The 135,619-nt window shown below is 38.7% G+C and overlaps 21 protein-coding genes, 2 long non-coding RNA genes and 1 other non-coding gene across 45 annotated transcripts; 13 read left to right on the top strand and 11 right to left on the bottom strand.

Annotated features, from left to right (window-relative positions):
- Positions 1–8,061: 8,061 nt before the first annotated feature.
- On the top strand, positions 8,062–11,281 carry LOC116201905 (shewanella-like protein phosphatase 1). 2 transcript variants are annotated; one of them, XM_031533359.1, is made up of 10 exons: positions 8,063–8,406; positions 8,895–8,995; positions 9,146–9,259; positions 9,346–9,558; positions 9,689–9,824; positions 9,937–10,112; positions 10,218–10,306; positions 10,448–10,517; positions 10,666–10,774; positions 10,898–11,281. In XM_031533359.1, exons 1-9 carry the CDS (start codon positions 8,208–8,210, stop codon positions 10,750–10,752), a joined length of 1,185 nt encoding a protein of 394 aa, XP_031389219.1. In that variant the 5' UTR covers positions 8,063–8,207; the 3' UTR covers positions 10,753–10,774; positions 10,898–11,281. The 2 variants fall into 2 exon arrangements, with proteins under 2 accessions (XP_031389220.1, XP_031389219.1); XM_031533360.1 differs by lacking the exon at positions 10,898–11,281 and having other exon boundaries at positions 8,062–8,406; positions 10,636–10,775.
- A 1,135-nt stretch (positions 11,282–12,416) lies between these two features.
- LOC116201414 (malonyl CoA-acyl carrier protein transacylase) lies at positions 12,417–15,804 on the top strand. The gene is made up of 10 exons (XM_031532656.1): positions 12,417–12,848; positions 13,327–13,412; positions 13,673–13,739; positions 13,983–14,125; positions 14,504–14,552; positions 14,664–14,801; positions 14,898–14,978; positions 15,085–15,261; positions 15,372–15,458; positions 15,566–15,804. Exons 1-10 carry the CDS (start codon positions 12,528–12,530, stop codon positions 15,626–15,628), a joined length of 1,212 nt encoding a protein of 403 aa, XP_031388516.1. The 5' UTR covers positions 12,417–12,527; the 3' UTR covers positions 15,629–15,804.
- LOC116201416 (bone sialoprotein 2) lies at positions 15,773–16,736 on the bottom strand. The gene is made up of 2 exons (XM_031532657.1): positions 16,544–16,736; positions 15,773–16,458 (listed from the first exon to the last, which is right to left on the bottom strand). Exons 1-2 carry the CDS (start codon positions 16,581–16,583, stop codon positions 15,950–15,952), a joined length of 549 nt encoding a protein of 182 aa, XP_031388517.1. The 5' UTR covers positions 16,584–16,736; the 3' UTR covers positions 15,773–15,949.
- A 30-nt stretch (positions 16,737–16,766) lies between these two features.
- On the bottom strand, positions 16,767–16,837 carry TRNAG-GCC. The gene has a single exon. It is a non-coding gene; the product is annotated as a tRNA-Gly (tRNA).
- Positions 16,838–17,547: 710 nt separating this feature from the next.
- On the bottom strand, positions 17,548–20,167 carry LOC116201673 (uncharacterized mitochondrial carrier C8C9.12c-like). Its single transcript, XM_031532980.1, has 2 exons — positions 19,190–20,167; positions 17,548–18,152 (listed from the first exon to the last, which is right to left on the bottom strand). Exons 1-2 carry the CDS (start codon positions 19,973–19,975, stop codon positions 17,946–17,948), a joined length of 993 nt encoding a protein of 330 aa, XP_031388840.1. The 5' UTR covers positions 19,976–20,167; the 3' UTR covers positions 17,548–17,945.
- Positions 20,168–27,844: 7,677 nt separating this feature from the next.
- LOC116201117 (UDP-glycosyltransferase 87A1-like) lies at positions 27,845–29,812 on the bottom strand. The gene is made up of 2 exons (XM_031532231.1): positions 29,111–29,812; positions 27,845–28,997 (listed from the first exon to the last, which is right to left on the bottom strand). Exons 1-2 carry the CDS (start codon positions 29,658–29,660, stop codon positions 28,084–28,086), a joined length of 1,464 nt encoding a protein of 487 aa, XP_031388091.1. The 5' UTR covers positions 29,661–29,812; the 3' UTR covers positions 27,845–28,083.
- A 152-nt stretch (positions 29,813–29,964) lies between these two features.
- LOC116201118 lies at positions 29,965–32,877 on the top strand. Its single transcript, XR_004155809.1, has 2 exons — positions 29,965–31,969; positions 32,430–32,877. It is a non-coding gene; the product is annotated as an uncharacterized LOC116201118 (long non-coding RNA).
- Positions 32,878–38,790: 5,913 nt separating this feature from the next.
- LOC116201666 (ferric reduction oxidase 7, chloroplastic-like) lies at positions 38,791–42,879 on the top strand. The gene is made up of 9 exons (XM_031532968.1): positions 38,791–39,166; positions 39,301–39,406; positions 39,758–39,952; positions 40,095–40,329; positions 40,445–40,772; positions 40,907–41,174; positions 41,330–41,585; positions 41,702–42,143; positions 42,251–42,879. Exons 1-9 carry the CDS (start codon positions 38,887–38,889, stop codon positions 42,418–42,420), a joined length of 2,280 nt encoding a protein of 759 aa, XP_031388828.1. The 5' UTR covers positions 38,791–38,886; the 3' UTR covers positions 42,421–42,879.
- An 8,388-nt stretch (positions 42,880–51,267) lies between these two features.
- On the bottom strand, positions 51,268–52,498 carry LOC116199032 (LOB domain-containing protein 12). The gene is made up of 2 exons (XM_031529319.1): positions 52,044–52,498; positions 51,268–51,813 (listed from the first exon to the last, which is right to left on the bottom strand). Exons 1-2 carry the CDS (start codon positions 52,203–52,205, stop codon positions 51,385–51,387), a joined length of 591 nt encoding a protein of 196 aa, XP_031385179.1. The 5' UTR covers positions 52,206–52,498; the 3' UTR covers positions 51,268–51,384.
- Positions 52,499–55,974: 3,476 nt separating this feature from the next.
- Positions 55,975–60,080, bottom strand: LOC116199031. The gene is made up of 6 exons (XM_031529318.1): positions 59,963–60,080; positions 59,605–59,812; positions 59,274–59,417; positions 58,330–58,471; positions 57,621–57,817; positions 55,975–56,614 (listed from the first exon to the last, which is right to left on the bottom strand). Exons 1-6 carry the CDS (start codon positions 60,007–60,009, stop codon positions 56,522–56,524), a joined length of 831 nt encoding a protein of 276 aa, XP_031385178.1. The 5' UTR covers positions 60,010–60,080; the 3' UTR covers positions 55,975–56,521.
- A 1,373-nt stretch (positions 60,081–61,453) lies between these two features.
- Positions 61,454–64,422, top strand: LOC116199201 (protein FLC EXPRESSOR). The gene is made up of 4 exons (XM_031529488.1): positions 61,454–62,043; positions 62,844–63,016; positions 63,094–63,176; positions 64,009–64,422. The coding sequence occupies exons 1-4, from the start codon at positions 61,508–61,510 to the stop codon at positions 64,129–64,131; spliced, it is 915 nt and encodes a 304-aa protein (XP_031385348.1). The 5' UTR covers positions 61,454–61,507; the 3' UTR covers positions 64,132–64,422.
- Positions 64,423–64,676: 254 nt separating this feature from the next.
- On the bottom strand, positions 64,677–68,707 carry LOC116199199 (transcription initiation factor TFIID subunit 15b). 6 transcript variants are annotated; one of them, XR_004155494.1, is made up of 9 exons: positions 68,321–68,707; positions 68,067–68,154; positions 67,211–67,928; positions 66,784–66,934; positions 66,631–66,706; positions 66,021–66,229; positions 65,877–65,915; positions 65,528–65,604; positions 64,677–65,434 (listed from the first exon to the last, which is right to left on the bottom strand). XR_004155494.1 is itself a non-coding variant. In XM_031529487.1 (6 exons), the coding sequence occupies exons 1-6, from the start codon at positions 68,610–68,612 to the stop codon at positions 66,127–66,129; spliced, it is 1,428 nt and encodes a 475-aa protein (XP_031385347.1). In that variant the 5' UTR covers positions 68,613–68,707; the 3' UTR covers positions 64,785–66,126. The 6 variants fall into 6 exon arrangements, 1 of the variants encoding a protein (XP_031385347.1); XR_004155492.1 differs by having other exon boundaries at positions 64,677–65,604; XR_004155495.1 differs by lacking the exon at positions 65,528–65,604.
- A 1,169-nt stretch (positions 68,708–69,876) lies between these two features.
- Positions 69,877–72,385, top strand: LOC116201332 (cinnamoyl-CoA reductase 1-like). The gene is made up of 6 exons (XM_031532539.1): positions 69,877–70,091; positions 70,180–70,352; positions 70,500–70,685; positions 70,801–70,963; positions 71,240–71,426; positions 72,003–72,385. The coding sequence occupies exons 1-6, from the start codon at positions 69,974–69,976 to the stop codon at positions 72,145–72,147; spliced, it is 972 nt and encodes a 323-aa protein (XP_031388399.1). The 5' UTR covers positions 69,877–69,973; the 3' UTR covers positions 72,148–72,385.
- A 1,338-nt stretch (positions 72,386–73,723) lies between these two features.
- On the top strand, positions 73,724–76,332 carry LOC116201334 (cinnamoyl-CoA reductase 1-like). The gene is made up of 6 exons (XM_031532540.1): positions 73,724–73,960; positions 74,055–74,227; positions 74,391–74,576; positions 74,690–74,852; positions 75,099–75,285; positions 75,889–76,332. The coding sequence occupies exons 1-6, from the start codon at positions 73,843–73,845 to the stop codon at positions 76,031–76,033; spliced, it is 972 nt and encodes a 323-aa protein (XP_031388400.1). The 5' UTR covers positions 73,724–73,842; the 3' UTR covers positions 76,034–76,332.
- Positions 76,333–77,550: 1,218 nt separating this feature from the next.
- Positions 77,551–80,226, top strand: LOC116201330 (cinnamoyl-CoA reductase 1-like). Its single transcript, XM_031532537.1, has 6 exons — positions 77,551–77,754; positions 77,859–78,031; positions 78,167–78,352; positions 78,442–78,604; positions 78,931–79,117; positions 79,844–80,226. The coding sequence occupies exons 1-6, from the start codon at positions 77,637–77,639 to the stop codon at positions 79,986–79,988; spliced, it is 972 nt and encodes a 323-aa protein (XP_031388397.1). The 5' UTR covers positions 77,551–77,636; the 3' UTR covers positions 79,989–80,226.
- A 1,357-nt stretch (positions 80,227–81,583) lies between these two features.
- Positions 81,584–84,220, top strand: LOC116201329 (cinnamoyl-CoA reductase 1-like). Its single transcript, XM_031532536.1, has 6 exons — positions 81,584–81,823; positions 81,912–82,084; positions 82,236–82,421; positions 82,535–82,697; positions 82,949–83,135; positions 83,740–84,220. Exons 1-6 carry the CDS (start codon positions 81,706–81,708, stop codon positions 83,882–83,884), a joined length of 972 nt encoding a protein of 323 aa, XP_031388396.1. The 5' UTR covers positions 81,584–81,705; the 3' UTR covers positions 83,885–84,220.
- A 604-nt stretch (positions 84,221–84,824) lies between these two features.
- Positions 84,825–87,660, top strand: LOC116201331 (gamma-interferon-responsive lysosomal thiol protein). The gene is made up of 5 exons (XM_031532538.1): positions 84,825–85,213; positions 86,145–86,210; positions 86,481–86,621; positions 86,984–87,076; positions 87,199–87,660. The coding sequence occupies exons 1-5, from the start codon at positions 84,878–84,880 to the stop codon at positions 87,403–87,405; spliced, it is 843 nt and encodes a 280-aa protein (XP_031388398.1). The 5' UTR covers positions 84,825–84,877; the 3' UTR covers positions 87,406–87,660.
- A 234-nt stretch (positions 87,661–87,894) lies between these two features.
- Positions 87,895–97,402, bottom strand: LOC116201328 (rab3 GTPase-activating protein catalytic subunit). Of its 4 annotated transcripts, none has more exons than XM_031532532.1 (23): positions 97,263–97,402; positions 97,094–97,185; positions 96,685–96,728; positions 96,534–96,597; positions 96,148–96,262; positions 95,992–96,059; positions 95,808–95,905; positions 95,417–95,588; positions 94,960–95,182; positions 94,078–94,204; positions 93,401–93,495; positions 93,186–93,278; positions 92,365–92,493; positions 92,004–92,137; positions 90,875–90,964; positions 90,691–90,764; positions 89,958–90,138; positions 89,802–89,873; positions 89,450–89,489; positions 89,057–89,334; positions 88,733–88,910; positions 88,443–88,654; positions 87,895–88,333 (listed from the first exon to the last, which is right to left on the bottom strand). In XM_031532532.1, the coding sequence occupies exons 2-23, from the start codon at positions 97,151–97,153 to the stop codon at positions 88,034–88,036; spliced, it is 2,847 nt and encodes a 948-aa protein (XP_031388392.1). In that variant the 5' UTR covers positions 97,154–97,185; positions 97,263–97,402; the 3' UTR covers positions 87,895–88,033. The 4 variants fall into 4 exon arrangements, with proteins under 4 accessions (XP_031388392.1, XP_031388393.1, XP_031388394.1 ...); XM_031532533.1 differs by having other exon boundaries at positions 97,094–97,160; positions 97,263–97,305; XM_031532534.1 differs by having other exon boundaries at positions 93,186–93,275; positions 97,094–97,310.
- A 4,229-nt stretch (positions 97,403–101,631) lies between these two features.
- On the top strand, positions 101,632–107,674 carry LOC116201327 (ubiquitin-activating enzyme E1 1). 3 transcript variants are annotated; one of them, XM_031532530.1, is made up of 7 exons: positions 101,632–101,992; positions 102,248–102,618; positions 103,458–103,675; positions 103,885–104,679; positions 105,027–105,895; positions 105,994–106,429; positions 106,830–107,674. In XM_031532530.1, exons 2-7 carry the CDS (start codon positions 102,264–102,266, stop codon positions 107,424–107,426), a joined length of 3,270 nt encoding a protein of 1,089 aa, XP_031388390.1. In that variant the 5' UTR covers positions 101,632–101,992; positions 102,248–102,263; the 3' UTR covers positions 107,427–107,674. The 3 variants fall into 3 exon arrangements, with proteins under 3 accessions (XP_031388390.1, XP_031388389.1, XP_031388388.1); XM_031532529.1 differs by having other exon boundaries at positions 102,251–102,618; positions 106,830–107,666; XM_031532528.1 differs by lacking the exon at positions 101,632–101,992 and having other exon boundaries at positions 102,210–102,618; positions 105,997–106,429; positions 106,830–107,666.
- A 2,427-nt stretch (positions 107,675–110,101) lies between these two features.
- On the bottom strand, positions 110,102–113,282 carry LOC116198881 (LRR repeats and ubiquitin-like domain-containing protein At2g30105). 2 transcript variants are annotated; one of them, XM_031529143.1, is made up of 11 exons: positions 113,037–113,282; positions 112,817–112,911; positions 112,339–112,497; positions 112,079–112,189; positions 111,864–111,964; positions 111,628–111,765; positions 111,455–111,503; positions 111,240–111,305; positions 110,910–111,029; positions 110,700–110,827; positions 110,102–110,581 (listed from the first exon to the last, which is right to left on the bottom strand). In XM_031529143.1, exons 1-10 carry the CDS (start codon positions 113,188–113,190, stop codon positions 110,717–110,719), a joined length of 1,104 nt encoding a protein of 367 aa, XP_031385003.1. In that variant the 5' UTR covers positions 113,191–113,282; the 3' UTR covers positions 110,102–110,581; positions 110,700–110,716. The 2 variants fall into 2 exon arrangements, with proteins under 2 accessions (XP_031385003.1, XP_031385004.1); XM_031529144.1 differs by having other exon boundaries at positions 110,102–110,478.
- Positions 113,283–118,387: 5,105 nt separating this feature from the next.
- Positions 118,388–122,574, top strand: LOC116198879 (inactive receptor-like serine/threonine-protein kinase At2g40270). 3 transcript variants are annotated; one of them, XM_031529132.1, is made up of 11 exons: positions 118,388–118,644; positions 118,757–118,999; positions 119,149–119,305; positions 119,594–119,665; positions 119,749–119,892; positions 120,000–120,065; positions 120,163–120,755; positions 120,958–121,080; positions 121,151–121,341; positions 121,421–121,553; positions 121,643–122,574. In XM_031529132.1, the coding sequence occupies exons 2-11, from the start codon at positions 118,870–118,872 to the stop codon at positions 122,251–122,253; spliced, it is 2,220 nt and encodes a 739-aa protein (XP_031384992.1). In that variant the 5' UTR covers positions 118,388–118,644; positions 118,757–118,869; the 3' UTR covers positions 122,254–122,574. The 3 variants fall into 3 exon arrangements, with proteins under 3 accessions (XP_031384992.1, XP_031384993.1, XP_031384994.1); XM_031529133.1 differs by having other exon boundaries at positions 118,388–118,712; positions 118,814–118,999; XM_031529134.1 differs by lacking the exon at positions 120,958–121,080 and having other exon boundaries at positions 118,388–118,999.
- A 51-nt stretch (positions 122,575–122,625) lies between these two features.
- Positions 122,626–125,488, bottom strand: LOC116198880 (pentatricopeptide repeat-containing protein At2g30100, chloroplastic). Of its 8 annotated transcripts, XM_031529140.1 has the most exons (5): positions 125,332–125,488; positions 125,082–125,215; positions 124,899–124,968; positions 124,187–124,833; positions 122,626–123,638 (listed from the first exon to the last, which is right to left on the bottom strand). In XM_031529140.1, the coding sequence occupies exons 4-5, from the start codon at positions 124,817–124,819 to the stop codon at positions 122,868–122,870; spliced, it is 1,404 nt and encodes a 467-aa protein (XP_031385000.1). In that variant the 5' UTR covers positions 124,820–124,833; positions 124,899–124,968; positions 125,082–125,215; positions 125,332–125,488; the 3' UTR covers positions 122,626–122,867. The 8 variants fall into 8 exon arrangements, with proteins under 8 accessions (XP_031385000.1, XP_031385002.1, XP_031384997.1 ...); XM_031529142.1 differs by having other exon boundaries at positions 124,187–124,767; positions 125,082–125,454; XM_031529137.1 differs by having other exon boundaries at positions 124,187–125,215.
- A 2,733-nt stretch (positions 125,489–128,221) lies between these two features.
- Positions 128,222–129,620, top strand: LOC116201912. The gene is made up of 2 exons (XR_004155963.1): positions 128,222–128,422; positions 128,735–129,620. It is a non-coding gene; the product is annotated as an uncharacterized LOC116201912 (long non-coding RNA).
- A 929-nt stretch (positions 129,621–130,549) lies between these two features.
- LOC116201437 lies at positions 130,550–132,180 on the bottom strand. The gene is made up of 4 exons (XM_031532679.1): positions 131,866–132,180; positions 131,306–131,402; positions 131,082–131,208; positions 130,550–130,966 (listed from the first exon to the last, which is right to left on the bottom strand). The coding sequence occupies exons 1-4, from the start codon at positions 132,078–132,080 to the stop codon at positions 130,821–130,823; spliced, it is 585 nt and encodes a 194-aa protein (XP_031388539.1). The 5' UTR covers positions 132,081–132,180; the 3' UTR covers positions 130,550–130,820.
- Between the last annotated feature and the right edge of the window lie 3,439 nt (positions 132,181–135,619).

Raw genomic sequence — 135,619 nt, 5'->3', positions numbered from 1 at the left:
ATATTTTCTCTACAGCATATTGCCTACGTTATTTACCATTGTACATAAAAGGGTTTTTGTGCAAGATCATAGGAGAATGCCTACTCCAAGGACAAAACGGGGTGTATCAAAATGAAATAAGGGAAATATTCCGAACCATCAAATTAGTTAGCAAGATAATGACTGATGTTCCTCTAATTTGCATGTTACGAAAGATAAAAGTTTGTGACGTCTACAAATTCGATGATATGTCTGCATCCAGTCTGGTTGTGAGAATATTTTGCTGCAGTTGTCATCTAATTATAATTCATCTATCGTTAGAAAGAATATAGATCATATGTTGCATGCATGTTACCCATCAGGGTACATATGCTACACCCCCTTGCTCCCATGCATAACTAATTTGGACATTGAAGCACACGCAGCAGTGTCTTTTCTTTATCTAGCTAGCTACGATGTAAATTAATTTGGTATCGTATTGCCCTGAAGACAAGCGAGAGTCCGTGAGGTTGCTAATCCTCTAATATGTATATTTTTCAGGTAACTTTTTTCCCTTTTTTCCTACTTTTGATTAAAAAAAAAAAGTTGTTCTCTGTTCTTTTCTCTTTGCCCTTTAGGGAAAAAGAGATATATTCAAGGGACGGTTTTTGTATAATGTCACTAATCACCAACGTAGAATCAAGAAATTTTGGATTCAATTCTCGTCAGTGCGACTTCCATACCATTTTGTTTCATTTTTCGTGTTCTTATATTTGGTCCGTGGATCTCTTTTATATATAACTGGAAATGAAGAGTTTTTTTATAAAAAAAATAAATTAGGTGAAAGATTTTCTTCTTTTTTAATTGGGGAACAAATCTCTGGTTTCACTTTTCTGGCCAACAAAAGTGAGATATATTATTATTGTTGTTGTTGTAAATGAGTGAGACTTTTTTACCTCATCTTTGACTGATGCCTCCCCAAACAGCCTGACTGCTTACTACCTGGCAGTAAAGTTAGGACCGACGATCTGAGCACGAACTTAGTAGTCGGAGCGGGACAGCTTGCCTCCGTAACAAGCCTTGACTGATCCTAGGAAAGCCTATAAATATTCGGATCGATCACGCCCCCCCCCCCCCCCCCCCAACATACACTTTCTCGTCATTGTAGCTAGTTGGCCGAGAAAGGCTAATTAGTGCAATGGCACAACTCGCCGCTTTGAAACTCAGAGACTTCTGGATGAAGCCAGAGAGGAATAAGAAAAAGGAGACCAAGAAAGGATGATATGAGGAGGAGCTGCACTGCATTGGAAATGTTCAGACTCATAGGCAGAGAGGGTCACGCGTGCACGCAGAGGGAGTAACCAAACGTACCAAAGTACTTCTCTGTTCATTAAAATTTTCCAATAGGGAGGAAAGAATATAGACAAGAGTACGCGAAATGTCTATACATAAAATTGAACACGATCAATCTAATCGGAACAAACACCAAGATTTCACAAATGAATATGTTTAGCGTAAAAGAGTTATAGAACAATCAACGAACATCGAACACTTGTCCCCGCTTAGTCTTGGATTGAATTAAGGAATGGAATCTCGGCATGTCTTGGCCGTGCCTGGGTCTAGTGCTTAATTTAAAGGGCCCCGTGGGCAGTGGGTTAGAATATTATGGAAATCTCTCTCGTCTCTCGTCTCTCGTCTCTCTCTCTTACACACGCACAGACGCATCCGCTAGCTCTTGGCCTTGGGAGGTATAGTCAATTAAGCTATATGTATATGTATTTTGCGAAAAGATACGCCCCCAAATTCGCGATCGATCTTGCATCTGGGGCGAATGGGATAATGGTAGGTGCTGTTGGGGTGACATCTCCTAGTGCATGTCCAATTGATCGAACTTGCAAAACAAAATTATATAATGGCCTTTTCTTTATCTTTTCTTTTCTTTTCATTTCATTTCGTTTTTCATTTTCTTTATTTTGGAGATCCCCCCATTTCCCCTAGCTCTAATGGCCGAATCGGATCAATCACTTTCCTTTTAATATATATCACTACTCCATGACCTAGCTATCCTTTTTCTTTTTTACATATATATTGTAATATTTCCCGAAGCAATATGTATACTAAGCATGATGACAAATTATCATAATGTCTATCAATCTTCCCACTGGGTATCCCCCTTAATGATATAGTAAAATATAACGGACGAATTGAGAAATAAGAAATACCTTAAGAACAATTGCATCATGAAGACTCATTACACGAATTAAGTTTGCAGAAATTAAGCTGGACCCCTCTTGTAAGAATGGTTATTACATGAACTTTATATGACCATTCCATTTCATTTATATATTGTATTACGTACATACAAGATAGTATACGAAAAAAAAAATGTAATGGAGACAACAACTTTAAATGATGGGGGGGGAAAAAAATAAGGAGAGAGAGTTAGGGGGTCCATTAGTACCCCAATAGAGATATAATATCAAACCCGACAATCCCATCACATTTGCTTTCCCACTTGTCTGGAAATTGGCAATACAACAAACGCCTCTGCCGGATCAGGCCGGCACCCAATTTAACATACGCCTCGTCTTTCCCTTCCCGATCCCACTCCCGGCTAGCTGGCGATTCCAATTTAATTTCCTAATCGTGTTAATTTGCATGTCACGATCCATTTTCTATCCGCGCGCTATAAGAGTACATATATATATAGCAGAAAGAAAACACAATTTCTCCCCCGAACAATGACCATAACCGAACTTGTGAAAGGAGACAAAACCAGAAAAAAGCAAGAACAAATGAATAAGAGTGAAAGTGCTGTAAAGGAGATGTTTCTTCTGTTCGGCAAATTAGTGACTAACGTTCAATCTCCAATTGGAGACGCCCCAAGTCTCTGAAGTGGGTCAATCTCTATTATATAGGAGACGTCACGTCAGATAAAGACACACTCGAGAAAAAAAGAGACTTCTCACTTCAATAGCCGTCTTTTTTTGTGAATCTCTCGTGAGAACTCACATACATATTATATTAATTAAATGAATATAGCCAAGACCATCTCCATAGGGAGAGACTCTATGGTTCTCTAAAGTGGGCATGATTTTTGCTATATAAGCACCACATCAAATATAGTCGATCTCTCATCCAATCTCTATTGTAGTCCCACAGTTTTTAATTATTTTTTAAAAAATAAAAAATTACTTTAATCTTTGTGTGGTCCACTGCCTGCCACTTGACCTGGAACAACAAACCCCATGGCAAAAGAGCCAACAACTCTTTGCTTTCTTTATTTATTAAAAAAAAAAAAAGTTGTTGCTGCAATGGCATCCTTGGATTGGCCCCAAGACATCTCTCTGCTGATAGATGGGTCTCCACGAACGCGGGTACGTGGAGATTGCTCCACCGAGGAGACGCGTCTCTCTGTACGCCACGTGGAATAGAGAGACACGCATCTCTTGCCCCAATGGAGATGGTCTAATATTATATAAAATATATATATATATATATATATATATTAATAATAATTAAATTAATTAACCATAATTAAATAATTATTCAAAAAATAGACAATAATAAAATATTAATTGACTGCAATGAAATAAAATTACATGACGTCGATTTAAGCAAAAAAAAATTACATGACTAACGACTATTTTATGTAGCAGGTATGGTAAGTATGATTCCGAGCATATTTCAACAGTTGGTTTTTCAAATTTAGATTAATTGATGATTTTTAATAATTTTAAATTAATTAAATTAATAACACCTAATTTAAAAAATTAAATAATGAAAATATAAAAATATTATTGAAATTAATAATAAATAAAATACATAAATTATTTATGTAATTATTTAAATATAAATTATCATATATAATTTAAATTAAAATAGCCCAACGGCTCTTAAAAAAATGGAAAAAGGCAGTCGGGTGGGCCCTACAACTGCCACGCAACAGCCGTTGACTGACCTCTCTACAGAAAGGCGTGTCTCTTTGTAGAGAGACCGATCTCCGCGTGTGGAGACCTAAGGAGACCGTCCCAACGGCATAGACGCCTGTTGCGCGTCTCTCTTCGTGCCCCCTAGCACCAGATATGCAATAGCCATTATCGCCGGAGACAGTCATAGGGTACGTAAATGCGACATAGAAAATTAATTCAACATTAGTTTGATAGACTAAAAGTCACTCTCTAAGACAGAAAGAGCCAAATAAGTTTGTCTACTCTATTAACATAATTATATTTTACTTATCAAAAGAGGGAATTAACGCACGTTCTCGCTTGATAATCAAGAGGTTTTAGATTCGATAGTTAGTAGGATTATCCATGCTCATTTATTAGTCATTAGAATTTTTTTTCATTGTACTAGGCCCATGAACCTCTTTTGTAACCAAAAAAATTACTTTTCACTTAAAAAAATCAGCTTTAATTATTTGACACCCCCCACTTAAATTAGTTTTTTCGATACCAATCCAAGTCCGTCACAAAAGAACTCAAATGGCCCTCTGGAGAGTGATTTTTGTGAAAATACCAACAACATTCTCTTGACTTCACATTTTCAGAGCTGACATTATACCATCAAGAACCTTCAATTCTCTCGAATGAAGGGATATTCCGGTTCAATATGCTTAGCCATACGGGATTACTTGTTGGCTAGATAACTTGTCCCTGAAGATTGCAACTGGCTTCACAACGAACAAATGCACGTCAATGAGCCTCTGAAGCAGAACCGAGCATTCTCCAATTCGTTTTCCAGGTGCTACAACCGAGCCTCATCCCTCCTTTTGAACAACTTCTTGAGTGTCTTCCATATCTTGTGAGCAGACTTGCATTCCACGATATGATTGAACAAATTATGAGTAGTTGACCTCTTTAAGACGAACTCAACCTTTGGATTCAATCGCTTTCACTTCTAGAGAGCATCTGAGTTTTTGCTTGTTGCCATCACACTTTTGATGCTTTTCGTATTAACGCCATCTCATAGATCTTCTTCTACGAGATGTAACTCCATAGAGTTCATACAAGCCCTCTCTCAACCTTGTAGTTGGACTAGTTAAGCAACTTGATACCAAGCCCACCGGCACGACCACTCGGACTTATCCTCAAAGAATTGGTTGAATTCTTAGGAGGAAGAATAATCTTTAATACTCGATCTTCCGAGAAAAAATAATCTCAAGAAATGCACTTGTTAGGAGGAAGAATAATCTTTAATACTCGTTCTTCCGGAATTGTGGGAACAACGTCTCCCACTATTTTTACCCATTGAAAAAAAAAAGCCACTTAATGAGTAAGAAATTTTTTTACTTAAATAAGTTATTTTTCACTTATTGGTACTCTTTTTCCTCACGAAATATTTTTCCATCCTTATTATTCCTCTTCTCTCTTATACATTTATTTTCTTAACTAATTTAGTGGTTAAAGTTAATTTATCAAACACCGCCTTATACAAGTCGCCGATTCTGAACCAAGATGTCTTAAATTACGTTCGATCATGATTGGTGAGACCTATTAGGCCTTTTATTTCAATTTATGTTCTATTATTGCACTAGACCCATGAACCCTTTATAATTTTGAAATAAAAGGAGTCACTCTCTAAAACAGAGCCTAATAAATATATCGACTCCACTAATATAACTACTTTTCACTAAAAAAATCAACTTAAGTTATTGGGTAAATTACACCGAAAAAGGCATGAGTTTTCACCTATATCTCATATTCGTCCCATACTTCCAATTTGTCTCATACAGAAGTGAAAACTTAGGCCTTTTGGTGTAAATTACCCATAATCACTTGACTGCTTTCATACCGAGCTCAACTAATGATATCCGTTAGGTCACCATATGAATTTAAAAAAAAAACAAAAGAAAAGAAAGAAAAGAAGAAGAATGATAGGGATAGGCAAACTGCTCGATTGTACGGTCATACGACGTGCAATGACGAAAAGACGTCCTCAAATCCAGTTGATGGTCTATTGGGTCACTCATCAGTAGGACTTAAACCGTGGGCATTAAGCCGGTGGTAGAGGATGGGGCCCTAACGAGTCCACCGGCCCAGCATGGAGTAGGATGGGCCTTTGTCAGCCCAACTTATCTTCTTCTTTTTTTTTTTCCTTTTTGGGGGGGGAGGGGGGGGGTGTTGGTGTGTGAAGTGAAGGTTGTCGGTTTATCCCGTTTTAAGATTGAGAGAATCAGAATGGAGCTGACCAACAAACAAAAGTTCCATATCAAAACCGGAGGAAGATTCCAAAGCAGCTCCAGCCAGAAAAATTATGAGCTCAAATTAAGCAAATAATAAATAGCTAAATGAATAAATAGGGAATTTTATCCCTGACTTTGACAAGTTGTATCAATTTCGCCCCCAACTTATTTTTTACATTAATTTTGCCCCTGACTTTACACTTTTGCATCAATTTCATTCTTGACTTTGCACGGTTACATCAATTTAGTTCCTAACTTTTCAGTTACATCAAAGTGGTCCTCTACTTTGCACGATTACATTAATTTAGTCCCTGACTTTTTGCAGTTACATCAGTTAGTGTTACAGTTGCATCAATTTGGTCATTCTATAGGGTGGTTGCATCGATCAAGTCCCAATGCGACATCAGTTTGGTCCCCATGTCACATCAATTTGGTCCATGCCATTAAGTATTAATGCTTACGGTGTTACATGGTGCAAATTGTTACATCAATTTGGTCATCGTTCTACATCAAATTAGTACCTGACTTTTTTTAACCCATATGTCTATGTTTACTCTTTTTCTTCCTCCACTCCTTCTCATTCTTCTTTTTCGGCACAAATCTCACGTGTTGGGGCCCGGCCATTCTCGAGGCTGAGGACGACTGCCTTCAATCTAATTGATTTTGGGGCGGTGGGCAACGGGGTGACCCTCAACTCCGAAAGCTGAGATGTAGCTCATTAGGTTCTAGAGAGAGAAAGTTTGAAGGCTCGTTATTGGCATATCATTGTAATTATGTTATTTGACCAATATTATTGTATAATTTCATTGCTTAGATCAGTAGGATGCTATAGGATCTTATAGAATCGAATTTGGTTGAGTCGTTTGAAAAATATCGCATTCTAAAGTTGGCTGCGGACATAATAAATAGAGGATTCAAGCTAGTTTTTTCGACCTATTTTCTCCATATTTTTCACTTCCGTTTGATTCTAAATTGTAGCCTGTTGTTTGAGGTTTCCACAGACACCTAGAATACAGAAATCCGAGTCTTGTGGAGATAGAAATGCTCTCCCGAAATTGGCCCAATAGTCTGTCCAGTGTTGTTCGTGCTTGTGACACCCAACAACTTCGGGAGGCTCGATTGACATGCTCTGATCATTGTCAATGTCTTCCATTGCGATTTCGACCTTCAATCCATCAAATTCCAATTGCTCTGTCCTCTAATTCTTTGGTTCCCAGTAAAAATTCATGAATTCCCGTTATGGGTCCTCTCAACATCCCCCCGAACATCCTTGAGAAGTCCATCTACTGGGAGATCTCCTTCTACGACATCTTTGTCGGGGACGAGGGCGGCCTCGATGGGGGTTAAGGGTGGTCGAAAGAGAGGGCAAGGTCGGGGCGGATCTCGTCGGGTCGAAGGGGAGGACGGGTTTGGGGACAATGAACAGTGGAGAGGGAGGAAGAAGACAATGAATAGTGAACATAGAGGAAAGAGAATGCCTGAATTGATGTAACGAACATCATTTAATTTTGGGGTTACATCAATTTGCTCAGTCATTACATCAATTCAATCCCTAAACAAATTAACGGAGCAGTAACGTCGTATGTCCCTTAATCACTGGGACTAGATTGATGTAGCCGATGATCGATTTGATGTAACACCAAAACTCAAGGACTAGTGTTGCGAAAGTCATAGACTAAATTAATGTAATTGTGTAAAGTTAGGGATTAAATTAATGTAACCGTGTAAAGTTGATGACGAAATTGATGCACAAGTGCAAAATCGGGAACGAAATTGATACAACTTGCGAAAATCAGGATGAAATTACCTTTTTACTCTAAATAAATAAATACAAACCCCAAAACAAAGCAAAATAATAATAAATAAATAAATAAATAAAGAAAAAGGAGAAGTGAGGGAGGGAAGAAATATGCTTGGCTGAGAAACTTTGCTCGGGCAAAATAAAACGAAGTGTCTGCCTCAGAAAATGTCCTCTTCTTCTTCTTCTTCACTTCGAGGATGATATGTGTATTATTATTATTATTATGATTGTTATTGTTATGCAGAGCTTGAGAGCCATTCCATGGCTTCCCTCTGCCTGAATTTGTTGCCTGCACCGCAGCCTTCTTTCCACCATCCCCGCAAGCTTCTTGAAACTTCTTCTTCTTCTTCTTCTTTGGTTGATAGCACAATCAGCAGAGCAATTGGGGGCTTGAAGCCCATAGTTGTGACTGGCAATCCTCCCACCTTCGTCTCGGCCCCTGATCGCCGCATTGTCGCTGGTTCAGTTTCCTTCTACTCACGTTTCTTTATGTCGGGTTCTGTTCTGTTCTGTTCATTGTTTTCTTCAATGTTGTTTAGAGGGCTGAGCCTCCACCCACAGTGTGTATTAGTTCACTGTTGTCCTGTTAACTCTTTGGCTGAGGAAATAAAGATTTGGGTAGCTCAACTCAATGGAATCAAACCCTAAAACCTATATATATATATATATATGTATGTATGTATATTGTTCCTGATGCTATGGACTAAGGCTGATAGCCGATATATTTAGCAACTCAATCAATCAAGCTCCCTTAGCAATAACGAAAGAAAAGATCAGGAGTCAAAATTCATGCGTTGCCTGTTTGTCCAACAGCAGCCATCTTTGGGGGGCTGTGGAGTATCTATGCGGTGGAAAGGGCGAAGCATTGCCCTCTTCCATTATACTCCTGGATGGCATTGCCCGTTAACTCCTTTCACTTTGTCGTCTTTTTTTTTTTTTTTTTTGTAGTTGGAGATCTGCATGGGGACCTTGACCAAGCGAGACGAGCGCTTCAGATGGCTGGTCTGCTAAGCTCTGATGGCCAAGATGCATGGCTCGGTAAAGAAACGGTATTGTTGGTTGTTTACTGCATTTTCCTAGAGAACTAGCTTCTCCACCTGGTGCCCAGTTATTATCTACATAAGCTTTCTGCACTGCCGTAGACTGTTCGATTATAGTCCCAGATACATGAATCAACCCATTTTCCCCTGGTTATTTAGGTTTTAATTCAGTTGGGAGATATACTTGATCGAGGAGAGGATGAGATAGCTATTCTGTCCTTGCTGCGGTCATTAGATATGCAGGCCAAAGCCGAAGGCGGCGCAGTTTTTCAGGTTTTGCTATGTTAAATTCTAATTGAGCTTGTAAATTCTATTAGCCATTGTATTATTTTCAATCAGATCATGTTGGTTTGGTTCAGGTCAATGGGAATCACGAGACGATGAATGTGGAAGGGGATTTCAGATATGTTGATTCAGGGGCATTCGACGAGTGTCTAGATTTTCTGGATTACTTGGAGGATAACCGGTACGAGTGGGAACAAGCCTTTGTCGGTTGGATCGCTACCTCTGAACAGCGGAAGAAGTACCAGAATCTGCCTCAGAGCTATTGGGGCCCATGGAATCTAGTGAAGGTACTATGGACTTTTCCCGAATTTAGCTAACTTTCAGAAGAGGTGGTTATTGCATTGTTCTTCTTTTTCCCTCTTTTGATTTATATGGTTATGTGGAGATTCCTGATTACGTTAGTAAAATTTAGGACAGAGGCAAAAGGGGGTGATTGCTAGATCAGTCCTATTCAGACCAGGTGGTCCCTTGGCATGTGAACTGTCCCGGCATCCAGTTGTTCTCAAGGTCAATGATTGGGTCTTTTGTCATGGTGGACTTCTTCCTCATCACGGTGGAAAACTCTCTACCATCATCTTCATTTGGCTCAGTACAGCAGCACTGTTTTCTTATATGGTCCCTCACCACTGCTGAAATGCCTGATAGGAATGTTCATATCTCTGCAGTTGAATATGGGATCAAGAGATTGAACTGGGAAGTGTCACAGTGGATGAGGGGTCTGACTGAGGAAGATCAAAATCCTCAGATTCCTTTCATAGCCACTCGAGGATACGATAGCATCGTTTGGAACCGCCTGTACTCGAGGGATCTTTCAGACTTGGAAGATTACCAGATAAAGCGGGCAAGCATATTTAAAGCGCTTTCTTCTGTAGAATTTCCCGTTCATATTATCTTCCTAAGTCCTAACACACAACTAATGGTGGCTTAAAATTGGTTGGCTTCTCAGATACAATCTATTCTTGAAGAGACCTTGGAAGCTCTGGGTGCTAAGGCAATGGTAGTCGGTCATACTCCTCAACCTGCAGGAGTAAACTGGTAAGCTGCAACGACAATCATCACCAACACAAAATCCTGAATTTGAAATGACTCTTTATGAATCCTGAACAAATTAGCCCTTCAAATTACTTATCTGTGCTCCTGTTTTTGCGACTTTTGAACATGGCTTCTGAAATGCAGCAAGTACAACTGTAGCATATGGAGGATTGATGTAGGGATGTCCAGAGGCGTATTGAATTCAAGACCAGAGGTAACACGAGTTTCAGTTGAGATTAAGAGCCAAACTATCTGGAATCCAATCTAAGTTGAATATATATATCCATAAAAAATGGTGCATACATTGATATAGGTTACTGGTTTACAAACAGAGCTGGCAGTAACCTTATGTCTCCTCCTAGGTTCTGGAAATTGTAGATGGTAAAGCGAGAGTTATAAGGAGTGGACTGGACACGGCAAGTGAACTTCAAGTTGTTGATTATACGTAGCGACCAGCAGTTGTGTGTAAAGGTATGTTTGTGGGCAGAGGGCCTTTTGTTTTTTTAATAATAATAATAATATACACCGTATTTATCCTGCCTCTATAAGCGAGTGAATATTCTAACCACCCCAAGGTTTCTTCCGTTTATACAGGAAATACAGTTGGTCACGACTGCGTTCATTTGTCCATTAGTCCCAAGACATTTACATGTTTAGAACATATTTTTACAAATCAAAGCAAAGGAGCTCTTAAGATGGCTGCAGTTGCATATGGTTGCAAATCTCTACAGGATGATTTTGCACAGGATGGGAAGGAAGAGAAGCTGAGTGAGATGTTCTGCTTCTTTTCTTTTTGTCTTGGAGAATTCCAATAAAAACATTTTCTTTTTTCCGGTTATGCTCGAATTGAAGACGCTTGAATGGGGAAGGAACAGAAGGCATGCCAGTTGAATTGTGTTCATGTTGATAGTTTCGGTCACTGTATACTGAATTGCACAGAGTAATGAAACAAGGTCTATGAACGGTTCATGTTTCCAAGTCTGTTCTCAATATCTCCCAATTGTCCTTCCAAGTAAATGCACATTGGTGCTGCTAATCGAGGGAGGGAAGCAAAGTCCTGTATAACCTCTGATGGAACCGAGTAGGAAGCTTGTTAGTCGGAGACATGGAGATGAGATGCAGTCAGTGATCAAATCCGAGGACCAAGGAGTCTATGAGAGGCTTCCAGTATGAAGAGACAAAAGAAGTCTATTAATCATACTCGACTCTTTTTCGCAGCCGTTGAAATGGCTGCTATCTTTCGTAAGTCTAACAAAGGTATAAGAGGAGAGGAGCTGCTAAGAGGAGTATATGTCAAGACAAAATGTCCATCTAAAAAAAAATCAAATCAATGTCAAGACAAAATGTCCAATGTTAAAAGTAACTAAAGAGTTGAAACGGATGGTGACTAGATTCATTCCGGCACGGGATTATGAAACAATAATAACCACCGAGTTTCGGCATTCAAAAAGGGGACAATAAGCATGGCTACTTTGACTGCCCTGAAGATGAATTATCCCAATGAGAGTGAAGAGTGCTAAATTTTGCAAGATATGTGTGTGTGTGTTTTTTTTCCTTAATCAATAATGTATGTATCTATCTGTACATATATACATATATATATATATATATATATTAAAAAAAGAGTAAATTGCACTAGTAGTCCAAAACGTTTTACAAATGTTTCAATATGGTACAAAAAAATTTTGTTACTTGATGGTATAAAATGTTTCAAAATTGTTTCAGTATAGTACAAACTGTCATCTCGCTATTGACACCGTCAAGCCGTCCCTTACAAAATCTGTAAATTTTACACCATCATGTAACTTACGTAAAATATTTTGTATTATTAAGTTATAACTTCAAAACATTTTGCACCATCATATAACGTCCCACAAAAATCGATTTTGCACCATCAGTGTCGACTTGATGGCGTCAATGGCAAAATGACGGTTTGTACTATAATGAAACAACTTTGAAATATTTTGTACCATCAAATAGAAAAAGATTTATGAAACATTTGTAAAATTTTAGAACCATTAGTGTAATTTATCAAAAAAAAAAAAAAAGGGTGAAAAGACAATGGTGTTTGTTTGTTTTGTGTTTTGTAGATGTTTTCAAGCCAAATCCCCAACCGTTTCAATTCATTTCAGGCAGCTAAGCTGAGCCTCCCCTTTTCGTAAACTCCGCTGATCGACCCCGCCCAACTCCTCTTGGCTCTTCACACAGCCCCTCCCCTATTTCCATGGAAGCTCTTCTTCATCACCATCACCATCTCCATCTCCATCCTCACTCTCTCATCTTTCGCACCCCTTCACTCTCCCTACACTCCGTCTCCAGGATGAGTTCTTCACTCGCTCTCTCCCAATCCCAACTCTCTCTCCCCCTATCCAACCGCCACCTCGGTTCTCCCGCCAATGGACTTCGGAGAGCCCGCAGCCTCGGCCTCAGGAACCTCGAGAGATCTAGGGTTTCCATGAGCGTCTCTGTTGGATCTCAGCAGGCCGCTGATGATGCACTCTTCTTGGATTACAAGCCCAGCTGCGCTTTCCTCTTTCCCGGTCAGGTTAGCTCGCTGCTTCTCCCCTTCCCCCCCGAATTACCTCCCATCCGAGCTTCCCTGATCCTCCTCTTCCCATTTCCGTTCGTATCGTGTATGCTTTATCCTAGCTGCCATCATTTTGAAATCTATATCCTTATGGTACTATCTGAACTGAGGAGTATAATAACCATGACGTACTCCGCTGTCCTTCATAATTTATCCGTAATGCTACCCCGCCACTACCATATCGCTTCTTGGGTGTTTCATTGCGGATCAGCATTGCCCATCTTATAAAAAAACCGAATCAGCTCAAGTTTAAGATACGTATAATAAAGGGATTGGTTTGAGCAGGAAAAAAGACAAAATTCACCAAATCTTATGTATTTGGAATCTTATGTATTTGGGCTTGTGATTTTATTATACATTGATTAATGGTGCTTCCTAACCTTCGAGGCGTGGAACCTGATTCCTATTGCTTTCGTTTGTTAATGGAATCATGTAGGGTGCACAAGCTGTCGGAATGGGAAAGGATGCACAAGATGTGCCAGCTGCTGCCGAACTGTACAGAAAGGCAAATGATATACTAGGGTACTGCTCCTTTTTCTGTCGCTTATAACTTTATAGTGAGCCACATGATTTTACTGATTCTCTCATCTAAGAATCAACTTGTTCTCCTACGGCTTATTTGTTTGTGATTGATTTGAGAAGCAACGGATACTTCTGTAATTAGCGAGGTCTGTGCCAGACTGACACAACTAGATTTTATTATAGAAAAAAAAAAGCTGGAATTAGTATATTGCACTATGTATTATTCCGGGCTGAGCGTCATTGCCCTTCTTTTTGTGCAGCTTTGATCTTCTAGACGTTTGTATTGGTGGGCCAAAAGAAAAGCTCGATTCAACTGTCATAAGTCAGGTGATTGCCTTTTCTGTCAAAATAATTGAACTAGAGATTATCTTTCTCATTACTGGTATTAGCTCTCTCTTCAGAAACTTGATTCTAACTTCTAATTAGATGGATGGTCGGTGATTAAAGAATGTTGCCAAATTTAAATCCATGCTATGTCGAATCATGAAAACGAATGTGGTGTAATGGAGCATCCCATTGTTAATGCAGAATAAAGTGATATTGTTTTAGCAATAATCTTTTATCTTGCAGCCAGCTATCTATGTAACTAGCCTGGCTGCTGTAGAAGTACTCCGTGCTCGTGATGGAGGTCAACAAATAATTGATTCTGTTGATGTCACGTGCGGTCTGAGCTTGGGTGAATATACTGCTTTAGCATTTGCTGGAGCTTTCAGGTGAGCATGTTTCATCCCAAGCCTCTTAATATTGGAAAATTTCAATTTCTTAGCTCAATTAGGTGAGAATAACTTGATCGTGGCTAGTCTCATTAGATACTTGGAGATGCAAACTAACATGATATGACTGAAGCAGATTACCAAAACTTCTCCGAGTACAGCGTGTTGTAATCACATTGGTTAATAGTATCTGGAACATTTTGGGCTTTGTTTACTAAAGGGGCATTTCTTTTATTGATATCTACTAGATAACTTTGGCTACTGTCAACAGTGACTGATGCCGCTTTTGATGGTTTAGCCTTGACCTTTCATCACAACAACAGAGAAAGAGTATTTATCAGTATTCAGTTTCCTTAATCTTGGTCTTTCTCATATCAGCTTCGAAGATGGGCTTAAGCTGGTCAAACTAAGAGGAGAAGCAATGCAGGTAAGATTCAATCCATCATCTTAGCTTTTAGCCTTTTAAGTCATATAAATCGCTGGTGTTATGCCTGTAAACCTCAGGGGGTGACACTTAAATGTCAATGCTGTATGTCAGGAAGCTGCAGATGCAGCTAAAAGTGCCATGGTCAGTGTCATTGGACTTGATTCGGATAAGGTGCAACAGCTGTGTGATGCAGCCAATGCAGAAGTTGATGAAGCCAACAAAGTTCAGATCGCAAATTACCTTTGTCCGGTATGGTATTCTCATCTGATTCATTTAAAGATACTTGGCTTTCTTGTTTCCTTGACTTTACTTCCTCCCTGAAACTCGTATTTCGACTCTTAACAGGGAAATTATGCAGTCTCTGGGGGAGTTAAAGGAGTAGAGGCAGTAGAAGCTAAAGCTAAGTCTTTCAAGGCTCGAATGACGGTATATTTCTTCTTATGCTTTGAAAGTCTTGTTATTCTTTCTTTTTACCCAAACATGGTAACACGAAGATTCAGAAAACATGATTTTTATTTGTGGAAACTATCAGGTTCGTCTAGCTGTTGCTGGTGCTTTCCACACTAGCTTCATGGAACCAGCTGTCTCGAGATTGGAGACAGCATTGAATTTAACTGAGATCCGGACTCCCAGAATCCCTGTTATATCAAATGTAGATGCAAGCCCACATGCTGATCCCGATACTATTAAGAAGATACTTGCTCGTCAGGTAAGCAGCTCAGAAAGGAAATTGAAACAATCCGATCTGCCTGACTGGGCGGCTGGGCAATGTTGATTAATGGGATATCCTTGTTTGGCCATTTTAACTTTTTATGACAGGTGACATCCCCTGTTCAGTGGGAAACAACCATTAAGACTCTCCTGACCAAGGGGCTCAAGAAGGGCTACGAATTGGGACCTGGGAAGGTAATGATACAGTACCGAATCTGAGTGATGATGATTTTACATGTCTTTGGTTACTTGAGATTTTTTTTTTCCCGTCTGAATGGTTGTTTTCATTGCACGTTCGTCAGGTTATAGCTGGTATTGTCAAGAGAATGGACAAGAGTTCCGACATTGAGAACATCGGCGCTTGAGGAGCGGAGCTGCTCCCCCGGTTGCGAGCTTAACTTTTTTAGACCGTTTGTACCATCTCGATGAAGTGCTGGAAGGATCATGCCGGATCGGCTTTTCTTTTCTATTTATCATTAGAAGAGAGATTTTGTACGATTGTATCCCAATAATGCAAAAAGATTAACATATTTTGCTCGAAGACTGAATCTCTTCTCTCTCTCTCTCTCTCTCTCTCTCTCGCTCTCAGTTTGAACATAAGAAAGCCTTGGAATTCACGGGGCCAGTCCAACTGAAAAACCAATGTTAAAAGATTGCGTGACGGATTTAATGTGCATCAAGTACAATCAATCTGTGCTTCGGGGCGGTCGCCTGAGCCTCCTGAGCTGCTCGATCCACTGATCCTCAGGCACCCTCTGAGCCCAATCAGGAGCCGATCCCCCGAAGGATACTCCACGCATCGCCTCCATCACTCTCACTGCGTCCTCGGACCTCAACGGTGCATTCCTCCTGCTCTCGTCTTCCCTGAAAGCTTTCAGCATGGCCGAATTAGAAGCTTCTCTCGCTCTCTCTTCTTCCTGTTCCTCCCCGGCATCACCGTCGTCGTCGTCCTCCTCTTCGCTGCTTTTGTGGTCGGCAGCATCCTGTAAGCTGAGAGATGCAATTCCGTTGTCTCCGAGGTAGCCATTGGGGAGAGGTAGAGGGAGATGACGAAGGTTAGAGGGGGAGTTTTGCTGGTGATCGATGGGATCAGAGTCGGAGCTGGAGTCGTCGTCGCCGGAGGAGGAGATGGGCTGGTAGTAGTCAGGGGTCTCGTCGGGATTCGAATCGGCGTCACTTCCATGGCCATTCATTTCTGTGATGTTCGCACCGACGTATAAATTAAAGAAGAGAAGAGATCTGAAAGAATAACTGAGAGAGAAACTGGGAAATGGACTGACCTTCGGAGCAATCAGCTGAAGAAAATGGCACAGCGTTCATGGCTTTCACTTTGCAGGCTCAGCACCCAGAGCCAGAGAGAGAGAGATGAAGGATTTATTTGATTTGATTTGATTTGATTTATGAACCGTAAATCCATCGTAGGGTAGTGAAAGATCGCGAAGAACTTGGAAGACACAGAGAGAGCCATGGATGGAAAAAGAAAAAAATATGTCTACATTTATATGCACCAGCCGGGAATCGAACCCGGGTCTGTACCGTGGCAGGGTACTATTCTACCACTAGACCACTGGTGCCTAACCGTGCCCCTAGCGTCCCACTAGCCCTTATAATCGCGGCGTGTAATGAACTGAAACAAAATATGAAACCAATATATATTGATTTAAGTACTTCAACGCTGATTCTCATTAAATAAAATCTTCAAATATTCTTAATGAAGAAACTTTTACTCTTTGATCAACCGACCTGGTTTAATCTTAGATTAATCAAGTCCATTGGAACTTCCAAATACTAATGGCTTGTTTGATTCCAAAGTAAATCATATTTTAACTTAATTCTACCTATAACAAAATAAAATAACTAATACAAAGTCAAAGGGTGGATCACATATATAACTATTTAGATCACTCTTTTTCAAAATCAAAATTTAATTTTAAAATCTTACTTTAAAATCAAACGCAACATAAATGGTGCACGTCAAATATGAAACAAAAGGGGAAGAGAAAATTTTGCCTTCTGACTTCTGAAGCCGGAAGCTATCATACATACAATACAGTGCTGCTTTTGGTGAACTGCAGCTAACAAAAGTCTTACCTAACCACGCAGTGCATAAACCAATTGCTGAGACATTCTTCGATGATCGTACCTAACCACGCAGGATGATCTCACCTAACCACGCGACATGAAGAAACGTCAATTAAATTACAATAAATAAAATATTGAGTGTTAATCACTCGATTAATAGTGACAAATATTTTTAATTAAAACACTTTTATTGTTTCTTAAGGACCATTTAAAATTTTCTCCTCACACTGCCTTTATTCACCTGATATCGCATCAAAATCTCTGGTTTGCTCTGATGTATTACATCATAAATACCTCTACATAATCTAATCCTCTTTTGAAAGGTTAAATAAAAAAAGAACCAATAGGCTAAGCAATTAAAGTTGCAACATGATTATCTATATGACCTAAAAGGAAAATGAAAACAAAGGCTACAAAAAATTAATCACGGATAACACCGGATCACGATAAGTAGAGATTGTCATCTGTTTCTGCTCATGAACCCAGAAGCAGCATCTTAATTTGCTCCCCTATCTTGCGCCAGTCATCCTCGGCGTGAAACTGACAATCCTCAAATCAATCCAACAAAGTATCTCTATGGTACAATTCAGGGTTGTTCTTTCAGGTATGGCCATCACTCTCATTGAACTGTTGTAAGAAGGCCTTCGAGGCTTCGTACGTAGACCAGCTGATTGCAGCAGCGGGTGCATGGAAGAGCATCCTTGGGATCCACCCTCTCATGAGCCCCCTGTAGCCATCCTTCTCCACTATCGTCCGGAAAACATCCCCTATCGAGCCCGTCTTAAACCGGTCGCACCCACATACTCCCTGGAGCACAATGGAGTTTGAAAGGCTGAAGTAATGAAGCGGAGAACAGAGGGCAGACCCAAAATCCTATAACTACCCCATTGCCACTAAGATAGACGCATTAATTTTTAACTCGAGTTGCCTCTAAAAGCAGAATGCAAAATGAGCAAACAGACATTTCAGGGATCAGGTCCCACTTCCATCACTCGAAACAAACAGAGCATCTTAACCAATAGCACGGGACGGACTCAATAGTCTTCTGGTACATTTTTAGCTGAATAGTCTTCTGGTACAAGACATGCTACGCAGAGATTGTTTCCTATCACAAGGATAAAGGAAGATGCTTTTCGCATTTGGAATTTAATGGTCTCAGATAATAACTTTTTTACTGATCCTCTCTCTAACAATCAAAATGCAGTTCCCTTTTGGGCCGATAAACGAACGATCTATCAAGGGAACTCAAAACACATTTTTTGGGATCTACATGTTCGTGTTACCCACAGCTAATCTGAGAGAAAAAGCTAACTACCTTTCCAAGCATGAAATAACTAGAGCAGTTACTTTTTGACCACAAAGAAACATAGACAGCAAAAAATATCATAGTGAACCATTAATACCGTAGAGCTGCGGTTCGTGCAAATGTTTGAGAAGGACAAATTAAATCACTAGGACCTACATAAATAGCAGAACAAGAGCATATTTCTACTCAAATAATCTAAATAACAGAAGGCTGACCTTCGACATGGAAGAAGAAAGTCCATTCCAATCAAAAAGAAAGACTAGGAATCAAATGAAGCCCTTGCTCCAAGAAATCTTAAAACTGAAAGAGAGACTGCCGAGCAAGCTTACTACTTTTTTGTGGAGCTTGTGACTATCTATGGTTGGTTGGTACGTAATTGCTACCTACAGTCCACCCTCCCAAATAACCCGAAGACGTATAAATTAGACAACAACAAACAAGGACATGAATAGCTTGGATAATCGATTAAGAACAATCTGAAGATTACTTAATACTTAAGAAATAAATAAACAAAAAAAAAAAAAGTATGGAACTTTACCTGGCACTGCAACTGAGTTTTCACCACATCTAGGGGCGTCGTTACTGCAGCTGCTGATGCCCCAGCAGCTGCCCCGGCGGTGGCATGGACAAACCACCGCTCATCACTTGCGCTCTCCGGGGAGAGCTCCATCAATCCCCTCTTGGCCGCCTCGTAGGTGGCAAAGTGCACAGCCGTGAAGGGCGCGTTCATGACCACCGTCGTCTTGTACGACGCGAAGAAGGCCCTGAGCCCCTCCTCCCTGAAAACCCTCCTGACGCAGTCGGAGACTCCCCGGTACGGGCTGTTCCCGAGTTGGAGCCTCTGCTTGACCATGTCCATGGGCGTGAGCACGGCGTCGCTGGCAACGGTGGCGCAGACGCCGGAGGCGGCGTGCGCGGCGGAGTTGTTGGGGTTGCCACCGGAGAAGGACCGCTTGCAGATCTCGTAGAAGGAGAAATAGACGGCGTGGGCAGGGCCAGCTCCGAGGCCCATGGCCCCGATGCCGCGGTACAGGGCGCTGGGGCCGTCGGACTTGAGGATGGAGCGGAGGGCGTGGGCGACGGTGACCGACTTGATGGGGCAGGAGCCGATGGCCTGCATGCGAGTCTTGACGGTGTCGACGGGGAACATGGCCATGTGTTCGACGGAGCCGGCGATGGAACCGGCGACCATGTACTGCCAGAAAGGGAGGCCATCGAGGTCGGAGGCGGCGTGGATGTCAGGACGGAGATTGGGTTGCTCGGAGGACAGGGGACGGAAATCGGGGCTCTGGAACTTGGGGGAGGCATCAGTCGTAGTAGCCATCGATCCAATCAATCAATCAATCACTCCGAGTCGTGCGGGATATGAACTCGGATGGATCCGGCAGTGCCACCGCCCCTTTGCCCGTAATAATAATAATAATAATAAAAGGAAAATGCTTTTATTTAAAAGTCTTGGAATACTTCCTGCAAAATAGGAAAGTACCAAATCAAAATGAAATTCGAAAAAGAATAAAATAAACAGAAAACCTTTTTGTGGTAACAGAAACTTTCGGTAGAAATGTCGCTGGTAACCTTTTTGTTAGTTGCTCTCTTTGGCTAAACGGGACAAATTTGCTGGATTGATTCCCAATATATATATATATATATATATGTACTATTATTCTACTAAAAAAAATATTCTTATTCCGAAATTATTCATTGTGAAAATACTTCAAAGAAATTAGTGATTCTTAAATTGAGGAATAACTTGGTGATTTCAAATTCTTTCCTCAATCACCATCTCCTATATCCTCTCTTCTTTCTCTTTTACATTAAACCTTTCTCTCCCTCTCCCTCTCCCTCTTCAACTTCTCATGACATTTTCTTTTCCTTTTTTCCTCTATCTTCTCATTACCATCTCCAATATCTCATTATTTCTTTACTGATAATCAAATTCTTGTTTTACCAAGAGCATTGATTATTGCTCCTTTACTAAGAATAAACTAGCAAATTGGTCCCTAAAATAGTCAATTTGCATCAATCGGGTCCCTTGAATTGGTCTCTTACAACATCAAATTTGTCCCTTAGAGTGCGTTTGGTACGTGAGAATCTATCCACATTCTCAAGAATACGAATTATTTTCCTTGGAACCCGCCGAATTCCCACGTTTTGTTAAGTAGTGGTAATCCAGATTCCCATATTTATATTCCCACGTGAGTGGCAATGTAGATTTCCATGGGGTGGGAATGTACATAACTACTTTACCGGTAAATTACCAAATGCACTCTTATAACTTTAAATTGGTCCATCTTAACATCAAATTAGTCCTTAATAACATCAATTTTGTCATCCGTACAGAATAGTCCTTAATTGACACATAATAACATCAAAATGGTCCTTACGAAACTAACTCCGTTAATAGTAACAAACTCATTATTGTCAATTTTGTCCTTCTGTACCTTTTTTTAATAGAAAATTCTTCTTTAAAATTAAAAATTAAAAATAAAATTTTGAATTACATAAAAAGAAGGAAAACATAAAACAACCATATCATCTGCAACCATCTCTTCGTGAAAAGAATGTGGTCATAACACATGGGCATGAGTGTGGCAATTGGCGATGCCATCACGATCATCAGGGAAGGACCGAAACACCACCATGATGTCGCTGCCATCATGACGCTATGCCACATCAACCTCTCTCATCTTGTATCACTGTCTCTTTATCTCTTCGTGCTTTCTCTTTCTCCTTCAGAAGAATAGTAGCTGCTTCTACTCATTGGCTACTACCCTCTGGTGAGGTCGAAGGAGAAGGTGGGTCATTAGAAGTCAGGATAGCCAGAGGGGTAGAAGTTGTCGTAGAGGACGTGTTGCAATTAGTGTTCTAGCTAAAAACTTGTGAAACTAGATAGTTTCGCATATATACATAGAAACATATATATATATATATACACATTATATTATGTAAATAATAATTGCTTTATAAGTGGTATTCTCAGACATATATATTTATATAGAATGTATACTATGTATAGGTCTATTTCTCTTTTCAGTAAGTGCTTGTGAGACCTGATATTTTTTTTAATTTCAAATAGTTTATATATATACATACATTTACTTACATGTTATATAAGTGTGTATATGTGAGATTCGAATATTTTTTTATGCCAAATAGTACGTATGCTCATACATGTATATATATACTATTTTATATATATGTTGCTGCAGATTTAAAAAAAAAAAGTGGAGAGGGGTGAAAGGGGCCCCACGTGGCCCCATTACCCCCAGATAACTCCACCGCCATATCCTTTTTCTTTTGAAACTTCCACCATCATCTCATTTATTGCATTGTTTCTTTCTTGTTATTCTTTTCATTCTCTGTTCGTTCTGGGCGAGGAGAACTAGAGAAGCAGAAGAACAGGGCACGACAGAGAGAGAGAGAGAGGGGGCCAGAGAACGATAAAGAGAGAGAGAGAGAGGACCGAGCTGTGTAAATTCGGGGGAGAAGAGGAAGAATTAAAGGATAGGTTCGAGGAGTCTTCAAGCCAAGCTGGGGCTCTGTTCATGGGACAATGAACAGAACGGACCAGACTAGAGAAACAACACGGGGGAGATGATCGAGCCGAGCAAATTTTGAAAGGGAAAATGACTAAACTTGGAGTTCATGATTAGTAAGTTGATTCTCCTAACCCTAGACACTCTTATTCACTGAGTTAGGTGCGGATTGAGCCATTTTCCTCTTCGTTTCAGTTTGGTTTCCAGTTTGAGATACCCACGAATTAAGAAGTTTAGACTGTAAGTTAGCTCTCCGGGGCCTTGGCGTTCTTAATCACTCGTTTCATGTTCTTTTTGGCTGGTTTGAATTCGTTTCAGCTATAACCAAGGCATTTATAGCTTTCATGTAAAGTCGGTTTCATAATATTCGATTATCTGCATCCTTAAGAGTGTGCTTATAGGTTGTGAATTGGTGAGCTTATACTGGTATGATAGTGCTGATCGGGGAATCTCTGCTCAATATATATATATACACATATATATGTGGATGGTTGGGGGTTGGCTTTAATTACCTTCCACTTACTGTGGTGATGGAACTTGGCATGAATGCAATGGATTCTAATGACTGTGAAGAAAGATTCTGTTTTGATTAGAGAAGTGAAGGGTGCGCTTACTAGTACGTGTGTGTTTGCCTAAGGTCTTAACATGTTAAGAGTTATGAGTAACATGGCTAAACTCCCATTATTGTTTTTATATAAGATTGTGAATGAATATTGGGCTGAGTTCTTACTCATGTGCTTACATAAGATTGGGATATGTTAAATTGATTGATAAGTTTAAGATAAAGTCCAGGTAAGCAAGGTGGTTGATATGTGTAAGCCATTGTAAATGCTTAGGTAAATAAGGAGATGTATTGATTGATAAGTGCACGTCGATATTCCGAAATGGATGAAATGAAATGTTCTGTATTGTAACCCAAAAGGGATAGGTAAAAGTACTTGTTAATTATGAAAGCCTTATATTATAGCTATCATAATGAAAGAACTAGGGAGTTGAACTGATGTATGTTTATGCGCTTAGCTAGTATATAATCTAACATTTATGCTTGTAATTTAATTCTAAAAAGAAATAGATAATCAGTAAACGGGTGTGCGAAGTGGTTTGATATTGTATTGTATCATGTATGCATAATTTAGTCTTTGTTATGCTTACACTTGATTAGGGACCGAGGTGACTGAATCCCGGCATTTGAAAGGCTTGATTCGATGGACTATATTTTGGAGTTAGGTGAGTACCTTATTCCATTGTGAAATGATATATATATATATATATGTATGTATGTTATGTGAATATTCTAGTCCTTTGTGAAATGATGCGTTTTAATTATATAAATTGTTAAGATGAATATTGTGATAGTTAGATTAAGGAATTGGTCGTGCTATGTACCGTGATGGAATTTGAGAGGTATTGTCTTGTATGTTTCACTTTAATTTGAGATAACGCGGTGCGATTGTGTTTACTGGTTGTGTATGAGATATGTGATGGTAATGTGCTGCCATTGTGATGTGATTGGGATTATGCTGGGGTATAATGATGTATGACGTGAGATGGTATGGTTACAAATGATCATGATTGTGATTGTGGTTTGAATATAGCCATGGAACCGCTGGACCCGGCGGATTACAAAATGGGCCAGATCGGTCGTTGGACCCAGCGGAATACAAATAGGGTCTTATCGGCCGCTGGACCCGACGGAATATAAATAGGGGCCTGATCAGCCGCTGGACCCGGCGGAATAGAAAAAGAGGCTTGATCGGCCGCTAAGATCCGGCGGAATACAAATTGAGGTCAACTCTTACCGCCAGAAATTAATAGGCGGCCCCCGCTTATGACATGTTTTAAAGTCAAAGATACATATACCCTTGATTTTAAATATTACATTAATGTAAAAAAAAAACCTCCACTTATGAAGGATGGAATGCCCCATCCGAAATCACTATTCCGATTCCGGATACAAACAAACACAAGAATAGAACCGGATGCAAAATAGATCCGAAATGGAATGCTATTTTCACCAAACGTAGCCTAAAAGTTTTTCCTTTTCCTTTTCCTTTTTATCCTTTGTTAAGACATTGTTATTAATAGTTATCCAGTGTCTTCATTATGTTCTAATTAATGGTTTGTTTAATTTGAAATTATATAGAGTTGTAATGATCTACTAGTGTTATGTTCCGTGCGTTGAATAAGTTCGTTTCAATAAAGTTATACATAATTTTTAAAAATAAACTTACATTTTAAGTATAATGAAAATTTTCAACACTAATTAAATATTTTAAATTACAAATATAACATATTAAAGAAATTTTAAATAGTTCAATGCTAATTTGCTTTACATTGCATATTTATTTAATCATTAACATTATTTAGATTCGCTACATATATGAAATGTAAGTATACAAATTTGATTTTGCAAATGCTTTTTTTGAAATTAATATATTTTTAAAGTAATCAGAAAAAAATTATGTGAACCTCATTCTCAGACTTAGAGTCCCGTGTATTAATTTCTTTCTAGAAATCCTACATATAGGTAACTTAGTATTTTATTCAACACATGTTGAACATTGTTAATATGATACAAATATATATTGACGACATTACATTTAAATATATATAAATTTTTATTTTGCACTTTTTTTTAAAATATTACAATCAAAAGATGGCGTAGCGCAATGACCCACGTTATTGCCTGATAACCAATAGGTTCCACGTTCGGTACTTGGTGCAACTACCCACGTCCATTTATTAATTATTAGGATTTTTGGTTCATTGTACTAGGCCCACATACCTTGTTTGTAACCTAAAAAAAATCCTTATTTACATATGATAACTTTTATTTTTAATTTGCTAGTAAATTTATATAATTTGCCCCTTAAAATTTATACATATGATTAACTAATTATTTTTAACATAAAATATGCTATATCTATTTTAATATTTGTTTATTAGATTATTTATTATTAAAAAAATTAACTATAATCGTTACATTTATTAACAACGATTATTGTAAAAAGTAGTCAATTTTACATATGCGATATATATCTTTAAGTAGTATTTTAACTTCATACATAAAATTAAAGTTTTTTATTTTTCAATTGCATTAATTGAAGAACATTTTTTCAGTAGTATTTATTGTTATTCAAGTAAACTTTACTTATATCTATAAAAAAATAAATCAAATTGTTTATATAGATTAACCGTGTTCATACAAGGGATAAAAAACTAGTATATAGTAACAGTGATAGCAAACAATAATAAATATAGCTAGCTAATTTAATTGAATAAAAATAGGAAAATATAATTTTATTTATATCTATCCATCTTATATATATAACAAAGTTTATTAATTCAATTAATATCCCTTGATGAATTTGTATTTAAGTATAACTAGTTACCACGCATTGTGCGATAACTTTTTTTTTATAGATAATTAACACTTAAGATTTATAAATGAATATACATAAAAAAAATAATGAAAAAGCAGTCACGTAAGTAAAATCATAATGACAATAAATAAATATGTACCCTATAGATATATAAAGCGAACAATATACTTATAGAAATACCATACTCTTGTAATATATATATATATATATATAAATAAGTACTTATGAAAAGTGAAGATATTGTATAGGGTGTAGAGAAAAGCATAATGAATAGGAAGACGATGCAGAAAATGAATTCAGTCGAGTACTTATAGAGAATTCAGTACATTGAACTTGAAGAATATCACGTATTTTGATGAGTTCATTTCGATTATCGTGAAATTTTAATTTTTCAAAATAGTTTTTAGTTACATATTACTACATGCAAATAATCTAAATAAATTTCTAACCTTCGTTGAATCTAATACCAATAAAATACAATATAAATTCATTTAACTAAAATTAAAATGTTAATTCCAATGAACTGATTCGAGCAATTTAGTATATTTTACCAGGAGTTGAGTATTATCAAATGGAGCTCTCATATTTCACACCTCAACTGTTATCAAATGGATGTGCCATTGAAGCTAAATAAATCCTCAATTCCATGGTGAGTGTCATTTCTATTCTTTCTTATGTTAAACGAATTTCACCATGTTTCTTATTGGTGTCGTATCCCATGAATCATTTATAATTGGTCCATGTTAATGATACATGGTAATTATTTAATCTTTTTTATAAAAATGAAAAAGATACTCGATAAATGTAAAAGACATCTCAGAATATTAAGAGCTCGATTAGAAGAAGCTCATTCCAAAAACTTTTATCATGTCTGTGTTTATTTATTATCTAATTTTTATAACAATGAATAAATCTATTGCACATTTTTATATTTTTGTACTATATGACAATAATTTCTTATTATGTCCATTTGAAAATTAAAACAAAATATTTATTGCATGATACTTGATTTAATTATGCAAACATGTTTCATTTTTAAGTCTAAATATTATTCCTTCATAAAAATGATCACCTGATAAGAGGTTAATCATATTTTTCTCATAATTTTTTTATACGTTAATTTTGTATTATTAAATTATTGATTTATTATAAAAGTTATTGGAAAATGACAATATCAAAGCAAAAACACCTCAGTTATAGTGTTAGACTTTTAAAACTATTTTAATACAAATTCGAATAGAATAAGACATCAAAAACCCGTGCATTGCACGGATAAAGGTTATTAATAACATGTTTGAGTAAAATGAAATATTGCATATCTACGAAAAAAATGAAATATTGCATTTTTTTTTGCTTAACAATAAAACTTTGGTATGCATCTATTTGTCTGGAAAAACTGTAAAATCATTGACGCTGTTCACGTAATTTTTTTTGGAGGAATTACGGTGCCAAAACCCTAAGTACGATAAATTAAACTAAATAAGACAAAAAAAGGGTCATGGAGAGGAGACCTCAATTACATTGCCAAAAAGCAAGAGACTCAGTCACGAAGGGCAATCATACAACCAATGAACAACAGCCAATCCGCACCTGCGTTCCCTTTCAGATAAGTGTGTCGAAGCAAAAGTTGTCGAATATCGCGGAGAAGAGAACCATTCCAGCTGATATCATCATGCTGGCTCGATGATAAGAGAGGAACAATCGACCTGAACCTGATGCCAAGCCAGCTCAAGCCCTGACCTGATCGCACAGCCCACAACTCCGCTGCCACAGAGATGGAGAAATCGACATTGTGCACAAATCCACAGAGCCATCTTCCACATTCATTCCGAAGGAAACCCCCGCACCTGCCAATCCGAATTACCAATCGAAACTCCATCCATGTTTAGTTTGATCCAATCCTTCTCCAGCAGACTTCACCCGATTGTACAAGGTACACGCTGCCTTTGTGCTTGAAAAGACTCCACATCATTCAACCCTCTATGAAAATTGTGCAAAGAACTACATCAGGACCATACACGAGGCCTGCAAATTGGGTGTCGAGCAATGTCTTGTTTCTCCACGACCATAATAGCCAACAACCAACTCCAAAATCCAAATTATATATATTAGGGCAACTCCGATTGCGAGAATGAAAGATTATGAATGGAAAAGGCGGCTTTTACATAACTTAATAAAATAACAATATGGATAAATAAATAACATTTCAGAATTGTATAATGCCGTCGCGTAATAACGGCTAAAGCAAAAGGCAAGTAGTATATATAATACGTGTTATTCACAATGAGGCACAGTTCTTTTTATTAAGAATAATTTTATTTGGTTATAAGAGAGGTATTTAGTTTAGTAAAGTACAATAATAATGAAAACTAAATAAAAGGAGCACGAGTTTAGATACGAGGATTGAACTCGGGATCTCATGTTTCCGAGTCGGCCACGTCTACTAGTACATGATGAAGCCCTTGGACAACTTCTAAATTTCACTTCACTTCAAACAAGGTGCACGCATCTACCTAGTTTTCGCTCCGTCTTGTCTTGTTTGAGATATATATATCTCTGACGAAAGCATCGAGATCTATGTCAGATGACCCGCTGCCTCTGGCAATTGCCTTGGCACAGCATTGTTGAAGCTCCTTTACTCTCCTCCTCACTTCTCGTCCTTCCTCACTCTCTGGGTCCATCAGCTTCTTAACGAGTCCTGCGATCTCTTCCCTCATAATGACATCCCCACTTCCCGATTTCTTCTTCACTCGGAAGCCGATCTTCCAGTCCTTCACAATTTGCTTGCTGTTATGAATCTGGTCCCAAAATATCGGACAAGTTAGCATCGGGACCCCGGAGAAAATAGCTTCCAAGGTTGAGTTCCACCCGCAGTGCGTCCAAAACCCTCCAACGGAATCATGACATAGAACCTTCAGCTGATTGCACCATGGCACGACCAAATTCGGAACCCTATCCCCGATGGCATCTCTGATGAAGGAGGTGTTCCCACGCGCCACCCAGAGGGAGCGGGCCCCGCTGTCTCGGACACCGGCAATGATCTCTTCCAGCTGGGCACTTGAGACGGATAGAAAGCTACCCCCTAGAGAGACATAGAGGATGGAGCGTGAAGGCTGGGAGTCGAGCCACTGGAGGTATAAATCATCAGCTTCTTCCTCACTGACTCCGGGCTTGAGCTTGGAAAAGGGGATCGTTGGACCGACGGAGTATATTGGGCTAGAGAATATGGGCCTCAGGGCTTTGATGGCTAGGGGTTCGAGTTCGTGGAAGGAGGTCGAGAGGAAGAACTGCGCTTTAGAAGCCATCGAGATGCATTTGATGGCTTTGTGGAGGACTTTGTGGCCATCGCCTGTGAAGAACGATGGGAGATCCGCCACACGAGTCGGGGAGATCCCAGGAATGTAGTCGACTTGCTCGTCTCCTCTCTCTGCATTGCAGCAATTCGATCAGATTCATTTGGACGTATAGTGCCTTTTTTTTTTTGGGGGAGGGGGGGTGTTGTAATTGGACGTATAGTGCTTCATTATTAACATAACATACCTAACAGGTCGACCTGGAAATCTCCGTTTTGTTCGAGCAACTCAATGTTTTGCAGCAAGGAGAACACCGAGGCTGATTGGGTCCACAGAGAAGCCACCGGGATGTTCCTCCTTTTGCCCACTCCAACTGCCCACTTGAGGAAAGTATCGGCCACGATAACTGCAGGGGGCTTCGCAAGGGCATCAAGGAGCTGCTCGAATGGGCCCTCCATCTTCGTGTCGACGGCCTCGAAGAATCCGGGGAAGTCCTTGGAGCGGTCGAGCTCGGAAGGGATGATGTTAGGAAGCGTGACGAACCGAATATTATTGCTGTAGTTGCTGCTGCAGGGCTTATTGCTGCCAGCAGATGTGATCAAGCTAAGCCACTCCTCGGTGAGAACAAAGGTGATGTGGATGCGGGGTTCCTTGGAGAGGAGGAGCTCGCAGAGGCTGAGCATGGGATTGATGTGGCCCCGACCGGGATAAGGCAAGGCCAGCATGTGGCATACTAGTGCTTCTGGCTGCAGGCTGAGCTCCCGCTCATCCAAGGCACCAATGGTTGGCGGAGCCATGGGATGTGATGGGATCGATGACGAATATTAATTCTCAGGACTTACTAACTAATAAGCAATATATTAGCAAGTGAGAAGTGTAGGCAGGCAGACTGCAGACAAGGAAGTTTAATGCAGACAGTTGCCTCCCTTCTTCCGAGGATAGCTAGCTAGCTTGCTAGGTATATATTTTCATATGTATTATATTATATGACCTGCAGGTAAAGAAAAGAAAGGTAGGAAGCGGCCATTGTACATACATTTAAGAATATGAAGGTGACGTATTTCAAATTTGAATGATTGATCGATGCAGAGAACTATCAGAATTTAATTTACATTATTAATGATTAATTCTTTTGTTACGTGTTACGTGGTCCAAGATTCATATCACATGCCCTAGCATGTGCGGATGGATAATAAATATAATTAATCATCAATGCTAGCCGGGGCATATAGAGGCAAATCATTCTTAAAAATTGTATAAAAAAAGAGATTGCTCTACCAAAATTCTGACTCGTGCACTTTTAGGAACTTGAATTGTTCGTATTTTTTTCCTTATGGGAGTTGAAATTGCTTTCTACTCAACCAATATCTTAGTGTGTTGGTGTGGCTACATGATATGTTTTGCTTTTGTCTGGTTGCTCATGTTTATATATCACGCGTTATATGTATATATACATACACACACACATATATATATATATATATCTCCGAGATTCCTATAGGACAACCGACATCTAACAATTGCCTTCACGCGTGCAGTGTTTTTAAAGCTAATTAAGCTTCTTTTATTTGCTCTCCTTCCTCATTACCCTTCCCAATTCGTTGCTGTTTGCATCGCCCATGATCAGTTTTTCTTTAACAATTTCCTGACGATCTCTTTTTCTGTCTTAATTTTAACCGTCTCCGCGGCCGGCCCCGATCTATTGTACAACTCCACTCCAGAGAGAAGCCATTGGAATGTTCCTCTGGTTTCCCCAGTGGCAGTGCTTCCAACTGCCCACTTCATGAACGTATCCACCAAGAAAACCACTGGCGGGCACGCAGCTCCTCTAGGTCATCGATGGAGAAGCAGCTGCTAAGAGACACCAGCTAGCATAAAGTCCCTAGCTAGTAGCGATAGGCACAGCCTAGCTCAATCGGAGCTAGGGGATGGCATGCATTTTTGGTGACACAACGTATGAATGGATGAAGGCGATGGATGAGGATGAAGGCGAGGAGCTAGGACAAGGAAGTCTCGCATGCATGCATGCAGAGGCAGAGGCTCATTGCATTGAACGTCATAGGTTTGGTGTGTGTTGTGGCATATTGTGTGGTTGGATTGGATGCATGGGGGGAAGGGAACCAAGACGATGGGATTGGTGTGTTTTTTTCGGTTATAAGGAGGTCCATGGGCTTCGTACATTGAAATAGAAATCCAAAATATCTATTAAAGGGGCACGGGGGAGCTTCTCCTTTTTGCAATTGAGAGCTGATATATTACCATTCATTAGATGAAAGATCAGTGTAGGTGGGAGCTTGTCCTTTTGGTTTGATCCTTGGCTTTCTGCTGGCCCATTAGTAAACTACTGTGAACAGGGCTTTAAATGTTTCCCTACTATAGGGAAGCAGGCGTGTATTAGCTCCGTTTTGGTCGATGGTTGTTGGAATTGGCCAAGAAGTACAGACCCTCAGGCCAGAATTATTCATAGTCTCGCTGCTGAAGTGGAATTTGCTACATCTGCTGGTTATGTCTCGTCCTCTAATTAGGTTGGGCAGTATACCACTCATAGTGCGTGGCAAAGTCTGAGGAAAAAGGAGCCTAAGGTGCTACGGGAAGCATCTATTTGGTTTAATGGGCACACCCCTAGAGCATCATTTATAAGCTGGCTCTGTATCCTTGATAGATTGAGCACTAAAGATAGATTGAGTAGGTGGAAAATTGAGCTAGCAGCTGAGGAGTGTGAATTTTGTTGTTCATGCTTGGAAGCTCGTGATCACTTGTTTTTCACTTGTCCCGTTACACAAGGAGTTTGGAGAAGCTTGTTATTGCGGATTCGTCTACGAAGACAGCAAGTGGATTGACATTCTGAGCTGGGCTGGATATCTTCTTTGAAGGGCCGAACGCTGGATGTTATTTGCCTGAAGGTTATGTGGACTCATTACATTTATTGGACATGGAGGGAGCGCAATAAAAGGATCTACAGAAAGGAAGTTATGCGTTGGTTTTACCTAATGTTTCTTTTGTACATGCTAGACTTTTGTGTTTTGCTGATGGGAGCATTAGGCAATTTTGCTGTTAGGAGGGAGGTGGGTATCGAACTTGGAATCTCTTGGTCACCAAGCAAAAGGTGCGTCATTGCGTTATACCCTCTCTTATTGATGGGATTGGTGTGTTGTGGCATTGTGTTTGTAATAAAACTAATTAAGTGATTTTGGACTTGATTGAGTGAAGGACAGTGGGTACTGCCAGCCACTGGGAGTGGGAGGTACAGGTACCGTACATGTAGTAGTATAACAAGGATTGGGAGTGTGAATTTGCTAGAAGGACATGGTTTGCGAGTAATTGGAACGTTGGTACTGAGTTTATACATATCAATAACTTAGGGGAATGGTTATTTTGTGCCCATGAATGTGATGAGCATAGTTTGGTTGATCCTTTTATTTTAAATTGTATTATTGTATGGTGGCCTTGGCTGGAAAGGAATCGAGTGGTGTTCGACCGAAAGTCTCCTTCGGTGGCATCACAAGTCTTGAAGGTCTCAGCAGAGATTGATGTGGTGTTTGGATCTGATCAAATATTATCTGCAGGGTCGCTCCTTCGGCTGAATGATCAAATTCGAGAGGCCCGTCCACCTGTGGAGCAAATTCAGCAACAAGAGCGCATCGAAGTGGATGGAGCTGTGAAGCAAAGGGGCTCTCAAACCTGGCTTTCTGGAGCTGCAATGGCCTTTGGCGGCAAAGGAGAGATCGAGGAGGTAAGAGCGGAGAAGGTGACCTGGGAAGATCCAATTGTGGCCGAAGCGTTGGCCTGTAGAGCGGGTCTCCGACTAGCTATGGCATGTGAAGGAAGAGCGCCAGCTATTCTGTCTGATTGCCTTGAGCTAGTTCAGGTCCTGCATGAAAGGAGTCGATGGCTAGTGTCACTTATTCCAGTCAAACCGGATTTGGTCTCCTTGTTGTCTGTAAATAGAGGCAAAAGTAGCATTATATATGTGAATAAGAATTATGTAGCTGTGGCCCACAAACGTGCAAAAAATGCTGCTCTTTTGGACGTCGATGGCCAATGGTCCTGGTGGGATCTTCCGGAACCCCTGCAAATCTGTGTTACCGGAAGTCCCTAGCTTGTGTATAAATAAGTTAGCATGAGTGAAATTTCCTATTCACTCAAAAAAAAAAAATCAACTCAACTGCAGTCTGCAGTCTGCAGCGCTAGTACACCGAATTGGACCAGGGCCATTAATTGGCCCTGAATAACTAGGCCCAGTCCTGATCAGACTGGACTAGACTAGACAAGTTTGGATAACTCTATTAATTAATTAGTTATTTATATTTATTGTAAAAACTATACATTTCGTCATTTATATTTGAATACTTTTCTATTTTCATCATTTTTTTAAATTTTTTATCGTTTATTTAAATTTTTTATCGTTTAGGTCTTATACGCTTACATACTTTTCTGTTTCAGTCATTTTCCTTTTTTTATTCATTTTCATCCAATACCTTAATTACTTTTCTATTTTCGTCCTTTTATCATTTTTTTATTAGAGAAAATTTTAACTTTGGTCCTCAACCTTTTAAAGTTATTTTTTTATCATAATTCTTTTATTTTGTTCAAATTTTTAGGGTAAATTACACCATACATCATGGTTTCTGAAATAATTTCACCACACATCATATTTTCAAAGAATTTCACAACATATAACAATTTTTTTAAAAAAGTTTTCACCGCACATCATATCATTATTTTTCCATCCAAAATTTGATTGACTGATAAAGTTATGACATTTTTATGGACAATTTTGCACAAAAGAAAACTTGGGAGATTTAAAACGATATATATATATAAAGAAAAGAGGAAGGGGATGATCGGGAGGGGAAGTTGGGGGGCCTCGCTGGCCACCTGACCCCTCAACTGGGATCGTGAAATCGGGGGTTAGGAGGTCGTTGGGGGCGCCCCCGACCTCTAACAGCCACGTAACCCCTTAATTTGAGTCGCTGCTAAGGGTGTCCCTTAAAGCAACTAACCCCCCAGTTGGGGTCGCAGACCTAGTATAAGCCGGCCGAAGAACCCAGCTGGGGGTCGACTGCTGGCGAGGGCCCCCGACCTCCCCTCCGTATCCCTTCATTCCCTCTTTTTACATTTTTCATTTAATTCCGTTTAAATCTCTCAAGTTTTCTTTTGTGCAAAAATGTCCCTGAAAATGTCATAACATCATCATTCAATCCAATTTTGGACTGAAAAATAACGATATGATATGCTTTAAAAAATTTTTTAAAAAATTCGTGATGTATCGTGAAATTTTTTGAAAAATATGATGTGTTGCGAAATTATTTCAGAAATATCGGCGTGCTGTGTAATTTACCCATTTTTTTAACATTAAATGTTTTGCTTCTTATACTTCTACCCCCTTGTATTCTCATTAAATACCCACACGGCATTTTTAAATTTAAAAAGATTTCAATTTTAATTTCAAAAATAAAACAAAATATATCAAAATAATAAAAGAAAAATCGTGAACCTATTCAAGAGAATGAGCAAGGGCGAGCATTTAGGCCATAAGCAATTTTAGTAGGGGTAATAACGGTTTGCATTGGGAGAATCGATATTCAAATTTGCGAGTAAAGAAATAAAAAAAATATAGGAAAAATAAAGGCAATTGTGGTCCAATAGCTGCGAACCACACCTATGAAGTTAGCAGTGACACGCTAAGCAAGGATATGATAAACCTCGATGCAAGGTATGATGTTGAAAAGTGTAATCGTGATGGAGGTATAAGCCTAAGGTGAACTCCCCTAACTTTGTGCCCTACCGACTACCGCCGCCTCTTTCCTTCCCAATTTACTGTCCTTCCTCTCAAAATATATTTTGAGAGATTTATTTTTTAAATTAAAATAATAATTTTTTATAAATTACAAAAATGTAATGTGGGCATTTTTAGCAGAATTTGAGGGGAAGAAATATAAGAAACAAAAAATCTAATATTAAAAAATTGAAACCAAAAAAAGAATTTGGATAAAAGAATAATTTTAAATGGTTGAGAACCAAAGATAAAATCTTCTCTAATAAAAAATCTAATAACATGACGAAAATAGAAAAGTAATCAAAGGTATTGGATGAAAACAAACCAAGAAAAAAGAAAATGACTGAAATAGAAAATTATTTCAAAGATATAGGATTTAAATGATAAAAAAATTAAGAAAAGGAATAAAATAGAAAAAATTCAAATCTAAAGGATCAAATCTTTAATTTTCTCTATATTTATTTATTTAATTATTTATTTGAGTTGAGTTAACAAAATAACAATTGCGCTAGTAATAATACAATCAAAGCACGAGACGGGGTTTTGGTTATAGTGCGTTTTCATTGTTTACTTATCTTCTATTTTATTATTAGTGCACTTAATTAGCTCATTTGAGGAGAGCAGATGCAGAGCTCGCCTATCCAATTAAAAAAGAAAAGAAAACCAAAGGGCGAGAGCTTCATGTTTTCATCGTTTATTCATTATTTTATTTTAATATAATATTTAGGGTCCTCCGATGGTCCCCAACATGCTATGACCTTCCCCTTCCCTTCCCGTCGCAAGATTTCAACTAGACCGTGCTTTCTCCGAGCATGACCTGACCAGATCGAGCACGATCGGACCACTTCAATCAGACCCGATTTGGTCAGGTTGGGTCAAGTCGGGGATGGTTCGGGTCATCGGGTCAGGGACAGTCAGTTTATCGAGCTCTAAGGGCCGAGTCAGTTTGAAACAGAGTCGTGCTAATGGCGTCCCAGCGGTTGTAAGAGCCCTCCCCCCTCGTCCCACCGGTGGATGCGTGTGGCGGCGGCGGCCTCCCCTCCCCTCCCCTCCCCTTCGAGGCTGCGTCCAATCCCTCTTCGGTAGCACAAATTATGGACAGTGTGAATGTCGCTCTTTTTTCTTTTCTTTTTTTCCTTCAATGGCGGCGGCCAAGATGCAGACTAGGTGGAGACGATACAGTGGGCGCGCCCCCTACATCATGCCATTATGGCTCAACCTCTTATTTCCAGCGGTGTCGACTTCTCGTCTTTGGCAACTCTATCATCAATCTCAGCGATAGTATCCCCTACCACCACAAATAGGATTGTGATTCTTATCGGTTTGATCTTCCTCCCACCAGTTAAAATCAATTATTTTATGGCTTGCCTTTTTGTTATTGATTTGAGCTGGTTGATCTCTCTTATTGATGGTCTTTGGTTTGAACCGATTAAGGAAACTCTAGCTGTTTAGCCACTCTAATTCCTTGGTTTGATTGTCTTGAGATTGGATATTTAGCGGTATGTTGATTAAGATCAATTGACAGTAGTTGGTTTAAACCGATCTTGGTCCTCTAGCTACTTGATTGTTTGGGATTTGTGATCTGTGATGAGATCTTGCACTCAGATTATCAGCCTAACACACCCTGCATGTTCCACTTTTTTTGTGAAAGTGAAATTTCCCATGGATTGTGGACAAGGTTGAGGATCCCCTCCCGGTGTACATTGGGGTCCATAGCGAAATGCTACAAACTGGTCGTGAATTAGGATTATGGTTTCAAGATGGCAATTTTTAACTGTATTGTGTTCATTTTGATGTATATTTTCCTTTGCAGATTGCCCAACAAATAAACTGTTATATCTCATTCCTATAATATTCGGTTGGGCATTTTCCCACTGTATCTATTTTTGCATTGTATATATGAAGAATGCTCATGACCATTTCAATAAAATACATATATATATATATATATATATATATTATATAAAATATTTATAGCAGGTAAGTAACTAACCGATCTTCTTTTTCTTCATCTTTCTTTCTCATAACCTACCAAATAAAAGAAAGGGAGGAAGAAAAAAGAAAGGACAATAGTAAGTAATTGCCGTTGTCATATGTTTGTACCTCAGCCTCTTGTTTGGTCAGGTGGAAGAATTCCCTTACTTATAACTCGTTTAATTTCACAATCTAATTTTAATAGTATGTTTAATTTTAGAGTTAAGTAAGGTTTAATTTTGATTTTAATTGAGTTGTAATGATTGTGTTGTTGAATTATGAGAAAAAGTGTGAAAAAGTAATGAATAGTTGAGAGAAAGTAATAATTATATTATTGAATTGTGAAAAAAGTAATGAATAGTTGAGAGAATTTACTATTAAAAATTGAATTGAATCGTTAAAAAAATTGAAAAAAAGAAAAAAGAAAAATAATAATTGTACTGTTGATTTTTGTTATATAGTCAGTAGAATTAAAGTTAGAGTTAAAATTTAAAAACTTAATTGCAAAACAAAACACTTAATTTTAACTTTAACTTTAATTTTAACTCAACATATTATACAACAAAAACACATGTTTCCCAAGTCAAATTTATAATCACATCTCATTTATCATTTTTCACAATCAAAATCAAAATCAAAATTAAAGTTATTTTAACTCTGAATCCAAACACACGCTAAAAACTTGATTGCAAAACAAAACAGGCTGTAAGATTTTAACTCTACTCATTACACAGTAAAAATCAATTCTCAAAAGTCAAAAGAGTGAGCATCATATATAAACTTACCTACAATTTCATTATAATTAATTATCTACAGGGTAAATTGCACTTGTGGTTCAAAATGTTTTACAAATGTTTCATTATGGTCCAAAAAGTTTTTTTCGCTACATGATGGTACAAAATGTTTCAAAGTTGTTTCATGATGGTACAAACCGTTAATTGGCCCTAACGCTGTTAACATTTTGCGGACGTGGCGAGTCCTATGTGTCACTTTTGTTACGTGGAACCAATTATAGTGCGCCACGTCATTTAAGAGAAAATAAAATTTAAAAAAGTCCAAAAAAATACAAAAAATAATTAAAAAAAGAGTAAAAATTTTGAAAAAAATAAAAAAAATATTTTAAAATTTTGAAAATTTTAAAATTATTTTTAAAAATACAAAAAATACAAAAATTTAGAAAAAAAATTAAAAATTTTATTTTAAAAATTTTAAAATTATTTTTAAAAAATTAAATTTTTTTAAATTTTTTAAATAATTTTATAAAAAAATTTAATATTTAATATTAAAATTATTTTAAATTTAATATTAAAATTATTTTAAATTTAATATTAAAATTATTTTAAATTTAATATTAAAATTATTTTAAATTTTAAATTAAAATTTTAAAATATTTTTAAAATTTTGAAATTTTAATATTTTTAGAATTATTTAAGATTTTTCGGCCACGTCAGCAAGAATATGACACGTAGTAGCCACGTCAGCGTGGGCTTGACGGCGTCAAGCTCGAGTTGACGATTTGTAACATCATAAAATAATTTTGAAATATTTTGTACCATTATACAGCGAAAAAAACTTTTTGGACCATAATGAAACATTTGTAAAACATTTTGGATCATCCGTGCAATTTACCAATTATCTACACCATTCTTTTTACTCTCAAAAGTCAAAAGAGTGGATCTCATATTTATTTTATCTGTTTTAAAATTAGGCCTTGTTTGGTTTGTGAATACAATTTTAAAATCACAATTCTAACTTAACTTTACCTACTACAAAACAAAATAACTCGTGAAAAGTCAAAGAGTGTGTCTCATTTATATCACTTTTTTTCACAACAAAACAACATAACTCATACAAAGTCAAATGACGAGTCTTATTTATACCACTTTTTTTCAAAACCAAAATTTGATTTTAAAATCCTATTATGAAATCAAACGCAGCATTAAAATTTAAGTTAAAATGTGATTGTGAAGACAAACGAGGAAATGGAAAGGATGGAATTCAATTTAGCTAGCGCCGTCCGTTCTACCTTTCCCTTTTTTAGGTCCCCCTTACTTACCTGTAGTCCAGTCCCAGTCTCGGTCTCAGTTTGAACTACTGATACCACCAAAACTTCTTCCCCACCCCTTACCAATCCCAACCATCCGTGCATTTCCTATTCCCATCAAGTCCATTTTATAGCATGGCCCAACTGACGCTTAGCCTACTCACTCGTCGTCCTTATACCCTGTCTTCCTCCTCGTCCCCACACCCTGCTCTGTCCCCTCCCTCCCATGGCTGGGGCCAGCAACAACAACAACAACAGCGACCTCTCCGCTCACGAACCCCTCCTCCTCTCTGATGGAATAAGGCCAATAAGCCGTCCAGCTGATACTAAGAAGAACACCGCTTCTCGGATTGCCAAGTCAGTAGCCAGATGGACCCTCAAGCTCGTGATGCAGGCCATCTTCGTCGCTTGGGTAGCCATTTTCTTTCTAGTCCCCTCCGGGACTGGGACCGACCTCTATGATGACTGGGTCGACGCCACAGAGGGAACTCTCTTTAGCTCCACAGGTTCCTCTCCCGCGCGCTCTCTCTCTCTCTCTCTCTCTCTGTAATGTTATCGGTTAATTTATCCCATCAATATGTTGTTAACTCAACTACTACTACTACTACTACTACTACTACTACTACTATAATTACTGCAGGGAGCGCGTTGGTGCTGTATAGCGCCCCCATTCTTTTGATAGCTGTGCTCGCCGTGCCATACCTTCTCCTTTCTGAAACAGAGGAACAACACCTTACCAATAAAGAGTACGTCAAATTGTTCCCTTGTCTAAAGTTTACGACATTACATTTTACATCCTAATTTCTTGTTAGCCGCCAATATCGTATTCAACCCAAGTTATGTGGCATTAGGCTGATCATATTAATGCCTGATCAGTCACAGAAGGAGGAAGACTAATGTAATGTAATGAATATATAGGTCTTGATTAAGGTTGTGGGTTGGGTTGCGGGTTCCAGTATCATTGACGTTAAGTAGAGCTAATAAAATAAATTCAATAGCCTTCTTGGAACCAGAGTCTTTTTTTTTTTTTTCTTTTTTCCGCTTGGATTGCATTTGGCTTTGAGTAATAACGGAAAGACCTTTTGGTCCAATCCTAGGGAGAAGCAGACGCCAAGGTTCCGTCTGGGGACGCTCCCAGTGCTCGTGGATGGGCCATTCGGTGTGGTTACAGCTGCAGAGTTGATTGGGATTCTTCTGTTTGTGGTGTTTGTTCTATGGTCACTTTATTCCTATACAGTGATGAACTTAGAGATTTTACCCTCCTATGGTTCCCTAACTCCTGAGCAGAAGAGGTGACAACATTTCTCTCTTCTCTGCTTTTATCATAATCAGTAGTTTAATTTTGTTTTTCCCACTTTATACCGTGTCAGTTGTGCATGAACGAATAGCTGATTCTGGATGGTAAGTAACCCGAGTTCCTCGCAAAACTTCCAGGGTTCAAATGCTGCAGATGTCAGCGTACTGCTTCGGTTTGATTGCCTCGTCTTGCCTGTCATTCCTATTCCTCCCTGTTGCAAGGGGATCGATTCTCCTCCGCCTTATAGACATACCCTTTGAGCATGCGACCAGATACCACAAATGGCTCGGAAATCTCATAATTTTCCTTGTCAGTATGCACGGACTCTGCTACATGATCGTGTGGTTCATCCGTGGCATTGTTCTAAAGAGCGTGAGTGCTCGTAACTCGAAATCTCCTCTCGCTGAATTATTAACAAGCAGCCAGGTAGCTTTCTTGAGTTGCATGCAGCTGATCTCGTTGGTGATTGAATTGTGTTTCGCCTCAGATTGTGGAGTGGAAAAGTGACGGAGGTGCAAACTTGGCAGGAATCATCACCTACTTGTTCGGCTTCGCAATATGGATCACCGCACTTCCCCCTGTGCGGAAGAGATATTTTCAGCTTTTCTTCTACACCCATCAGCTTTATGTCTTCTTCATCATCTTCTTAGCTTTGCATATTGGAGACACAAATTTTAGCAAATTTCTCGGAGGATTATTCCTCTTCATGCTCGACCGGTTTTTGAGGTTCTTCCAATCACGGAGGGACGTTGATGTAGTTTCAGCGACCAATTTTCCATGTGGAACAGTGGGTTTGGTTATTTCCAAGCCTAAGAGTAAGATATATATATATATATATATATATATATACACATGTATACTCCTCACTTTTCTTCTTCATCACCAAAAGCTATATCGCTTTCGCTTGCCCATAACGTTTTTTATGTTTTCTTTCTTGGCTCTGTTTCAGTTCTACATTACAACGCACTTGGCTTTGTCTTCCTTCGCCTGCGAGAAATATCGAAGCTGCAGTGGCATCCTTTCAGCGTTTCATCGAGTCCGCTTGATGGGAAATACCATCTTTCTGTCCTGATCAAAGCTGTTGGAGATTGGACGGGGCAGTTAAGGCAAAATGTTTCAAATCTATCATCCCGTGAAACTCAGATATTTGGAAGCCCTGCTAGATTCACGGTTAATGTGGAAGGGCCTTACGGACATGAATCACCATACCATTTGACGTAAGTTTAATTTCTGATGCCGGAGATGGGCTCTTTTCCTTTCTTTCTTTTGTCGGAAAGTTTTTCTACTGAAATACGATTATCTATATATATTTTCTTTGCTTGAAGACTAATGGTAATAAGTTAGTTATATATATATATATATTTTCTTGTAGGTATGAAATGCTAGTTCTGGTGGCTGGGGGTAGTGGCATCTCACCCTTCGTAGCAATCTTGAGTGATATTTTGCACCGCGTGAGGGATGAGAAGCCTTGTCTGCCAAGACATGTCCTGCTCATCTGGGCCATCAAAAGATCGAGCGAAATTTCTCTCTTATCGACAATCGACGTGAAGGCTCTCGATCCATTTTTACTGGACAGGGTGAACATAGAAATCCGGATTTATGTCACCCGGGAATCGGAACCCCCATTGGTACGTATGACTAGGAATAGTCGAGATTCCTTTCTGACGATCTTCCGTACGTAGATTATTATTTTCGTAGCTATAGAAGTGCCTGATTGATTGTTCTGTGTTTGATTAATGTGCAGGAAGAAGGAAAATTCGAGAGCAGCTCGTTTTCTCCCTCGAGATCAAGAAGACAGAGCATGTCAGTTTTGGTGGGAACGGGAGATAAAGTGTGGTCAGGAAGTTACGTGATCGTACCGATTCTGGGATTCATCTTCTCACTGGGATTACTGGACGTATGCTATCTAAACCCCAACGACATCAGCTATTGGTGGTATAGAGGGTTGCTGTTGGTAATATGTATGGTTGTCAGTGTCATCATCTTCGGTGGTCTCGTGATTGCTCTTTGGCATGCTTGGGAGAAGAGAACTCTGTCCCTGTCCGTGTCCGCAGAGGAAGATGGAGATGATAGCGAAGAAATAGCGACTGCCCCCTTGATGCGGCAAAATGGGGCCTTGCCGAACAAGGACCTGTACCAGGATTTTACTACTTCCATCAGCTACGGTCAAAGACCAGATTTTAAAGGTAGCTGGCACCACCTAAATCTAAAACAAAGATAGACCAGATATTCAAACTGACTGAATGACTGACCTCCTTTTTTTTTTAATCCATCTGTTCTTGTTAATTTCCAGAAATATTCGGGGCGGTATCGAACTCTTGGGGTAACGCAGACATCGGGGTCATAGTGTGCGGGCCCCAGGCTCTTCAATCTAGCGTCGCGAAAGAGTGCAGGTCGCAGGACTTGAGGAGGAGAGGAAGCGGTCCGATCTTCCATTTCAACAGCCACAGTTTTGATTTGTAAACGCCCCATCCCCGAGAAGGGGGGGGGGGGTGGTGGGGAATGAGATATTCTTGTTTTTGTTCTGACGAATGGAATGAGATTCTCGTTAGTTTGTTAAGTCTTTATTATTAGATTCGTAACCAATCAAATTATGTAGGGTTAGCTTATTAATCCTCCAAGCAGTAGCAGTAAAAATGTACATAGTGCATATATAGTTAGTTTGTGTCGTCTTGTTTCGATCGGTATGTTAAGAGCATCCGTGTTCTCTGTCGCGCTTAGACAAAAGGATAAGGAGCTCAAAGTTGTAGGCGAGGAAACCTTTACGCTCCCGAGCCCCACAGCCTTTGCGGGAAGACAAAATCGACCTTGGTGGAGTGGAATCATTGTTACGGTATCATGATGCATTTCATGGAGAGATTACTATGAGCTACCCGATCGAGAGATTACTAATAATATGATTCTTCTTTTTTCTTTTTTTTCTTTTTTTGGCGAATATACTATGAGCTTTTTCTATATTTATTACTAGCGTTCAAACCTGGTGCGTTATTTCAAAAGTAATAATTCAAAAAAAATTTAAAATAAATTATTTTTTTAAGAATAATAAGATTTTCAATAATAAATAATTATAATGCGAATATATTAGACTAATTTTAAAGAGTTTAGCGACAGTTTTTTAAACTAATTTTCTTATTTAAAGCGTGTTGTACATTTAGTCAATCGCTAATATCAGTAGAATCGTTACAAATGTTAAGTGCAAGTCCGCAACCTGATATTGCAAATTTATTTTTTAAATTCAAGTTTTGTAATATCCTTACTTACATCTAATTTGATTTCTTATGTGATATTAATGTTTTTTTCCGGATTTGAATTATTCTAATATTTATTTTAATAATTGTTCAATTGATCATTCATTGTTTTGTAAGGAAAACATTGTATTCATTGATAACATTTATTATAAAAGTAGTCAATTTTACTGTAAACAATAATAATGATTAGATATATAGATAAACTTACACAGTGAACTCTTCTAAAATAAAGTTTTTCATTAAATATTTTCATTGTAATAATCAACAATAAATATCTAATATAAATACATTATATTGATGCATAGTTCGACTATGATTATTAAAAAAAATAGTAATATACGACTAACTTTTAATGTGTGAATTCGCAAGAATAATAACGTAACATTCTAAATTATTTTACGGTGTATTATAAAAGATAATATTAAAAAAAAGTTATTAAACACAACAATTGATTTATTAGTATATTATCGATGTCAAATACATAAATATTAAATTAAATTACTATAAATATAAATTATGAAAAAGCTCCTTACATCGTGTATATTTATTTTAATTGATTTTATGGAATAAAAATAATTCAAAACATAGGCTTTTAATAGATATGACCACTTGCATTATATTTATAATTGAAAGGTTTCAAGATTTTATTTACCAAAAAAGATTTACCAAAAAAGGTTTCAAGATTTTCTTTTATGAATTTCAAAATGATTTATTTCACCTATTTAATGCATAATAAACTCACTTCCATTAATTTTTCTTTTTTGTATCTAAGATTGATTATTGTACACTAATTATATTTAGAGAAGGTTTTGCCTTTGTTAATGAAATTATTTGCACTTAAGTTGATTATACTATATAGATATATAGATTTGAATCTATATATATATTAAAATAAATCACGAACCGAATTCTCACGTAACCACATCATCAAAAAAAAATGGAGCTCTCTTGGTTTATCATGTTATCACTTATGAATTAAAGAAATTTTCATATTATTTTATTATAAATTATGTAGTAAAATATGTAGATTATATGCATATAGCTCAATAAAATTACATGTATATATGAGCATTGCAAGATTGTATATATAATTTTTATACGTGACATTTTCATATATATATATAAATGCCGTTTATAGACTTTACATGCCATTTTTATATGTGACGTTTACATATATATATATATATATATATATATATATATATATAGTATATAATTTATATATGCCGTTGGCATATTATATAAATATTATATAGATGTGGTTTGCATATATATGCATTTATAGATGCTATTTAAATTGTATGAAAATATATGTAGATTATATATATGTTATCAATATATATATAAAAGGAAACAATCCGTCCGTCTTTCGTGCAGTCATCTCCCAAAGTTAAAATGTGAGAAGTCACGTCATCAAATTATAGTCTCTTGTGAAGGCAAGTCAATTCATCTTGCGAAGTCACGTCATTATTTTAATTATATAAATATTATTTATAATGAAATATTTGATATTCAGTGAAATATATAATGGAATCTATGTATCGATAGCTTTTGATAACATAAAAATTACATTGTAGAAATAAATATATGCTTTTGATACAATGGAATTACAAAACGTAACTAAATTATTTTATTAATATTCTTTTGATAGTATATATAACCGGCCAAATTACCACCTTTCTTATTAAGAGAAAAGAATATTTCATTATTAGCCTTATCATGAAGGCGATGAAAGTATTTTTTTTAATTATATAGAAATAGAACAACAAAATGGCAACCACAATATATTAATAACATTCTTTTGATAGTTTACATAACAAACCAACCGCCTTTCTTATAAATATTTGATATATATAAAATATATAATAGAATTTAAAGATAACACACAATCTTGAATTATAGGAATACATATGTGTTTTGATACGATGGAATATGCATTTTAATTTTTATTTTGGCAGCTATATATAATATATAGTTGTTTGATATATTATACAAACGTGTACATGTATAGTTGAAGATATATATTGAACATATAAAGTTACATTATATACCGGAGCTATATATATATATATATATACACCATTTACATGGAATCTTTATCATTATATTTTCATTTGCAAAGACGTGTTGGTGTCCTTGCGGACTTGATGTATATATTGTGTTGCATGCTCATCCGCTATCGATACTGATCGATCTATGTCAATTTGATCATTTCAAAAAGGATTCTTCAAGTTTTCTCTTCACTTACTTTATTAAGATTTTTTGCTTGAAGAAATTATTATTTTCTATGATTGACATATTTGCTCGCATATTTTCATTCAATTCATCTTTTCACACATTTGTATGAGATTTTTTTTATTTTTTTATTGACTTATTTGAACACATATTTTTATTCAATTCTATTCTTTCAACGTATGTCTCAATCTACTTTAATGAGATTTTAATACGTGTATATATTTACAACATTTTTTTCGACCAAAATTATGAAGAGATTATTTGTATAGTCTCGTGCAACGCACGAGTATTCAACTAGTTACAGTTATATGACAAAGGAAAGAAGACATGATGATGCAACGGAGACCAGAGAGAGCGGAGCTAGTATATCGGGTTGGGTTAGGCTCATAGTTGAACTTAAATTAATTAATCAAGTTATCAACAAAGTGTTAATGACAAACAGTTCCAACCTCGTAAGGAGAAGACACAAGTTCAAAATTCGGAAAGCGCACTTCTTGGAATGAAGAATAAATTTTAATGCTCGATCTTCAGAATTGTGAAAGCAATGCCACCCACAATTTTCCTACCTAAAAAATATTAATTAAGTTGAAGTTCACCGAATTTGGTCGGCGCTCCTTAAGTTGAGTTGGGATGATTGGGCTACACACCTTGGGCCTTGCACATTGATTGTATTGGCGCAGCCTCTTTGTATTATATTTCCTTCACTTTGCGCCATATTTCGATCCATTAATGAGAGTGTAGAAAATGAGTATAAACGCATACAAACATTGAAAATAACTTAGAATTCATCTTATATATAATTAGAGTCGACGGGCCAACTTTGGGAGTTCGCTTCTTACTGGTCAGAACTCGGGTGTTAAAAAAGAATTTGTTATTTATTCTTACAAAGTCAACACGGACAGTGGGACAAATTTGTTAATTATTCATTCATCCTTTTATAATCTAGATTTGAACGTGCACATGAAAAGCATACGAAATAGCTTCATCTTTTTTCCTTTTTTCTCTTTTTCTATGTTTGAACAAATAATAGTGGATTGATTAAAACTAAATTATTGTTATTATTAAGGGTTTGTAGAGAAATATCCCCTCAATTATTTCTTGAACTTGCATATCCTTTCATGTTTTAGTCTCGATCTTTCAATCAAAATAACTGTTACAGTGATTGAACCTTTTATAAGTGATTAAAAACATGTAGATAATAAATAATGTGATTTTCAAAATTAATTAGTAGATTGAATATTTACTTTTTAGTTAAGGGATTCGAATATTTTGATGAGCGTGTTTGTTCAACTTAATTAAATAAATGTTTAAAATTTAGTTATAAAAGAAAGTGAATTGGAGAAATAGATAAAGATGAGATATGAGGTATAAACTGCTTAATTATATAAGAAGCAAAGAAATATATGAAGGTGCAAAGTGAATATACAAATTGTTTATACGTGCATATTGGAAAGAGTACATGATAAAAAAAAAAGAAAAGAAAAAAAGGGATATACTTAAAAATGATTAACGGCGTTAAAAAAAGCTATATGGAGTTTGAGCAGTAAGAAGCGAGGTCCCAATATATATAAAAGGATGATAATTGGGCTACACTCCTTGGGCCTTGCACATAGATCCTATTGGCGCGGCCTCTCTGTATTCTATTATTTCCTTCACTTTGCATCATATTTCGACCTATTCATGAAAATGCAGAAAATGAGTATAAACACATATAAACATTGAAAATGACTTAGAATTCATCCTATATACAATTAGAGTCAAGGGGCCAACTTCGAGACTTCGCCTCTTACCGCAGATTTAGTGATTCGAGAATCCGAGGTCTAAGCAAAGTAAGAACCGAAGTCCCAAAGCTGGCCTCTTGACTCTGTTCAGCACTTTGGCTGAGTGGCCTGCCACTTGAAGAGGCTAGTTCTCCACGCTCTAGCATTGGATTTCAGTACGTTTTGCGGTTTTGAGCTCATTGCCATATTTCCTATTTTCTGGAATTTTTCTGGGATTTTCTGAATTAATTAAATTTTTACTCGATTTTCGATAGTTACGCGTATTTCCACGTGTTCTAGTGAAAATCAGTTGTTTGGATTAAATCTGATCGTTCCTAGTGATTAGGAGTTAGGAATTTGTTTGAGTTTAAGTCGTATTCGAGACTTAGGTATATTTCACTTATTTGTAGTGATTCTCGATTATTCGCATGTTTTAGGTGATCCCGATTCTTAGATTTTTAGGGGCTTAGTGGAGACTATGTGTAAGTGATCAAGACCTATGCTAGTGGCACATTTGGCTATGATCTGGCTTCGCCAGTAGAGAAATACGGTGGTTTTTGGCCTTCTTAGTTCTCACTGGGATATAACGTGGGCACAACCTTCGGGTTATGATCTGGCTCTGCCAGTGGAGATATATGCTGGTTTATGGGCATTCTCATGAGGATATAACGTGGGTGTAGCCATATGTATTTTTTATTTGTGTGAATTTTGGACTTTGATTCCACAATTATCCTAAATCTCTTAACTGTTTGACTGTGACATAAATTATTTTGATGCATGATCCTACTGGTGTATGTGTATGTGTATGTTGCTTTTACTAAGCCCTCGAGCTTAACCCCCTCTTTTTCCCATTTCAATTTCGGAAGATTAGCAAGCGGGGATCATCTGGGTAAAGTGTGAACGATGTTCTAGGATAAGATAGAGGATTAGGAGTTGTTGCATTTTGAATTTTGGAAATTAATTTAGTTTCAGTGACTTTACATTCTGTAGATTTTGAAAGAAATTCTGAAGTCTGAGTATTCTAGAACCTTGATGAATTTGGTTTATTTTTGTTAAATGATGTTATGGAATTCAGAAGATTAAATATATTTGTTCATAGTTAGTTTGTAGCCTGGCATGCTTATAGGTTTGTCTTTAAGTATGCGGCATTGTCAGGTTCTGACTCAGGTCGGGATGTGACAGGCGTTATCGAAGATAAATACTTCTATGAAATTTTAATAATGTATATGTTTTCATTGCGTATAGGCTGAAATTATGCAAAAAAAAATATAAGCAGTACGAAATTATTTATTGTCATGGTCAAACATTTCTAATAAAAAATGTGAACAATAAGTATAATAAATATTCAATTTAAACATCTAAATTTTGAAAAGTAATCCATATATATAAAAAGCTCATGCAACGCACATATTTGACGCTAGTAGATAATAAATGTTTTAATATATTACTACCAATATACATTCTTAAAATAAATATTTCGTAATATATATTATTATAATGTTAAAGTAATTATAATAGTTAATCTATAGGTTTAATAAATAAATATCCAATTAGGTGCTCATAATAATTTCAATTGCAAGATAATTAATTGATTATACAAATAGGACCAAAACAAATTACATTACAATATGCCACCAATTTTATGAGTTTATTGAAAATATAACATAAATATTAAAAATATTTCAAATAAGATATGCCATTATATAATTACTTTTAAAAACATGTGTAAATTGAATATGTTTGAGGAACTTATGAACTATTGAATAAGACGATTAGTTGCAAAATTATAATCAAATCTTTAAACTACGTACTCTAATTTTTATTAATTTAACTAAAAATCACTCTTATTTTCAGCCAAAAAAAAACCCCATTTTTATAGATCACTATTGTTTCAAATTTGATTTAATAGTTGAAACATATTATTATTCATCATAGAGAATTTCACTTTTTAAATGTGAATAATTAAAATAAAAAACAATGACCAATATATGAAAACAAACCCCGTCTAATGCACATCAAAGAATACTAGTAAGTGATGTAAATGTGCCTGCCCACTTAACAAAGTGACAACTCAACTGACGATGGCATTCAATTCCAATTGCAAATTAAAATAAATGGTTAATTGCTCTGACTGAGTGACTTTAATAATCAGGGTTTCAATGAGCTTTTAATTTTCTGAGGCAGAAGAAAGGGCCTTCTACTTTAGGGATGTATTGCCCCCAGCCCATCAATAGAATGGGCTGCTGGCCCAGGTGATCTAATTTGAGACCCATTTAGGCCTCTCAGCTTAGACCAAATGGTGATTACGAAAATTGCCATATCAACCTTTTGCAATCAAATTTATTATATCATTATCATCGCTGTCGTCATTGTCATCATCAGCATTGCTAGAAAGAAGGTACTAGATCTTCTGTGTTGGTATATTAACGTAATTGTCATCCGGATGATGAACATGGATATATAGGAGGGGATCATATTTTTTTTTTAAAAAAAAAGAGAGAGAGAGAAGAATAATGATGATGGGTTAAGAAAAAGTGGTGCATGATTATCAAAAAGGCAACAGTAAGTAACTAATAGCTTGACCCAAAATTTCAATATTATTTCATTTGTTATGCCCCGTCCTAAGAGAGGAAGGGAATTATAATTACTAGGGGACCACACCCTAAGGAAAGCTAGCTGAGGCCAATGATCGATCGCAGATTAATTCGTGAGGGAGCGTGCTTTTGACTATGTCTTGAGCTAGCTGATGATGAGAATTTAAAAAAGAACATAATCGATAATAGTATATGGTCTTATAGATGTCATGTACTAAAGTAGACTGATTCAAATAGTTCGATTCTTATTTCTCTTAATAAGGCTTTAGGTTTTACTTGTGAATGAAGAAAATTTATAATTGAAAGAGTTCTACTCCTCAATAGATGAAGCTGGTTTAAACTGAATTAACAGAATTGATTGAATTTTTCAATATGAAAGTGGACGTTAAAGAAAAAAATAAAAATAAAACATGAATTCCCCGCACAACGATGACATACTCTTCTTCTTCCTCCTCCACCAGCATCGGAAGAAAACAACATCTAAAAGGAAGAAAAAACCAGGTAGGGAATTTTCCGACAGAATCACGGAGATAGATAGACAAGGAGTGTCAAAGTTTTCTTTTTCTCCATTTGTTTGTTGAGAAGGGACGACAATTGAATTTCTGTCCCCGTGAAGCTGGTGCTATTTCTTCTTTTGGAGCTGAGCTATAAGTGCAGAAAAAATTCAAAAAAAAAGGCTAAATCCTCTTATATAATGTGATTGATAATCCTCTTAACACACATTAATTTGTTGAATAATCTTTTGATATTGTATAAATTACAACTCATATCATTATGAGTGAGATTTTGAATTAAAAAGATTTTTTAAATTAATTATTAGGAAAATGTAGCAACACTCACAACTACAAACCAACGGGGATTATTTTTCTTCTTCATCATCTATCATTATTAATGGTCATCCATCGAGAATAATTAATTTCCTTTTAATTGTCGACTAGCTTTCGCGGTGAGATATCCTAGCTAGACAGCTTATTGCTTTATTACCAACTTAACTAGTCTCATAACTTGTGTGTTGCGTAAGTCTTTGCTATCACTTTAGATAATATTTTATCAATTTAATTTTATAAAGTACATTGGGCTCAGTACATGTGACCTCTTGTTTTGTAAATTTAATTTGACAAAATATATTAGGATCTTTACATGTCACAGATTTTTTTTAAAATTACATTCATGAGTTAATTAGTAATAACATGGACAACGGATCGCATAATTGTTTTGGGGAAAAATTTGTGATGCTCCCTACTTTTTTCCCGTGGTTTGTTACGAAAGTATGAGTTCGAAGGGGAAGTCCCTTTGGTGCTTTTTTTTTTTCCTCCTTGCATTTGTTAGATTTTAGATGCAGCAAAATGACTTCTCCTTCGAATTTAGTAAAAAAATTACGATTATATATATATATATATATAGCAAAAACTATAGGCAAGGAAACTTGTGCAAGAAATTAATATATAATTAAGATGCATCGATGGATCATATTTATATATATTGCGTGTATGTAGTATATGATAATTAGCTAATTATTAGTAACTGCAATTAAGTTGTGAAATTATCTGTCTAGTCTAGTGTAGCCAATTAAGCTATTAATTAATAAAATCAAATCCAGAGGGACTCTCTCTTTAGAGGATCTTGGACTACATTGACGACAGAGGAAGCAAAGCCAAAGTACTGGCCGGAAAGGTTGAGCTGGTTATTATTGATGATGTTGGCAGCGCTGGACAGAAGAAGCGACGTCGACGACTTATCATCATCAATATCCTGATGATCAGTCTGCAGGGATGATAACATTGATGGCGATGGTAATAATAAGCTCGGCTCCTGCTCCTGCTGCTGCTGATGCGGCTGCTGCATCTGAATGGAGAGTATTTCAGCTTGAGCCACGGCGAGCTGAAGCTGTAACTGGGAGACCTGATTCTGTAGGCAAGATATCGCCCCAACGCATCCATAGACCGGATCCCGCACTCTCGCGCTGGCTTCATAAACCAGACTATTCACTGCATCAGCCCTCTGGTGAACCGGAAGTTCCTGCAAATTGCATGCATGCATGGATATATATGATATATGTAGTTTCAACGGATTAATTACCAAAAAAGAAAAAGAGATGATGAATTAATTAGATGATGAATTAATTAGATGATGTTGGTGAATTAATATTATTATTAATTATTAATATAAGATATAATTACATACATACAAGTTGGGGAGAGGGTGGGGGGAGAGAGAGAGAGAGAGAGAGGGAGGGAGGGAAATGGAACCTGCAACATCTTGCTGACATTGCTAGCACCGAAGACCTTGTGAACAATGGCGAACTTTTTGGGTTCATCAGGACGGAAGTAAGGAGCGAAGATACAATCCTTAGCACAGCGGCGCCTTAGCAACTTGCAGGAGGCACAAGGTGAATTAGATCCCCCGGCCATTGAGAATTTATGGAAACCACACCTTAAAAAAAGAAAAATGATCGACTTCCTGCAGACAACACCACACAGAAATGCAAATTTGGAATGCGTGCTCTCTCTTGTTTTCCCGATCGACCAGTAAAAGGCAGCTAACTGTAGGAAGGAAGGAAAGGAAGGAAAGGAAGGAAGGAAGGAAGGAAGGAAGTTGTTGATCAAACACAGAGAGTTAAATTTTGAGGACCTCCTTAATTACGGATACACACAAATGCCAATATAGCTAGCTCTGTTGGCGTTGCAAGAGACGGAGCCTTGAAAGGTTGCAATATTTATAACAGTTGAGCAATGCTTGCAATGCTCAATTGCACATCATATATATATATATATATATATGTATGTATGTATGTATGTATATCATATAGTAATACTAGTAGTTAGCTAGCAGCGAATGCGTCCACATGCTTCCTTCCTAGCCATAGCTAGTATAATTCTTTTTTTTTTTCGCTTGGAAAGTATAATTCAATATTGATTGAATATTTATGATTAATTATTATATCAGTATTCCCATTTTAATTAGTTGACTATATTATATCATAATAAGTACGTAGACATTGAGAGAGAGAAAGAGAGAGAGAGAGATGGAGCAAAAACAAAAGATATCCAACAAACAAGATTTATAATAGCATTGGTGTTTGTGCTTTTTTATTATTAAAAATACTTTTTATTATAAAAAATGTACCCTCGTCATCACACATAAGAGAAGAGAAGAGAAGGGAAATGCGACCCAAAAAAAAAAAAAAACAGAGAGAGAGAGAGAGAGAAGGGAACGGTCAACGGGGAGATCGGATTTGGAGGTGTATTCGAGGGGGTGGGATTGTTGACCACCGCGCCTCGGCCATAGCCGAAGCCAAAGCGTGCATATATATATATATATTATAACTTAACTGGTTGGCATACATTATTGTTAAAATACACTGCTCATACATACATAGATACGTACGTACGTACGTACATGCATGTCATGCAGTTCCCACGTTCTTCTTTGACCACGACAACCGACGACGTCTCTGTCTCTGTCTCTCTCTCTCTCTCTCAATAGAGACATCCTTATATTCTTATTCTTACTACCATTTATAATTTTCTTCAATGGTCATGATTCCGTTTCACCGCTCACTCGTGTGTGAACGCGAAAGTAGGGGAAGAGAAACTTGATATAATATATATATATATATATATATATATGCATATATATTAATTAATATATATAGAATGTAAATTTTAACGATGATTAATTAATAAATTAATTGATTAATTGAATAGTGAAAGCATTAGTTCTGTATTGGGTTTTTATTTCAACGCCCAAGAAATGTGTACAATCAAATGTTTGGGGTGACCAGCTAACTATTTATTATTATGTATGTGAACAACTGGCAAAGAGATTAATCTTAGGGAGGGGGATAGGGATATTAGGATATGTAATGCTTAATGCTCCACAAGTTTGCATATAGTATACTGCCTCTGACCGAGAGCAGCTTAGCTATACATTTAACTTTATCATTGATCCTACACACCGGCTACACTACAGTACACTATGCGGACCGGACCTCATTTGAGGTTGAGAATGCCTCAATTACTAGCTAAAAATAAAAAGATTATTATCACATATACCTTACCATTGCCACACTGTAGCTAGGTTAAATTAATATGACTCCTAAAATTTAACACCTCTTATATTACTATACACATGCACGAGATGCAACATAATTATATGGATGTGCAATATGCAAAGTAATATCAAACATCAGCGATTGCTAATTAAGCCACCGCCACTGCATGCATTGGTAGCAATTGCACACCGCCAAGAATGTCGGTCCCACAATCTGAGACATATGGGTAACAGGCAAAGGAAGATTATTATGGAATTATAACTTCTTCTTCTTCATCTTCTTCTTTTTCTTAATTATTAAAAAAAAAGACGAAGAAAAGAAGAAAGTGGACAGTACTAATTTTAAAAACCTCAACAAGAAAATCTAAATATAATTTAGACCAGAGTACACACTACGTGTGTATACAGCCTCATCACATGAGATTATTCCAATTTTAATTAGTCTCAATTTCAGTCTCAATCATCAACCATCATATCATGTATTGCGCACAAAGCTACCTGTTATTTTTAGTGTCTGTCTAGCATTAAGAATCTAGAATTTTTTCCAACAAAAAAGAAGAAGAAGAAGAAGAAGAAGAAGAAGAAGAAGAAAAGTGTCAAAAGCTATCAGCCTCTCAGCGTCTCACAGTTTAATTATTATTATTATTATCATTATTAACTTACGAGAGTGTAACAAAACATTAATGTCTGTCCAGTACTAGTTATATGGTAACAAAACATTACAGTTAGCCGGCCAGTGCTCGTCTCTTTTTGTGTTGGTAAATTTCCCCAGCATCGTTATATGGTATGAACTTAACTTTCCATCAGACAGTGTCCAAAGTAGCGCATCCATCTATATCTTACTCCTTGCAAAAACAAATATGGTTCTTTATATTACTTCACATTTTACATATATAAGGCCTTGTCAACAACTTCTCTAAGCAATGCAGTACGTACCAAATCAAACAAAAACAAACAATTTAATGCCTACGACAACCTCACTTTATCACTACGGAACATATGACAATTTAATGCATGCCAGTCAACTACGAGATCCGACATCAAGCTTATTAATTCCACCCATCTATATCTATATATATAATTATGTCCCTCCCTATTAAATAGGAGTTAAATTGTAAATATTTATATTAAATAAGGATAAAATAGTAATCTCAACCTGTTAAATAAGGGTTGAATTGTAAATATCTCTATTAAGTAAGGATAGAATAGTAAATATCTTAATAAATTAATATGTTATATAGAAATTGAATGATATTCCCTATTATTGTAATTAAAGAAAATATATATCGATAAGAAATATTAGAGAAGAATTCTAATCACTTATGATTCTTTTATAAGCAATTGCTATGCTATTAGTAAATGAATATATATAATTTTAATAATCATTATTAGTCTCATAAAAATTAAATTAAATTAATCTCTCATTGAAATGATTAGTCATTATCTAAAATTATTCAAATTTATAAAAAGCTAACATATGAAATACGTGTGAGAAAAAGACAAATGCAAATACTTAATATTAAAATTTTATAGGCTATGATTATTAATTTTATATTTTTTGGATTTTATGATTATGTTTTTATAAATTAAATTGATAATTGAGATCATATATATGATCTATTTTACATGAAGAATTTGCTTATGAGAGTATGAAATTTATCGTATTCAAATTTATATAGAATAAAAATGATTTTTTTATATACTAATATAAATCATCAATCAATATTAATAATTTTTTAATACCTATCATTTCATAATAAATTTTTCTTTACGCAATATACGTGTTCAATAACGTAGTTATTATTAATAAATGAAAGACAACAATATATATATATATATATGTGTGCATTATAAATATTAGCAGTGTAGAAGTTTTAAGATTCTTATTATTATATATGTAAATTAAGCCCTCAATCCATCCTCCACATTTAATGAACTGCACGCGATTCCAAACTTGTAATCTTTTTTATCCAGAGGTTCTGTTTTCTCCTGGTTTTGTTGTCATGGATTGCCTAGCTATACAGAAATACTTGGATGGATTGTATTAACATATCATGAATTGCGTAGCGCAGTTATGTCTAATGGACCCATTCTTTGTCTCTATTTCAGGACATGAATGATGAAATTGGATTTCATCAATTCCAAATCTATCGAACTTCTGTTCCATGGAGATTCAAAGTTACCACCGCAAATGCAATGCACCCCTTTAAAAGATACATAACAAAATAAGACTAGATACCAGGCGGAAAAAAGAAAAAGAAAAAGAAAAAGAAAAAAAGAAAAGAATGTCCCCTGCATGCATCCTGTTGAACATTTTAGTGGGTTACACTTACATTACCTCACAAAACGCGTAGCTTAAAGTTAAATCATGAGTTTCAAACCCCCTAAGCTCTAGGAAGTAGGGAAAAAAAAAAAAGGAAACCCGAGACAGGGGACACACTCAGACTGTTTCCATCGAGCTGCCGTTTGTTTCTCAAAAGCCCGATGACTTGAGGAATAGGAAATGCGAGTGGCCGGGGGAGAAACCAACAGACATCTTTTCTTTCACCAAATTCTAGAGTCAGTCTTTAGAACAGATTTAAAAATAAATAATAATAATAATAATACATATTCCTCCAAGACGGACATTGAATTAACTGAATGCGCTTGTGGTAACATAATATTTGGAAGATTCTCATCTCCATCCTCGAGAGTTGTGCATGCGTGGCCTTTTTGTTTTCCCTTGCAGATTTTTCAAACCAAAGAAAAGGAGGAAGCGGTGCAGATTCTATAAGAAGCAAAAGTTTGACAAAATAGCAATTATAAATGTGGACTGTGAATAATTTAAACCAAAAAAAGAGAAAAAGCATCATCATCTCATCTGACCCGACTTCCTAAATTCAATTTGCATCAACAGTCAACACAAAGGAAAGGTTTTGGTTTCCAATATATATATATAGTTTCTATTCAAAATTGCAAATCCCAATTTTATATATGCATATCACAAAGAAAGTAGATTTTTAGACGTAGCTAGGAAAGACAGAAGCAGGAAGGAAGCTAACTAGCTAGCTGCACATGATGATCGCGAAACACCGGGCCCTGCAAGCTAATCTGTTGCTTGCTGCACAGTTAAGCTTTTCCTCTCGAGTAAACAGAGAAAAGATTCCTTCTCATTTCTCAGTTATCCTTTAATAATGGAATCTTTCTTGCATTTCTTTTTTATAAGTTTATTGCCAAGAGGTGGAATATTGCAATGTTGTCAACAGGCTCTCTCTAATTCTATAAGCTGGCATATTTATGTTACCAAACAAACAACTGGTTGTGTGTCACAACCAACGTACTACCGCGCATTATATTTGGCACTAACATATCCTTATAGAGAGCCAAAGAAATTCATTGAAGACGCAAACCTCTCAAGTGACGGCCGAAAGAAAGACCATTAATCTAACATAGATTTTACGGAACTTCCACTTGAATCAGGCTTTTATCAATGGGAAGAACGTACAGTAGGTCCTAATAAATTTTTTTCTGAAAAGCATGTTCACATGTGGCAGAATCTCTCTCCATCAAATTTACACACCAAAAGGGAGGGAAAAAAAAAATGTTTTAGCGCAATCTATATATAGCACGGTCCGAAAGCGGAGAGATTAGCATTTAGCATGTCAATCACTAACAAAGAGTTCCATCATCACGAAATTTACAATTTATTTTTCCTATCAAAACGAGATTACATAATGAAATGAGAAGGGGACTTGATTCAGTTCTTAGTATAGACCAGAAATACTAGACATTACCTCAAAATTCTGCGCACATTCGAGACCCTGGGTAGGCTTCAGGCTCTGACGTTCAAGCAGCTTTCTTGCGTTCCGCTTCTTAATGCTATCCCTGAATAGAGAGCTTGCTGCGCGTTGCTTTTCATAACAAATCTCAGCTGATCGTTTGCTCTTTGCTATTGCTTTCTTCTTCAAGTATCCTGAAGCCTCCCTCTGAACTAAATTCACCAAGCAGAGCAGCAAATAACATGATCAAATATGACGGCATTGACTTATCCTAGGACAGCCAAATCAAATGTTCTTACACGCATAGAGCTACCAGTCTATAATTACTCATGACCATGCATTCATGAGAAGGGAGCAGCAGAAATGCAATGCTCTTCTATATACACTGCTTAAATGGATAATTCAGCCAATTTTAACCCAAAAGAGAAAGTGGATAATTCTCTCGGTTGAATCGTAGGACCAGTTTAATTATTTGATGTGGCTATGCTGTTAAAAGAAAAACATCTTCTGTCAAGTTTTATTCCCCTGAATAAGGCATGCGACAAACTAAGTATGAGCAGCATGAAAAATATGGCTTATGAGTTTCTTAAGAATTGAAATTGATGAACAGCAAGTTTGTTAAATAATGTACACAAGGGTACTCCTCTTTTCTACAAGAAGAAGGAGGGGGGGGGGGGGGGGGGGGGGGGGGGGGGGGGGGGGGGGGGGGGGGAACAAGACATACCAGAAGAAGATCCAGTAGATGATATTGCAATGTCCTTCAACTTCTCTATTCTCCGCACGGCCTCTCTGCTGTTAATACTTTCGTCGCTTTTGACATCCGCAGTATTATTCTTCTGAAGAGAAGCTAATGCATTTGTGCAGGCCTAGAAAGGGGGGAAATTTTAGTAGAGACAGCTTAGATTTGGAAAGATAAGACTTGGAACGATAAGCACTTAAACACCAGCAGGACAAATATAAATTCAAAACCAAGGATCTACCAGCAATACGATGTACCTCAAGGAATTCAAAACAAATACACAATGATAATACTCAAAATGGAGAGTTCAATGATAGTAGCAGCTATGGCTCATTAGTAAGATAGGAACTCGATTAAGATTTGAGAACAGCAAGTCCAGGGGAAGACTCGACTTTGCCATACATAGAGCATAAAAGACCTACCATCCAGCAGTAGATTCACCATTCTAAATAAGGACACGAGCACTCTAGTATCGTGGAAGTGTCAACTAAGTTGAATAGCCATTCTATTATTACAAGTCACCATATATCTACTGACTGAATGACTTAAGAGCACTGGTTAATATGTAACAGATAAACACAATTTTCTTAGAACAAGGCAGGTTTAAATCACTTAACCCCAAATCATGGATGAACCTTGAGGAGTCGAACCATAATCTTATGGCCACAGCACTATAGATGTCATTTATATCACATCAAATGAAACTGTTATAACACAGATACACCATACCATCATATCACCAACGACACTGCACAAGGATTTAAAATATTTGTTTGAATCCTGTATGCATGCGAAATGAGATGCATCTTCGCCCTTCCTAACATCCAAAAGCAGACTACAAGCTACTACTAATGCTTAATTATGAAATACATGGCTGGCGCTGTTGGTTTAAGATTTCAATAGGTAAATGTTATTATCGTGTATGCTACCTTTTCAGCAATGGAGTGGAAACCATGGTCAAGGGAGTGCTCAGCAAATTTGATCCACTCCATGTAGTTAACTTGTAGCCAGTGATGATTTGCGGACTTGAAATCACGCAACAAGAGTGCCTCGTATCTCAGAGCCAAGCAACTCTGACAAAATCACAAAAACATAATAAATATATGAGACCAGGAGAGCAGAAAATTGTGATCTCAACATCTTCGTGATTTTTTTTTTTTTGGAGAAATTGCAAATAGTGAGTAAAGCAATTCGCCGTCGAGCAGATCATCCAAAATCTCTAATCTATAACAACAGGCAGGAAGGGTTGAGAAAACGAGCCTCGAAATCGCCAATGAGAGCAAATGCCTTGACAAAGAAGTCCAGAACAGAGAGCTTTTGCTCGAGGGTCGTATGAGCAATTTCCCGGAGCACGCAGAGGGACTCAGTTCGCATGAACTGTTTAAGGCTGGACCGTACTTCAATGGAGGACCTCACATCCTTAGAGATCAGCAGCATCTCGAGAATTCCAAGAGTTCCACCATCGAACCTGGAAGAGAAACAAAATAAAAATATATGATGATATATTGATGATGATGATGATGATGATGAAAGCTTTTGATATATGTATTGTAAATGGATGAGGGGAGACGGAGAGGGAGATCCGATCAGATTGAAGTGAAGTGAAGTGAAGTTGAACCTTCTGTTCGTGATTTGGGAGCGGAAGAGGGAAATTTGTTGGGACATTTGATTTTGGATTTGAGACGGTGAAGAAGTGAACTGAACCAGCCCGAGGTCCCGCCCAAAACTCAAAAGGTTCCCGCGGCGCATATATATATATATATATATATATATACACACATATATAGTGAAGAAGAAAATCTCCGTGGACCAAATGGGCCGGGCATTGTTTTCTTTCTGGGCCTTGCTAGTTTTGTCATTTTTGCAATCCGAAATACATCTGTTGTTAATATATGAGTCATCATGTCATTAGATGATCTTATTATTACTTCAATGAGTAAAATTGAGTTTGTAATTGTAATACTCAGAGATTGTATGAAAAATGTTCACGTAATTCAATTAACAACACGATGCGATGTTTCCACTGTTCAAATTAAAAGTTAAGAAATAATTACCGCTTGTGATATGATATATGAGTTAATCTTGCTAGTTATTTTGGAACTCCGAGGGATGTTCCTCTATAGGCAGGCATAGGGAAGAAATTTATCAAGTTGAACAACGAAGTTAACATGATTTTTATTTTCATTTTTCCCGTTACAACATAAAAAAAAAATTTAGGATGTTGAATCTCTCATTAAAATCTAAATGGATCATAAATCTAGATCCCTCCTAAAAAAGTATAAATTTCACGGTGATAACTTGATAATTTAACTAACAATTGAATTATTCATGAGAAAATACTCTTAGTATTGATTTATGAGAGCATATCTTATATAGAATTTTCCCCCCTTTTCCGAAATATTCATTCATTTTATGAATCTGGATTTGATTTGAAATCATTTGATTTGATGACTAATGATTTACAATTTTAATTGGAAGGCGTGCAGGCATGTGAAAAAGGAAATATATATGAAAATTGAAAAGAAAGAAAAAAATATCAAACTGACTCAGCCACTCATCATCTGCTCCGGCAAAGGTGAAAAAGAGCAGACACAATAAAAGAAGGGTTAATAATAATAATAAAAAAATTACATTTCAACTTTTATCACGAATTTTTTTCCTCAATTTAATGCATAAACTTTGAATTTGATAATAATTTTAGCACGTCGTCAATTTTTTTGTCAATTTAGACGGAATCGAGGCCACAAAAAGCGCCGACAACCCCAATTGAGGAAGGATGCCAGTGACTCCAATCGGGAATGGTGATCTAAATCGAGGCTCTCACACCTTAGATTTTGGAGAACCCTCAAATTGAAAATTCTCCCAATTTCAACAATGGAGTTACAACCTCGCCCATCACATCCCAATTGTCGGTGTCCTCCTTCGATTGGGATCGTCAGCACCCTCTGTGATCTAAATTAATGAAAAATTTGACGTCGTGCTAAAATTATTATCAAATCAAAAATTTATGTATTTTTAGTTTAAGAAAAAAATATATTAAAATTATTAACATATAAAAAGTTTGCTCGCTTTTTTTTTTATATTAACCCATAAAAGAATAAGAAGATCATCGATATAAAAAAAAAATCCCAATTCCCAAATAACAGTACAACATCCACCAGCCATGGCCGGCCGCGACTACCCTCCACCACTGTCGAGTGGTGTAAGGCTCCGGCATCCGATGGAAGACCCCCGCCTACTCCCCCGCCACGCCCCAGCCACTAGTAGGTCCCTCCATGTGGCCGCCCTCGAGGACCGCATCGCCGCTCAGCACCGGGAGATCCAGTCCCTCCTCGTTGACAATCAACGGCTTGCGGCCACGCACGTGGCGCTCAAGCAGGACTTCTCCATCGCGCAGCAGGAGCTGCGGCTGCTGATGGCGGCTGCGGGCGACGTGAAGGCTGAAAGGGACGCTGAGGTGAGGGAGGTGCATGAGAGGTCGTTGAAGCTGGAAGCAGAGGTCCGTGTGATCAACACAATGGCGAAGGAGCTGGCTCAGGTGCGGGCGGATGTACAGAAGCTTGCCGCCGAGAGGGAAGGGCTCGAGGAAGAGTGGCAGGCTGCTGATGCTGAAATCGCAAGAGCCAGGGCCGACTCGGAGCAAGAGGCGGCAATGAAGGCCGAGATAGAGGCCTTGCATCAAGATATTCAAAGGGGAAGGTCAGTCCTTCTGCTCTGCTTATTTTGGTGGTAGGCATGAACCCATAATTAAATGTCCATAGCTGGTTGACAATTAACCCGGCAAGCTAATGTGATTTTTTAAGTGCCGCGGACGTGCTATGATTACGGCCTCTGGCAGCAATGAAGTCTGAACTCTAAATTAGTTGGTTTATAGTTATACTGAGATTAGAGTTAGAAGTATTCAGAGTTGCAAAATTGAAACGCAAACAATCGATCTTGGGACATATCTTAACGAATTGACCGTCTACACGTGATAGCAATAGGTGAGTTAAGGATTGCTGTGAACGGGCCGCCATCAATGTTGATGGGAAAATGTGAGAATGAGCACCATCCCACATTTATCACGATGCTTCAAAGTAATGATAATTTCTCGATTAATGCTCCAAAGACCAAAATAATAGAAGCATGATTCGTTCATATGTATTCATACTGGACCCACAATTTACACATTCACCTACGAATTAAAGTATGATGCTTACCTGCAAATTGTACTCTTCCATTTGTCAAGAGAAATAAGAAGCTTCACGAATTTGATAGCTGGATGCTGCTTTAAGAAACACCAACTAAAGGAATTTCAGCAAGGTGGGGGGGGAATGTAGTACTTCGCATAATTTGAAAAAGGAATCTAGCCACAGCTGTAGATTATATTAATCAAGAATATACAGAAGGAACATGAGATATTAGGAAGAGCCCTTCGTTTGATAGCCTTAAAAATTTTGACAATATAGCATTGTTCTATTCTGATGCCCTTTGTCATTGGATGTGTGGATACTGGATAGGACGGCTATTGAACTGGAGAAGAAGACCCATCACAGTAATCTCGAGCATAGTACAGTGATGGAAAGAAATATGAATGCCCTTGCTCGTGAAATAGAGAAACTTCGTTCTGAGCTCACAAATGCAGAGAAGAGAGCAAGGGCATCAGCTGCAGTCGGAGCAGCAGCAAATGCAGGTACTAGTTTCAAAATCTTTCAATTGTCAATAGATAATCAAACCCAATGGGTCTCTAATACTGTTCCATTCCTTCAGGTCCTGGATGTGGTTTGAACTACGGCAACCCTGAGGTGGGATTTGGAGGAAGCCCTTTTCCTGATCCGTACACAATGCACCAGGTTTGTTTTGATTTCTATTGAAATTCTCTCTTCCAACATCTTAGGAACTTTTTGTGCATTACAAATGTACTGGTGGATTTGGAGTGCTGAGGGAAACACTATCACTTGTTCGGGGTTCTGTTCATTATTAACATGCCATAGTTTTGGAACTTGACCACTTTTGCAATTGCTGTAAGTAGAAAAGCAAACGTGTAGGTAGATTTACGATACCCGTCTGGTTTATTCTGTTCATCCGTGCGTTCTGCTACCCGAATCTAGAAAACCCAAAGGAGTACATGCTTAAACGACTTTTTCCTGATCATGCTTCCAGATTTAAGACGAGCATAATCTTTTGGAGTTTTTACTTGGAGATGTAAGTCAAATTGTAACTTCTAGTCTTAAAATGGTTCCGAAGTTCTGCTATGGCACTTCTCTGAAATTGACAAAGTAAATTGAGTGGCCTCTTGTTGTCAACAGCTGTTTCTGGGTTGTGCCCTCATGACCTACTCATGAATTTAGCAAGATACTCGATGAAACAATGGGAGATCATTAAGTTGTCTGCCATTGAGTGGCCTCTTGTTGTCAACAGCTGTTTCTGGGTTGTGCCCTCATGACCTACTCATGAATTTAGAAGATACTCGATGAAACAATGGGAGATCATTAAGTTGTCTGCCATTGCCGTTCGAGACCTGTGAGAATACGAGAGCTTCATGGAGGTTATGTGGATGTAGAATAAGTGATTAAACATTTTAGATATTTGTTGAGCTTACTCTGTCTAAGTAAAATGTCTTGCAGATATAAATGTACGTAGGTATACCCGAATACGTATTGAACTCAGTTCCTAAAATTTCAGGTTCAAAGCAGCGTCAGTGGTGCTTCTCCATATGCAGTTGGAGCAAAACCTCACAGGCCATACAGGCATACGCGAGACTGCAAATTCTTGCTGAAAACATCCGGAGAAGAGTCAGTTGACTAGAAACGGAAAGAATGGCATTTCTTCGATGGATCAAACCATTTGTTCAGTTTGACAGAGTTTCCCTAATTAATGACGAGTAACCTCTTCATGGAATGTACTCGATTCTCATAGCCTTCAATTTTAGGGCTGGAGGAGCAGTGTGTTCTCATGCGATGCGCTAGTGGAAAGGTGACATCATTGAGTATCGTAACCAATTAGTGAACGCTGATTGAGTTGATCGAGTGAGGCTGCTTTTGCAGTTTGTCATGTATTCAGCCAAAAACAAAAAAAAAAAAAAGGTTTGTCATGCCTTCCACAGTTGTTCCTGGCTCAAGTTTCAGCAGGAAAAGAAAAAACAGTTTCAAACGCTTGTCCGAATGAAGACGTGTGTCTGCCTTTCTTATCACCATCGACAGGACTGGAAGACAGAGAGCGCGCATTCCACCTGTTCGTACTCTTGTTTCCACTAGAACACTACGAGAACGGAAGACAGGATTTGAAAAACGGAATTGGGATCGCAACTGGGACCCGAAAGGAAATCAATTGGGATTTGAACACGAAATTGGGACCCCTACGTAACTGATATGTTCATTTTGACCAATCATCTCTTTCTTCTTTAACTTTCTACCGTTGGTCTCGGCAACAATTTCCTTCTTTTCTTCAGCAGACACAGGTAACTTCAACTGACATGCATACCATACTATACATTGCTCTTTAAAACAAAGCTTAGGAAGCTAAGGATGAAATCGGAAGAGGCCCAGACAACGAGGCCACTTCGTCGAGCAACTACCCTAGGAAAGAATAAAATGGAACAATTTCAATTCTTGCCCCCATGTGTCCATTACATATCAAATGTTCAGTGTTCGTAAGTCGGGAAACATCTTCACAAAATCACATGGGCCCAGGACAAGTTTCAGCAAAAACACCAACGAGTGTCACACACAAGCATCGGTTCAGCTGATTAGTTCACTCTCCATATGGTCCTCAGCAGGAACTGGACAAAGCATGCAAGCAAGTACCGAGCCAAAACCCATCGTTGTAAGAAATAACTCAAACTTCGCTCTACAAAGGCTCTTCCATATCATGGCTCCCCCTTAGTTGACGAGTATTGAAGGAAAGTTGCATCCAACCAACAGCAAGCCCTTCAACGAAGAGAAAAGGTAAAAGCCCCACCCCAGCAAGGTTGTCCCTCAATCAACTTAAATCTGCCAGCCTATCCCTACAACTCACTAACACAGAAAAAATGTACTACTAGCTCCAAGCGAGAGACCGCTGCACTCCAGGGCCTTTCCGCCCCCATCATCTCACCCACTAACCCCGCTAACTGAAGCAACATATCACACAAAATATCAAAATAAAGTCAACTTCGCCAACTTAATTAGCGTAACCTTGCAATCTACTATCAGTGAGTGCTTACCACAAAACTTAATCCTACCAAAGGGGGAAAGACCAGCTCTCACAGTTCAACTGACCACTAGAGCTAGATATTTATCTCTGGGCAGTTAGGACAAGAAGAAACTATCAGTCAAATGACCTAAAAAAAGCGAGTAGTCAAGCCCCAAGTATATCATCGCCACTTACAAGAAGTGCAACAACTTATACGGCAAGGCCATTTGTGGGTAGATTTGATTATCCTGGATGACTAAAGATGATGTACATGGATAATCGCACCAAATTAAATGTAGAGATGAAGATCTAAAATGTTTGTGGACCAAAAATAGTGCAGCACCACATTAAAATGTGATTTCAAAAGGAATGGCACTCACCTGAAGCAGCAAGCAATTTTGGAGACTATCCGCCTGCCTCTATAAGAACATTCACACAACAAAAATCAATCCAGTGCATACAAGTCCCTCCAGAGGCCAGAGGAGAAAAAGGGGTATTATTGCTCAAGTAAGTGAACAACCTACCTCTTAGTCTCCAGTCAAAGAACAATCCTTCCAATGCAAAAACATTACTAAACCTTCTGACCACAAATTTCTAGTGTACATAACAAGTGCTGTTGCTGATTTTCCATCAGTAAGGACGTGAACGATTTCCACCATGGTAATTTCTATCTGGTCCTCCGCCATCCCTGTTGCGCCTGTCTCCACCTCCCCCATAGCCACCTCTGCCACCCCTGTGGGACAAACAATTGCTCAGATGATGAAACATTCACAAAAATTTATGAAGCTGCTCTGATGTATTGAATCCATTCCAAGAAATAAAATGCACTAAGCTCCATACTAATATAAATAAAGTAATGACTTCTTCAGAATGCATGCGCAGTTTCCTAAGGTGATTGCATTGTAACAAGAACAAGCACTATGAACATCCGGTAAACTTAATGAGAACATATCATTCTTCACGCTTTGATTAAATTTCATAAAAAAAAAAATTGTTTGACCCCAGTATTCAGTTCAACTACAATGCCATTGTTAAGCAAGCAAAAGAATTCATCAATGCCTGCGGGATCATCTAAAACAGAATTTGCTCGCAAAAGCAGGACATAGTACGCAAGATAAGAAAGAAGACATATACCCGTGTTCAAATGGAGGCCTTGGGGCTGATTTTTCAGCCATAGTAACATTAATCGTATAACCCCTCATATCGTAATCTGACAACAAAAGGGAAATTAGTAACCAACACCAATGTTATAAAATCATAAAATTTTATGGTGAGAAGGGGATATACTATTGAAAAAACCGCCTGCAGAATGGGCTGCAAATGGATCTTCATAAGCTAAACATGCATCGCCTTTGTTGTTTCCTTTCTCATCAGTGTAAATTCTGATATTCCATGGCCACTGATCCTTATAGCCACGCTTTTGTTTGATTCTTCCGACCTACACAGGAGGAAACAAATAATTCCTAGAGCTTTGAATGATTTGAGGAGACTATCCGAACTCGGCATTCAGCTATACTATAAACCCACAAAGAACAAAAAAGGAAGGAAAGGGGGGGAGGAATTAAATATTCATGCCCAGTCCCAGAGAGCATTTACTAGCTCTGGCAGAGATAATCACAGCAATAGATCAGATAATTTTTTTCTCCAACCAGCATATGGAGATGAGACAACCTTAAAAGTAGATCAGATTATAGAAGAGAACAGCAGCGCTTACTTGTCCAATGCCCCCGAAAAGATCCCTCAATTCGTCTACCGTTACATCTGGTGGCAAATTTGATATGTAGATCCTTGCGTTGTCACAAGTATCACCACAATTCTCGTCACACTGCTTCACCTTAGCTGAAGGGGCCTCAGGAGCATTGCCACCACCTCCGCCACCATAACCACCTCCTTGGTGCCGAGGAGCACCACCTCCATACCCTCCATCATACCCAGACGAAGTCCCTCTACGACCTCCACTCCTTGGATCTCCCATTTCTTCACCACCATAGCCACCTGCTCCACCACCATATGATGGAGGGTACGTAGGAGCACCCGTATAGCTAGTAGGAGGAGGGACTGCATCGGTTCCATAATTAGAATTCCCACCATAGGCATTCATAGGAGGCATATAATCTGCCCCAGCTCCACCATAAGAGGGAGGTGCAGGAGGCGCAAACTGCCCTTGACCACCATCATCTCTCCCTCGGCTACCACCATATGAACCACCTCTATCACCAGCCCCACTTTTTCCATCATAGCCACCACCTCTACCACCTTCAAAATTGCCACTTCTCCCCCCTCTGTTGCCACCATATCCTCCACCACCTGCTCCTCTATTGTAACCACCACTTCCCCGATCATTGCCATTGCCCCTGTCAACAGAACCAGCAGGACAAGGTGCTCCACATTTGTTGCACTCAACTCTTCTAGCAAAGTTCAGATTGCCGCAGCTACATGCATATGAAAAAGGGAAAGAGCAAAACTTTAGCAGTGAACTTTCTTCTAAGAAGAGAAAATAACACTCTTTTAAAAGAAAAGCTGAACAAATGACATGCCATGATGAATCAAACGAGAGACAAGAAGAGCACCTCGGATTTGGGCAGAGCCAATCGCCATCTCTTCCGCTACCTCCACGGCCACCTCCTCTGCCTCCACCTCGGCCGCCACGATCTCCTCCTTTATTCAAATAGCAACATAAAAAATTATGATGATGAGAGACATAACAAAGGGTGGGGAAACCAACAGATTGGTAACAGCAGCTTACGAAGCTAAAGATCCGTGAATCTAAAGCTGAATCTAATCCTTACAAACAAAATAAAGAAGTAAGGAAAGTCCGAGGTACCTCGATTTCCGCCGTAGGCTCCACCACCACCACCACTACCCCCTCCTCCTCCTCCTCCTCGGCCAGCTCCACCTCCACCACGTCCGCCGTATCCCGCTCCGCCTCCGCGACCTCCTCCGCCGTGACCTCCGTCACCCCCGTATCCACCCCCAGCGCCACCGCCATAGCTGCCGTAGCCTCCAGCACCGCCTCCGTATCCGCCACCACTGCCTCCGGGGCCTCCAGTTCCCCCGTAACCTCCACCGCCGCCTCCATATCCACCGTCAGAACCGTGACCGTACACCCCTGACATTATTCTTCAGCTCTCTAGGGTTCTTCCGAGTCGACGAAGAGAGAGAGAGAGACGAGGACCCACTGGGGATGAGATATTTATATCTTGCATATAGTATTAGGTGCATACGTATCTCTCCAGCTCATTTTATATTGGTCAAAATTATCAAATAGCTCCCTGTATTTTAATAACTTAAAACCTCGACCCGTATACCCTTACGATTTTAAGAAAATAACCCTAAAGGGCCCTTTTGGTATTCAAAATTTTTTTTTAACTCCGCTCCACTTGCCTTTAATTTAACAAAATAATTATTACTTTTTTTTTCTTCAATTTTTTTAATCATTCAATTCAATTTTTAATACTAAATTTTTTAAACTATTCATTACATTTTTCACAATTCAACAACACAATCATTATTTTTTCTCATTATTCATTATATTTTTATACTTTTTTTTATAATTCAACGACTAAAATCATTACAAATCAATTAAAATTAAAATTCAATTCAACTCAACTCTAAAATCAAACGCAACCTAAGTCCATGTAAGACATCATTCATGGGCCTCAAATCAATCAAAATCAACCCTCGGCTCCCTGGCTTCATCGTCCCTTTCCCCTTTCTCTTTCTGTTCTCACTTCTCAGTAGCAAAAGTCATTCAATTTTCTGTTCTATCTATTCTGTGTGTGCATGTGCTTTCTGTTCACACTCACAGGTGGTCTAAAAGCAGCATGCTTGCGTGGTTTTGCAGCATTTTCAGTCGTCGTCGAGAAGTTCCTGGAGAATCATAGCTGATGACATCCACGTTCCTCAATTTGGGCTCCCCGGACATCCGATAGTTGTGCATTTGTGGTTTTTTTTTTCCCTTGCATTAGAAAGTTTTTATATGAGTTGGAAAGGTGCTGATGATCCTATGATTCCTTCCATTTAGCTGTCCTGCCATGAAATTGAAATGAAGAGATGTTGTGTTGTAAGCTAAGCTCAGAGAGAGGCCCCCCCAGCAGCATGCTCTATTTTAGTTTTTCCTTAAATGATGGGGCTTCGTTGTTCTTGTGGTCTTCTTTGTATAGGATAAGGATAGGATAGGATCCGATGGGAGTTTTCCCTTTCCTATGGGCCAGAAACAATCCAATATTGCGTGCGGCTGCAGCCCAGTACGCCCGGGGTTGTTGGACCCACGCTGGCCGTGTTTGTCTGATATCAGAGATACGAAATTACCATCTTATCCTCTTCGGAAAGCCGAAACTGAAAGTGACCTGAGCTACGTGTACTGGGAAAAGAAGAGCATTAGCGCATTCACCCCAAAAAAAAAAAAAAAAAAGAGCATAGCCACCGCAGGGTTCAGTCGAGGAAGAAGAAGAAGAAGAATCGGGGAGACAAGCCTATGGCGGATGAAGCTAAAGTGGTCTGTGTCACCGGCGGCAGCGGCTGCATTGGCTCCTGGCTCGTCCGTCTCCTCCTCGAGCGCGGTTACACTGTTCACGCTACCGTCCAAAACCTCAGTTTAGTATCTTATCCTGCTCCTGCTTGCACTGGCTGCTGATTCATGTCATTGTCAGCGATGAGTAACCGGATGCTTGAAATTTGCAGAGGATGAAACTGAGACGAAGCATCTGCAAGCGCTAGATGGAGCTGAGACACGGCTCCGTCTGTTCCAAATTGACCTCCTCGACTACGACTCTTTAGTCGCCGCCATCAGGGGCTGCTCCGGCGTCTTCCACCTCGCCTCTCCCTGCATCGTCGATCAGGTTCACGATCCTGAGGTGCTCACTCACTCACTCTCCCTTAATCCCAATCGTCGCATTAATCATGTTGCAAAAAAAAAAATCGTGCCAAAGTTGTCAACTTGTAAAATCGTAATCGGTTTCATGGAGCATCTGCGTTTTCTCTTGGGGCGCCGCCATTGACAGAAGGAGCTTCTTGATCCGGCAATCAAAGGAACAACAAACGTACTGAGGGCAGCCAAGACAGTTGGAGTAAAGCGAGTGGTTGTAACTTCCTCCAGCTCCGCCATCACGCCTAGCCCTTCCTGGCCTGCTGATAAAGTCAAGAATGAAGATTGTTGGACCGATGTCGACTACTGCAAGCAAAACGGGGTCAGTCATTGCCATTCACTTCCTATCGGCTTCCATTGGTTCACTAGATTCCATAGAATAGAGAGTCGATATCATGTGATATATATAATTCATGCTTCTTCTTATTTTCGCCTAGATATGGTATCCTCTGTCAAAGACGATGGCCGAGAAGGCTGCTTGGGACTTTGCAAAAGTGGAAGGATTGGATGTGGTTGTGGTGAATCCTGGAACTGTCATGGGCCCTGTGATTCCTCCGAGACTGAATGCGAGCATGTTGATGCTTGTGCGCCTTCTGCAGGGTAATTTTGATCTGATCTAATGATACAACTTGCATTTAGCATACGGTCAGTAAATCCATGATAGCAGTCGGCTTATCCTATTTCATTGAATATTCTTTCTTTCTTCTTCTTCTTCTTCTTCTTCTTCTTCTTCTTCTTCTTCTTTTCCTTCCTTTTTTGGCCAGTATTTCATTGAATATAAACCGGGATGTTTTTGGTTATTTTTTCTAAAAATTATTCCCCCTTTCTAATGTTTTTTAGATTCTGGAATGAATAATTATTTCCTTCTCTCTTCAGGTTGCACGGAAACATATGATAACTTTTTCATGGGATCTGTCCATTTTAAGGATGTTGCACTCGCACATATACTGGTGTATGAGAATAAGTCAGCCACCGGAAGGCACTTGTGTGTCGAAGCTATATCACACTATGGTGATTTTGTTGCAAAGGTTGCTGAACTTTACCCGGAGTACAGTGTCCCCAAGTAAGAAGTTTGAGTCTCCACATCTCGATTCAGCTGATGGACCCTTCACTTTTCAGCATGATATTAGCTTCTTATACCGAGAACTTCTCGAGCATAATTTCATATTGCCATTTGGTAGTAGCACTTCTGTCCTAGATTTTGGGTGGGATTGGTGGGGAGCTTTCTGCATTACGATATATGGCATTCGATGACCATGGAAGTGGACCTTCAATATGACCTAGACAATAACTCAAGTTTTCAAGCAAATCACTGTTGAGGAATTCTTATTTGCTTTGCTTACTTTCTTCTTGATGACTAGACATAAATATCCTTTTCCATGGAGTGTGGAGGACTGTCATCTAGCTATTGTCTTTCGTATGGATGCGAAATATTCCTCGGCTTGCAGGAAATCTCTATATGTCACCACGGCTCTCTTCTCGTTCAGTTTGTTTTTGCCCTTTGAAAAAATCTCTGGTCCCTTTCAGAAAAGAATGTGCAGCTTGAATTCTCTTGAAGGCCTCAGAATTCCGAGCCTAGTTTTACTTGTGAGCTTTTTTTTTTTTTCGAACTAACTATATTTGTGTTTACTTTTTCTAGGTTACCGAGAGACACTCAACCCGGGCTGCTGAGAGTGAAGGATGGAGGGAAGAAGCTGATGGAGTTGGGTATGGAGTTCATTCCTATGGAGCAGATAATCAGGGATGCTGTTGAGAGCTTGAAGAGCAAGGGGTTCATCTCTTGAATCGAACTCTTGGATAGCATAGGTCTCCCTGCATGGCCTTCTTGTAGGTTGGACTGAGAAGGGCCAACTGTCATAGTGTGTTGTATCTTTTGTTCAATGAAATAAGCGACCGTCGAGTAATCTTTTTATTGGAAATTCAACTGAGTTTTCCATGGATGTATGTATTCAATTTCAGGCACTGGTCGTTCTGATAAATAAACATCTTCGAGCAAAAGAATCGCAAACATACAATTAACAACATACTATGCTTTCCGGTTGAGACATCAGCTCAATTCTTCTTCTTCTTCTTCTTCTTCTTCTTAATAATTATTATTTGCACAAAGACAACGACGTAAAAAAGCTCTAAAAGACAGCCCCACCGGACTAACTCGACGAAAGGAAAAGGCCCATCTTTTTCTTCTCAATGTAATCCTGTTATTTTACAACGGTAAAATCACCTGAAAGAAACCATCCGGGGTCTATTACCCCAAGGAGCTCCTCCGAGTCTTTCAGAAGGTAGAGCTTGCAAATACACAATGGACAACCAAATAGGAATGAGCCTAGTTGTGATGAATCTTCCTGTGAGGAAGACTGTTACTGCAGAACATAGCCATTTTTTTTTTTTACTTTCTTGCGCCCCTAGTCTCTAACAAACAAACAAACAAATAAACAAACCAGAGTTACGTTATACCTTGCCACCAAATTCTTAACCTACCAATGTTTTCAGAGGCCTATTAAGGACCTCTGATGTTTCAGCTTGTTCCCTCAACCATTGAAGGTTAGTTTTGGGAGTGGTCATTACTTGTGAGTAGATGCCTCGGCATTAGCAGGGTTTTTCCTTCCCTTTCCTCGACTTCCTGCAACTACGGAGTAATGTTGTTTTATCATAGTTGTAAACCCCTTGGTCGCCTATCCGACCTTCCTAGGGGATTCATTTAGCTCAGTAGTTGGCTGTGCTAAAATCCTTCTCCTGGTCGAGGAGTCTTTGGGATTTTGACATATAATTAATCACCTCGATTGAGTTGAAGCCTCTCCTGCTTTTTCCTATCCCCATAAGTGCCGTTACAGGTGGGCAGCTAAGTTATTACAGAAGAACCATGAATTACAGTTAAGTTACTTTGAGGGCGCTATGCATTTTCTTTAGCGAGTCATTCCAAATGTCTCTTTACCAAAACTTCAATCAGCTCTCCATCCACTAGCATAACTTCTATTTCTCTTCTCAGGAATTTCATCATCCACCTTCATCTCCCTACACGCATTCTTAGCTTCCCGAGCAAGCATTCGCCATATTCTCATTCATCCTCTCCAGACATATCGATGTAACTCAATCCCTGTGCTGTGTCATTAGCTCCAAAGGAACTCTTCAGATCAGATAGAGGCCCCCCAGCAGCATGCGCTATTTTAGTTTCTCCTTAATTGCTGGAGCTTCGTGGGGCTTGTGGTCTTCTTTCTTAGTATAGGATAGGATAGGAGTTTTCCCTTTCCCATGGGCCAGGCACAATCCAATATTGGGTGCGGCTGCAGCCCAGTAGGGTTGTTGGACCCACGCTGGCCCCGTGTTTGTCTGATATCAGAGATACGAAATTACCATCTTATCTTCTTCGGAAAGCTGAAACTGAAAATGACTGAAAAAGTGACCTGAGCTGCGTGTCCAGGGAACTTAGCTAGCGCAGGGTTCAGTGGAAGAAGAGGAAGAAGAATCGGGGAGACAAGACAATGACGGATGAAGCTAAACTGGTCTGTGTCACCGGCGGCAGCGGCTGCATCGGCTCCTGGCTCGTCCGTCTCCTCCTCGAGCGCGGTTACACTGTTCATGCTACCGTCCAAAACCTCAGTTTAGTATCTTATACTCCTCCTCCTCCTGCTTGCACTTGCTGCTGATTCGTGTCATTGTCGGCGATGAGTAACCGGATGCTTGAAATTTGCAGAGGATGAAACTGAGACGAAGCATCTGCAAGCACTTGAAGGAGCTGAGACACGGCTCCTTCTGTTCCAAATTGACCTCCTCGACTACGACTCTTTAGTCTCCGCCATCAGTGGCTGCTCCGGCGTCTTCCACCTCGCCTCTCCCTGCATCGTCGATCAGGTTCCCGATCCTGAGGTACTCACTCACTCACTCACTCTCCCTTAATCCCAATCGTCGTCTTCATCATGTTGCAAAAAAAAAAAAAAAGAAAGAAATCATGCCAGAGTTATCAACTTGTAAAATCGTAATCGGTTTCATGGAGCATCTGCGTTTTCTCTTGGGGCGCCGCCATTGACAGAAGGAGCTTCTTGAGCCGGCAATCAAAGGAACAACAAACGTACTGAGGGCAGCCAAGACAGTCGGAGTAAAGCGAGTGGTTGTAACTTCCTCCAACTGCGCTATCACGCCTAGCCCTTCCTGGCCTGCTGATAAAGTCAATAATGAAGATTGTTGGACTGATGTCGACTACTGCAAGCACAACGGGGTCAGTCATTGCCTTTCACTACCTATCGGCTTCCATTGGTTCACTAGGTTCCGTAGAATAGAGAGTCGATATCATGAGATATATAATTCAGGCTTCTTCTTATTTTCGCCTAGTTATGGTATTCCCTGTCGAAGACGTTGGCCGAGAAGGCTGCTTGGGACTTTGCACAAGAGGAAGGATTGGATGTGGTTGTGGTGAATCCCGGATCTGTCATGGGACCTGTGATCCCTCCGAGACTGAATGCGAGCATGTTGCAACTCGTTCGCCTTCTGCAGGGTAATTTTGATCTGATCTAATGATACAGCTTGCATTTAGCATATGGTCAGTAAATCCATGATAGCAGTCGGCTTATCCTATTTCATTGAATATTCTTTCTTCTTTTTTTTTTTCTTTTTTTCCATTTTGGGCCAGTATTTCATTGAATATAAACTGGGATGTTTTTGGTTATCCTTCTAAAAATTCCTCCCCTTCTGTAATGTTTTTTAGATTCTTCAATGAATAATTATTTCCTTCTCTCTCCAGGTTGCACGGAAACATATGAGGACATTTTCATGGGATCTGTCCATTTTAAAGATGTCGCACTGGCACACATACTGGTATACGAGAATGAGTCGGCCACCGGAAGGCATTTGTGCGTCGAAGCTATATCACATTACGGTGATTTTGCTGCAAAGGTTGCTGAACTTTACCCGCATTACAATGTCCCCGAGTAAGAAGTTTGAGTCTCCATATCTCGATTCAGCTCATGGATCCCACACTTTTCAGCATGATGTTAGCTATCTATACTGAGAACTTCTCAAGCATAATTTCATATTGCCATTTGTTAGGAGCACTTCTGTCCTAGATTTTGGGTGGGATTGGTCGAGAGCTTTCTGCATTACAATATATGGCATTCGATGACCATGGAAGTGGACCTTCAATATGACCTTGACAATAGCTCGAGTTTTCAAGCAAATCATTGTTGAGGAATTCTTATTTGCTTTGCTTACTTTCTTCTTGAGGACTAGACATAAATATCTTTTTCCATGGAGTGTGTAGGACTGTCATCTAGCTATTGTCTTTTGTATGGATGCCAAATATTCCTCGGCTTGCAGGAAATCTCTATATGTCACTGCGACTCTCTTCTCGTTCAGTTTGTTTTGGGACTTTGAAAAATCTCTGGTCCCTTTGAGAAAAGAATGTGCAGCTTGAATTCTCTTGAAGGCCTCAGAATTCCGAGCCCAGTTTTACTTACATAAGCAGCATATTAAAATGTGCAGGATCTTATGAGCTTTTTTTTCTAACTAACTATATTCGTGTTTATTTTTTCTAGGTTACCGAGAGACACTCAACCCGGGCTGCTGAGAGTGAAGGATGGAGGGAAGAAGCTGATGGAGTTGGGTATGGATTTCATTCCCATGGAGCAGATAATCAGGGATGCTGTTGAGAGCTTGAAGAGCAAGGGGTTCATCTCTTGAATCAAACTCTTACGATGCATAGGTCTCCCCGTCATTAGGGTTATGGCCTTCCTCTAGGTCCGACTGAGAAGGCCAACTGTAAAAATGTGTTGTACGTTTTGTAAAATGAAATAAGTGGCTGTCAGCTCAATTCTTTTTTTCTTTTTTTAATAATTATTATTTGCATAAAAACAGAGACATAAAGCTCTAAAAGACGGGGTCTATTACCCCAAGGAGCTCCTCCGAGTCTTTCAGGAGGCAGAGTTTGCACATACACAATGGACAATGGACAACCAAAAAAAGGGGTTTTCAGGGGTGAATTCACTTTACATTGGATTACTTTGGATCGAGTAATCCACTACAGTACAGATATATATAAACAGAATTATCATGTAATAACTAACTATGTTCTCCTTAAATAGGAATGAGCCTAGTTGTGATGAATATTCCGGTGAGGAGGACTGTTATTGCAGAACATAGACTTGGGCCTCAGATGTTTCAGCTTGGTCCCTTAACCATTGAAGGTTAGGTTTGGGAGTGGTTATTACTTGTGAGTAGATGCCTCGGCACTAGCAGGGTCTTTCCTCCCTTTCCTCAACTTTCTGCCGCTACAGAGTAATGTTGTTATTTATCATAGTTGTAAACCCCCAGGTCGCCTAGGGGGATGCCCTGTCGCTGTCAGGCCTATCTTGCGCCGTAGCCTCATCCAGGACGGAAAATATATCCGCACTCTTTATTTAAGCTCAGTAGTTGGCTGTACTAAAATCCTTCTCCTGGTCGAGGTATCTTTTAGATTTTGACATATAATTAATCACCTCAATTGAGTTGAAGCCTCCCTAACTTTTCTCAATCCCCATAGGTGCCGTTACAGGTGGACAGTTAAGTTACCACAGAAGAACCACGAATCACAGTTAAGTTATTTTGAGAATGCTATTATTTTTTCTTTAGCGAGTCATTCCGGAGTTACTCTTACCAAACCTTCAATCAGCTCTCCATCCACTAGCATAACTTCTATCTATCTTCTGAGGCATTTCATCATCCGCCTTCATCTTTCTACACGCATTCTTAGCTTGTCGAGCAAGCATTCGCCATATTCTCATTCATCCTCTCCAGACATATCGAAGTAACTCGATCCCTGTGCTCTGTCATTAGCTCCAAAGGAACTCTTAGGTCATTTTAATATCCAAACAGGAAGACTTTGCTTTTGTAGTTCGAGGGAGGGGGCTTAATATCACGCTTCCATGGCCTCAAAAACTATAGGACAATGTTGAATATCCTATCCCACCAGGGACCACTTCTCATCACCCACTCCTCCTCCACCTCAGACAAGACAAAATTGAACAACAAGAATAGACCATTTTCCATCTCCATAACACTGACTGATTGATCCCTTCGGCATTCCCCTCAAAAGCCAAACGAAAGTCAAAAGTTTCCCTTTCCCATGGGGCCACATCCCATGTCGCGTACGGTGCACAGCCGTTGGCCCATGCTCGCCGGATACCATCTTATCCTTTTCGAAAGCTATATAATGAGTGAAGATGGAAGTGACTGATTTGAGAGAGCGGACAACAAGAGAAAAGCGCCCAGCGGAAGAAGAAGCAGCAGCAGCGAGGAGACAACGTCAATGGCGGATGAAGCTAAAGTGGTCTGCGTCACCGGCGGTAGCGGCTGCATTGGCTCCTGGCTCGTCTGTCTCCTCCTCGAACGCGGTTACACGGTTCACGCTACCGTCCAAAACCTCAGTTTAGTATTAGCATCACTATCCTATCCTCCTCCTCTTCCGTCTTCTGGTTGGAGCTGATTCATTCATGTCAGTGATGAATAACCGAATGCTTCAAATTTGCAGTGGATGAAGCTGAGACGAAGCACCTGCGAGCGCTAGAAGGAGCAGAGACACGGCTCCGTCTGTTCCAAATAGACCTCCTTGACTACGACTCATTACTCTCCTCCATCAGCGGCTGCTCCGGCGTCTTCCACCTCGCCTCTCCCAACATCATCGATCAGGTTCACGATCCTGAGGTACTCACTCTCTCTCCTTTAATCCCAATCGTCGTATTCATCATGTCGCATATCGTGCCAAAGTTGTCAACTTGTGAATTCATAATCGGTTTCATGGAGCATCTGCCTTTTCTCTTGGGGCGCCGCCATTGACAGAAGGAGCTTCTCGATCCGGCAATCAAAGGAACAACTAATGTGCTGAGGGCAGCCAAAACAGTGGGAGTAAAGCGAGTGGTTGTGACTTCCTCCATCGCCGCCATCACGCCTAGCCCTTCTTGGCCTGCTGATAGAGTCAAGAACGAAGATTGCTGGGCTGATCTCGACTACTGCAAGCAGAATGGGGTCAGCCGCTGCTGCTCACTATATTCTGTATGATAGAGAGTCGATATCAGATGGTATATAATTCATGCTTCTTCTTATTTTTGGCCTAGTTATGGTATTCCCTGTCGAAGACGTTGGCCGAGAAGGCTGCTTGGGACTTTGCACAAGAGGAAGGATTGGATGTGGTTGTGGTGAATCCTGGATTTGTCATGGGACCTGTGATCCCTCCGAGACTAACTGCAAGCATGGTGACGCTTGTGCGCCTTCTGCAGGGTAATTTTGATCTGATCTAATGATCTGCATTGTATGTTTGACTTGCATAAATTCTTCTCGTTTTGATCCTGGTACTTTATGCTTACTCGCAATTTTTATTTTTATTTTTTGGTCAGCCGCAGGAATAGCATATAGTCAGTAAATCCGTGATAGCAGTCGACTAATCCTAGCTATTTCATCGAATATTCCTTCTTTTTTTTTTTTCTTTTTTTTGCCAGTATTTCGTTGAATGTTCGCTGGGATTTTTTGGGTTATCCTTCTAAAAATTCTTCGCCTTCTGCAATGTTTAGATTCTGAAAGGAATAATAATTTCATTCTCTCTCCAGGTTGCACGGAAACATATGAGAACATTTTCATGGGATCTGTCCATTTTAAAGATGTCGCACTGGCACATGTACTGGTATACGAGAATGAGTCGGCCACCGGAAGGCATTTGTGCGTCGAAGCTATATCACATTACGGTGATTTTGCTGCAAAGGTTGCTGAACTTTACCCGCATTACAATGTCCCCGAGTAAGAAGTTTGAGTCTCCATATCTCGATTCAGCTCATGGATCCCTCACTTTTCAGCATGATGTTAGCTATCTATACTGAGAACTTCTCAAGCGTAATTTCATATTTTCATGTAGTAGGAGCACTTCTGTCCTAGATTTTGGGCAAGAGAATTGGTGGAGAGCTTTGTTCATTACATTAATATATGGCATTCGATGACCATCTGGAAGTGGACCTGTAATGTCACCGAGCTAGATAATCTATGTATGGATATTGTTTTAGTGCCTTTTAACTCGAGTTTAATTTCAGGCAAATCACTATTGAAGAATTCTCATTCGCTTTGCTTACTTTCTTCTTGAGAGGACTAGCTAGGCATAAAATATCCTTTTCCCCATGGAGCATGTAGGAGCTGTCATCTATATATTGTCTTTCGTATGGCTATCAAATGTTCCTCGGCTTGCATATGATCATTATATGTCACCACAACTCTCTTCTCGTACAGTTTGTTTTGGCCCTTTAGAAAATCTCTCGTCCCTCTCAAAAAAAAGAATGTGCCGCTTGAATTCTGTTGAAGGTCTCAGAATTATCCGGGGCCTAGTTTTAACTTTAGTTATATATATATATATATATGTATGTATATGATAAGACAACTCGTCAGATGTTTATGCTAGCATATTAAAATGTGCAGGATCTTGTGAGCTTTTTTTTTTTTTTTCTAACTAACTATATTTGTGTTTACTTTTTCTAGGTTACCGAGAGACACTCAACCCGGGCTGCTGAGAGTGAAGGATGGAGGGAAGAAGCTGATGGAGTTGGGTATGGAGTTCATTCCTATGGAGCAGATAATCAGGGATGCTGTTGAGAGCTTGAAGAGCAAGGGGTTCATCTCTTGAATCGAACTCTTGGATAGCATAGGTCTCCCTGCATGGCCTTCTTGTAGGTTGGACTGAGAAGGGCCAACTGTCATAGTGTGTTGTATCTTTTGTTCAATGAAATAAGCGACCGTCGAGTAATCTTTTTATTGGAAATTCAACTGAGTTTTCCATGGATGTATGTATTCAATTTCAGGCACTGGTCGTTCTGATAAATAAACATCTTCGAGCAAAAGAATCGCAAACATACAATTAACAACATACTATGCTTTCCGGTTGAGACATCAGCTCAATTCTTCTTCTTCTTCTTCTTCTTCTTCTTAATAATTATTATTTGCACAAAGACAACGACATAAAAAAGCTCTAAAAGACAGCCCCACCGGACTAACTCGACGAAAGGAAAAGGCCCATCTTTTTCTTCTCAATGTAATCCTGTTATTTTACAACGGTAAAATCACCTGAAAGAAACCATCCGGGGTCTATTACCCCAAGGAGCTCCTCCGAGTCTTTCAGAAGGTAGAGCTTGCAAATACACAATGGACAACCAAATAGGAATGAGCCTAGTTGTGATGAATCTTCCTGTGAGGAAGACTGTTACTGCAGAACATAGCCATTTTTTTTTTTACTTTCTTGCGCCCCTAGTCTCTAACAAACAAACAAACAAATAAACAAACCAGAGTTACGTTATACCTTGCCACCAAATTCTTAACCTACCAATGTTTTCAGAGGCCTATTAAGGACCTCTGATGTTTCAGCTTGTTCCCTCAACCATTGAAGGTTAGTTTTGGGAGTGGTCATTACTTGTGAGTAGATGCCTCGGCATTAGCAGGGTTTTTCCTTCCCTTTCCTCGACTTCCTGCAACTACGGAGTAATGTTGTTTTATCATAGTTGTAAACCCCTTGGTCGCCTATCCGACCTTCCTAGGGGATTCATTTAGCTCAGTAGTTGGCTGTGCTAAAATCCTTCTCCTGGTCGAGGAGTCTTTGGGATTTTGACATATAATTAATCACCTCGATTGAGTTGAAGCCTCTCCTGCTTTTTCCTATCCCCATAAGTGCCGTTACAGGTGGGCAGCTAAGTTATTACAGAAGAACCATGAATTACAGTTAAGTTACTTTGAGGACGTTATGCATTTTCTTTAGCGAGTCATTCCAAATGTCTCTTTACCAAAACTTCAATCAGCTCTCCATCCACTAGCTCTCTTCTAAGGAATTTCGTCATCCACCTTCATCTCTCTACACGCATTCTTAGCTTCCCGAGCAAGCATTCGCCATATTCTCATTCATCCTCTCTAGACATATCGATGTAACTCAATCCCCGTGCTGTGTCATTAGCTCCAAAGGAACTCTTAAGATCAGATAGAGGCCCCCCAGCAGCATGCTCTATTTTAGTTTCTCCTTAATTGCTGGAGCTTCGTTGTGCTTGTGGTCTTCTTTCTTAGTATAGGACAGGACAGGATAGGATAGGATAGGAGTTTTCCCTTTCCCATGGGCCAGGCACAATCCAATATTGGGTTCGGCTGCAGCCCAGTATGCCCGGGGTTGTTGGACCCACGCTGGCCCGTGTTTGTCTGATATCAGAGATACGAAATGACCATCTTATCCTGAGCTGCATGTACGGGGAAGAGAAAGGGTGTAGCGCCTTCTTCCCAAAAAGAAGAAGAAAGGGCATAGCTACCGCAGGGTTCAGTGGTGGAAGAAGAAGAAGAAGAAGAAGAAGAATCGGGGAGTCAAGACAATGGCGGATGAAGCTAAACTGGTCTGTGTCACCGGTGGCAGCGGCTGCATCGGCTCCTGGCTCGTCCGTCTCCTCCTCGAGCGCGGTTACACTGTTCATGCTACCGTCCAAAACCTCAGTTTAGTATCTTATCCTGCTCCTGCTTGCACTGGCTGCTGATTCATGTCATTGTCAGCGATGAGTAACCGGATGCTTGAAATTTGCAGAGGATGAAACTGAGACGAAGCATCTGCAAGCGCTTGAAGGAGCTGAGACACGGCTCCGTCTGTTCCAGATAGACCTCCTCGACTACGACTCTTTAGTCTCCGCCATCAGTGGCTGCTCCGGCGTCTTCCACCTCGCCTCTCCCTGCATCGTCGATCAGGTTCACGATCCTGAGGTACTCACTCACTCACTCTCCCTTAATCCCAATCGTCATATTAATCATGTTGCAAAAAAAAAAAAAATTCGTGCCAAAGTTGTCAACTTGTAAAATCGTAATCGGTTTCATGGAGCATCTGCGTTTTCTCTTGGGGCGCCGCCATTGACAGAAGGAGCTTCTTGATCCGGCAATCAAAGGAACAACTAACGTACTGAGGGCAGCCAAGACAGTCGGAGTAAAGCGAGTGGTTGTAACTTCCTCCACCTCCGCCATCACGCCTAGCCCTTCCTGGCCTGCTGATAAAGTCAAGAATGAAGATTGTTGGACTGATGTCGACTACTGCAAGCACAACGGGGTCGGTCATTGCCTTTCACTTCCTATCGGCTTCCATTGGTTCACTAGATTCCGTAGAATAGAGAGTCGATATCATGAGATATATAATTCAGGCTTCTTCTTATTTTCGCCTAGTTATGGTATTCCCTGTCGAAGACGTTGGCCGAGAAGGCTGCTTGGGACATTGCACAAGAGGAAGGATTGGATGTGGTTGTGGTGAATCCTGGAACTGTCATGGGCCCTGTGATTCCTCCGAGACTGAATGCGAGCATGTTGATGCTTGTGCGCCTTCTGCAGGGTAATTTTGATCTGATCTAATGATACAACTTGCATTTAGCATATGGTCAGTAAATCCATGATAGCAGTCGGCTTATCCTATTTTATTGAATATTCTTTCTTTCTTCTTCTTCTTCTTTTTTTCCTTCCTTTTTGGGCCCGTATTTCATTGAATATAAACCGGGATGTTTTTGGTTATTTTTTCTAAAAATTCTTCCCCCTTTGTAATTTTTTTAGATTCTGAAATGAATAATTATTTCCTTCTCTCTTCAGGTGGCACGGAAACATATGAGGACATTTTCATGGGATGTTCTCATTTTAAAGATGTTGCACGCGCACATATACTGGTGTATGAGAATAAGTCAGCCACTGGAAGGCACTTGTGCGTCGAAGCTATATCACATTATGGTGATTTTGTTGCAAAGGTTGCTGAACTTTACCCGGAGTACAGTGTCCCCAAGTAAGAAGTTTGAGTCCCCATATCTCGATTCAGCTGATGGACCCCTCACTTTTCAGCATGATATTAGCTGTCTATACCGAGAAGTTCTCGAGCATAATTTCATATTGCCATTTGGTAGGAGCACTTCTGTCCTAGATTTTGGGTGGGATTGGTGGAGAGCTTTCTGCATTACAATATATGGCATTCGATGACCATGGAAGTGGAGCTTCAATTGACCTTGACAATAGCTAGTGTTTTCAAGCAAATCACTGTTGAGGAATTATTATTTGCTTTGCTTACTTTCTTCTTGATGACTAGACATAAATATCCTTTTCCATGGAGTGTGTAGGACTGTCATCTAGCTATTGTCTTTCGTATGGATGCGAAATATTCCTCGGCTTGCAGGAAATCTCTATATGTCACCACGGCTCTCTTCTCGTTCAGTTTGTTTTGGCACTTTGAAAAATCTCTGGTCCCTTTGAGAAAAGAATGTGCAGCTTGAATTCTCTTGAAGGCCTCAGAATTCCGAGCCTAGTTTTACTTAAATAAGCAGCATATTAAAATGTGCAGGATCTTGTGAGCTTTTTTTTTCCTAACTAACTATATTCGTGTTTACTTTTTCTAGGTTACCGAGAGACACTCAACCCGGGCTGCTGAGAGTGAAGGATGGAGGGAAGAAGCTGATGGAGTTGGGTATGGAGTTCATTCCAATGGAGCAGATCATCAGGGATGCTGTTGAGAGCTTGAAGAGCGAGGGGTTCATCTCTTGAATCAAACTCTTACATTGCATGGGTCCCCCAGTCACTAAGGTTATGGCCTTCTTGTAGGTCCGTCGGAGAAGGCCAACTGTTATAGCGTGTTGTATCTTTTCTTCAACGAAATAAGCGACCCTTAAGTAATAAGGGATGCTGTTGAGAGCTTGAAGGGCAAGGGGTTCATCTCTTGAATCAAACTCTTGGATGGCATAGGTCTCCCTGCATGGCCTTCTTGTAGGTCGGACTGAGAAGGCCAACTGTTAATAGTGTGTTGTATCTTTTGTTCAATGAAATAAGCGACCGTCAAGTAATCTTTTTATTGGAAATTCAACTGAGTTTTCCATGGATGTATATATTCAATTTCAGGCACTGGTCGTTCTGATAAATAAACATCTTCGAGCAAAAGAATGGTGAACAGGCAATTAACGATAACTCAATAGGCTTTCCGGGTGAGACTTCAGCTCAAGCATGTTTTTTCACAAAAAGATCACCCCTGGTCATGACCAGGCAGGAATGTATACTTGTCCTGTTGAATTGGTCAATGGTCGCCGTTAGACCGTTTGATTTTACAATCTATTTTAAGGTTTTAATCATAATTTTAACTATACTTATTATACAATAAAAGTTAATAATGCAATTATTATTTTTTCATTTTTCTTTAATTTTTTTAAACATTCAATTCAATTTTTAATAATAAATTCTCTTAATTATTAATTACGTTTTTCATAATTCAATAATACAATCATCAATTTTTTTTAATTATTTATTACTTTTTTAAAAAAAATTCATAATTCAACTTCGTAATTATTACAAATTAATTAAAATTAAAATTTAATTCAACTGTAAAAATTAGGCCCTGAATCTCCCGAAAAAGACAAAGAGTGGGCCCACTTTCAGTCCCACCGGAGCGGACCGCCTCGTCGAAGTCGAAAGGCACGGCCATCTTTATTTATTTTTCAAAAAAAGAAAAAAAGAAAAAAGGAGAGATGATTGAGTTGAGTTGAGCCAATGAATCTGATGAACGCGTTTCGCATTTCCATGGAAGCTAATCTTCATTTCAGAGCTGCCCCCATCTTCCTGTTCTTCTTGTCGGTGTTGGCCGTCGACCATTCGTTGGAGGCCGTTTCTGCTTCGAGTTCGAGGTTCATAATACATTCCCCCGGTTCCGGCACCGTGAAGGTTCCGGTGGTTCTCTACTACGAGACCCTTTGCCCCTACTGCGCCAATTTCATCGTCAATGGCCTCAGCAAGGTCTTCGACAACGGACTCACTTCCATCATCGATCTCAAGCTCGTCCCTTATGGCAACGCCAAGATTGGCGCTAACGACACCATCTCTTGCCAGGTCAACTTCGCCCCCCTCCTCTCTCTCTCTCGTCAAGATTGTGGAATCGTTTGGGAAAACAGTTTCTTTGATGAATTTCAAGCTGGCGAGTTACAATTGTTAGAGCTATGGTGGGAACTGTTAAATTGATGGAAATCTGGTTTTATCCCGTCCTCCCTCCACCATCGCTATCGCTATTGGTGGCTAATTGCGGCAGGGAAGGGAAGGGAACACCTGGAACGTTGTTTCTCATATCACGTTGCGCTTCGTCTGAATGCCGATCCATTAGCTTTCGCTTCCCCCCCGCCATTTGCTCTCTGCTCTGCTACTGTGAGAAAGATCAGAGCCAGAGCCAGAGCAGAGCCTCACGTCACGGGTCTCAACTTCGGCTGCTTAACAGACGTTATTAAAACACAACTCTCCCACTCTTTTTCTTGCTTAAGCATCGGTCCTCGCTGTTCAACTATGGCTCCTGGTCCTCGACCTTACCCCATGACCCTCGTTTTGGTCTTCTACTACTTGCTCTCCTTCTTCTCTTCCTCTTCCTCTGCTTCTCGAATCAGCTTGCCATCTGAATCCGAGAAAGTCTCTTTGAGCTTATACTACGAGGCCCTCTGCCCCGTAAAGCGCCAGCTTTGTTGTCAATGGGCTGGCTAAGCTCTTCTGAAGTGGCCTCATCAACATCGTACACCTTAACCTTGTCCCTTGGGGGAATGCCAAACTCAGCAGAGGCAACACCACCTTCGCTTGCCAGGTCCTATGCTATGGATCTTTTTGATAACTCAATACCCTGAAATTGGACACACAGATAGCACTTGTGGTTGTGGGAGAATTTACTTAGTGCCTTTGTTGTAGGTAGAGATATATATATATACTGGGCTTCTTCTTGTTTTAGCATCTCTTGCTTGAGTTTCTGTTTTGTAAGCTTATAAAGTTTGACCTTGGTTTGCAGCATGGCCCGTCGGAGTGCTTGCTCAACACCATCGAAGCCTGTGTTATCGATGCTTGGCCTACAGTGGTAATACTCCTTGACCTTGTTCAGTTTAATATTAAATTATGCTACATATTATTTCCTCGCTGGGTGTGTTTTCCTTCCAATTGCCGCTCATGATATCGTCTGGCTTTGCAGTGTTTTGGGTGCGTGCAGCTTCTTTATTTCATTTCCTCTCCACTTTAATATTTTCTAGCATGCTTCTAGACTAAGATGGTCAGTTTAATCTGGACATATTACAGTGAAGCTTAGCTGCGCACTCATCGTTTCCTCATAACTCTTTGCTTCTTCCTGCAGAGCGACCACTTCCCTTTGATCTATTGCATAGAGAAGATGGTGCATACACATGAATTCACACAGTGGGAGTCCTGCTTCAGTGAATTGGGTTTGGATTCAAAACCTGTTTATGATTGCTATACCAGCGGACGAGGGACGAAGGTTAGTTTCTCCATTGATAGTTTTTTTTTTTATTCCATGGGCTTCAATAATGGTTGTTTTTTTATGAAAATATGGAAGCTTGATTTGTTTATTAACTTCTGTCGACGATTCTGTGAGATCTTTAATGTCATGGTATATCACCAGACTAAGAAATAGACTAATATTGAAATGCTAAACGTAGCCATTTATTTTCTGGCGTTGTAACTTCTCTGACACGCTGAATGGCAAAGTGGCCCCCGTGGCAATGGGCAGTTCTCGAACTTCTTAAGATGCTGTCGTAAAAAAAAAAAAAATCCCTGCTTTCACATTCCATTTTAATTTGATTCTCTATTTTAAGTTAGATTTGCTCCTTTTATGCGCAGCTTGAACTGCAATATGCTGCCGAAACTAATGCACTCCAACCACCTCATCAATATGTTCCATGGGTTGTAGTGAATGGAAAACCACTTTACGAAGTAAGTCACAATTTCCTGTCTCCGGCGTCAAGATATCTATTACTGACACTGTCGAACAGTTTAATTCCTTTATGCGACAGGAAATTTGTATGCTGATCTTGGAAAATTATCTCTGTTTGCAGGACTATGAAAACTTTGAGAGCTACATATGTGAGGCTTATAGCGGCACTAGTGCGCCCAAAGCCTGCAGTGAACTTTCCCATGATGCCATCAAATCGACGATCTCAGTAAAGAAGCATCAAGTCTGCTACAAGGACAACTCCGCATTCATTTCCCGAATGAGAGAGGCTGCTGCATCGGTGATGCGTTGGATCAATGTGGTTGGTTAAGGGGCATTTTCCGTAGCCATGAGAATAATAATCTTCTTCTTCTTCTTCTTCTTCTTCTTCTTCTTCTTCTTCTTTTTTGGGTTGCGCAAGTACTTTTAAGGGAAGCTCTCTGTTCTGCTGTCAACAAGCTTGTTAATTGTTGTATCTTCCAATGTTGATCATGTGACAGTGTTCCTGTATTACCTTTCTATAGCGGGACTCTCCCATAATGGACCTGACCTGAGGAGAGGTGTCTTCTCTTTTCCTACCGTATCATGTCACCCGTGTTCTTTCCAATCTAAAGCAGAGTGGCGATCCAATTGAAGCGTGTGAATTGTGAGGCCTATCGAGAACTCCATGATAAATGTTTTATTCAAGCCAATATCTTTGCAGTATTTGGCTCAACTCAACCGTGCCATGTCAAAGCACACAACCCCTGAGCCCGAGCTCAAAACAGTTCTCAAACTAAACCAAACTCGGTCCGTTGTTTACTGTGGAAGCAGTTTGTTCTTGAGGTCTACAGAGAAAAGAAACTACCCAAAGAATATAATTACAAAGTTTGTCAGTACTTTGACTGCTTGAGTTTGCGAAATGCTAATTTAAGTCGACCAACAGTCGAGAATGTTACTGAACTATTGGATGGGACTAATCAGTCATAGGAGGCAACGGAGAGTGCCACCCGAAGATCATTCGAGGTCCCACAAATATACATTCGATACGTCTCTATCTCTTCTTCCCGATAATCTCTTGGAGTCCGGGCTGCATAGTGATTGCCACTTGACCTGTCTCGCTTGGAAAACATGACTTCCCGTACAGTCGGCTCATGGCCATTGAGAAGATTGCCCATGCTCAGGACTTTCCTCCATGATTGATTAGCGCTAGGAGGAGTGAACATGTTCGATATCACCTGCCGCTCATGACTCCTTAATTGTAGCTTCATGTCAAATTCCTATGGCAAATACAAAAAATAAGTGGATGCATGTGAGTGAATCCGTGAAAGTATGTATATCTCTCTCACTGCATTCTCCTAGTGCTGAGGATGAATTAATTACACGCACCATTTCATCATCTTCTCCCGTACGGCTGGTCCCCATTTTCTTGGAGTGAAATTTATAGTAGTCAATGAAAATAGTTTCAGCTAGAGATGGTGCTTGCAGGAATTTCCGATGAAGAGAAGCTGCAACAGTCATTAACTTCTCAACACGTCCGAAAATGACGATCAAACGCCTTAGGTCCTCAATTGTCTCACTGCCAGCAGAGACGAGATTCGCTGTGAAACACAGAGAGCTGTAAGTAGATGTTATATCAACTGATCCCGGAGAGACACAGGACAGGGCAGGGTGTATACCTTGCAAACGCCTCAAGGTAGATGCCATTGTAAGGTAGAGTTGATCCATTCTCGTTTCCATTGGCTTCAATCTTCCATAGTTGGTCTGATTTATGGTGTCAGCTGCTGCTCTAAAAGATGTGCAGACCATTTGTTCAAGCAACTGATGCGGCCTTATTGTTTCCAAGTAATGGAGGATCTTTACCAGTCAAGTGCCCCGAAGAGGAGAATGATAAATCAGCCATTGGGTAAATAGCACATCAATAGCAAAAGCGTTTCGAATCTGAATATGACTCAGAAACATAAATGGAGCATAATATAAAATTTCTATGTAGATAATTTTACCTTTTCTCCTTCTCTGTTTGGATCCAGCAGAGGCTTCTGCTCAGATACTGGTAGAGAAGGCGCATCATTCCAAATCTTTCGCCACATGTTTCCATGCTCAGACATTCTCTGTGACAGCCGCCCTCGCGGAGGCCAGGCAACTTTTGGGCCAACAGATGGAAGACCTGAAGATGATCCAACTTCCTTGGGCTCGTCGCTTTCCCAATCTCCAGGCGAATGCCACCGTATGAAATCTTCAAAGACAGCATCTGGATTTGCTGCTTTGAATGCAGACATGTCTGCTCATGTATGCAATTTAAGAAACCATTAATTACTTTGAAATATGCGGACGTGCAAGACATGTTTCATGGCTCACGATCTCACAAGAAACTGAAACCGATGAAAGCTAGTTACCTGAATATAGGACCTCTTTTTCTAGCTGAGCTGAAAAATTCTGCAACAAAGTCAGTGGAGAAGTATCCACCATCATTCGAGAAACAAAGAATCGATGATATATCTTGTCCATTACTATCTTTGTGGGGGATGATACTCCAACATTTATACAACTGAATGTATAACTATATAAACTGTCACAACTTCCTGCACTGTTGATTGCCAACTACTTAAACATGATGATCCTGACTCCTAAGCTGGGTAGTATTGCGTGCACCATCTAGTATACTTGAAATAGTCCAAAAGATGGCACATCAATAAACCATTTCTGCATAAGTAACATGCGCAATAAAGGTCTTCACTCAATACTCACGAATGAATCTCCAAGAGCATGAACTGCACGAAGCCGTTCTTCATGCATATCTTCTGTCATAAGCAGCGCTTCCTGTAATGAAAACCAAGAATGCTGCCTTTAGGTATTAAATTTGCAAAGACTTGTCAAAAGAAAACCAAGCAGATGACCCAAAACCTGTGTGTAAGGTGCATGCAGGCTTTGACGCAACTTCAGAAGCATCACTGATCCCACTTCACCAGCAGAGCCTCTTCTAACGACATCTGAAGATTTGGGACCAGCTGACGATGAAACATCCTTTGCCTCAATTTTCGGTGGACTTCTTTCATGATCATGCAAATTACTTCGTGTTGACGAGCTATACATAAACAAGACGCTTATGTAAAGGATAGCAAGGATAGAATACTACCAACTGGAAGCCAAAAAATCACATTATGAAGAGAGAGAATAGGATGTAATAGAGCAGTCATATGCCTTGTTTAGTTGTAAGACAGACAAAAACATTTTTTTTGAACCCATCAGCCTTATCATAGAACAGTCTTTGCAAAAGGCCAGCACAGACCTTAAACAAGTAACATCAGAAAGCTGACAGTACACCATGCTTTGCTACAAGCAGCAGCAACTAACCAGAATGAGAACCCAAGTGTCTTGATTTCAAATTTCCACCTGTGCATTCAAGGTACTATTACATTTTTAAATTTTGAAAATGTGCTTCATCTAACGACGATGCTATGCTCATTCGAGAAATAAATTGCCTCCCTGAACACTCTTCAAGAAGTCAAGTAGGCATCTGTGCGTTGCTCAGCAAAATTTTCAATTCTCTTTTTATACTATGCTGGTACTTATGAAGAAACTAATAATGGAACTATCCGATGAGTCACACAAAAAAAAAAGACGGATAGCACTTCACCTTTCACAATTATTGTCAGAGTTATCAACAGGTTGCCACACGTTGGAGGATTCCACTGTAAACTGATCATCTTCCTGCTTGTTTCCATCAATTTTCCAAGAGAACCCATAAGGTAAACGCGAATATATAGATGAAAAGGGAGCCAAAAGGGAGGGGGGAAGAGAATGAATTAGACCTTCATTACCTCCATATGGGCAGAAGCAGTATCTGCACTGCTAATACAATCTAGAAATTCTTCACTGGCTTGTTGCTTCTTATCAATGCATATAGCAAGCTGAATAAAAAGGCAGCAAAACCAAACATTTTTCCTCCATACTGACAAAGAAATCCTACTTAACATGATATCCAGACAATATTGATAACTAGCTGGCCACTTTAAATTCTCACAAAAACCAGAAGCATTTGATGTAATCATTCAAAGTAGAAAGTGAAAAATCAAAAACTGAGGGGCGTCGAATTTTTTCAGCGAGCAACATCACCAGAAAGAAATACTCAAGGAGAAGAAATATGATACATTGATTTACAAAGTATGGAAGGAATTAAGGAAGGACCCACTAAGAAAGATAGAAACTTAACAGTGTTAGCTCACATAAACCACTTAAAAGTGTTCGTTGTCAAAATCACAGCACCAAGACAAAAGAAGATCTCCAATTAGTCAGGCATTGGTAATAAGAAAGCCTCAAATTAACAAAATGCCTGCTGATGAGAAATTCGAACATGAACATATTGTACTCAACAGACAGTCATACAATTCAGACGCTTAGAAGTTGACAAGCCTAAAATTTTTTAAGCCCATTTGGAGGAGGGATGGGCAGTATTAGCACATTGCTTTTTTTTTTTTTTTTGATGAATAAAATGGTGGGCAGCAGTGATGACAACATTATCGTCCCTATTACGTAATGTTCAGGCTCTTGTGTTCAATCGCAAACATATCAGATGAACTAAACAGCCAACGTAAGTACCGTCAGCATAGCACCACCAGAGGCCTAACACAGTTAACAAAAGCCGAAGATGACCCCAGACCCAAGCCAAAGAGCCCACCCCAGCATATGTCCCCGGGGGATTCGAACTCGAGACCTGGGGTCTCCAAACTACATGGGAGTGAGCTTGGAACCGATATACCATCACCCCTAATGGTATTAGCATAGTGCTTTTGCCTTCTCCAACTAGGACACCTTTCAATGTTAAATTCAAGTTTTTCACCTATGATAATAATCTTTAAGGAAATGAAGGGAAAAAGAAAAAGAAAAGGAAGTGAACTGATGAATATTTGTCAAATGACTTGTCTTATCAAATAGGTACCAGTAAATTACCATCTGTAATTTCTGATTAATTAAACATGTGGACAAGTCTATTGAACCACTGTCAGGCATTCGAGGCAGAGGCTGGGACTCCTCCCAGCACCAACGGACTTCCCTGACGAATTCTATCCAGAGCAAAGCAATAGCTATTCACATGCAGAGAGACATATCCATCAGAAAGATTAAGAAAATTGTTACTCAGAATTCTTAGAATCCCGAAACTCAAGAACATTATCAGAAATAGTCTTCTATTGATAGATATGGTGTACCCAAAAAGAACTATAGCTCTCTTCTTCCTTTGGATAAAAATAAGAACCATAACTTGTATATCTACTTTGAACAAATTAAAACCATAACTATTCTGCATACGTACCACGGATGTTACAATTGCCAATCCAGAGCACATTTAAACAGAACTCTGTGAAAAGAGATCCAAGGGGTGCGCCTTTAATAATTCGAGAGTTCTTGTTCTCGGCCTTGCCAAGATCAGGAAGTTTAACTCCTGATAATACAATGACAACAATCATAATTAGTAAATTTCATTGATTAGGAAGAAAGACGCTCCAAATTGGAGAGGCAAATATCATTATGTATCACTTTATTTATTTATTATATGATGATGATATAGGAAAAGTTCATAGGTTACAACTTTGCTACTTCTCCTCAATTAGTAAAATTTTCTTTTATCAGCCTACCTAAATTATTCTCACTCTCTTTACTTCCCTAATTTAAAATCTTGGCCATCGATGTTCTCCATGGGTACCGGCGACCTCGTTGGAGAGGTCGGGTCGCCGATTGGCGGCCTCTACCCTCGAATCGACTGGGGATTCCGACTCGGAGCCCCTGGTCGATTCTTGGGGTCGGCGGCCCCGATCCTCCTTCTCTTTCGATTTTCTTTCTAGGACTAAAATGAGAAAAAAATGAAAGTTGGGGATAGGAATGATAAAAGGAAAAGGATTTAAAACCAAAATATTTAAAAGGCTAAAGATTGAGGACTAAAAATGAAAAAAAAAATCTAACGTCATAACCCCCTATAGCTAACTAAGTACGTGGGCTAATTGTCTCTAACAAAAACACAAGGTGCAATTTGTCCTGATCCCAAGGGTGTACTTTTCCCTATATCCAACTCATTTCATCCAAAAATATAACTGATGCAACAGCTTCAACTAAGATGAAGATAAATAACGAAAATACCTTCCTGGAAAAGTTCTTTAAGCACACGATCAACCACTGTTGGTGGAGGAATGACCATGGAGGACTTCAAAGCATCAGTACTAGACTTTTCTACTGTCAAAAATAAGAACTGGTGGTAAGTTTAGTCTATTTCCTATGAAACCATTTCAAAACAAGCAAGACCATATTACAAAATCATGTTGCAACAAAAGATAAGAATAATATGTCACACACACCTGACACAAAATCTTCCAAAAATTGAGCCTCAAAAGACATATCTAATGCATCAACCAGAAGACACAATTGTGAGGCGAATCCAATGTTGCTCCCCCTGTAACCATCATATTGAGAAGCAATTTAGACCAATATCCATGGATGTCATGAATCTTAATAAAGTCAAAAGTGTCTATTTGCACGTGCTTAAACTGAAAAAGTTCAAGAAAGCAGTGAGTAGATCAGCTGCAGCGTATATTGAAGCCATAATAGTAAATTCGAAAATTCATCTTTTAAGCTATATAAAGTCTATTGCTGAAAGAGATCTTTGTAAGACTGAAATTTTCTTCTAGCGGAATTGTTTCAGTGCAAAATAGACAACGAAGGAAGGTATAGCAGGGACTTCAAGTGAGCCTAAGAACTATCTGATGCACTAGAACCAAAGAAACCCCTTTTGAGTAAGCATAGCTCTTTCCAATGAAATCTTCAGAAAACCTCTGCTGTAAATGACTAGATTGAACTATAATGTCGTTCTAGGAAAACATAACAAAGGACAAACATCTCATATAAATTTGAGTATAAAAAACGGTAGCAAGAAAAGCACCACTCGCCAAAGTATGCACTAAAGTATTTATTATGTAGTAGTCAAGCAAAAGAGAAAATTCAAAACATTGTCGTAACTGGCAGAAAGGTTTCTCACACTGTCCTTGATACTCTAGGAGATATTATCCAATTTTCGGCATCGTGAGGCGAGGCATTCTCCAATTCTGCCATTTCTAGAGAGCTCTCAACAATTGCCTCGGTCCATATGGCAATCAATTCAAACCCTGTAAATATTTGGCTCAAGTATGATAAAATGCTTTGCTTTAAACGAAGATTACTATTGAAACTTAAAGAAAAACTTCGAAACTAAATGCTACAGAGTTAAGTGAGATTCAAACAGTCCTATATGCCAACCATCAATTTATAAAATGCCAAAACGTCGCAATTTTCATTTCTTCATTGTTTTCTAGTCCTCCAGACACAATCCTAAAAACAGAACATGGCATTACAGGGGTAGTCCACTTGCATGAGCTCTTAGAAGAACTGATGACATATAGATTCCAGCTTCATTATATTTGCATCAAAAAGTACCTTCTTCGACTGAGAACCTTAAATTTTGGAAAATGGGTGGAGCGAGTATCACTTCTATCATCCCAGAAAGAAAGACAGGACTTAAAAAGCAGTACTTAACAAAATTTGCACTTGCATAGGCACTTTGAAGAGCTTCAGCTGCACAGCTGGCCTTTTACTAGCTGAAACAGAATATATTTGATCTAATAAGCCAGCTGGCTACTCATGAGAAAACGAATACACATGGACAGTCTCTGTCTATATATCCTTCAAAACAGAAATATGAAAGTTCCCAAGAGATCAGCATATTTAAGTTTCTTTTTACAGAAGTAGCATTTATAGCAGAAAGAAACCTAGGATTCATTTATTGTCTTCTGCCTACAAGGTTTGCAACCAGCGTCCTAGTCCAAGGAGAGACCACAAAATTTACGGTTAACAATAAGATACAGGGTTAAAAGCAGGGAAATACCTTTAACTGGGTCTTCTGCTGAATACCACTCACTCCAAGGGCAATCATCATCCCATTGTGATCTGGTATGGTTTTCAGCTAGAGGACTTTCCACAGATTCTGAAACTTCATCCTCAATTTGTTGAGTAGAATCATCATCATCATGCGCCAGGGTTTCATAGGTAAGTTTCAGCTTAAAACGGACTTGAAAAGCATGCGCAGAGGGGTCCATCGTGCTGTAGGCCTTCAACATAAGGCTAATCATTAGTGGACTGCCATGTCGAAATCAATGCATATCTGATGAGAAAACTATTTAATACAGACTTAAAGGCATGGCAGAAATCAGAAGAACAGTTTCAGCAGATAACATGTCGTGATCCAATCAACAAGAAAGAAGATTAACATGTTGTAACTTGAAACTAAAGATCATGACCCAAAATGGGACCATTGCATCACAAACTGTGTGGTAGATGCTCACAAATTTAGAGACAAAAAGCTCATATAGTCCTTCCAAATGCATGAGCTTCACCGGAACCTGGCTACTGATATGATCTGCTTCAAATCTTCGAGTGAAAACTGTCCCCATATTTTGAATGCCAATATATGCCTTCCTAGAAGGATCATGGACTGGAACGAATGCGGGCCACATGCTGCATGGGTAGCAGAAGAAAGCAGTCACAAATTTGTCTTAAGCATCTTAACTAAAGAGAAATACACTGAATTCAATAAGATGGCATGCATTTACCGAGCAAATTCCAACAAAAGCAATTAAAGCAAATATGAATTTTATTAATTTCTTCCGTATTGGGAAAACAATCAATCAATTGCGACACTTGTTAGATCACAGAACTATCAACTTTCAGCCGCACCTGGAACAATTTGATAGAGCAATTGCAACAGCACTTAATAGCTTGCTAGACTCCGGGGTATCCAGAATCACACCACTAGCACTTTGGGGAGCAATGACCTTATGATGCACGGAAAACAATGAACAGTAAGAGTAAGCAAAGGACATCAGTAATTTTCGGGGCAATACGTGTGGGAGAATTGTACCAGAAAATCTTTTACGCCAAAACAAAGCTGCACATCATGCAGAGTATCATTCCAGTCAGCCATTTTGCCTGTGCCAACCACGCTGTAGAGAGATTAATATTTAAAAACGTGTCTCTGCACACTATTTTCAGAAATAAATCTTTAGTCGCCAATTACCATTGTTGTTGGTCTCAAAAAAGTACTCCGTGATATAGCTTTTCATTGCGTACTTCAGCTCAGACTTGACTTTGTACAAATTTTTGGATGAACCTAAGCCAATGGCACCCTTTTCCTGGCAGACCAAGACAGGGTATGCAATAAATTGAGAATGAACAAACAACGGTAATGCTCAAGAAGAAAAGATTGCATGTAATACAGAGTACTGCTTGCTATGCAGGAAAGGAATCCTTCAAAACAGTTTTCAAACTCAACGCGGGGAAATCCAATTTATATATGAACCACAGTTATCAAAAACTAATAACGGGACAGAAAGGTACGCGAGCAAATGAAATCAGCACTGAAGAGACAACAAGAGATCCCGCTTTCATTCAAAACGGACATACCAAGAGATTCTTGGGACCATCAGCCATCCACTGACGACAAACTGCCTCTATGTCTGATATAAATCTGGAAGAGGATATTGAAAAGCATAACATTAGAGATTCTCGAAGGGGAAGCCAAACACGGAGCATCTTTGCCCTGAAACTGAAGTACCTCTCCCATGAAGAAGCAAGAGTGAAATCGTTGAACCGCTCGAGCTGCAAAAAGCAAAGCAGCAAAAGAGTCAGCTCATCCCAATGTGCATAACGTTCCAAACTACTTTCACCCATCGGATCCATATGTAGCAGCTGCTGTTGTTGTTTCCCCTCTTTGAATTCCAAATGTGTTCAGCTTTGATGAGACAAATCCAGATGCATGAGCACAAAACGTTCATAACAGATGTTGGATGTGCAAACACCAGCTCGCAAAAGAAATCTACCAAGTGGAACTTTACTTCCTCAACCCAGAGAGCAGAACGAATCAGGAAGCAACTCAATCTAAATTGAATTTGGGTAATATGCAATTGAGAAAGATTAAAAGACAAAAATGGAGAAGGAAGGGGTTTGGTAACTGAAGGCCATACTTCTTCGTCTTCAAGAGCTTCATCGCCTACGACGGACTTCATCTTGCTGGTCGATGCCATGAGATGTCTATGAAAGATCGAGTCGAAGTTGGCTGATAAATCGTCCAAATCAAATGGTAAGATCAGAAACTCCTCCACTGAAGTGTATCTATCTATTCTATCAGCTCACCGATTCAAATCCTTGATCTGCTGTCTGTTCCTCAGCTCTGCCTGCGCTCATCTCCGACTCCGAGCATAAACGGCCATGTTTGGATTCGAAGTTAAAATAACTTTAACTTTAACTCTACGCTGCACAACAAAACACATATTTGAAAAGTTAAACTGGTGAATTCTCATATCTTATTCAACACACACAATCTCATTATACACAATTATCTACTACATCCATTTATTTTATTTAAAATCAAACTGGTAGACCCACAAACCCTTATCTTCTTCCTCAGTTAAAGTTAAAGTTAAATTTCCGAATCCAAACGGCCCGTGTAATTCATTTTCACCTTTGGATGTAATTTCTGGCTCAATAAGGGTGTGTTTGTTTTATGAATAAAGTTTAACTCAACTCAACTCAACTCCAATTATCTTCAATTTAACATCACAATCATTACTTTTTTTTATTTTTAAATATTTTTAACTATTCAATTCAATTTTTAATATTAAATTCTCTCAACTATTCATTACTTTTTCACAATTCAACAACACAATCATCACTTAATCATTATTTTCTCTCAATTATTTATTACTTTTTCACACTTTTTCTCATAATTCAACAATACAATCATTACAATTCAATTAAAACCAAAACTCAACTCAACTCAACTCTCAATCCAAACGCACTCTAAAATTGTATTTTAAGTTTTGGTCCCTCGTGTCGTGTTTATATTTATAATATCTTTTCAATTTCGCCCTATTATTTTCTTTTTAAAACATACATCAGATAGTCGATGCAGTCCTCCATTCCATCCTACTAGTTTTTTCTCTTATATTTTAGACTCATGATTTTAGTTGGCCACAGAGAAAGGGTAAAATAGAAAAAAAAATTGTTGAAAATTGCGATAGTTTTTGGTGTAAGATTGATTTTAAATTTGACCCCCTTAATTTCAATTAATGATAAAATTAAGAGTTGGTTTGGGATTGCTGTCACTTATATATAATAATAATAAAATATAATTGTTGAACAATAATTTCAGAATGAATAAGAGTTCGTTTAGGACTGTCGTAAGAGGTTTTATAATCATTTTTTTTATTTTAAGCAAATTTAGTGTTCGGTGAGAATTCTTGAAATCATGATTTGGTTGAAATTGCGGTTATAAACTTGATTTTCTCGAACATGTGAATAAGTGCTTATGAATCTCCTTCTGCTTATTATGTTTCAATTCTTAATAATTGTCTTTTTCTACTTGCAACAGTTTTAAATTAGTTTCCTCAAAACACTTTAACTTATTTTAAAATCAACACTTATTTTTCAGCAATTTTGTTTTATTGCTTCTCCATAAGCAACAACACTCCCAAACTAAGCCTAAAAAATGTAGATAATAATTTGAAACTATGGAAATTAAAATTAATATTTAAAATAGAGAATAACTAGAAACAATTTTTATATATACCGAATAACTTACTAGAGAAAATCACATTTTTAATGGCTAAGATCAACCAAATTATGCTTTTAAAATAATTTTACCAAACACTGCTTCTACATAAATATCAGCAAAAAAATCGCTTCAACCACTAAGATATTCCCAAATGAAGCCTATATCATCGATTGAGACTTCGTTTCACAGTGCAATGGCGATTGAAAATGTGCTTATTTTATTGAGTTTTCAGCAGAAACAGTGTTTGGTGAATTCTTTCAAAATTATGATTTGGCTAATTTCAATGGTTGGAAGCTAATTTCAACGGTTGGAAACGTTATTTTCTCTAGCAAATTGATAGGTACTTATAAAAACTGTTTCAACTTATTCTCCATTTTAAGTTTTAATTTTAATTTCAACAATTTTAAATTGTTACCTCCCATACACTTTTGTTTACTCTAAAATTAACACTTATTTTTCAACAATTATAAGTCATCACTTTTATTTCAGCAACAACACTTTTATTATAGTTCGTTTGGGAGTGTAGTGTGAGGTTTCATAATCACTTTTTCTTATAATTTTAAGCAGATTTGGTGTTTTGTGAGAGTTTTTGAAACCACGGTTTAGGTTGAAATTGGGATTGCAGACGTAATTTTCTCAAGCAGGTTAATAGGTGCTTATGAAATATGCTTTTACTTATTCTATTTCAAGTATTAATAATTGTCTTTTTTACTTTCAACAATTTTAAATTAATTTCTTTCAAAATTTTTAACTTATTCTAAAATCAACACTTATTTTTTAGTAATATTGTTTCAGTAATAGATTTATAGAACCGATTAATTTTTTCTCATTTTTTGATTTTTTTTGTAAATTATAAATACTAGAAAAATGGGCACTTTCTACTTTCAAGCACATTTTATAAATATGGTAGTAGTACAAAATTGAACTTCCGCTCAAATAATAGTATATATAAGATATAAAATACAAGATTTTATGAAAAGATAGGTAAGATAATTTTTACTTTTAAAAAAATAAGTTAGATTATTTTCTTAGATATGATATGTTTTCCAAAAAGCAAATAGAGCTTCTTCTTTTTTTATATATAGAGATGTGATATATAGTCTATATTATTTTATGTATGATACTCCATAAATAGTAGAGGTACCTTACACAAATTGTGACCGATCTAACTCTTAAAAATATTGCTACCACTATAACTCTTCAATTTTTCACACACATGCGATTTTATATTAGTATGTCAATAGTTATATTTTTGAATGCGAGTTCTTCAACTTTTTGCTTTTTTTCCGCAAACATATGTTTTTGTAAAAATTAGGGGTTCTCCAATTTTGTGCATGTGGTTGTGTTAATATAAGATACAATATAACATCATATGAATCTCGATAATTTTGAAGATACAAATTTATCATGTCATGGTTGGAAATTTTCTTTTTGATTTTTGATTTTGTATGCATATCGTGTTCTCTCCTTTTATGTATTTTTTTCTTACATTAGTCGTGAAATTAAATTTCCCTCAATGTTATATATATTTTATATATATGGCTAATAAATAATACTACTGATTGCAATGTAAATTATTATTTTCAACAATTTACTCTCCGTATTCTATTATATATATATAATAAAATTAATGAAAAACTCACGTTTAATTTTGTGCAAGGCATGCTAAAAAAAAGAAGAAAAAAAAGGTAAATTACAAAAAAAATCTAAATTTTGTAAAAATTCTCAGTTTTGTCATAAATTTTATTTCGTAACAAAAAAATCACATGTTTTAATAATCGTCTCGGATTTGGCCTATGTTACTATCTTGTTAAGATTTCCGTCTATTTACCTACATGGACTTTATAGGACCCACCAAATTTGCACATCATTTGATCATATCATCTTTTCTTTACAAAAATAACCTAAATTTTTATAAAACTCTCAGTTTTGTTCTAGATTTTGATTTGTAATTTTAAAAAAATACATGTCAGCACCCCGTTTTGGTACACAGGCTCCATGAGAGAGAATATCAACAACATTCCTGACTACAACCCGAAAACCATTACAGAAGAAGACCCATAAAATCTCGGGTTACTATTTACAGCCGGGTTACTTTCTACAGATGGATGTCATAAATAACGATTTTGCCCATCCTCATTGTGATCATGCTAGGTTGTCGATTTCCAAATTTTTCTTGTGTTGCAATCCTCCGTGCATCGCCCTCGACGCCGTCCGATTAACATATGGCTGACTTAGCTGTGAATAGTAACTTGGGGTTTACTAGGTCTTCTTCTGTAATAGTTTCCGGGTTGTAATCAGAAATACTGTTGATGTTATCTCCTGGAGCCGGTGGACCAAAATAGAGTGTTGACATGTATGTTTTTAAAAATACAAATCAAAATTTAGAACAAAATTGAGACTTTTATGAAAACTTAGGTTATTTTTATAAAAAAAAAGATGATCAAATGATGTCCAAAATTGGTGGGTTCCATAAAGTCCATGTGGGCAAATAGACGAAAATCTTAACAGCATATTAATGGAGGCAAAATCTGAAACTATTATTAAAATATGTATTTTTTTGGTTACAATGTAAAATTTATAGTAAAACTGGAACTTTTTACAAATTTATTTATTTATTTATTTGTAATTTGCCCAAAAAAAAAAACAGAGAGAAATTTAAAGAGGGCCGGGTGGTTTTCTCGAGAACGTAAGACGCACTGGCAGCCACTGCCGCGAAAAGTCACAAATGCCCCCCACCCCCACCAAAAACAGTTCACGTTTTCTACATTTTTCGTGGAGGGGAAGGCAGAACTCCGGCGTTCACCCATTGCCACCCGCGGTTAATCGGAGGCCGGGGAGTCCCACGGCGATACATCACCCACCGATCACGAAATGATCAGACGGTGTGCAGTTTCGTGCAGGTGGGGCCCACTTCATCCCTCTTTAAGACAGACTGACTGACCTGACTTATCCTCATCAGGCATCATTTCCCCTTCTCACTCTCCGTCCGCCCCCAAATACCCTCTCTCTCTCTCTGTCTAAAACAAAACAAGGGAGGAAGGGAGAGATGGTGGCCGACCTTCTCGACACGCAGCACCTCACCTGGCCTCCCATCCCAAAACCCTAGAGATGCAAATCCATTAATACCCCTCCTCCTCTCCCCTCACTCCTTAGCTCGGGTTCATTCACTTCTCCTATAAGTTCTCTCTGTGCACATACTCTTCTCTCTCTCTCTCTCTCTCTCTCTCTACTCCCAGAATCCTCTCCGTCAGCCCCGATCCCTTCCCCGTTCCCCACGGATTCCATCCTTCTAGCTCAGTCCTCCTCGGTACGTTCCTTCCCTTTCGATCTTCTGGATTCTACTTTTCTGTTGCTTTTGCTTCTTCGATCGGTCAGGAATCCGCTGTAGTTTCTGAGCCGAGCTGTCTCTGCCTCGACTTCGGCCCTAGGTTTACTGGTTTTGGCACCGATCGTTCCTGATTTTTCATCTTCTGAGCTTGCCGACCTCGGACGAGCTCATCCCCCTTTTTTTGCGTTTTCTTTTGGTCTTGTTGACTCTGATGGGGTTTCATGGCTTGTTCAGCAGCTTACTGCACTATATGCTTCCTAGAAAGAGAGCCTGCGAAGGAGTGGCTGTAGAAGAAGAAGAAAACAAAGCTGCAGGTGCGTCCTTCCAGAAGAAGTATCGGATCGGTTGCTTCGGGGCTACTAACAAAACTGGTAACTCCAGCATCCCCATCGGTAACACCAACAACAACAGCAATATAAGCAGCAGCAGCAGCAGCAGCATAGTCAGTGAATCTCCCGTCATGGCTCTTGGCGACTCAAATCCTTCTGAAATCGATGAGGATCTCCACAGCAGGCAGCTCGCTGTGTATGGTCGTGAGACTATGCGTCGGCTCTTTGCTTCCAATGTCCTTGTGTCAGGGTTGCAAGGGCTCGGCGCCGAAATTGGTATACACCTCACGAAACCTTCAGCTCTCTCTGTTTTAAGCTTTCTTCTTGGCATCAGTTTGATCTCGTACCTTGATCTTGTGATTCTGATGCATCCTTTCCTTTTGAAGCATTGCTTAGATGTTTATGTCGCAAGATGCGGTGGGAATCTGTTGATAGATGATAGGATATGATGATGATCTAAGGATTTGATGTGATAATTAGCATAAATTAGGTGGTATTATTTTGGGATTCTCCAGCTAGATAAGACTGGATGACTCGATCTTTGCTTTGGTTTACTTTGCTCGATCCAGGAAAGATAGATATGTTACGTATCAGACTAGTTCTAGGATGATCATCTCTGAGTAAATGTTAAGTTTTTTCGTTTGCAGTAATCGTTTGTTTCTAATGTCACACCTTAGAACCAACATATGGATAATCTGTGAAGAGTCCTCACTCTATATTACGTTTATCTGGCAATCAAACTGATGCTAGGGTGTTCATCATCTGATCAGAGATTATATACTTGAGGTTGTTTCATTTGCAACGCTCTGGTTTGTCACCTTAGAGTCAGTTGTTGCATATTATATTATGCTTTCCCCCCCTTTTGTTATACTTATCTGATGATGAGTACTACCTTGTGGCGGCCTTTAAGTTCTTGATCAAACTAGGATCACTGCTGTAAAAAAAATTGAACATCTGTGATATTTGAACCATAGTACTACTTACTCGTCCTTCACTGATTTGTAGTTCATTGTATAAATCGTTCATTCTCATGTTGTGCAATTGGCCAATAGCTTTGTAAATCAGTTGATAGGCATCTGTGTTCAAGTGTCTTTGACACATTTTTCTCGTTGCAGCCAAAAACCTTGTCCTTGCAGGTGTTAAGTCCGTGACCTTGCATGATGAGGGAACAGTGGAATTATGGGATTTGTCTAGCAATTTCATTTTCTCAGAGAATGATGTAGGCAAGAATAGGGCACTGGCTTCTGTTCAGAAATTGCAGGAGCTCAACAATGCGGTGGTCATTTCTACCATAACCACAAAATTGACTAAAGAACAACTCTCTGACTTCCAGGTATGCAGTATTTCTTTTGGGTGGCTCCTGGTGTCTATAGTTACTAATGTCATACTAAATGTCACCATATGTTGTAAGAGCCAAGAGCTCAAATAGGCAGTAACCATAATGGCATAACCTGTTAGTACCCAGGGCATATCACTTGGTGTCATTGATATGTGCCTTTTGGTTTGGTGTTTTCCCTGATGTCTTATGTTTGATTGTTGCAGGCTGTTGCATTCACCGATATTGATTTAGAGCATGCCATTGAGTTCAATGACTATTGCCACAGTCACCAGCCTCCTATTGCTTTCATCAAATCTGAAGTTAGAGGCCTCTTTGGCTCAGTGTTTTGCGACTTTGGGCCTGAGTTCACAGTTTTTGATGTCGATGGTGAGGACCCACACACAGGCATTATTGCTTCTATCAGCAATGACAATCCAGCACTGGTGTCATGCGTTGATGATGAAAGGCTCGAATTTCAGGATGGGGATCTTGTCGTGTTCTCTGAAGTTCATGGGATGACTGAATTGAATGATGGGAAACCAAGAAAGATTAAGAGCGCAAGGCCATACTCATTCATGCTCGAGCAGGATACAACAAATTATGGTACTTATGAGAAAGGTGGCATTGTTACGCAGGTGAAACAGTCTAAGGTGTTAAACTTTAAGCCATTGAGAGAAGCGCTTAAAGATCCTGGCGATTTCCTTCTATCTGACTTTTCTAAGTTTGATCGCCCACCACTATTGCATCTGGCATTTCAAGCACTAGATAAGTTTGTGGCTGAGTTGGGGCGTCACCCTGTTGCTGGCTCGGAAGAGGATGCCCAAAAGCTTATATCTTTTGCTTCCGATATCAATGAGAGCTCAGGAGATGCAAAACTGGAAGATATCAATCCTAAACTTCTGCGGCTCTTTGCATTTGGTTCAAGGGCAGTTCTAAATCCCATGGCTGCCATGTTTGGTGGAATTGTTGGGCAAGAGGTTGTGAAGGCATGCTCGGGAAAGTTCCATCCACTGTTCCAGGTAAAAATATCATCCCAACAACTAAATATGTATTTGTAGGTGATTGGGATTTGGCACGTCTATCTTTAATTGTATCCCCTGGCGCTATTAAAGGGGCTATACATTACAAGTGCGCTGTTCAAATTGTCGCCCAAACTTGTGCGTCTTTTATATCTTTCTGTAGATGTTATATAAAAGTTTTCCATGGGGTGACTCCTTTTGTCAATCTGTTATCGTCTTTTGTGATATTGTGTGGCTTGACTTCTTTTTGGATTGGTTTGCTGCATATCATAACATGTGATCAAGTTATTGAACACTGAAATAAAGAACTCATATTTGTAAATGCTTTTCTTTGGATATCTCTGCAGTTCTTCTACTTTGACTCAGTGGAGTCGCTGCCTACCGAGCCACTGGACCCCAGGGATTATAGTCCACAGAATAGCCGTTATGATGCACAGATTTCTGTCTTTGGGGCTAAGCTGCAAAAGAAGCTGGAGGATGCTAAAGTATTTATCGTAGGGTCGGGTGCATTAGGCTGTGAATTTTTGAAGAATGTAGCCCTGATGGGAGTGTCATGTGGTGACCGAGGGAAGCTTACTGTCACTGATGATGATGTGATTGAGAAGAGTAATCTCAGCAGGCAGTTTCTCTTCCGTGATTGGAATATAGGACAAGCTAAATCCACTGTTGCTGCTGCTGCTGCGGCATCTATTAATCCTCGCCTTAAGATTGAGGCATTGCAGAATCGTGTTGGTCCTGAGACTGAAAACGTGTTTGATGACTCTTTCTGGGAAAATTTGAGTGTCGTCATTAATGCTTTAGACAATGTCAATGCCAGGCTTTATGTTGACCAGAGATGCTTATATTTCCAGAAGCCACTTCTCGAGTCAGGAACTCTGGGGGCCAAGTGCAACACTCAGATGGTTATTCCCCACTTAACTGAAAACTATGGTGCCTCAAGAGACCCACCAGAGAAACAAGCGCCAATGTGCACTGTGCACTCATTCCCGCACAATATTGACCACTGTCTCACTTGGGCCCGATCTGAGTTTGAGGGTTTACTCGAGAAAACTCCTACTGAAGTTAATGCGTATCTTTCAAATCCAGCCGAATATGCTAATGCTATGACCAATGCTGGTGATGCTCAGGCTCGGGATACCCTTGAACGTGTCCTTGAGTGCCTCGACAGAGAGAGGTGTGAGACTTTTGAAGATTGCATAACCTGGGCTCGTCTTAAGTAAGTATTCAATTTTTTCCATGGTCATTCAGTCTTTTATATTCAGATTTAAGAGAAGTTTACTGATGACAAGTCTCTGGCCCTCTCCTGCTTCCAAGCAGGTTTGAGGATTATTTTTCAAACCGTGTGAAGCAGTTGATATATACTTTCCCAGAAGATGCTGCAACTAGTACCGGGGCTCCTTTCTGGTCTGCTCCAAAGAGGTTCCCTCATCCTCTCCAGTTTTCGGCATCTGATCCTGGTCACCTTCACTTTGTAATGGCAGCGTCCATTCTTAGAGCAGAAACATTTGGAATTCCCATTCCTGATTGGGCTAAGAATCCTAAGAAATTGGCTGGAGCTGTTGATTCTGTGATGGTTCCAGAATTCCAGCCAAAGAAAGATGCGAAAATTTTGACGGATGAGAAGGCCACTAGCCTCTCCACTGCGTCTGTAGATGACGTTGCAGTTATCAATGAACTGATCAAGAAATTAGAGCTTTGCCGTAGCAACCTATCTCCCGGTTTCAGAATGAAGCCAATTCAGTTCGAGAAGGTATGTATAATTTAGCCATTACATTCCTTGTCTGCTGTTGCTGGACCTGTGGGTGTCTCATGTTTGTGGATGTGGAGAAGTTTCTTCAGTTTTTGTTTCCAGCATTTCCCTTGTTAAGATTGTTTCTTCTCCCGGACTCTTTTATTCTAGGGAACATCTTAGTCGGAAAATGTTCACCACTATCATGATTGTACTTTCCACCTTATTTCGCTTCAGTTTGATTGGTCATATGAATGTAAAGGTTTTTATTTTATTTTTCTCTCTCGTGGAATGCAAAACAACTTTTAGAAATATCGCAGAAAACTATAAAAGAAAGAGCATAGCAACCCGTGCACAATTTTGCTTGTTCCTAGAGAGATGATGGTGCAGTCTAGTAAGTGGGAGTCATGTGTTAATGCAGGATGATGATACAAACTACCACATGGACATGATAGCTGGGCTCGCCAACATGAGGGCAAGGAATTACAGTATCCCAGAAGTTGACAAGCTGAAGGCCAAGTTCATTGCTGGAAGGATCATCCCAGCTATCGCAACTTCCACAGCAATGGCCACGGGTCTTGTCTGCCTTGAACTTTATAAGGTCCTGGACGGGGGGCATAAGTTAGAGGACTACCGCAACACGTTTGCCAACCTTGCTCTGCCTCTCTTCTCCATGGCCGAGCCTGTTCCTCCCAAGCTGATAAAGCACCGGGACATGAGCTGGACTGTCTGGGACCGGTGGATCATCCAGAACAACCCAACCCTGAAAGAGCTTCTGGAGTGGCTCAAGGACAAAGGACTGACCGCCTACAGCATCTCGTGTGGAAGTTCTCTGCTGTACAACATGATGTTCCCAAGGCACAGGGAGCGGATGGATAAGAAGGTAGTCGATCTGGCGAGGGATGTAGCAAAGCTCGAGGTGCCTCCTTACCGCCGACACTTGGATGTTGTTGTGGCATGTGAGGATGAGGAGGATAACGATATTGATATCCCTCAGGTTTCAGTCTATTTCCGTTAGGATATTTCTCGGGTACGGACCTAAGCCGCTTAGACTGTGATTCTAGACTACTTTTTTCCCTTTCTAAGGGGAGTGATGATAACTCGGCAGCTTTATATCTGGGAGTAGATTTGTGGTTGGCTTCTATACAGAGGTACTTTGACTGAATTCTCCTGCCGTCCTGCAGACTTCAACTTTTATGTGCGATTAAAACATGAACCCTCACGTCTGTGAAGTAATTAAAATCATCCTTAGATCTTATCTTTTAATGGTGCTGCAATTCCTGCCAGAATGCTCTAGCAGTTCGTTTGGTTGGGCGGATAGGAATTGGGCATCTGGCCCAATTCGGCCAGAATTGCAAACTTCGTTTGGATGTCTTGTCGGGCTCGGATTTGCAATTACCATTCCGGCCCAAGACCCACAATAAGCTGCTTTGCAAATCTGGCCTCCTACCTCTAATTTGCTATTCTGATGAGGGCCCTTATACCGATTACCAAAAATGCCCTCGACTCTTCAAATTTTCAAAATGCATGCCCTTGTGCCCAACGCTTGCTCTGCACCTCCCTCGCCATCTCCGACATATACGACGAAGCTTTCTGGCAGCTATCCAACCGATTAAGACACACCGTAAGCGTAGAAACCATATCTGGCCTCTTTGAGCGAGAGACCAACTTTATCAAACCCAAAAGAAAAAAAAAGGCTTCCTTGATCGTGAGCCCTAAGTCAAGAGCCCCGCGTCACGCCCTCAATCGGCACAGGCCCTGGGTCGCAAGAGCTTAGGGCTCGCGACCCTAAATCTGTGGAACGCAGCCAACATTATTGAACTCCAGGGTGAAATCTCTCTCTCTCTATCGCTCATGCCCAAAGCCGGAGAGCCTTGTCCAAGGGCGAGCCTTGCCCTGATGCAAGCCCTGCCTAGCGGTCGCCTAGACCCAAGGCTTTCGAGCCCCGTGGCTCACCAGAACGAACTAGCTCCGGTTAGGGATGGGCTGGTGTCACGGTTCATCTATTTTTTTTCTTAATAAATGAAATAGTTAATAATATTTTATTTTAATTTTATATTCAAGGACAATATAGTCTTTGAAATTTGCTTTTATTGTATTCCTCGTATATTCCGAGGTCCAACCAAACAAAATAATTGATCCACATTTTCAATTCTAATCCCCTCTAATTTCAATTCCCTCCTTATTATAATCTCCTCAATTCTTATTATCCCAATCAAACGTGTCGTCACCCTTTTAACTTGGATTGCATTTGTTGCTGGAGGAATGGAATGGTGCTGTTATATGTAAAGATGAAAAACAGTAATCCTTGGTTATGTGAACACTTACTCGATATCTCACATATCATCTGGGTTTTGATTGAGGCAACTGTTGGAGCCAAAGCAATTTTTTGTGTGGTAAACTTGAACAAGAGACCTGTTAAAGGCCACCACTTACTTATCTTAGTGTGACAATGAAGATACGGCCAAGAGGAGCTTCGGCCATGGTGAATCTCAGAGGACCTTTGAATGCTAACGGCGGGGGCCGTCAATCTTCTTGCTTATTTAATTATTACTAGGCTGAACTCCTGTGCTCTGCTGTGGTCCAGCGGGTCATTTAATATTTATAATATTTGTTCAAGGGATAGATCATGTGGTAAAATTTAATCATGTCAACAGTATATAAATAATCTCTAAAAATTTTGGAATCTATTAAGTCATGTGCACATAAATTGTAATAAAGAATTAATATGTAAGAAAGATCATTTTATTTAACAAAATTAAATTTTGAAGTTAATCGTATCATCATTTCTTTAAAATTTCATGCTTCTTTTTGTATTTGAAAATCTAATGATAATTCCATTATCTTTGAGAAAAATATAATTGTTTCTGTATATCATCAAATTTTTATTTTCTTTGCCTTTAGATAACTTACCATTTATTTTATTTATTTATCTTAAGTCATATTTCATAAACAAAATGTGCATATAGAAAATGTATATTAATGTAAGTAATGAATTTGAAATTTTCTATCATAAAGTGCGGTTTTTTCACCTAGTATTATTTGAATAGCATGCCAAATAGATGTATAACAAAAGATGATTGAAGAGTCAATTTAAAACATATCATTTTAAAAATAAAAATAATGTGGATGGTAGATGTAATTTTTGCATGTTAATATCATGTAAGTGATTCTATTTGGTGATCAAACAAAGCTAGCGAATCTATTATATTACGTGTTATATCATCATTAATTTATATTTGGTATATAACATTTGACTTATGATTGTATTTACACAGTATTTAATTCATTTTAATTTAATATAAGTATGTAATGGCATGTATCAAGATTTTTCTATCAATGTTGTGGAAGTAATTTTATTTAGTTATTAGACAGAACTAACAAATCTATTGTATTACGTTTTATATTGTCATTTATATTTAGTAGATGATTTATGGTTATATTTACCAAAAATTTAATCATATAATGAAGTGATTAAGTTATTTTGAGATAATACTTAACTTATGGTTATATTTATAAAAAAAATAATCATTTTTTTATATTGAAGTGATTAAGTTATGTTTCATATAAAAAAAGAAGAAAAATTGCATATTTATAAAAAAATGAATCATTTATTATATCAAAGTGATTATGTTTCATATATATATATATATATATATATAAATACGGATGGTTGAGGAAAAATGTAAGGGGTATATAAAAAGAAAGAATAAAATGCCGCCTCCAATAAGGGTGGGCAGGGAATCAAACTCCTAACACTTGCACTGAGGGGAGACATACTTTACCTCTACACTTAATTAGCTATTCTAGCCTCTTATCTCCCTTCAAACTTTTAAAATGCTATTAGGCAAAGATTAAAAAAAAATTGCAAAATTTAATGGACCGACACCTGTCCATTATAAACAACAGATTTTAATTGTATTTAATAATGTCGCTGTGTTAAAAAAAGTTATAGGACTGCGTAGATGGGTCCTAGTAGTACCACGCAGGACCCTTTGGATGCCATTTCCTTTCATCTTCCTCGGTCCGGTCGTTCGTAAAGCCATCGAATTCACTCCGTGCATCACTGCCTGATCCAAATTCGCATCAAACAATGAAGACGATTTTATTTTCCCCTTTCTCCATTATACTGCGGGCCTATAATTTGTAATGACAGCACAGTCTGACCGTTGCCTATATTAAGAAATTGCTCAGAAACATGACCAGAAGATCTTGCGGAACGAAGAAGATAGTAGTACAGACATGGCCAATTTTAGGAAGGCATGGAAAGAGTTTTCTGTAAGTTTTCAACCTTGCAATTCCGATCTCTCATTTCTTGTCAGCACCTTCGTCAAATTCAGCTGAACTGGCGACTCGGAAGTCCAATTGTTTCTGATGCTTCAAGCGTCTCCGTTCCTCAAATCCTTCCCATCCTTCAAACTGTCCCACAATATATGCAATCAGCATACTCCCTCACAATAGCTCTTAAAACGATGGTTTGGATTTATGGAGGAGCTCAAACCTGGCGAATGTTGTCAATTGTGATTTCGGTGTTGTGAAGACCCAGGGTACAGAGAGAAGTACATTCCTTGAATAGATTATGGGGCAGCGTGTTAAGCCCATTGTTGCTCAGATGCAGAGCCTGCTCATGCAACAGTCTTATTAGAAATCTTTGCATTATGGCCAGGACCTAACAAGGTATTCAAACTGTGTTCAATGTTACAATCATGTGCGGGACTAGTAAAGACGGAGATTAAGTGCACCAAGAGACATTCCTACTTAAAAAACTGCATGATAGTCAATATCACGATTTGTCTAAACATATACAAGCCCAAAACTACGGGAGTCGGACCTTCAAATTACGCAAGTTGCAGACTGTCTCAGGGAGCTCCAAGAGAAGATTGTGCGAGAGGTCAACCTGCAACATGTCCAACCTCATCAAGTGCCCTTTAACAACAGTCGTATATAAACAGGAGTTTTCCCATTTAAAAAGAAAAAGAAAAGAGTAAAGGCTCGTCTGTAGAGGGCGCGATTGAAAATCTCTAGTCTAGAAGGTTAAAATTGGACCTCCATGAGCGTGCAGCAGCCGTCAATATGGGCAGGGATAGTGCTTATCCTGGAACAAAATGATAAACGACCACAGTTGAATTGGGGTAAGCCAATATAATAAGACGTTCATTACATCCCCTATGGCAGCGAAACTCCCCATAAATGTACTGCCTCTGAACTGTGTGGCTTACCTATTATTATTGGCTTTCAGCAATTCAAGCCGAGTCAAGCATCCTATTTCATCGGGGAGACTGGTCAACTTGTTATTTGCTATGTCAAGGTGCCGCAAAGAACCCAAGGAACCCAGTGCCAAGGGCAGAGCTGTCAAACTGCATACATTGCAGTTCTTGTGAATGTCTTAAAAGCCTCAGTTCAATAGATATAACAGATACAATGATGGGCAGCCTTAGACAGTTAAGCCACTCACTTATTCTGGCTCATTGATAGGACTGTCAAAAACTTTAAGGATGCAAGGCCTTCCCAACTGATGGATTCATCACACAGTCCATTAGCATTCAACATGAACTTCTGCAATATTTCCAAATACAGAGGGTGACACAGAATGAACCCACACAGAAGCTTTTCAATAATATAAGAGTATGCGACTGAAATCATAGGAACCAAAACGAAGGTCTTGCTTGCCTGCATGGAAGTCAAGCTCCCAATTTGTGAAGGTACATCTTGAATACTGTTATTAGATATGTCGAGGGTCCTCGTAGAAGTTCCACAAGCCCATACTTCGTCTGGTATGGCCTTCGAGTAAGATTCAGCAAATACAGAAGGTAGAAATATAAAGAGAGCAAGATCAATAAACAGATATAATGAAGACCAATATACGTAATAAAGAAATATCATCTCTCTCTCTCTCTCTCCATCACAACAAAATCGCCTCTTTTATTTACCTTCAAATTGCAGTCAGCTAGTGCAACGACTCCAGTGGCTTTCCATCGTTCCAATCTGGTCTTATCAACGTGGGTTACCATCTTCTGTTTTGCCGCATTACATGCATCATTATCCCTCCTGATCGGTCGAGTTCTTGCTTCTTTCAGAATGGGACCATCCTGCCCAAATATGAGAATACCCGAACTCTTTTCATTCATCAAAAAACCGACCAGAAGAAAGAAAAGGCAAAGCTCTGATAATACTCTATCTGGAGAAACAACCAGGCATTGCAATATATAACTAAAGGAACACGGATTTTCGATCACAAGCTTGAGCATTACATCATCCGCCTATAGCTCCTAGCCCTTTTCATCTTACTGAACAACTAGCTAACAGTCGAAATGCAATTCCAAACATGGCGTGGCGGGACATCATAGATAGATAGAATCAAGCAACCGAAATCGACGGAGCAAAGGTGCCATTGGACTTGATAATTACCCCCTGGTGAAGTCCCTGAGAGGCCATAAGCATGAGTTTAGCTCCATTGGTCAGGTCTGACGCCTTCAACGTCTGTGAGTCCACCAAGACCTTCCCTGCGATTCACAAAGAAGACAACAGTCACTTCAACCATTCAAAGACAAAGCTGAAATCTCCCGGAACGAGCTGAATCATCCGTCAGATCGAGGCGAAGAATGGAGAAATGTTTGTTGGAGCGGACCTTTGAAGATGAGCTTCTGACCGCGAGGGAGCACATTGGTGAGAGGTTGGAGGAGAGACTTCAGCTCTTTGACAGTCGTGTCCGGCGACGTCGATATCGGGATTGATCTCCCGCTAAATTTCACCGTCAAGTTAATTTCGGCGCCGGCGTCCATCGCTCCGAATCCGATCAGACAGTCCGGTCGTTCAGTTGGGAGGGAGCTGCAGTGACAGACAGGGAAGCTGTCTGTTCTTCCGTCTGCAGAGTCAATGTGGGGCCCAGCTCACTGCAACCATACCATGATCTGTGCAGTTGGGCCGTGGAATAGAGTATCAGGCCCAAGTTAACCAAAAAAAAAAAAAAACCTGATGAGCATAGTCCATTAGTAGTAGTAGTAGGCCGAGCTCATATATAGTATAGAGTTTCCCAAGCTCGTCATTAGGAATTTAGGATAATTAATTGAACAGGGCCTGTTGGACCTCGATTGAATTTCTTCGCTACTGCCCAGTTACCATACCGATCAATCATATGTACTCGATCTTTTACACTCTCCGGCATTCAGATCCTGATATACAGGCGAATATAGATTCGTGGATCTCGAACCAGCAAAAAAGACATACGATAATAAGATTCTTGAAAAGTATACTACTGTAGGGGAATCAATCGTTAAGTCGGACGAAATCATGATTGGCATCTCAGTGGACATGGTATATATGATTGATCTCTCTCTTTCTGCTTCCTTTCCTGAGCTTCTACGAGCAGCTTCCTCAGAAAAGGCGAAGAGCTTTCCTTTCCTTTTCTTAAGCTCGAAGGTTGAACCTACCCCAACCCACCCCACCCCAGCCCAGCCCATATACTTCAACTTTCCAACTGAACCATCCATAAAACAGTTTTACAAGTAGTACTAGAGACGACTAAAGGCTTACCGCGTTATATGCAGATATTAGACGTATACGATCGCAATTATGGTTTTGAAACTTCTAATTAAAATTGATGTACGGAAAAAGACAAATGAATAACAAATTAAGAATATATGATTGAATAAAATAGAAAACAAATGATGAAGAAAAGTAAAGCAGTATATTGGACCTGATGTTGAGACTCTTGATTTGTACGTTGATTTTAGAGTGAAATAAGAAAGAAGGGGAGAGAGAGTACGATGATTAGGGGGAGAGAGAAACATAGTTGAATTAGTGAGATGATACTTAGTTATCTTATTAATCGACTATAATTATCTCAATTCAGTGACTCTAATAATTAGAAAAATAAAATATATGAGAGATTTCGGAAAAAAATTCGCTTTTACCTTCCTATAATAATATAGATAAGAAGATATATGGTTATCAAATTGTTTGATTTTGTTAATAATTGTATATGCTCGTGCATATCTATCTATCTATCTATCCATCCATCCATCCGTCTATCTATACTAAAATAAAGAGCATTTTCTCTTTTCTTTTTTCCTTTTAATTTTTGAAATTCTAATATATATAAATGTAATGAAATTATAAAGTTCCTTCTTATAAGATTTTATCAATGAGTTATAAATTAAGTAAAAAAAGATAAATATCATTTACTTAATCTCCTCTTTTCTCTTGCACTCTCACTCTCACGTGCTCTCTCTCTCCCTCCCTTTTTCTCTTTGAATCTTTCCTTAGTCCTTACTATTCTATGACACTTTTCCTCCACTGTGCAACTAATATATACAACATTTTAATATTAATTACTTTTCTTTCATCGGTAATTATGCTTATCATCAATATATATATATATATATATATGTGTGTGTGTCAATAGTTCATTTTCCATTAACATGTATATTTTTAATTAAACTTTCAAAACAACGTGATATTTGGGTATAGCGCGGTACGACCTCTAGTATATATCATCCCAATGAAGACCATAAATGATCCGTTATAGCTTCTGAGAAAGCTCCACACGACATGGAATGTATATATTATGTACGTATGGATCAAGATATTTTCATAATATTGTTTAATTAAGTGAATATTATCATAATATCATGTTTATATGGCAAGAAAGGTGGCCATAGGTAGGAGGGCATTTTCTTTTCGGATGGATGATGATGTCAAAAGGGGAGGAGAGGGGGAGGTTGCATTGTCATTTTTTAGGCTGACAAATTCAGCCCCACATCAGCTCGGGAGTCTGAGTCTACTCGCAAACAAAAGCAACACACACCTAAATTCGTTACTAATAATATATAATTTAAGAACAATAATTACACACAAGTAAGTAAATATTAATTTGCAGTATATTGTTGCTACTCCTCTCTCTCTCTCTCTCTAAAGATATCGTATGCAATGACATATTCTACATCTCTAATTTACAACTTTTCCATAATCATACACGTCTATTACATATCTCACACGTGTTTATGAGTGATTGGGTCATGGCTCCTAACTACTTTTCAAGTTTTAACTAGAATCAGCTAGGTCCCACCCTCTGTAATTGCATTAGCATTATATTATGTTATATTATATTGTATCGTATCATATCGTATTATATATATTATATTATATTGCTCAAGTAATCATCCCAAACAGATGTGAACTTATGGTCTTCTTAATCCATATATTTATATATATTACATATATATACTGTTCCTGAAATTATCATTTTCTTTTTTATTGTAGGGTGGACTGTCAATTCCTAGCTAGGTCGAATACTATGGCTTTCTGGTTGATTGAAGTTATCTTGTCATTACTTTTCAAAAGAAGTTATGGTTGTCATATAATTTGGATAACGTTATCATATGATATGATCAGCAGAAATACTCCACTCTGAGCGAGAAATGAAATTTATGGATTGCTTGCTCGATCTTATAACACTTCCTTCAAGATGAAAAATTCTACTCAATGGAACTGAGCTTTTCTCAAAGCAAACCTTATTATATTAATTCTCCCTCAATTAGCAAATGCACTTACAGTAGCTTTTTTCTAGGTGGGCATTAATTTGCAGTTAGTAGTTGTTTCCTTCATATCCTTGTACCAATTCTCTTTTTTTCTTTTTTTCTCATAAAGTTTTTTATGCACCTCTTTTCCTTTGGTGGATGATGGCACTAATTAATTAAAAGATAAGACATATGCGTCAGTAGGTAGCTATATATCTATGATATTTCATTTACCCAAAAAAGAAAAAAAGAAAGAGAGAAAGCAAGAAGGAAAATCTATGATGGCAGAGGACTCCATGGGAGATTGTATGTCCTTTTCGATCAATTTCTCCGGATCCTTTTATGTATATTTTATAGAATTGATGAGGAAGTTAAGTCTAAACTCATACTCATACCCCATTTGCTGAATACTTCTCTTCCAAGCCATGGACACTAATTAGCGCACTTCGCCGGCCGGTAAAATATAAATCTATATATCACATGCATATATATATATATATATACACACACAAATATTTACATATAAATATTTCCAAATTGATCCATGCATGCCATATCACAAATCACATATATATATAAACTGTCTTAAATTATATACAATTCTACCATGGGGTTTCACGGTATCCAAATTACTACCAATTCAAAGTCCAAATTTGACTACCAAAACTAAAAACAGAAGGGTCCAAAATTGACTCCATTACATGTCTTTGTGCATGTGTGCGTATATATATGGACAGTTACCGTGAATTTATAGATCATCGATAATTCTTGGTATATATTCCTAGACGCTATAGCTAGAGACAGGCGATCTTAGGGCAAATACGAATTTTTTGCTGGAAAGAAGCGTACACTGTACATTGTGTTATATAAGATATATATATATATATATATAATGATCAGTTGCAGGGAAGCATGTATAGTTAACAGTATTTTTATTATATTATGCCTATTTGATTTTAGGTTGTTCTTTTCTTTTTTTTTTTGGGTTGAGGGGGGGGGGGGGGGGGGGGGGGGGTGGCGCTGGGGTTTGGTTGAAGTATTATACCACGTTATTGTTATATGGTTTTTTTTATAAGTAATCATAAATAGTTTATTTAATCCTAAATTAATATCTAAGGATGGGCAGTTTATTACGGGGTCAACGGAGGAGGAGGTGCGTAATGGTCGGAAGATGGTACACACACACACATATATATATTATGCTCCTCGGTATTCGTAAATTTGAATACTTCCTCGCGAAGTCGATCGGCAAAAACTGAAGCAGCAGACATTAATGTAATAATTACATTATTATATTAAATTAAATAAATGTAAACAAGAAATGGCTGCATTAACATCCGACGAAGTGCATGCATATGGTGGCCTGGCCCGAGTTGGACCAATTAAAGGACGGCAACTAGGAATAAGAATAAAACACACGCAATTTAAATAGAAAACCAAAGAAAAATAAGATTTGGTGCAGTAACATAAGTCATCGTTCGAAATTATGATGTCTCGAATTTGATTATCGTCAATGAGATTTTCATGTCTTTTTATTTTAACTTTGTTATTTTTATTCTTATATTAGGCTATAATCATCCTTTATAACTGAAATATATATATATATATATATATATATAACCGAACCCGACGAAGTCAAATCTTCTACACACTCATTCTCTGGTCTCTGGCACAAATGACATTCCTTCTCTTATTTTTTCGTATAATATATGTAATGTATATAATATATATGGGATGGGATGCGCGCGCACACACACACACATATATATACACACATTTATTGACTATATCAGCGAAAGTATATATATGGGCACATGTACGTGACCTGGTCTTCCTCATGCAGCGCAATATATATAAATAATCCTCATAATTGGAATTGGAAATCACAGAGAATAATATATATATATATAGGTCTGCTTGTGCATGTCTTTCTTTTTCATCAAGAAAAAGAAGCTGTAACTATTAAAGAACAAGATGGAAGAATTTTCTTTCCTTTCAATATATTTTCCAACTATAATAAGAATTCTTCGTATATTCATAGTAAAAATGAATACCAGGAAGAATGCTCAATTGAATATTACAAGGGCGGATATGGACGAGACATCCATACATAAATACATATATATATATATATATTGTTACAATAAGAAGATTCATGAGTCTAATACAATAAAATAAAATTTCTAAATATCTAATTTATGGCTTGATTTCTCAATTCCCATAAAAACAAAAGAAATATGTGTATATATACGTCCAAAATAAATAAATACATAAATAAGAACAAAGAGCAAAAGGAAAAATGTATTATTTTCACCAAGAAAAACTAACTAAATTGGGGGGAAGTAAGAAACACACAGGTTCGGAGCATTTCACATGTGAATGGCACGTGGCTATAGGTAGGACGGCGCGATGCATCTATATATATATATATATATATTTCAAGTCGCCGCTCGCACCCAGACAAGACAACCGACAAAAAAAACGAAAATCCAATCGAACATGTTCGCTCCGATCTCCTCCTCCAGGGGGTGACAACACCCCCAAAAAAGGAAAAAAAAAAAAAAGGGAAACACGACACGGTTTTAGCGACGAGGAAGAGGAAGAGGAAGAGGAAGAGGAAGCTCAACGGCCCCTTTTAGTCTTTCTTCTTTTTTGGCACAAAAACAAGAAAGGAGGAAGCACAGACGGAAAGACATTCTTCAATCTCCGATCCATCAGGCAGCTCACACCACGCGCTTTCTTCTCTCCCCCCCTTCCCCAAATTACCTTAGCTTTTGCACCCGCAGGTAGACGACACTCACTCGCGCCCGCCTTTGTCATCTCCTTGCAGAATCGCAGCATTCTTTCTTCTCCTCCGGTAATTTCTATCTATCTGAACACGGAACAGAGCAAGGAAGCTCTGGAACTGGACAGAAGAGTTTCAACAATTCCAAGCGAGCAAAGATGTTCAAAAAGAACAGCGAGAGCGGCACAACCAGATTCCATGGAGTCTATCTTCATCGGCTGCTATTAATGGCCCTCTTGCTTTCGCTCTGCCCCAGCTCCTGTTCCTCTCTTTCTCTCAACACCCAAGGTACCTGTTGGTTGGTGACTACTATACTATGGCTAATGCCTGGCTCCCGGTGATCCTAGCTACCTAAAATTAAGCTCGGAACTCTCCATTTGAGACTGACTGACTGAGAGGTTCGCCTGCTTCTTTCTTTGATTGTTCTGACGACGCAGGGGTGGCCCTGCTCAGGTTTCGTGACAGAGTTTCAAAGGATCCGTTCGGGGCTTTATCGAACTGGAAGTGGAATGCTCAAGGTGACGGAGGTGGAGGTATTATTGATCCCTGTTCGTGGTTCGGCATCGAGTGCTCCCATGGAAGGGTAGTCATCCTGTGAGTGACCTACATGCTTTGCTGACTACTGTTTGTTCCTTGCAAACGATGATGGAGTTTCGGTCTGGTAGTTCGTTTCGGTAGTTTTGACAAGAGTTGTTTTTGAATAACCAACCGGATTTTGATTTTTTCCCTCTTCATCGAATATGCTTACATTAAAAAGAACACCGATTCGAATTGTATGAAGAACAGTCCTTGATGATTGAAATTCGTTTCCTGTTACTTCCGGCGCAAGCTACTGTTATGATTTCTCGAATTGATTTGGATTAGTCCGAGTTTGCTTTGCAGGAACTTGAGAGATCTCCATCTTCAAGGAACACTTGGACCCGAACTCGGGAAGCTGACCTATCTGAGATCTATGTGAGCAAATACGCCTCCTCATTTCCTTCAGAAGAAAGAATATCTTCAGTAATCATCTAAAATTTGTCGGCTTTTCCCTACAGCAATCTTAGGAATAACTCTTTCTCGGGATGTATACCAAAGGAGATTGCCGGTCTGAAGGAGCTCGAAATCTTAGATGTAGGCTACAATAACTTCAGCGGACCATTCCCTTTGGAGATCATGAACAACCTTTCGCTCACGACCCTGTAAGACAATCGCTTCTGGCATAAAACTAACTCCGTAAATTTCTTTTATGCTCGAGATCTTATCTTGTGGATCGACTTCGATATCCTTCTCCTTTTCCCTGTCTCAGGCTACTTGACAGCAATGAGTTCCTCAAAACTGCTTCCCCCCGAACGTACGAGTTTAATGCATCTTGGTAAGAGATTGAATTGAGATTTCAAGTGAGCTAACAACCTTGGTGTCATGAGGTTAAAGATTGATTTCAAGACGCATTTTTGTATTTTCTTTCAAAGGAATAGCGCCCGACATGGGAGTTGGAGTTATAGGAGGCTGCTTCAGCAGCAGGTAGAGGCTCCTACTCCATCGATAAGCAATGAACACAGACACAAGAAGCGGACTTCCGAAACGTCGTCGTCTTCACCATCTCATGCTCCTTCGTCGTCTGCTACTTCTATATCGCCATCACTATCCCCATCTCAATTGATCTTGCCTTCCATATCCCTACCACCCGAATCTTCAGTTTCCCCATCACCTTTCCCACTATCAGAATCTCAGTCACCCTCTCCCTCACCTGTTGTAGCACCTGGTCCCACCTTGAAGGTAAACTCGCATGCCAAACCGCCTGTTTCAGGATCGTCTCCACCTCGGGGGGCTGAGCTGGTTCCATCTCCCCACCTTGTTTCAACTCCCAAAACAAATCTTACTACTAATAGCAATTCCAAGCAAAAGCATCGGGTGCTGATAATCTGTGCCGGAGTAATAGGAGGATTGTTGATTGTTTTAGTTTCAGCTGTTGGATTTGTTTACTTCCGAGACAGTAAGGTTGTTACCGTCAAGCCTTGGGCCACGGGGCTGAGCGGGCAACTGCAGAAAGCCTTCATAACAGGTGATTCTTTTTCTATTCTCGTGGAATGGAATCTATAGTTCTGCATGGTTTCAGGTTAGAAGCACTGGTAGGACCTAGAATATAGTAGCAGCACCAATTATTACAACTTCCAAAGAGAAAGTAGGTCCTGATTCAAAATGGAAATTTTCCGAGGGTATCCTCTGAGAATCTTTGGCTAAACAAATTTATCGTTATCATCTAGGATCAAAATTTGGGTCACGTAACCTCCAACGTAGGAAATATGGACCGGAACTCGAACTCCCACCCTCCTTTACTGTGTGGCACATATACAGAACAAACTACATCTTCCAGTCCTTCCATTCAGGTGCAAGTGTCACTTATTTTCTCGTACAATGAATATATTCATTAATCCTATAAGAGAGTACTTGTTTCAGGTGTGCCAAAGCTGAATCGGTCAGAATTGGAAGCAGCTTGCGAGGATTTCAGTAACATAATTGGGAATTTATCGGATGGGACAGTCTACAAGGGGACCTTATCAAGCGGGGTTGAAATAGCCGTGACTTCAATTGCGGTGGCATCTCCCCAGGACTGGTCCAAGAACTTAGAGACCCAATACCGAAACAAAGTAACTCAACAGATTTACTCAACTTATGCAGTGCATCGATCTCGACTCAGGGCTTAACAAGTATCCTATACTGTTTCAGATTGATACGCTGTCAAAACTGAACCACAAGAACTTCGTGAACCTCATTGGGTACTGCGAGGAAGAGAAGCCGTTTACGAGAATGATGGTTTTTGAGTACGCCCCCAATGGAACACTCTTCGAGCATCTCCACAGTAAGCACTGGACCTTGAATGATGCCTATAAGCTTCTTACGGGACTATTTCTTGGTTATTAATGCGTCGTCACGACTGTAAATTTTCAGTTAAAGAGTCGGAACAGTTGGACTGGCAAATGAGACTGAGGATCGCAATGGGGATGGCTTATTGCCTCGAGTACATGCATCAATTGAGTCCTCCTATAGCTCACCGGAACCTCAACTCGTCCTCTATATACTTAACAGAAGATTATGCAGCAAAAATATCGGATTTTAGTTTCTGGAACGATTTGATCGCAGCAAAGATCGGAATTGGGTCCCATGCCATGGAGCTACTGGAAGCTCCATCAGTCGATCCCGAAAGCAATGTTTACAGCTTCGGTCTCATATTATTCGAGATGATAACAGGGAGGATTCCGTACTCGATGGATTATGGATTCGTGATGAGTTGTCTGTCAAACTACTTGAAAGGACGCCAGCCCTCCAAGAAGATTGTGGACCCGACTTTGAGTTCCTACCAAGAAGATGCGGTCCACAAACTATTTGAGGTGATAAAAGAGTGTATAGATCCTGAACCAAAGAAGAGGCCGAAGATGAGAGAGATCACAGAGAGGTTGAAGGAGATAACAGCGATGGAACCCGAAGGAGCGACACCGAAACTGTCTCCGCTCTGGTGGGCAGAGCTCGAGATTATGTCCACGGGATCGAGTCATGAATAGGAAGGATATCAAAGTTTGAGTCTCAAGTATAGGTTCTGCAGCTTGCATATTTCTTGTCAAATCATTTCTTTGTATTTGCTTTCTGTTCATTTTTTGGGTGATTTTGGACTTGGTGGAAGCAGCAGCTCCGTGCGGGGTCAGATGCCGCTGCTATATCTAACTTGATGTAGAGAATTGAACTGCCTGAATAGTTGTAGATATTGGAGGAAGGCGAACTCCTGCCTGTGGCTTTACTGCGACTTGCTGATTTGTTGCAAATACTTGCTTGTGAACACACTTACAGAAATAATAAATTCATATTCTTCACCGTTTTTTATGCGACTTCTCGCTGTCGAGCTTATCCCATGCGAGTTTTTACATGTAACAGCAGAATCACAAAGATACATTCTACCCTTTGATAAGACAAAACCAACAATGCTTATGACCACAACGAGCACTTTTACATCAATGCACGTGCTGAGAATTTCTTCACATTGATACATACCCCATGCCGCCAGACAAACAGAGGATTCTTATTTGTATATACACACACATTTCAGATTTATACAAAAAATTCACGAGGAATACATATTCTCTGGTAACACGTATAATGTCTCAAAACTCTACCAATTCTTTCACAGCATCCTCGTGATCCAAAGCCTATACTTCTTTATATACAGATATACAAGACAAGGACCGATAAGATTCGCATCAGAGAGTCGCCTGCAGAGCTTGAGATAATTATCCACATCTCCCGATCTCTGAATCCTACTTCTCAGCCCTTGAAGAACTGCAACCCGGTCCAAATATTCTGGGGAAAGGCCCATATCAAGCATCTTGATCAATGTTTCTGAGGCCTCATCAAAGTGTCCACCTTTAATGTAACCTCTCAGGAGCCACATCAAGGTCTTCTTCCTAAGGGAGTTCGTAACTTCCATGCGAGTCAACAACCTCTGAATAGCGTTTACTTCTTTCCGAGAAGCGCAGATTGCTAATACTATATTGTGAAGGTCGTCATCAGCCTCTTTCCCCACGAGCTTCATCTCCCACAGCTGTCTCTCAGCCTCAGGTCCACGACCTGCACAGATGTACATAGCGAGAAGTCTCTCATGAACGATTCCGTAAAGAGAAGGGCTTCCCTCTTGTATGACCCAATTGGAGATTCGGACACCATCAGCTATAAGATCCAATTGGTATTTCTCTATCAGCTCTATGTTTTCCTGATCAAGATTGGAAATCACGCCAGTTCTTGAGTACCCTTTGAGCTTCCGTATAGCTTTAGCAAATTCATTTAGCTCTTTGACCACAGCAGTCATCGCAATTAGGTAGCTATACATCTCAGGCTTCAGCCCAGAATCCCTGAAAGAAATGATCAAGCCTACTGCATCCTTGTAATTGCCCTCAACCTGGTTGAGTTCACATAAGAAAGGCATCAATCTTCTGGAAACCATACAATGAAATAGCCTCTTGTTAAAGCAGGAAAAATATGCTAACAAGTCATGTTATTATTTACTAAGGAGAATGCCAAAAAAAAAAATTTTGAAGCGAAAGAACTCATAGAAGAAGGTGATGGCTGATAACAATTGATATTAGAAGTTCGTTATAAAACTGTCAACTAGGAAAATTCCAACCACCAATAAAAAAAACCAATTAACTGGATCCCCAGAGACCTCTACAACCTTCTCTTCCTCCTTCTCACCATTTCCCTTTGCGGTAACCAACCTCTACCTGATTTTAAGCAATTAACCTCCTGATGCTAATCAAATGGCCTTAAAACAACTCGGTAAATTCGTAGAATAGCATGATTCGCTATACCATTCCATTATGATTACCCACAGCTATTAAATAGAAAGAGAGTCACATACTCAACAATACATCTTATTTTAAGAGACTAACAGAACTCAATTGTCAAAAGAAACGAAGCAAAACGAAGACATGATGCATCCTCACTTACCATCATCTTCCAGGCAAGATAGCCTGTCGGACCTCCTTTGTGTCCGTCATCATCATTGTCATCATTATAAGTGACACCCCGTTTTAAGACTTCCTTCACAAACGAAACTGCACTTTCCTTCTCACCTGCCTCCCAATAAAAAGAAATCACCTTCTCGATCATACTGAAGCTAGGCTTGAGTCCAATACAGTCCATGTCAACTAAAAGGTCAACTACATCCCCAACCTTATGTTCTCTATCGATCAACTTTTTTATCCACCCACACATTATTGCAACCATAAGCTCCATAGTCTCCTTATCGACCCGGTTCTCCTTCTTCAACCACTCGAACACCTCGAGGGCACACCACGAGTCCCTGCCCTCCTGCGAGAAGTAGACCAAAACCAATTGAAGTTCCCGAGCTGAGAGGCGGTCGTTCATCTCCTCAAGGATGTCGGAAGGATCCCGATTCATCCGCTCCAATTCCTCTATTGCTTCGAAGAACCCTTCACTCATTTCATCCTCATCATCACTCGTCACGAATTGCTCTAATTCAACAGACATGTAGAGCCTGAACTCTCGGAGCTTGCCAACCGTAGGCCCTGCAGCAATAAAGCAAGGTTTTTGCTGGCTGCAAATTCTTGACGCTATCATCCTAAAGCAGTATCCTGTAGGGCAACCCCGAGGCATCAAGATCCTACACCGATGCTGATGAATTGACAGAGACGAATACCTTGGAATCCCTAGCTCAGTTAATGAAGCAAAACCATGGGCGGAGGCCATAATTCCGATTGTATAGCTTCCTGGGTTCAACGAGAAGAGAATGGGCGTTGATGACCCTGTCAAACTCGAAATTCCTTCAGCTGAAGACTTCAAGTAAAGGATTTATGCCGAAAAAGAAGTAAAGCTCACACACGTCAACCGAGAGAAATGCTTGATTCTTGGAAATGCCCCCGGTTGACTCCAACTCCGACTCCCAGCTCAAGAACTCAGCAAAGGCTTCAACTTTATCTTCATTTCGCGACAAACTCGAGCATCCGAAAGACGACCCTTCATTTAAGATGGATTAGGAGGATTGAAGAAATGGGGACGCTCTCATCTCATGGGAAGATTCCATTCAATGACTAGTAAGACGAGAAGAGAAGGGAAAAGAAACCGACAATTACCAGGAAATGAAACTCAGACCAGGGATTTTAGGTGGGGTTCAGCCTTCTGGTGATGGGTTGAGCTCATCGGCGAGGATAATTAATTAATTAATATTATTTAATTGTGGCCGCTTTGAGTTTGAAGCTTCCATCCCTGTCAGACTCAGTTGAAGGGGAAGATGGAGACATTGCCACTGCAATATGACAAAACAAGTGTTTTTTTTTTTTTTGGAATAAACATCGAATAATATTTTACTGAAGATTGATACGAGGATAAACCTCAAACATAAAAAAAAAGATCTAATACCAAATTGGCAGTGAAGCCAGGTCTCATAGCTTCACTGCTTCACAAAACATGTTGTATCGAGGATGTAGAATTCGTCATTATGTGAGTGTATTATGGGATGACGATGACCGGTCTATAATACTTGATCTAGTGGGTCTTTGACTTAATTCATTAGTGTGTTGGTGGGGTTGCGGTGATCAAGTTGGGCTAAAGTCTCAGCGAGTTATGGCGAAAGAAACATTTCGTGGCGATTAAGTTTCCTTAATTGGAATAGTCACAGCGGACTAATAATTCGACTTAGTCTTATCATTCAGCGAAAAAAAAAAAGTTGTATCGGAAAAGTCGATCGAACGAACGAACCGATCGGTGACTGCTTTATTTATTTATTTATTTAATTTTCTTTTATCCATTGTTTAAGCACAGAGCACGTCTTGGTCCTTGGGCTGGAAGATGCTTTCATGGGCTTTTGGCACATGTTTCTCTCGGCCCATATTGTGTTTGGGCCAATACATTTCTTCGTCCCCCAACAGTAATCATCCGATACATTTCTTCTTCCCCCAGCAATAATCATCCCCAGCTTCCATTAGGGGAAAAAAAAAATAACAATCTCTATATAGGTGACTAATTTAGCCTCACTGGTATCGTGAGATGAGAGGTTTCCATTCAAACAATAAGAGCCTTCCACGTAGACTACTTGAACAATTTCTTAGCTTATGGTTAAGCATACCTTTGCATGCTCTATATTAATACATTATGTGGATATTCAGGATGGATTTATAACATCATAATAGTTATCCTACTAAAAACTAAATTTAAAAGATGAATATTATGATTGAAGTACTTTTTTTTATATTATTCTTATTCCAACAGTTTTAATAAAAAAAATAAAATTATATGCATCATAAGAAAAATTACATGCATAATTATACGTACAAATACGTAGGATTATGGTAAATTTACATTTAGTTATTTTACCATATGGAATGATCATATAGTGATTTTAATTGGAAATCAAACATCTTTTCATAACTAAAACATTTATCATATAAATTGTATTATTTTAATTTTTTAAATAAAAATCATAATAAATAAATACATAAACACAATAAATTTTTCTGAAATTTACTTTTTTCTATTTAATTGTTACAATAATATAATTTTCATAGCCATATAATTTCTAGAAATTTAGAGATATTTATAGGAAATTATAATGAACATTAAACTCAATATTCAATTAAAGCGTCACGTATATATTTGCTATTGAAAAATTATTGATGTTTTAAACTTTCTATAATGATCAAGATAAACTTAAATAAACTAGGATAAATACATAATATTTCTTCATTATTACATTATTGATGGAAAACCAATATATATACACTTAAATTGATACAATATTGATAAGAACAGAAAACTTATATACAACTTCTTTTCAGAATATTTTAGATCATAAACTTCTATTAGAAAAACTTATGTTTATTTGGTTTATAAAAAATTCAAGATATTTTTGTATGAATAATTTTTTGGAGAACAAATTTGGAAATGATTAACTTTTTATAAATAAATAAAAAGTAAACTAATAATTTACATTGATATATTTAATGTCTAGTAGATGTACCAATTCTACTCTACTATATGTATCATAAATAGATTATAGATTATAAATTCATTAAATTAGAGAAGGAAAACTCTTTTTTAATCTTCTACATTATTGTGATTTTTTTAAAAAAAAATTTCTTGCAAGAAATTTTTGTGGTTTCACATGAAACATCGCTGCAAGTATTTTGAATTGCGCAACTTCTTATCTTCACACAACTCTTCCATTTTATTTCTACATTTTCCTATTTATTTTCACGAGTTTCTTTTTAAAAATAATAATTAAAAATATAAAATGTAAACATACACGTTAATAATAATAGTCATCCTATACAAAGTTTTGGATGAAAAAATTCGTGCTTTTTCAAACTTATGATTAAGATTCATGGACAATCTCTGTTTTCTTCTAATCAATATGAACTCATGCGAGCTGCAATTAATATATATCAATATATAATATATAAAAGCGGAAGAGTAAAATTGTGGGAGTTCTATTTGTAAATCCTTAATTCCTAGTGAAATATCGAGACTCTTGAGCTCATTATCAATTGACCCTTCTTATATATCACCTATAATAATATTTACATTAATTTTAGTAATTATTCAATAATAAACTTAAAATTTCAAAGCGTACTGTTCTAAATATTTATATTTTGATTCGTAAAATCATATTAATTTATTATTAATGCATCGATCTTATCCATGCATCACATTAATTTATCCATGCATGCATGTAATGTTTCTTCTACACTAAGCATTATCATCTCTCTTTTGGACTCTTACATCCATGGTTGTCAGAATCGCAATTCGAATCGTAAAATCGTACGATTCTACGATTCATGGGGGGTCACCGATTCCGATTGCAGGGGGTGAGTCGGTTTTTGTAAAATCGGGCCGGAATCGCGAGCCTAACCGGAGAATCGCAGAAGCAGAATCGGCCCGATTCTGCAATTCTACGGTCAGGCCAAAATCAGCCCAAGCCCGGGCCCAGAGACTCCTCCCCCACCCCCCCCCCCCCCCCCTCCCCCCCACTCCTTCTTTCTCCCGCCCGCCCTTTCTTCCTTCTCTGCTGTGGTTAACCCTAATTTCTGGAGATCTCCAATCGAAATCTTCCATAGTTCCATCCACCTTCGATTAACGATGCTAGCTTGTCAGAGCGGCGGATACGTTCTCGGGTAGCGCGTGCACGGCGACTCCGAGCTTCGATCGGGGGCAGGGCAGGACCGGCAGGTATGATTCTGAGTCGATTATCCCTCTATTGGAAGCCTCAGTGATACTAATGATCGAAATCCTGACATCCTCTGAGACGGGATTGTAAAACAGGCGCAGTATTCCATTGATCACGTTGTAAAACAGGCGCAGTGATACTGTGTTCTTACGGTATATATATATATATATATATATATATGCTATGATTCACTGTATCTTCCTTTTCTTTAATGAGGAAGATGATTTGCCTTTTAGCCTTTTACTCATTTAATATTCTACTTGACATGATTCTATTTCTATTTTACTTGAACGAGAGCCATATCTAATTTGAAGCTTCAAGGATCTGTGGATGTACCAGAGGTTATCGAATTGGGCCTCCGAGTAGAGCTAGATCCTCGAACAGGACGTCCAAAGCTTGTAAACTGCCCTCGATCATGATTCTTGCTTATGCTTAGAGAAGTGAAGTAAGGAATTGTTCACTGGAATTGATTCCTGTTGTTATCGGATCTGAAATGGTCAAGTCCTGATGTATCTTGAGTACGAGCAGAATAAAAATTGATGAGGGTGAACTGATGTTCGGACACTGTTTGGCAGTAAAAGGCCTCTGTAGTTCTTGGTGGCTCTAGGCGGCCCTGGCCTGCTCAACACTGGACTTGCGAGCTCTATCGGGTCTCTCACTCATTGACATGAAAGAATTTTTCTCCAAGTTCGAGAGAGATGGCCGAACTCGCATTGGATCTATATTGTAATTGTGCTTCTGTTATTTATGCATAACCATCTAAGAAGATTGGCTACGGGTTCTTTCCATTTTCTATACCATATAACTGTGATCGAACTCTCATGGTCATTCCAGTGAAAAATCTCTGGTCTCGTTCCATGGATTAAGCCATAATTTTAACTTGCGTTCTCTTGGTCGTGGAGATGATGGTGATGAAGAAAGTGGAAGCGTTCAAATTGGCGACGAAGATGCAATGCGCACACAAGAGCATGCCACGGTTGATGACTTGGAGCTTTCTGAAGAAGATGAGTTTGATGATGATGATGTTGGTAATGATGAAGATTTGGATGAGATATGATTTGTTTGTTCATTTCATGTTATGACTTATGTTATTAACATTTTATTTCGGGAGTTTAAGTTATGATTTGCACCTTGAATTTCGATAATTTGTAACGATATTTTGTGTTTTATGTCTTATTGTTGATTTTTTGGTTTGTGGTTTTTATTTGAATGAACAAGGATTGATTTTTTTTGTTCATGAAAGTATGCTACATATATATATATTTTTTTTAATTACAGGTAAAATCTTACGATTTACGATTCGAATCGCGATTCACGATTCTACGACCCTCGACCGATTCTAAGTAGAATCGCGATTCTGACAACCTTGCTTATATCCAGTCCAGAAAATGCAACTCAATCTCTCTCCTCTCCCTAATCAATCGTCAATATATATAAAAGCCCAGCCAAGAAATAAAAATGCGCCACAATTCCCTTTTTCTTAGAACCTGAGCTCCTTATCAATAAACTTTTCGAATCACTCTCATTAATATGTTGACCCTCACAGCCCATATCACTTTCTTCCCGTTGAAGGATCTGTTAAATTGAATAAATTATCTATCTATACTCTATGTATTTCAAATATTGAGGATTAACACATTCTTCGAGAGTAAGAGGTGGACTATAATACATTGTATGATATATATTATACATTTTCCGTTAAATGTATACATTGTATGATACATTAGCACATTTTTCATTAAATGTATATATGCCTCGTGCAATCCAACTCCAACCCGATATTTGTTCCCCCCTTCGAAGACCTTTGGATGGGCACAACTCGAGCCTATTTAGTAGAGGCTAATAGAGTCAGACCCTACTATTCAAGAAGGTGACAAGGAGAATAGCGTTCCATTAATTTCATTACAAATCCACGCAACGCGCGGGCATGAACCTAGCTTGTCTATTAATTTAACCTACCATGTTATTTGCGTTATGATACTAATCACTTGAATTGTGTCATAATAGCTAGCCCAGGTTTGTTTGTCAGATAATACCGCTCCTGGTATAGAGCCCCAACATACATCACAAAATACAAAATTCTACTGTTTGGATTTAAGAGATGCAATCAAAGATGGTGTAGTACGGTGAAAATAATTAAGATGTTCAAAATTCGATACTCAACTGCGACTATTCATATCCCTTTATTAGATATTTAATATTTCTATTTTATTATATTAGGTTATAAGTCTCCCTTATAACCGAAAAGAGACCTTATAAAGAGATACAATATTAAAGCAACTTCAATACATGCTGCTAGCTAGAGCTTCAAACATAGTATAGAGAGTGCATAGATTTGTCTTAGAGCTTGGAGATCTCCAGAAACAGATCCTTCCCATAGCTAGCAGAGCCATATTCTAATTAGAATATGTCTTGATCGAGTAGAAACATCATTTTGGGGTCGGCGAGATTTTTCATTGAAGACTCCTGCTGTTCTGGTGGGCCATGTATCTCGTCGTAGATCTGCTTAAGCACGTCCCGTTCTTGCCTCAGCTCTTCGTATTTAGCTGCAAGCATCAATTTGGACCATTCCATAAATGGAAATTGACACGAAATAAATTTTTCTTTCAATCTTTTTTATAATTCATTCGGTGGGAGTTATAAATTAAAGAGTGAGCAAACCTTCTCTAGTCACGAGCTCCGTCATATATGAAGAGATCTTTTCCTTCACGGAGTCATTCTCGACCTTGAGCTGCCCATTCTGATGATCAATGTTTTTTATTCTTGGAGCGATGGCCGCTATTTCATCCTGCAAATTAATTACATATGCACATGTAAGTTCTGGCCATCGATGCAACCTTCCCATTGAGAAAATGGAATCAGAGGAAGAAATATTGATTAATTACTTGGAGGGCCTTCAATTCTGCTTCCATTTGCATCGTGACAGTGATCTTCTTGAGGCGATAATTTCGTAAATATTCCTTGTTTGCAATAGCCCGGCCGCTAGCAAAGCATCGTCCAAAGTGCACGAAAATAATCAGATGACTGATAGTCATCGGCTTATATATTATATATCCAATTATACACAGAAATAGCATATGTGCATGAAGCAAAATGAAGAAAGCAAGCCGAATAATATTGGATATATGGCCATATCATATCATACATTAAATGCTTGATCCACAATATGTTGATCTTTGGTCGAATCTAGCTATACATGCATTACCACGTATCCTAAACTCAATGCGCTACCTCGTATCCTAAATTCAATCCATTGATTAATTGCTCGACAATGTTACCTATATATTCTTTTCTTTTTTTTGGGTAACGTACATATATATTAATATATTGGAAATGTCTTCACGTATGCATTATTTTGTCAGCAAAAAAGAGAAAATAACGAAAAGGCAAAACCCGTAACTCGCCCTATATATCAAGGGTTTGATTGATGAGATGGACCACGCACCTCACTTGCTTCTTGTTGGCTCCATTGCCAGTTGGAGGGAGTGTTCCCTGACTTGGTTGATGATGGCTAGCTGGGTTTGATCGATTCTCCATGAATGCAGCAATTCCCTGCTGGTTAGGGATGGCGATCTGATTCAGCCCATTCATCAATGGTGGCAATGGGATTGTCTGGTTGGTTGTTCCTTCCACGGCAACAACACCATTCAAGCTCTCCATTCCTTCAATGGCAAAAAGATAGACTTAGATCGACGTAGGGTTTCTTGCTAATTAGCCAAGTGCTCGGGAAAAGAGAAAGCAAATGAAGAGTGTCTGTAAGAAAGTGGGGTTTTACCTTCTCTTTTTGTATAGATAGATAGATATATAGACAGATGGACAAGTACAAAAATAGGTAGGTAGAGCATAAATATAATAATTCAATTACCGTAGTACAATCTACTTCCGGTTTGAAACTTCCCGTCTTGATGACGGTGTCAAACCCGATCGCTAATTGTTGGATACTATGGGGTTGTTACTAATCTTGTGTCTGCAGTATATTTGAGTTAGTTCGAAAACTCAAAAGTGGTTAATTGCAGAAGCCGGGCCTGCAATTCGGATCATGTACATATCATAAATGGATGTGATGCCAAAATTACTATCTTTACTAGAAGAATACATTTTGCCTGACAGATTTCTTGTCATTTTACGTATTAGTATGATGTCAAACGCATCGAGCAATATGAATCGACACAAATCATGGAAATCATGTCGATTAGTGTGGATTCATGTTTTGAAAATAATTAAGCAAGAAATTAAAGTGATTAGAATGCTTCGACCAAGAATATATGGCATGTAATAAAAGCTGTTCACCCCTCTATTTTGTATTTGAAAAGCCGTTTTCAATTTTAACACATACTGTGTGTGGCAATTGCACGTATGTATACATAAAGCGTATTTGATTGTGCTTATTATCAAGGGAACATGACTTGGCAACTTAGTTAATGCTTGCATATTGACCCGTCAATTATTACATTATTACTGAATTTTCTTCCTTCCATATAATTTACGGAGAAAAAATTTCAGATTGATTATGGTCTAATAATTTTTTTTAATATTAGGTAATAAGTAGTTTGATGCACATTCAGGCTTATGGAACCTGATTTTGTTTCTAAACTAATAATAATCCACTTTAAAGTCAGAACGTTCTTAGTTTGCTACTTGTATTCATAGCCTTCCATTTTAAGGACTTATTGGAATAATACTTACATGCGATATATAAGAGCCTCGTATAGTAACTTTGGTACGTCATAATTTTATTTATGTACAAGGCATTAGAGTAATTAAAGGAAAAAGAGCATAATAAGAAACCTAAAAATGGTAAGCGATACTCAGTAGATTTTTTTTTTCTCCTTTTTAAGATTTCAGTAAATTATTTACCTTATAATATATCTTCTCAAATACAATTTCGCTTGTGATATTGTAAATTAGGCATTGGTCAGATTTTGACGCGCCATATGCCAACTAATCAAGGCAACCTTAATTATTGGTGAATGATAACACATATAGGAATTTTATCAGGATAATATAGGTTATGGTACATGTCATATCCTTGCTTGACATACATACTTATTTTTCATATAATAAGTTCTTGAAAAAATTGATTATAAATTTTCAATATAAATAATAATCAATAATATGTCGAGTTTTATTTTGGTAATTTTCAAATTATGAGAATTTAAATTAAAACCTTCAGGTCTTATATGTTAAAGGGAAACGTCACTATATAGTAAGCCTCCTCAATCGAAAATTAATTATATTATTGGACATCTAGTTGAAAGATTGTTATCGACAAATGATATATAGATTATTAAAATATAACGTAATGTCCTTGCTATTTTTGACAAAAAAAAATCTTGTTATTTGCCAATATAATTTAATGTTTTTGGTCAAGATTCTAGTAAGTGATAGTTTTTGCTAATTTCAATTTATTATGATGATTGCAACAACTACCCAATTCCTTTTCTCCTCATTACTAAGAAATGCTACCCAAGCTTTCCTTGTTGTGTTAAAGAAATGCTCCCCCTATGTGCAAATGCCCATTTTGATCGCGAGAGCAAGTCTTGATGGCAAGCTAGCCGCCACAACAACTCGTGGAAGGTTGGCAATTGCAGCAGACCTCATCAGCAGCCTCAATGGGGACGGAAACAGAGAGGATTGGAAGTCCAGTCCGTCCTGGCCTAGGAGAAACAGACAGAGAGAGACTTTGAGAGGGAGGCAGATAGATGGCCAGAGGCGGAAGAAAGAGAGAGGCAGAGGGCTGTAAAACCGAAAGTGAAAACCCCAACTCCCTTTCTTTTCTTTAATTTTTTTTTAATAATTCGGTTTTCGATTTGGTTCGGCCCACGACCCTGGAAACCGAATTGGAACCGACAAAGTTTGAAACCAAGCATGCCTGGGCAGAAACTGAACCCGAAACCGATATATTTTTGGTTCGGTTTCAGTTTTATTCGATGTAAACCGGATAACGGATAGCCCTACCTGGGGCCAGGAGAGTGGCTCAAGCCTCCTCCTAAGGTGTATGGATCTCGGTGGTGGGGGCATAGGCCCTGTGAGGTTTGTTAATGGGGGGCCAACGTCTTTTTTGAACGCTTTTGGGGTTCAGTTGGTGCGAGGGCCCGATCCGATTCAGTGGCAAACTATCTTATCAAGTAGAGTAAATGATCAATTTCGTCCCTAATTATGCAAGTTACATCAATTGGGTCCTTGAAAAAAATGTTATATCAATTCGGTCTTAGGTCATATCAATTTCGTCTTTAGTCATATCAATTTAGTTCTTGGGTACATCAATTTTATCAATGATCACATCAATTTGGTCATTGGTTACATCAATTTAACCCCTTCGCTTGGTCACATCGATTCAGTCAATGCTTTGTCAATGCTTTGTCACGTCATTTTAGTCATTGTCAACATCAATTATTTATATCAAAAAGGTCTCTCCAGTCTCTCTCTCCTTTTTACTACTCTTGTTTTCAAGCCGATTTTAGAGCATTTGTTTTCATTGCTCGGACCTCCGATTCTCGTATTCTGATGGCTATAAAAAGCTTATACCTACGACTTAAGATCAGTTTCAAACCAAAAAGTAAAGAAACAAGTTTGAAAAATGTGGTTGAATTTTGATTTTCACTCATAATACAGAAATTTCGGAGACTGATATCTCTTAAATCGTGCTACGAAAGTACGAGGCGTCAAGTGCTATAACTTCCTTATGATATGAGGAATCTATCTATATAAATTGTTTGGATCAATATTGACTCTATAAGAATTTGCACTGTGTTTTTAGAGAGAAAAATATTTTTGGATCATTAATAACAAATTCTTATAGAGTCAATATTGGTTCAAAAATTTATATAGACAGATTCCTCATATCGTAAGAAAGCTACAACGCTTGACGGTTAGTGATTTTGTTGCACAGTTTGAGAGATATCGCTCTCCAAAATTTCTACCTCGTGAAAACGGAATTTCGACAGTATTTTTTTAACTTGTTTCTTTATTTTTTGGCTCGAAACTTGATCTTAAGTAGTTCTGCTATTATAAGCTTTCTACAACAACTAAGAACACAAGAATCAGAGTGCTGAACAATGAGAACAAATGTTACAAAATTGGCTCGGAGACAATAGTAATAAAAAGGAGGGAGTGACTAAATAGATATTTTTGATGTAAAAAATTGATGTTGATAAGGACCACAATGATGTGACCAAGTAAGGACTGAATTGATATGA

This window comes from Punica granatum, chromosome 3 (genome assembly GCF_007655135.1).
Source record: "Punica granatum isolate Tunisia-2019 chromosome 3, ASM765513v2, whole genome shotgun sequence".
NCBI lineage: Eukaryota > Viridiplantae > Streptophyta > Magnoliopsida > Myrtales > Lythraceae > Punica > Punica granatum.
This window is presented reverse-complemented; position numbering and strand designations above follow the sequence as displayed.

Coding starts and splice junctions, on each gene's coding strand:
- LOC116201328 (XM_031532532.1), bottom strand. CDS start 97,153: ATGGCATCGACCAGCAAGATGAAGTCCGTCGTAGGCGATGAAGCTCTT. Junction 90,965..92,003: donor TTAATCAGAAATTACAGATG/GTAATTTACTGG, acceptor CTTTTTATTCAG/CTTGCTATATGCATTGATAA. Junction 88,655..88,732: donor TACCTTGAGGCGTTTGCAAG/GTATACACCCTG, acceptor TGTGTTTCACAG/CGAATCTCGTCTCTGCTGGC.
- LOC116199032 (XM_031529319.1), bottom strand. CDS start 52,205: ATGGCCGGGGGATCTAATTCACCTTGTGCCTCCTGCAAGTTGCTAAGG. Junction 51,814..52,043: donor ATGTCAGCAAGATGTTGCAG/GTTCCATTTCCC, acceptor TGCAATTTGCAG/GAACTTCCGGTTCACCAGAG.
- LOC116201330 (XM_031532537.1), top strand. CDS start 77,637: ATGGCGGATGAAGCTAAAGTGGTCTGCGTCACCGGCGGTAGCGGCTGC. Junction 78,353..78,441: donor ACTACTGCAAGCAGAATGGG/GTCAGCCGCTGC, acceptor TTTTTGGCCTAG/TTATGGTATTCCCTGTCGAA. Junction 78,605..78,930: donor GCTTGTGCGCCTTCTGCAGG/GTAATTTTGATC, acceptor TTCTCTCTCCAG/GTTGCACGGAAACATATGAG.
- LOC116201414 (XM_031532656.1), top strand. CDS start 12,528: ATGGAAGCTCTTCTTCATCACCATCACCATCTCCATCTCCATCCTCAC. Junction 14,126..14,503: donor GCATTTGCTGGAGCTTTCAG/GTGAGCATGTTT, acceptor TTCTCATATCAG/CTTCGAAGATGGGCTTAAGC. Junction 14,979..15,084: donor CTTTCAAGGCTCGAATGACG/GTATATTTCTTC, acceptor GGAAACTATCAG/GTTCGTCTAGCTGTTGCTGG.
- LOC116201334 (XM_031532540.1), top strand. CDS start 73,843: ATGACGGATGAAGCTAAACTGGTCTGTGTCACCGGCGGCAGCGGCTGC. Junction 74,577..74,689: donor ACTACTGCAAGCACAACGGG/GTCAGTCATTGC, acceptor ATTTTCGCCTAG/TTATGGTATTCCCTGTCGAA. Junction 75,286..75,888: donor CCGCATTACAATGTCCCCGA/GTAAGAAGTTTG, acceptor TATTTTTTCTAG/GTTACCGAGAGACACTCAAC.
- LOC116201332 (XM_031532539.1), top strand. CDS start 69,974: ATGGCGGATGAAGCTAAAGTGGTCTGTGTCACCGGCGGCAGCGGCTGC. Junction 70,092..70,179: donor CGCTACCGTCCAAAACCTCA/GTTTAGTATCTT, acceptor TGAAATTTGCAG/AGGATGAAACTGAGACGAAG. Junction 71,427..72,002: donor CCGGAGTACAGTGTCCCCAA/GTAAGAAGTTTG, acceptor TACTTTTTCTAG/GTTACCGAGAGACACTCAAC.
- LOC116201331 (XM_031532538.1), top strand. CDS start 84,878: ATGAATCTGATGAACGCGTTTCGCATTTCCATGGAAGCTAATCTTCAT. Junction 85,214..86,144: donor ACGACACCATCTCTTGCCAG/GTCAACTTCGCC, acceptor CTTGGTTTGCAG/CATGGCCCGTCGGAGTGCTT. Junction 86,211..86,480: donor TCGATGCTTGGCCTACAGTG/GTAATACTCCTT, acceptor TTCTTCCTGCAG/AGCGACCACTTCCCTTTGAT.
- LOC116201327 (XM_031532528.1), top strand. CDS start 102,225: ATGGGGTTTCATGGCTTGTTCAGCAGCTTACTGCACTATATGCTTCCT. Junction 103,676..103,884: donor AACAACTCTCTGACTTCCAG/GTATGCAGTATT, acceptor TGATTGTTGCAG/GCTGTTGCATTCACCGATAT. Junction 106,430..106,829: donor AGCCAATTCAGTTCGAGAAG/GTATGTATAATT, acceptor GTGTTAATGCAG/GATGATGATACAAACTACCA.
- LOC116199031 (XM_031529318.1), bottom strand. CDS start 60,009: ATGTCCCAACAAATTTCCCTCTTCCGCTCCCAAATCACGAACAGAAG. Junction 59,418..59,604: donor CTCTCATTGGCGATTTCGAG/GCTCGTTTTCTC, acceptor TGATTTTGTCAG/AGTTGCTTGGCTCTGAGATA. Junction 56,615..57,620: donor AATGTGCGCAGAATTTTGAG/GTAATGTCTAGT, acceptor TGCTTCTTATAG/AATCTGCACCGCTTCCTCCT.
- LOC116199199 (XM_031529487.1), bottom strand. CDS start 68,612: ATGTCAGGGGTGTACGGTCACGGTTCTGACGGTGGATATGGAGGCGGC. Junction 67,929..68,066: donor TGGCTCTGCCCAAATCCGAG/GTGCTCTTCTTG, acceptor ATATGCATGTAG/CTGCGGCAATCTGAACTTTG. Junction 66,707..66,783: donor TGCAGGCGGTTTTTTCAATA/GTATATCCCCTT, acceptor TTTTGTTGTCAG/ATTACGATATGAGGGGTTAT.
- LOC116201416 (XM_031532657.1), bottom strand. CDS start 16,583: ATGAACGCTGTGCCATTTTCTTCAGCTGATTGCTCCGAAG. Junction 16,459..16,543: donor TTCAGCTGATTGCTCCGAAG/GTCAGTCCATTT, acceptor CGAACATCACAG/AAATGAATGGCCATGGAAGT.
- LOC116201673 (XM_031532980.1), bottom strand. CDS start 19,975: ATGGCTACTACGACTGATGCCTCCCCCAAGTTCCAGAGCCCCGATTTC. Junction 18,153..19,189: donor AAACTCAGTTGCAGTGCCAG/GTAAAGTTCCAT, acceptor ATTGTGCTCCAG/GGAGTATGTGGGTGCGACCG.
- LOC116198879 (XM_031529132.1), top strand. CDS start 118,870: ATGTTCAAAAAGAACAGCGAGAGCGGCACAACCAGATTCCATGGAGTC. Junction 119,893..119,999: donor AACCTTTCGCTCACGACCCT/GTAAGACAATCG, acceptor TCCCTGTCTCAG/GCTACTTGACAGCAATGAGT. Junction 121,342..121,420: donor AGACCCAATACCGAAACAAA/GTAACTCAACAG, acceptor ATACTGTTTCAG/ATTGATACGCTGTCAAAACT.
- LOC116201117 (XM_031532231.1), bottom strand. CDS start 29,660: ATGGCTCCGCCAACCATTGGTGCCTTGGATGAGCGGGAGCTCAGCCTG. Junction 28,998..29,110: donor TTTCCAGGTCGACCTGTTAG/GTATGTTATGTT, acceptor GCTGCAATGCAG/AGAGAGGAGACGAGCAAGTC.
- LOC116201329 (XM_031532536.1), top strand. CDS start 81,706: ATGGCGGATGAAGCTAAACTGGTCTGTGTCACCGGTGGCAGCGGCTGC. Junction 82,085..82,235: donor ATCAGGTTCACGATCCTGAG/GTACTCACTCAC, acceptor CGCCATTGACAG/AAGGAGCTTCTTGATCCGGC. Junction 82,698..82,948: donor GCTTGTGCGCCTTCTGCAGG/GTAATTTTGATC, acceptor TTCTCTCTTCAG/GTGGCACGGAAACATATGAG.
- LOC116199201 (XM_031529488.1), top strand. CDS start 61,508: ATGGCCGGCCGCGACTACCCTCCACCACTGTCGAGTGGTGTAAGGCTC. Junction 62,044..62,843: donor CAAGATATTCAAAGGGGAAG/GTCAGTCCTTCT, acceptor GATACTGGATAG/GACGGCTATTGAACTGGAGA. Junction 63,017..63,093: donor CGGAGCAGCAGCAAATGCAG/GTACTAGTTTCA, acceptor CCATTCCTTCAG/GTCCTGGATGTGGTTTGAAC.
- LOC116198880 (XM_031529137.1), bottom strand. CDS start 124,948: ATGGCCTCCGCCCATGGTTTTGCTTCATTAACTGAGCTAGGGATTCCA. Junction 123,639..124,186: donor ATCTTGCCTGGAAGATGATG/GTAAGTGAGGAT, acceptor GAACTCAACCAG/GTTGAGGGCAATTACAAGGA.
- LOC116198881 (XM_031529143.1), bottom strand. CDS start 113,190: ATGGACGCCGGCGCCGAAATTAACTTGACGGTGAAATTTAGCGGGAGA. Junction 112,498..112,816: donor CTCAGGGACTTCACCAGGGG/GTAATTATCAAG, acceptor ATATTTGGGCAG/GATGGTCCCATTCTGAAAGA. Junction 111,766..111,863: donor CTATCAATGAGCCAGAATAA/GTGAGTGGCTTA, acceptor CAATGTATGCAG/TTTGACAGCTCTGCCCTTGG.
- LOC116201905 (XM_031533359.1), top strand. CDS start 8,208: ATGGCTTCCCTCTGCCTGAATTTGTTGCCTGCACCGCAGCCTTCTTTC. Junction 10,113..10,217: donor AAGATTACCAGATAAAGCGG/GCAAGCATATTT, acceptor TTGGCTTCTCAG/ATACAATCTATTCTTGAAGA. Junction 10,518..10,665: donor TATTGAATTCAAGACCAGAG/GTAACACGAGTT, acceptor GTCTCCTCCTAG/GTTCTGGAAATTGTAGATGG.
- LOC116201437 (XM_031532679.1), bottom strand. CDS start 132,080: ATGGAGAGCTTGAATGGTGTTGTTGCCGTGGAAGGAACAACCAACCAG. Junction 131,403..131,865: donor GCCAACAAGAAGCAAGTGAG/GTGCGTGGTCCA, acceptor ATGCTTTGCTAG/CGGCCGGGCTATTGCAAACA. Junction 130,967..131,081: donor GGAGCTCGTGACTAGAGAAG/GTTTGCTCACTC, acceptor TGATGCTTGCAG/CTAAATACGAAGAGCTGAGG.
- LOC116201666 (XM_031532968.1), top strand. CDS start 38,887: ATGGCTGGGGCCAGCAACAACAACAACAACAGCGACCTCTCCGCTCAC. Junction 39,953..40,094: donor CTAACTCCTGAGCAGAAGAG/GTGACAACATTT, acceptor CAAAACTTCCAG/GGTTCAAATGCTGCAGATGT. Junction 41,586..41,701: donor GGGAATCGGAACCCCCATTG/GTACGTATGACT, acceptor ATTAATGTGCAG/GAAGAAGGAAAATTCGAGAG.